The sequence below is a fragment of the Pantherophis guttatus genome, chromosome 1 (genome assembly GCF_059756535.1).
Source record: "Pantherophis guttatus breed Tessera chromosome 1, ASM5975653v1, whole genome shotgun sequence".
In the NCBI taxonomy this organism is placed as follows: Eukaryota; Metazoa; Chordata; class Lepidosauria; order Squamata; family Colubridae; genus Pantherophis; species Pantherophis guttatus.
In genome coordinates, this window is record NC_142063.1 from 28,770,001 (window position 1) to 28,914,179 (window position 144,179).

At 40.5% G+C, this 144,179-nt stretch overlaps 3 protein-coding genes across 4 annotated transcripts; 1 reads left to right on the forward strand and 2 right to left on the reverse strand.

Annotated features, from left to right (window-relative positions):
• Positions 1 to 566: 566 nt before the first annotated feature.
• Positions 567 to 30,013, reverse strand: GPR137C (G protein-coupled receptor 137C). Its single transcript, XM_034433293.3, has 7 exons — positions 29,298 to 30,013; positions 19,892 to 19,935; positions 18,711 to 18,939; positions 12,314 to 12,463; positions 9,243 to 9,368; positions 6,191 to 6,300; positions 567 to 4,643 (listed from the first exon to the last, which is right to left on the reverse strand). The coding sequence occupies exons 1-7, from the start codon at positions 29,658 to 29,660 to the stop codon at positions 4,472 to 4,474; spliced, it is 1,194 nt and encodes a 397-aa protein (XP_034289184.3). The 5' UTR covers positions 29,661 to 30,013; the 3' UTR covers positions 567 to 4,471.
• Positions 29,151 to 82,424, forward strand: TXNDC16 (thioredoxin domain containing 16). The gene is made up of 21 exons (XM_034433385.3): positions 29,151 to 29,534; positions 31,083 to 31,293; positions 36,456 to 36,671; positions 38,918 to 39,000; positions 40,868 to 40,941; positions 42,666 to 42,740; positions 44,861 to 44,982; positions 46,429 to 46,516; positions 47,125 to 47,281; positions 52,530 to 52,696; positions 57,077 to 57,137; positions 57,570 to 57,735; positions 59,883 to 60,029; positions 62,523 to 62,582; positions 67,718 to 67,886; positions 69,369 to 69,493; positions 74,103 to 74,187; positions 75,427 to 75,565; positions 75,799 to 75,959; positions 77,287 to 77,480; positions 80,049 to 82,424. Exons 3-21 carry the CDS (start codon positions 36,500 to 36,502, stop codon positions 80,327 to 80,329), a joined length of 2,526 nt encoding a protein of 841 aa, XP_034289276.2. The 5' UTR covers positions 29,151 to 29,534; positions 31,083 to 31,293; positions 36,456 to 36,499; the 3' UTR covers positions 80,330 to 82,424.
• A 38,673-nt stretch (positions 82,425 to 121,097) lies between these two features.
• PTGER2 (prostaglandin E receptor 2) lies at positions 121,098 to 131,954 on the reverse strand. 2 transcript variants are annotated; one of them, XM_034433388.3, is made up of 3 exons: positions 130,882 to 131,950; positions 129,345 to 129,428; positions 121,098 to 122,074 (listed from the first exon to the last, which is right to left on the reverse strand). In XM_034433388.3, the coding sequence occupies exons 1-2, from the start codon at positions 131,770 to 131,772 to the stop codon at positions 129,375 to 129,377; spliced, it is 945 nt and encodes a 314-aa protein (XP_034289279.1). In that variant the 5' UTR covers positions 131,773 to 131,950; the 3' UTR covers positions 121,098 to 122,074; positions 129,345 to 129,374. The 2 variants fall into 2 exon arrangements, with proteins under 2 accessions (XP_034289279.1, XP_034289278.1); XM_034433387.3 differs by lacking the exon at positions 129,345 to 129,428 and having other exon boundaries at positions 130,882 to 131,954.
• Positions 131,955 to 144,179: the final 12,225 nt, after the last annotated feature.

Genomic DNA, 144,179 nt, shown 5'->3' on the forward strand with positions numbered 1-144,179 from the left:
AATTTCACATACTTTAGAATTGTGATCTAGGAATACACAGTATGGATAGGGGGGAGTTTTAACAACTTTCCCTAACCCCTCTCCGTGTTTGCTTGAAGATATAAACACATGTTTTAAAATAGCAGTAAGTGATTGACGTCCTATTTTACTGGAAAACATCTAAAAGCCTGTTTTGGTTTCTATTCTTTTAGGAGATATGTACGAGTTGTTCAAACCATTGAAGTTATAAGGATGCATCCTTTGCCACACTTGTAGCCTTTTTGAAAGTATAAGCATCTGTACTTATTCTCCCTTAACCATCCAGTCTCAACTGTCAGTACCTATCCTTCCATCCCCACCCCCTCCACTATCATGATTGATGAGGCTTCTTGGATGAAAAGTGAAATGTTTTCTTCTTCGAGGGAAAAAAATAGTCCAGTTGCCTTTTGAAAAAGCTCCTTTGAGACCTTATCCAAGTTCTTTCTTTTTTTCCAAGCTTATTTTTCTGGCAGCAGACCAGAAAAGTAATATTCTGGCAACTGGAAGAAGATTCAGGGAAGATGATGACAAAAATAACTGAAGAAGTCTTTTCACAAGATAAAAACAAGCCTCTTTATTTTAAAATGTAACATTACAATTCAAGAGAAGGAAATGAACATGGTAGAGCCAGGGTTGCCTCTTTTAGCCTCTCCAATGATTGGAGAGAAAACAGGCAAATAGTGTCAAACAAAACATACCTAAAATACCCATTCTTGATAAAGGCTTAATTTCTTGATTATATATAAAAAGTAGTTAACGGATATAAATAAAACACAAGACTGGCCCTCTTCAATGCAGTCAGAATTTCAAAAGCCATGTGAATAAAATGGACTCAAACGCTTTAATAAAGAAACTCAGCTTATGACTGGAAGGAACAGCCATCTTCATTCAATGCAATTCAGTGCAAAGACAGAGTCCCCCTGGCCTTCATGCAATAGCTTTCCCTCCCAAGAAACAAACTTAAAGTGCTCCAAGTGCATTATAAAACTGATAAAGGAGAAAGTCAAGATATTTGGGGCGGAAAAAGGAGTAGCTCAACTAGTCTTTGGTGGCTTGTTGAAAAAAAAAGGCAGACAATTCAAATCTTGGCTAAATTTTTGCTACAAGTCAAGGACCAGTTAAGCAGGGAGGGAAGGAGAGAGGTCTTAAGAGCAGAGCCTTATAGTAATATGCTCAAGGAATGTTTGAAATAACTCGTTTCATGTGTCAATACTGAAAAATTACCTCTCTTCTTCCTACCCCAAATTTTGAACATTGTGCAGCAAATAGTTCTCCCAGCACATGTGAAATGCTTACTGCTGTGCATATGCGATTAATACCTGAAGCTATACCTAGCACATCCAGGGAAGTCAACTCAGTGGTCCAGCCTAACTCAAGAGGAATTAAAAGGGCTCTGCAGCTGTTAACTGCAGAACATACAATCTACTTGCATTGCAGCTGAGGTGAAACAGCTTTGAGATTTGAAAAATGAAGCACCTCAAATTCCTCCCAACAGTTTTGCAGCCATCTCTTACAATTTATGCCAGACTTCCCCAACCTGGCTTCTTCCAAATGTATGGAGACTCTCAACTCTTAGATTTCCTCCATTATGACCCCAGGCAGCTGCAGTGCCAATCTATTTACAGACACCATAGTGGAGATGGATGTTTTACACACACCAACTCTCTTGCTGTAGTTCAGTTTTTCAGTCTTGGCTACTTTAAAGAGATGTGGACCTCAACTCCCAGAAGTCTCTAGCCAGCCATGGGAGGTATTTCTGGGGAGTTGAAGCCCACACCTCTTAAAAGTAGTCAAGGTTGAGAAACACTCTTCTGGTTTGATAACCAGTCTTCGCTCCAGATGGATAGTGCTCCTCATCACAATCCTATTCGACATCAGGAAATCCATCTAATTATGCAGGGAGGATCTCCACATCATCTTGAGTTTATGTGCCTTGTAGTGAAGAAGATGAAGAACTGACAGGCTTGCCAGTGTAGCCATCTTTACAGAGATTTAGTATTAATTGATTAGAAAGCAGCTATGGAAATTCAAGAACTTCAAAAGTCTATCCCATAGCTACTCTTTGGCCAAGGAGTGAGTTGTAAAAACGTTAGCAGTAACAGAGGGAGAAATGATTAGAAAAAAAACAAACATTTCATTTGGAATCATTCACCCACAGCTGATAACTTCAATTCAGTTTTAAAATCCTTATTGAAGTGAAATGCTAAACATACAGTCCAAGAAATTATTTCCCAGACTTTTTTTTGGGGGGGGGAGAAATATCTTCAAATCAGTCTTGACTCCCAGGGCCTGTACAAGACCCTGCATTTTTGGCAAGGTTTTCAGAAATGGATTGCCACTGTCTCCTTCCTATGTCTGAGAGGGAGGGACTGGCCCAAAGTCACCCAGCTGGTTTTGTGCCCAAGATGGGACTAGAATTGCCTCCTAGTTTCTAACCAGATGCCTTACCACCATACCAAACTGGCTCACACTTTCATTTAAGGATGGTAAGCCATACTGGTAATCTTCTTTGTGGGCTATATCACTGGAGATACTAGGGGTTGTTAATTCACTTCTTGAAGGCAATAGGTTCATTTGTCCCTGTTGTAACATTCGGATAGTGTTTTAAGTTTCTTTTCAACTAGGAGCGTGTGGGATCCAACAGTTCTATTCAATATAGGCACATGTACTCTTTTCACAAGGGAATAAAATGCATTTGGTCCCACCATATGCAGATTCACCAAAAACGTGTTCGAGAAACCTGGAAGTCACCAAAAGTTCCACCAGGCTGAGATTCAAACACCACCTTTACGGAAAGGTCCTTTCAATTCTAAAACTTTAGGATTTCTTTTGCTCTAAGCAGGTTGAAGTTATTGGTTGTAAGGAAAAGATTAATCCCAAAGCTTCAAGACAATACTGTTGTCAGAAGCCATTTGTGAAATTATGGCTGTTAACACTAGTAGAAGATATACAGTAGTTCTAATTCCAGTTAAAAATGGATGTACTTGAGTTTTCCACATTCTCCCAAGCTTCTCCATCCTTAAATCTTCCAGGTGCATTAAAGGCTATGTCTCCCATAATTCCCAAGCAGCAAGAAGACACTGGAAGATGATGTTATACATCTAAAGGTCATCAAGTTGAGAACGGCAAATCTAAAAAATACTTCTAGAAGCCTCTGCTGCCTGGAGTATAAATAGGAATTGCACACTTCTGAGTGGGGGCAGATATAATTAACACTTTCTACTAGGCTGGATCTAACTGCAAATCTTTCAGGAGATGCATCCATGGCTACAGTTGCCCTTATCTTCCCCTGCTTGCCTCACTTCTTGGTGATCTCATTGCCTACTACTGTTTCCTTGGTAGGTGGAAGAAAAAAAAAAGACTTTGCTTCACATTTCAAACAGTTGTTTTCACAGTACCAGAGAATGATGCTCTTGGGTGGTGGTTAAGCAATCCAGGAGCAATTTACATCTCTGTGGTTGCAAAGAAATCAGTCTTGCTTTCATTCCATTGTGGAACATCAAAGCAGCTGCCAGACAAAGCAGTGAAGGACATCTGTGCCAGTTGGCTATGCATCACCCCAAACAAGCCCACAATTCTCATAGGTCCACCCTATCTGTAACCCACTCTGAATCTGCTTTTCCAGTATAAAATAAATTACTGTTATTGAAAATGAAGTTATTACTGTAATGCTAGAAATAGGCCAAAACAACACAAGGACGCTGCAGGGAATATAACAACACATGCAACAATGGGGCTTGCTCTAGCAATCTCAGTAATTATTGATGGCAAAACGTAACCACAAGCTATGTTAGCCTTGTGAGACTGGCACTTGTGCCATACTTGTAAAATGCTCTCCAAGAATTTAAAAGCAAAAGAGATTCTTCATCCCACCCCCCTTTCAAAAGTTTCCACTGTTAAATATGTAGAGTTGTTTGTCACCATAGGAAGACAGAACAAGTTTCCCAACCAGAGATGTGCAATTTAAAAGTGTTGTCTGGAACAGACATTTCATGCCATTGGAGAAGAAAGATTGGGAGGGAAGAGAATTATCCCTTGGAAATGGTTGATTAAAAGTGCAAATATCCATCTGGACAACAGTCATGGTCTGTTGGCCAATAAAATAGAATGCTTTCAGAATATGCTCTCCTTTGGCTTCTGTTATTTCCAGTACCACATAGCAACAATTGGTCCCTCCAGTCCAAAGTGCAGAGCTATGAGCCAATATTGTTCCATTCCCATATTAGAAGATCATTGGAAAATACTATATGCATTAGGGGGAACCTGAAGGTCACTGGGAATTCCTCCAGGCCCAAGATTCATACAACACCTTCAGGGCAATGTCCTTTCAATCCTAGGATTTTAGGATTTCTTTTTCTCTAACCAGGTTGCAGTTATCAATTGTAAAGAAAAGACTGGTCCTAAAGGGTTCTTCACACCTTACAGGAACCCTTCCCCCAAAGCTACTCTATGATTAGTTTGGTGGCTTTGGATGTGAACTGTGATGACTTCTGGATTCCAAGCTTTCATGGCTGAAGAGCAGTGGAGCAACATCCATTGGGGGTGCAACCAAAGGTGGAATCATGATGCAGCTGTCGCTCCCTGTCAGAGAGCCATACCACCCAGAATTCTGAGGAGTAGCCAAGCTGAAAAATACAAAATGGAAATTTGGGAGAGTAAGGCATGGAAAGATCATATTAGAAAACAGCAGCATCAAAAAATCAGCAACACACAACTTTCCCCAATCTAACCATCCTCCAAATGTAGACTTCACTTCTCCAAATTCCCACAAACAGCATGGCTGTTGTGGGGGATGCTTGAACATTACAATTTATGGCTATCTGCCAATTTTAGGGGCTGCAATTAAGGAACCTATTTTTTTCAGCAAAGGTACCCAATTGTGGGTACCCACAGCTGTCTACTGTGTGTGTGTGTGTGTGTGTATAGATAGATAGATATATATATATATATATATATATATATATATATATATATATATATATATATAGATATAGATATAGATATAGATATATAGATATATAGATATATATCACCAGGAGCTGTTGTTCCTGAAGGAGCACTGACAAAAAGCAGACAATTTATGCTCCTAATTAAGGAAGTGCAAGATGGATTCAGCAGCTTCAACATGATGTTCTCCAACAATGAAAGAGGCATGCAAAAACAAAACAGAAAAAAATCCCTCATTGTACAAGGAGAGGCAGATTATAAGAGCTTTCTGACTTCTCCTTTGTGAATGGGCAGATGGTCATTACTCCCAGGTTTGAAGTTACAAAGTTTTCGTGTGTTGCTTTTGAGTTTCCAGAAGACACCTGATTGATCTCCGGAAGAAATGAGATGTTGATTGGGTTGGCCTAGCAGAGCCTTTCTCATGTTTATTCATTGTTTTCAAACTACATTTTTATTATCCCAGAATGGATATTTTTTACTATCTAGGCAGAACATGCAGAACCTTTCTGCAGATATTATAATAGGGCATAGGCATAGGCAGTGTAAAACACCTGGAATATCATGATGTCCAAAATTAAGCAATTAAACCTGGGGTTCAAACTTTTTAGTGATCTGCCTGTAAAACAAATAACTATTGCTTCTGCCCCAAATCTGCACATAGTGATAGTACTGGTTTATATTAGAGAACAATTGCAGATATATAGATCACTAGATCTCTTGGATTTGCATTAAACTGAATTTTTAACTGAATATGTAATCATAGCAGCACAATTTTGCACCCCATCATACTGCTGAAATGAAGAATGATGGCAGGGAGTGAAACGAGCTGTTTGGTTTCAATGGTCAAAATGCATTTCAGAATCTTACATCCCAAATGTTCTACTTCTACATGAGCCGTGGTGGCGCAGTGGTTAGAATGCAGTATTGCAGGCTAATTTTGCCCACTGCCAGCAGTTCAGTTCTCATAGGCTCAAGGTTGACTCAGCCTTTCATCCCTCTGAGGTCAGTAAAATGAGGACCCAGATTGTTGGAGGCAATATGCTGACTGTAAACTGCTTACAGAAGGCTGTAAAGCACTGCGAAGGGATAAATCTAAGTGCTATTGCTGTTGCTACATCAGGTTCCAACTATTGAATCTTCAGCTGAAATAGATGTTCCACAAGCATCAAATCTGCCACATTTTACTCTAAACTATATTTCCCTCCTCTTAGTGAAATCAAGTTACCTTCCTCCACCAAGCCTTGGGAGGTCATCATCACTGTCATATCTTCTTGGATTATCAAAGAAATAGGCTCGTGAACTGTAACTGTGACTGTTGATCATTCCAGCAGGTGCCTTTCAGGTTAAGAGGGATATTGAGGAAGGGGGTTAAGAACAAAAGAAAACATTTGCCTTAGAGATCTGGAAGGAAAAATATGCCAGTTCTTTGCCTTTTCCAAAATCAAAATCATGCAGATATACTACATGTTATTTCTTTAAAATGTAATTTTTACAGCATTTGTAATAAACTATTCCAGTCTGATAAATGAAGGAGCTGTCTGCTCCTCTGTAGTAGTTACAGAGTCTTTATAATAAGCGAGGGAAGGCAAAGTGAAAGGAAGCTGTTGAAAACAACTACTAGCACATGAAACAATCTTGTGCGAGTCAATTAAGCAAAATACGACACATGACAGCAGCACATGCTACTGCTAAGTAATGAACAAAATTCAATTAGAGTCTTCAGATCAAGTAACTGAAATAGTTGCCATCCCCTTTTGCAGACTGCATTCTCCAGGGGCCTGCAAAAACTACAGTGGAATTATACATTCTAATGTAAGAGAAGGGGAAAGTTATTAAATAAATAGCAATCGCCTGAAATGCACTAAATTAATGCAATCCAAATCAATAAAAATTTGCCGTGTCTTAACATACTGCTTTTTTCCTGATCCTGTTCATTTTTGAAAGATGTCAAAAGTTTTAAACAAAAGCTGCTATACAGCAGCGTTTTTCAATCTCAGCAACTTTTAAGATGTAGAATTTCAACTCTCAGAATTCCCCAGCCAGCCTACACCTTGAGATTCACATTTTATATAGTAAAGAGAGAAAAGCCTGTGAACCCTCAGAAGTACTCAGAATGCTGTAGTACTGTGATCAGCAATAAGATTAAAGCCTAATTTATGAAGAGAATTTCTGAATCAGCAACATACAAAACAGTATGCTTTCTGTTGTCCTTATTGAATGCACTGAGTCAATGTTTACTGATGGTTGGAAAAAGTGTGTGAACTTGAGATATAGTAATTGGTGATACTTCCTTAACAGCAATGACCTCAACCAAATACTTGTCTTGCTTGTTGATCAGTCCCATACATGACTTTAAAATTATTTGTCTCAGATCTTCTTTGTAGAACTAATTCAAAACAATGATCGTGGGGCTCTCTACACGAACTGCGTGAAGTTTTGAATTGAGCGTTGACTATAAAACTTCTACTTTGGCTATTCTGTTACAGACTTACTTTTTGTGTTCAGAATTACTGCCTTGGCTGAATAACTCACATTTTCTTAGGAATAGATCTCTTGACATTCTCCTACAGAATTTGTGAATCTGCCTTCAAACCATCTCCACTTTCTAACTCAGTGACTTTAACTACTATACTAAATCAGGCCTGTAGAATTTGCTATTAAATATAATTTTCTGGTAAGTCTAAATGATTGCAATCTACTTGGGTCCTGAAGCTGCAAAGGAGTCCCAAACATGATACCTTCATCATTATACTTCACAATTGGGATAAGGCTCTTTTGCTAGCATGCTGCTTATTATTTTCTCCAGAAAAAAATATTCTGTTTACGTTACTTAAATTACTCCTATTTCCACAAGACATTATTTCAATAATCTGTTGTATCATCCAGGTGGGCTTAGGTAAATCTGGGTTGGGTAGCAATGTGTTTTCTTGAGAGTCATCACTTCTTCCTTGGTATTTTTCTATTCATAGCATCCTTGCTTATGGTGAACTCATGAACTGCAATAAGAGATAATGTAAGAATAGTCTCCAAATCCTTTGTCATTTCACTAGGATCCTTTGCAATCTCCCAGAGTATTATACTCTAAGACCTTGGGATGATATTCATTCACTGATTACTTTGCAAAGAGTAATAACGGAGTTGTGTTTTCTCTTCTTGTACACTATCTGTTTGACCATGGACTGATGAAGGCCAAAGTCTGTATCAATTGTTTTGTAGACCTTCCAATCATCACAAATATCAACAGTCTTTTTTCAGAGGATCACAGAACTCTTTTGATCACAGCAGGATTCATTTCCACAGATCTGTCTTATGAAAGCAGAATCTGATGGTAGCTGACAATGTATGTGTTAAAAAAAACAAACAACGGAGATAAACTCTTCAAGCCTTGGTACTACAGTGGTTTAAAGCACCCTGTTATTAACACAGCTGCCTGCAATTTACTGCTGGTTCGAATCTCTCCAAGGCTCAAGGTTGACTCAGCCTTCCATCCTTTCTAAGGTAGGTTAAATGAGGACCCAGTTTGTGGGGGCAATAAGCTGACTTTGTATAAAATATACAAAAGTATGAAGGCTATTGCTTAGCGCACTGTAAGCCGCCCTGAGTCTCCGGAGAAGGGCGGCATATAAATCAAATTAAAAAAAAAAAAAAGTTTACATCTGATTGAAACCTCTAACTCAACCTACCCCCTTAAGATTGCTGATTGTTTTAGGGCTTCATATGTAGTTTTCCAACAAAGGCAGGGAAAGTTGAATTAAAAAAAGGCATGACACAGTACATTGTTTTGGGTGTTATTTATCAAAATCTTTTTATTAACAGACCTACATAAAGCTCAGATCTCACAGATAACAAGTGAGATTAAAGGTAATCCTAAAGGGTTCACAAATTTTCTCTCAGCACTCTGTGGGATGCAATAGTCCTAATTCTTTTTTATTTTAATGACAGAGTACAAGGTTCCCTATGTGATTTTTTTCTTCCAATATCACATCATAATCCCGCTGTGCGTAACATACCAATTCTGTGGCAAATCAACCCTATGAAGCCAGAAAGATGGCACAGTCCCCATTCACGCCAAGGGCTAAGGAGCAATATCCTTGGACAGAGTTTGATACAAAGTGGTCTTCTATTCAAGCGTTAACTTGGAATGTCCTCTTTTGTCCCCAAAGAAACATTTTCATCGTGTTCTAAATCCCTTTGCATGTTTTCCCTCCACAATGTTGAGCATTTGCTTATTTTGAAGAAACAATTGAAAAAGAGTAACGGTTGAACCCAATCCATACCAAATTTTGGGCCAATCTCTGTGCTCGGAAGAAGAGTACCACAAATATGGTTGGCACGAACTCCCAGAGAAAAAGCACCACACCAAAGACTACGTACTCCTCACCGTTAACTTCTTTTCCTTGAAGCTGTAGGAACAGGACATGGACACACATTCAGAGAAAAATAACAAGTGCTTTGATGAGCTCTCTATGGAGCAGCACTCAAAGACCGCAGATGGAACAACAGCCTACCTCCCACCATGAACTAAGTTGCATATATTGTAACTCAGTGGTGAAATATAAAATTTGTTACTACCGGTTCTGTGGGCATGGCTTGGTGGGGGTGGGGTGATAATGTGACTGGGTAGGCATGGCCAACTTTTTTTCTTTAACTTTTAAAAGCATTTTTCCTACAACCTCTTCGGCTGAAGAGGTTATTAAAAAATGCTTTTAAAAGGCTCTGACGATCCCAGCTGAGCTGCCTGATCGTCAGAGGCTTTTGTTTTCTTTTAAAAGCATTTTTTTTGCTTTTAAAAGAAAAAAAAAGCCTCTAACAATCGCGCAACTCAGCTGGAATTGTCAGAGCCTTTTAAAAGCATGTTTTTTACAACCTCTTCAGCCGAAGAGGTTGTAGAAAAAATGCTTTTAAAAGTTAAAAAAAAGCCTCTGATGATCATGCGGCTCAGCTGGGCATGGGGGTAGGGAGGGATTTTTGCTATTGGTTTTCCGAACCATCCACCACCATCACTACTGGATTGGGTGATCCGGTCTGAACCGGGAGCATTTCACCCCTGCTGTAATTACTACCTCATAAGTGGGTTTCAGCAGGTTCTGACCAGTTCTGGAGAACAGATAGTGGAAATTTTGAGTAGTTCGGAGAACCAGTAAATACCACCTCTGACTGGGCCCACCCTCATCTTTTCTCTGCCTCCCGAGTCCCAGCTGATCAGGAGGAAATGGGGATTTTGCAGTAACCTTCCTGTTGTGACTCCGACCCTGTCCTAACAGAGGGAGAGGACTCAGAAGGTGAAGGAGAGGATTTGGCAAGGCCTCCCTCTCCAGGACCCTCTTCTCTGGCAATGCCTCAGGTTTCCTCCGAAGGCCAAGAGATATGCCAGGAGCAAGGCACTTCGGAGCAGCCGCAGATAGAGAGCGAGGGGGATGAGTTTTGGCTGGATCCCAGACAGCGTCGGAAGGATAAGTGTGCGCAGCAGAGAAAGAGGTGTGGGCGGGCCAAAGATTGAGCTGAGTCACTGGACCACACCCCACAAGGGATAAAAGGGTGTGTGTCAGCTATTCAGGCCTTGTGATGGACAAATTGAAAAGCTCGGAAGTCATATCGTGTTTCTAGAACCCTGTTAGAATCTCTTTTTGGATTTCTTCGGACTGGACTTTGACAATTCTTTGCTTTGTGGAATTAATTTGGTATATCGGACTGAGGAGAAAAAACCTCCCTTAGTGAGTAAAATCTCCTGGCAGGCAGTTCATGGGTCACTGCCGAGACTGTTATCTTAAAGGAATTCCTGACTATTTGATTAATTAACTCCTGTCTGTCTGTTTGTGTGTGTGCGTGCGACGGAGACAGAACACTTCCCCTCGAGTGGGGAGGGAATGGAGATTTTATAGTATCCTTCCCCTGCCACGCCCACCAAGCCACACCCACCAAGCCATGCCATGCCACACCCACCAAGCCACGCCCACAGAATCGGTAGTAAAAAAATTTGAATCCCACCACCGTACTACATATCCATATATGTGTGTGTAGGTGTGCGTGCGTGCGTGCATGCATGCATAAAATACATTAAAAAACAAAAGAAAGTAGCAAGCCTTATAAATTCTCATATTCTGAACAGAATACTATAACTTACAGAGAAGTCTAGTATTTTAGTTTCCTGTTGAATTTCAGGATGGTTCAAAGGACTGGATCTAATCTTAAATCCCAAGACACGTATGATTAAATTGGCTCCATTTTTTTTTCCATTACAGGATATTTCAATTGAGACCCTTCCTTCCATTCTAGGAATAGCCTCACAATCCACAACAAAAGATAGTTATCTCTTGGAATCAAGAGAAACCAAGAAAGAATGCTTAGGGATCTTTCATATCCCTCTTGTTAGCCATAACATGGTTGGTTGGTTTTTGGATTGATGTGATATGTGAATCCAAGCCACTGTGCTTTATAAATCATAATTCATGCCTTAGTATTGTCGAAAATCAAATGCTATGGCTTAGTCTCATAAGTGAACCTTGTCACAGAATAATAGCAGCAGTACTGGACCATACCTAATGTTGGTTAATCAAATCATCATCAAAAAGCTCCAAAGTAGGATATTTTCCTTGCAGCTGTTCCCAGTAACTGGTACTCAAATGCAAATTGTCTTTTATCATATAAGTAAAGGTAAAGATAAAGGTTCCCCTCACACATATGTGCTAGTTGTTCCCGACTCTAGGGGGCAGTGCTCATCTCCGTTTCAAAGCCGAAGAGCCAGTGCTGTCTGAAGACATCTCTATGGTCATGTGGCCGGCATGACTAAACACCAAAGGTGCACAGAACGCTGCTACCTTCCCACCAAAGGTGGTCCCTATTTTTCTACTTGCATTTTTTATGTGCTTTCGAACTGCTAGGTTGGCAGAAGCTGGGACAAGTAACGGAAGCTCACCCTGTTATGCAGCACTAGGGATTCGAACCGCTGAACTGCTGACCTTGCGATCAACAAGCTCAGCGTCTTAGCCACTGAGCCACTGCATCCCTTTTTTATCATATACATGTATTCATATGTACATGTGTGGACAGGTAGATTGACACGTGCACATCACATACTGTATCAATTTTGACCTGTAGCATTTGACAGCCTAATCCTTTTGGATGAATTAGCCATTTCTGGATAAGGCCGCTTCATTAGCTCATCTCAAGTTGCTTTCCAACATATATACATCTTATTGCTGCTCTTCTCAACTATCTCCCACCATGGTGCCTCCACCCAATTACTATTCATTGGAGGCACAGTGAAGGAAACAGGTGGACAACATCAGTGTTCCAACTTAGATGTGATCTTTCTCTGTTTCTATAGAAGTATGAAAAGTTTGATTACCTTATCTGAAAGATTATCCCAACCATAGTTGAATGGACTAGGTGCATGGTCTGGAGTGATCACTACTGCCACCAAATTATAAAAAGCTCTTGAAGAGTGTAAGAGGATGACAACAGAACCCACAAGGAGAGCTTGGCAGAGAGATGTGCCCTAGTTAAAAAAAATACATAAGTATTAAATACAGTAAGTTAACAAAAAGATATTTAAGAGACTTCTGTTAAGTAAATACTATCTAAAGAAAGCCTTGAGTATTTCTTTTAAGGAAAGTAAACCTGAATGATAATACAAGCTACATGGATCTAGATGTGATATAAGAGATACTTCTTCCTTCATTAGCTTTAAGGACCCAAACATGTATTTGTTAGTAAAAGGAAGGACAGACACTGAAAACCTATTAGCTCAATTGATGAGTAATCCAATACAAAAGAAACCATTATAACTATTCTGAATAAGGAACAAAGAATAGGAATACCACATGTACTAGATGATCTTCTTGTCCTATCTTTTAACACTTAAAAGAGTAATATAATGGTTAAGATGTAAGACTATGGAGCTCCCTCAAAGGTTTGGGCAGTCACTACCCAGAGAATGCTCCTTGTGAGACAAAATAAGTAAAAAGCCCATGTGTACCACCCTAAGCTTCTAGAGGATAACTAATGCACAATAATAATACATTACATCCATGTTCAATGGATGTTATTTTTCTAATTCTAAGATCTCTATCTTCTTCAAATATTCTTCCCTTAAAAGTTTTGAGCATTTTCCCTCATTGGTTCTCATGACACAAATAAGATGTTTCCAGTCTTCCACCAAATTCTTCTCTTCTGTGAGGCCCCTGATTTAACTGGGTTCCTCATTTCCAACTAAGCTTTCTTTTAATATATGTTTTATTGATATATTTTTCTTTAATAAAGATAAAAAACTCAGTATCTATATGAACAGCATGTTGTCTGAGTACAATTCATTTTGAATAACAACCCCCCTCCCAATATACATAGTAGTCATAATATGCATATCATTAATAATGGTCACATACTATTATTGACATTAGCTTAACCATATTAGGAAACTTTTGTTATATAATTATTCAATCTCTTAAATCTTTTTAGTTTCTAACCTCTGTTTCTGTTAGTTAACCATTGGTAAAACAAATCCCATGTTTAGAAGTATTCTGTTTCTTCCTTCTCCTTTATTTTTAATGTTAATCTATCCATCTCTGTGCATTCTAATATTTTTTTAATAACACCTTCATCTGAAGGGAATCTCTTCATTTTTCCACTGTGGTCCAAAAACAATTCTTGCTGCTGTTAACACATGTAAGATTAGATATGTATTCCCTTTATTATACAGTTCTGGTAAAATACCCAACAGGAATAATTCTGGTCTAAAGTCAATATGTTGCTTTATGATTTTTTCTAACCATGTATGTATTTTGTTCCAATATTTTTTTGCCTTTGGGCATGTCCACCACATATGATAATATGAACCCGGTATCTGATTTTATATAGATAACTTTATATCTTATATTTTTTTCTAAATAACCACATTCAGATGTATCAGTGCCTCCATTGTGGAGAGCCAGACTGGTATTTTCATACAATGTTTTTCTCTGACTTTTCCCCATACTAACAGTAAAGCATTTCTAACATAGTCTTTGGAAATATCCATGTATTTTATTTTTCCCATACCATAAAATGGCGTGCCACCCCAATTGCAAATCATGTCCTTTCAAAATTAATCATCTTATATGCCTCAGGTTTATCCATTCTTTCACCCATGTAAGTGCAGAAGCCTGGTAGTATAGTTCCCAATCTGGCAACCCAATCCCCCCTTTGTTTTTAGAGTCTTATAGCATTTTTAATCTTATTCTTGCTTTCCCCCCCCCGCCAGATGTATTTTAATATCATTTTATTTAGTTCCTCAAAGTATTTTTTTCCAACTTTATTGGAATTGTTTGGAACAAAAATAATAATCTCGGTAGGATGTTCTTTTTTTTATTTTTTATTTTTATTTTTTAAAACATAAAACATAAAATACATCTTTTTAGAGCAAGAATTTGATCCGGTATAAAGCAAATACAATTACTCACATTCCCTCAACCAATTTTGTTCCAAATTTTATCCATTTACCTCTTTAAAAAAAAAAAAGAAAGAAAAAAAATCTTATTCAAAACATTTAGATTTTAAACATTCTACTATGTCACCCTAAATTCTAAACAATTATTTCCAAATAGACATCATTCCAAATCTTTGTCATGTTAACAATCAATATTTCATATATATTCCTCTTTTCTAAGACCCATTACATCGAGTCTATATTGTACCTCTTTTAAATGGCAACTAGTATCCATAATTTTGACAAGGAATATTTTCCTCCTCTTAATTGTTTCTAATTCCATCTAAAATTTGTCACTCCCAAAATACTTTATTTTAAGTCTAATATTTAACTGATTCATAATTTAAATAGCTATTTCCCAACAGTGTTTTCCGCCACTTCTATCTCTATTTATTTAATTGGTTCACAGTTTGGCTTAACTATTCTCCAGTATTGTCTCCTCCACTTCCTCCTAAGTTTATTTTTTGGCTGCTTCGCATCTTAATCAGTTGCTTTCCAGCGATGCTTTCCTCCACTCAGAGTTCCTCCATGGCTTAGGACCTGGCTACTTATGGGACCGCCTACCACCACAAATAGCCTCCCACCGGCCGGTACGCTCTCATAGAGAGAGGCTCCTCCGGGTGCCGTCGGCCAAACAGTGTCGACTGAGTCCTTCGGGAGTAGGGCGGTATATAAATCTAATAATACAAACAAACAAACAAACACTCCTAACCTTACTTATTTGAGCTGGTTCACAGTATAATTTTAACTGCATACCAACATTATCTCCTTCAATCCTCCTAAATCTATTATGAAACTGGTTTGCAACTCAAATAGTTGCTTCCCAGCAATGCTTGGGAATGTTAGGATGTTCCTTTTTATTGTAGCTATTCTTCCTAACATCGATAGATGCAAATTTTTCCATTTCTCCAAGTCTCTGCCTGCATTCCCTGCTTATTTTTCTGTATAGCATCTGCCAACAATTCTGTCATTATATCAGGAAGGTCTTCCCCTTTTTCCTCTTCAATATTTTGATATCTCAGTAAGAAAGCGGCCTTTTCGATTTCCAATGAAATCAGAGTTTCCTTCAACTCCTTATTTTCCTGTGTCAGTCTTCGGTTTATCTCATCTACTTTTTTCTCTGCTTGTTCTGATTTCTCTTCTCCAATTAAGCTTTTGAGGAGTCTAAGAGTCACACTGATTCAGAAACCCCTATACATTTTGCTCTTCTTGTCACCTTTTGCAGTACTTAAAATGTAGGCAGTCATGCCTTTGAAGGAAGAGATCATTTGTTCAGTCTTACATATGCTTGCTAAACCATGCCATATTTTCAACAACCATTTCACTGATTTTGTATCTGTGACATGCTTCTTCTACAATCAGAACTCAAGTCTGAAAGCGAATTACATGGCTATGATGCTATGCAACAGGCAAATTATTTTGCAGATGGGAGCATAATACCAGATACAGAAGTTTTTGATCAAAACACACCATGAAGGTTTCAGGGGAGAAAATAATGACTAAAAAGAAAAGATTAGCTCTTGTACTACTAGGCACCAGGATTCATATTCACAGCCCTGTTTGGCAATTATCTTCTCCCTTGGCATAAGTTCCTCCAGACCATTTCTTAACTGCAAAATGGGAATCACTGCAATGAGGTGAGAATAAGGCTATAAAACCATTCTGTTCATTAAAGAATAAAGTGGACTAAATCACCGAAAAAAAATTGCAGTAATTATCTTCTGGGTGGGAAATGGGTGCTTAGAACAGACAGATTGAAAAATCTATGTCTTTACAGGATAAGTGGCAAAATGTAAATACATGAGATACTATTCTTCCTTTTCCTCCAAAGAAAAAATGTAAAGCTGGTTACATTTTCAATACACTTGCTATGAAGCTCCAGAAACTAACTAGCATATTCTTGATGGGAATGTATCTCCTCTGCAACAGCATCTTGAAATTTAGGAGTGCTGCCTAACCTTTCCGGATTTTCAGATGGCAACGGTGACAAAGAATGCATTTGCATAATCATATCCAGCATGCCAGCTATAGGTATTTCCAAGATGTTTGGACTTGGAACTCGATATATCTCAGTTTGACTAATGCAACGAATTCTGTGTAGGGTCACCTTTCATGAGCATCCAGAGGTTTGCACTAATGCAAAACTGGATTGTTAATTGATGCAAAACTGGATTGTTAATTGATGCGTGATACCAGAAGCATGTCATTTCCATTCTGAAGATTTGATTATCAGTTTTCTGCAGAACTAGTATAAAGGTTTAAGATGGCTATAACTGCCAATCTCAGTATGAATATTTCTGGGCATTGAAGGTCAATAGGAGAGACCTTTACTTTTTTGAAACTATTTGCCAGGGACACAGGAGAGGATATTAATCTACATTGTTCAATAGTTAGACTTTCTCCCGAGTCGACTTCATGGTTGATTCCAGCTGCAGGAATTCCTTTTCCTTTTCTGACACAGGGCTGGTATTGCTGAACAATATTCTATTATCTCTGATCCAATCTGGAATGACCCTCTTAACTAGAATAAACTGCTATTGCTCATTAGACTTTGGCAGAAGACTAATGAATAATTCTAGACACTAATCATTGGCTTACCAAGAACCAGGCTCTTAATCCATAATATGAAGATGCTAAGAAGCAGGACAAGGCTTCTTTTCAAAACACTTTTCTGCTTAGCAGCCTTAATTCATAGTTCACTGATGGCTTCTGATTGTAAAAAGATCTGCATCAGCATTGTTTGCCACTTTGTATTTATGCAAATGAAACGGTTATTTCCAAACAAGCAGAATTTGTAGTTGTTATGTGGATTGCCTGCAAGTTACAGTGAAATATATATTTGACAATTCAATGGTGCTTTTTTAGGAGGCAACTGGGCTTTCTTGTTCTTTCTTTGAAGACATTTCGCTTCTCATCCGAAAGCTTCTTCAGCTCTGACAGGATAGTGGGGAATGGAAGGATCTTGTCAGAGCTGAAGAAGCTTCTTGGATGAGAAACGAAACGTCTTCAAAAAATAACCAGAAAGTCCAGTTGCCTCCTGAAAAAGCACCTTTGGGACAACCATGACCTGGATGACTGAGAATTTCTACAGATTTTAACAATTCACTTCCCACAAATAGAGAATGCTATCAAAAAATATAGGAAACAGCAATTGCAATGACCATGACATGTGTAAAGTTCCCAAATTATGACACTTCTGTCTTGGGTGGTATTGATAAATATTTGGTTAAAACAAAAGAATATTTGTAGGCAAATTTCTATAAGGCTAGCAAATATGGTCTTTTTTGGCTGAGTATAAACTCTCCAAGAGAGAAACTGTGCCAGGTTTCTCAACCTTGGTCACCTTAAGATGCGTGGACCTCAACTCCCAGAATTCCCTAGCTAGCATGGCTGGCTGGGGAATTCTGGGACTTGAAGTCCACCCATCTTAATGTGACCAAGGTAGAGAAACACTGGTGTGAAGAGACAACAGGAAGCAAGGAGCAAGAATGTTGCATCAACAATAGTTAAAAGATAAAGAAGGCAAAGCTAAGTAACTGCAGAAAAGTAAGTATAATAGTTTTATAACCAGATGTATATTTTCTCAGAAAGCTCCATTTTGCTTCCCACTATACTGTCGTTTTCGCTTTTCATCACTAAACGAGGTAGCTTAAGTCTCCCTTAAACTGCATTGGAATAGTCTCTCCCATTCCAGCAGTGTCCCCGGAGTCACAAACATCAAGATGGATGCTTCAACCATGCCATACAAGCCTTGCACGGACATGCATACAGAGACACAGCCCTTCATTAAGACGTCTTTCATCATCCCATTGAGTTGGCTTTGCTCCTAAGCCACTTGTGCATTAGGAGTGAGCATTCTTCAAAAACTATTCCTAAAAACCTATTAACTTTAAAGTATATTAATCCCTTCCCACTTTCTAGGAACTTCCTTACCTAATCATTAAATAAAAAGCTGCCTCCGAGGCATAAAGCAAGCACAGAATTTCTTCTCAGAGGTTTTTAAAAGCAATGGGGAAAAACAGTAATTTGATATTTGATCTTCCATTGAAAGCAACAGATATTATACTTTAACCCAGCTGTTACTAATCTTTTAGGCTACTAAGATTTTTAAAAGAATTAAAAAAAGAAAAGTAGCCCACATCTCCAATCCATCTTGAAAATGGAATACATCATCTTTGTAATGTCCCCTGAAAACACATTTTATTCTGTGTCTGAAATACGGATCATCTCCTTACTCAGAACCTGACAGGTTGTAATAGAGAAGTATGTGTTGCTTCTTTACCTTGGACTCGAGGTAAACATTGGCTGAAGACACTTTGGAAAGTTTGCACATGCAGCAAGCTAACAAGATGGCCGAAAGAATGAAGAGACTATCATTGATCAAGGCCCGGGCAAAAACCGTCCACCTTAGCTGATCCTCTGGAACATTATCTTGTGCCAATAATGCACATGTCAGGTTCACAAAGATGAAGAGGAGGCTGATAAATACAGACCCCATGTACAAGAAAGTCCTGGAAAGGAAAGAAAAAAGACAGTTGATGTCCAGCACAGCTTTCTATCTGATCCGCTCTCCTAATCTTTGCTTTCTTCTTTTGGATTAATGATCATATCTGAATAATGCTGTCTTTATACAAATAGTATAGGGGACGCAGTGGCTAAGACGCTGAACTTGTTGATCGAAAGGTCAGCAGTTCAGCGGTTTTAATCTCTAGTGCCGCATAATGGGGTGAGCTCCCGTTACTTCTCCCAGCTTCTGCCAACCTAGCAGTTCAAAACGACATAAAAAATGCAAGTAGAAAAATAGGGACCAGCTTTGGTGGGAAGGTAACAGCGTTCCGTGCACCTTTGGCATTTAATCATGCCGGCCACATGACCATGGAGACGTCTTCGGACAGTGTTGGCTCTTTGGCTTTGAAACAGAGATGAGCACCGCCCCCTAGAGGTGGGAACAACTAGCACATATGTGCGAGGGGAACCTTTACCTTATGCAAAGAGTAAACATGTTCGAGATACATTTATATGGTGTAAGACACATCTCTTCCCATTCCTAATGTATACCCATAACAATCTGCAGGTGGACACCATCTGCTTAATCTGCTCCATAGCCCAGTCCTGCTATTAGAAGTAAACCCACAGCGTATTTGCTCAGAAAGCCGTGTTCTTTGTCAAAGTGATATAATCAGATTTTTTAAAAAATCCTATTTTATACAAGTAACTTTTGAGCTACTGTATAATGTTATAAAGCAGTTAGGATTACTAGGTTCCATGGAAAAGTTATACTTTGCTATGCATTAATTTGAACCATCAAACATCAACATTTGGCTTGGTGCAAGAATGCAAATTAAAAGACAGATGGTGATGCAGTTTCTGCTCCAGCACGCTGGGCTCTTCAATTCACTAAGGGCATCTTGAAAATATGTTGATTAATCGGCCACAATATCTACACGTTAAGGTGAAACTTACTTGTATTTGTTGAACTCAGCTGCGCACTTGACTTTGAAAATAACCTTTAAAAAAAGAAAATGCTTTATTTAAGAAAAAAAAAATATTGCACAGGTTCAAGAGTCACAGTGGACCAAAAACATTTTAATAATATGCAAGCACAAATACAGATTTTTTTCTATTGGAAGCATAAAAAGGAGGGTGAATGGAAAAGATGCCATGGTTTGCAGCCAATTAGCTATTAGTGGGAATTCAGAACTCAGAGCTCTCCCTAATGTTTGACCTTGTTACGGTTCATTTATTTATCTATCCAGAACATTCTTATACTATTATCTAAATGATGTTTCTATGACAGTTTTCAAAAATGTCAAAATGCATAAATAAATGGAACATTTATTTATTCAACTTAGAAGGCTGTCCAATTCTCAGCAGAGTATAATATGAAAAGCATATTAAGAACAAATAGCCAGAAATGATAATGGTAGAGAAGAACCAAAATATCTCTGCAGAGACAAGACATCATTCAAATCAAACAGGACAGGTTTTAAATATTTTTTTAAAAATAAGGCACAATGTAAAATATTGACATGTGTGCACACATACATTTATACATTATATGTAAACAGTACAATCGTATCAAGTTGAGTGACCTACACAGAATCAAGTAGAGTTAGCTCTAAGTACACATGAATAGGTTTGAGTAATAGTGCTGTTCTATTGCTGTCTATACTGTCATAAACTCCAATATAAAAGCACAGCCTAAAAACATGGAGAATATATACGATTCTTTATTTGTTCCTAAAGTTTAAGGCCATATCTACAAGTCAGCCCTAGGAAAGTGGGATTCCATTCTGTGAACCATCTCCGAATCTAGATGTTACAACTGACTGTGACATACACTTGCAATTAACAGGAGTCAAAAACAAAAAAAATAAAAAAACACTCCTTTTACATTAGAATTCTTTAGAATCCTTTACAATAGAATGACCTGGAAGGGACCTTGGAGGTCTTCTAGTCCAGCCCCCTGCTCAAGCAGGAGAACCTATACCATTTTAGATAAGTGACTATCTAGACTCTTCTTAAAAACATCCAGTGATGGAGTGCCCATGACTTCTGAAGGCAAGCTGTTCCACAAGTTAATTGTCCTCACTGTTAGAAAGTTTCTCCTTAATTCCAGGTTGCTTCTCTCTTTTATTAGTTTCTAACCATTATTTCTTGTCCTGCCCTCCGGTGCTTTGAGGAATAATTTGACTCCCCCCCCTTCTTGGTATAATATAAATGTTACCTATTTATTAAATGTTCACCGAAAAAAACTGCTGACCAATTCATAATGAGCAGTTGCTAATTTCTAAATTAAGATCTTAAAATACTTTTTCCGTATGACTTTATTTCAAGCATTGCTTTCCGGTATATGCAACCTTTCAAAGGGATCAACATATGAAACAATATAAAGCATCCCAATTAAAACTACTGTAGATCAATAAGTAAAAATGTATTGCTTTGTATGCATCTGGCAGGTCTGCTCCATTAAGTCATCTGGAGCACTACATGATTTCAATGTGAACATTTGGGGTGAAAAATTGTAACTGAAATAGAATGGCTAGCTTTTATTTTATTATTCTCCATGTTGAGATTCTCAGAAGTCAAGACAATTTGAGAGAATTCCAGTTCTGCAGTTTTCCAGTTTTCATACAGGCAGTCTTTGATTCACGACTGGGCACTTAGATATGACAGCCCCAGAGGTGGGTTTCAGCAGGTTCTGACCAGTTCTGGAAAACCGGTAGTGGAAATTTTGAGTAGTTCGGAGAACCGGTAGTAAAAATTCTGACTGGCCCCGCCCCCATCTATTCTCTGCCTCCCAAGTCCCAGCTAATCAGGAGGAAATGGGGATTTTGCAGTAACTTTCCCCTGGATTGGGGAGGGAATGGAGATTTTACAGTATCCTTCCCCTGCCATGCCCACCAAGCCATGCCACGTTCAAGCCACACCCACAGAACCGGTAGTACAAATTTTTGAAACCCACCAATGGACACACCTGAAAAAGGGAACTTACAACCTGGATCTGAAGTTCTAATAGACATTTTACCTCCCCCCCACCATCTCATAACTACACTTCAGGCACTCGGCAACATGAATGCTTTATGTTCATTTGCAGCACCCCACAATCATGTGACCATGTTTTATGACGGTTTTGCTGCAAACTAGTAGTTCTGGTTTTGAGCAACACCATGCCATAGTGAACAATGGGTTTGCTTGACAACCACTACAAAAAAAGGTCGTAAAATTGGATCAGTCATGTGATTGATCCATTTTATGACCATTATGACTTATAACTGTAATAGCTAGGCTGCGTTACAGTTGTAACTTGAAGACTACCTGCAATATACGAGACCGCCTTCTGCCACCAATAGCCTCCCACCGGCCAGTACGCTCGCACAGAGTGGGCCTCCTCAGGGTGCCGTCCGCCAGACAATGTCGGCTGGCGACCCCCAGGGGGAGAGCCTTCTCTGTGACGGTGCCCACCCTCTGGAACAACCACTCCCCAGAGTTACGTACAATAACAGACCTCCGGATTTTTCGTCGGGCCCTGAAAACCTATTTATTTCAACTAGCTGGGCTGGCTTGAGTTAAATTTTAAATTGATTTTAAATTGGGTTGTTTTAATTTACGGCCAAAATATTTAATTATTTTAATACTGTTTTTAAATTTTGTATGCTCTGTTTTTTACTTTGGCTGTTCACCGCCCTGAGTCCTGTTTGGAAAAGGGCGGTATAGAAATGGAAACAAATAAATATTTTCTTAACTACCTGCATTCTAATTTTGGTGCAACGCTTCCCATATTTTGGAACTATTTCCAGAGGAGTCCTTTGGTAGAAGATAAATATCATGGTTTTCTACTGTAAAATAGATGATGATCCTCCCATGTCCTAATATATTCCTTGGCTCCATTCTATAAAATACAGAAGGGATTTGGCACTAGTGGCTCTGACCTCTGATTCTAAGTTTTAGCCTCAGGAGCCATTTTAGGAAAGCTGCTAGGCCAAGATCTGGCATAAGATGGAAAACAGGATGACCTCCAACCCCGATAAAAAACTAGCTAAGGTACTTCGGTGGGAAAAAATGGTTTAAAATCAGAATGCACAAATACACATAGATTTGAATACAGCTATCTATTTAATTGAGGAGTGTATAAAACCCTTACCAGATCGTGGTAAAATCGGTCTTTTGGAGCAGATAGGAAGACAATGCAAATTTTTATTTAATTGTGGCAAACACAATTGAGTAGAATGTATATACTGATAGACTGATTATGTGCTATCAAGTTGGAAGCAGCTCTTAGTAATCACATAGATTATCTTCATAATGATCTGCCCCTAAACCTGCTATTTTAGATCTTCCAATGGTGCACTCATTGCCACTTTAACTGGCTCCATCTGTCCTGCTGTTGGTTGTCTTCTAGATATACTTTTAAGAAGAAACATATAGAACTTAAACATATGCATACTTGCAAGAGGAAACTATGAACTTCCCAACATCTCCCTTAACTTTTCAATTACTGGAAAAGGAACTCAGCGGAATCTACTTACTGATGGGATCACATATCCTTTTCTCCATTGGGCATAGTTTGTTAAATAAAGAGAAGCAAATCTTTTTACTTGATAAAGATATAACACCCACCACACCCAGATAATAGTGGGGCTTCAATTTTATATGATTATATCTATATAACCCAAGTTGACAGGCTTCAAATCGCTTTTTACCACCCCACACTTTACTAAAGGGATGGTATTTAATTACCTATTGTACAGAAGATTCAATTAAAAAAAAAAGGTTCTGAAGATATTGCAGATACTGCTTTCTTGCTGTTGTGTTTACATTAAGGTTACTTCAAGTTAAACATCTGTGAGAATTAGGATTCCACTCTGGCTCTTTGTCAGACACAGCAGCAATCTGTAAATGTGTGGGCTGAGAGGAGGCAAGAAGGTAGCAGAGAAAGCAGATCTGCAAGCGGAATTTTAATTTGCAAGGAAATGCCACTTGGCCAACTTCAGTCTATCAGTTTGAAGTCTTCCTTCTTATCTTGGTTTTCTTGTTGACAGGTTCTACTTTCCATGAAAAGTTGGTAGTAGCACTCAAGCTGGTTCTCTGATTGACATTTCAAATTCAAGGACCACTGCAGGTTCAAAAAATGTCAAGTCTTATTTGGGAAGTTCTCAATTCATTCCACCCTCCACAGGGTGAGAGCAAGCTATTAAAACAGCCCCTACTTGATCAACTCTTCCACGTATAAGGTTCTACATCATATTTCTAACCTAATGAAGGCTCTCCATTTCAGATGGTTCCCTCAAGATGTGACTACTGTGCTTCCCCGAAAATACGACCTACTCAGAAAGTAACTCCCAGCTTGATTTTTACACCCGCGCCCAATATAAGCCCTATCCCCCAAAATAAGCCCTAATTAAGACCCCTGCCCACTCCAGTGTGCATGGGTAAACATTAAGCTAGAGTGAGGATGGGGTGGTGGAGCTGCCCTACTACTTACCTTTGGACAGTTGCAGCCAGGCCTTGCACATCTCAGCCCATTTCTTTTGCTGCAGCCAGCAAGGCTTTCCTAAAGACCTCTGTAGCTGATAACAAAGCTCCAGAGAGGTGTGTGAGGCCTGGCTGCAACTGTCCAAACCCAAAGAAGTTCCTGAAGGCCTCTGACAGCAAAAGGAAGGCCAGGGATGATGTGTGCAAATGAGGCGAGTCAGTGGACGACATCCCCCCTGAAAATAAGACCTGGTACCTTTTTTGGTGGCAAAAAAATATAAGACAGGGAAACACGGTAGTAGTGAGTTGAGCACGAGTGGGAACTGACATCCACCCCATCTATCTACTGTTCTAATTGCAAAAAGAGATATACTGAGTGACTGAAAACCTGCACAAAATTCTCAATGTTCACATGTACCAGGGTGTAGCTTGTATACAAATGAATTAAATCTAACCAGACTAAACTAACTTTCGAGGCCAAGCAGAAGGACTGCAAACACCGATACATTTTTGGTCAATATTGTTTCCTAAGAAAAAGGAATCTTCGCTTTGATCATTTGTACAAAAGAAAGGACCAATGCTGCCTCTATTATCAAGAAGGCATTCATTTTGTGGGTAATCCAGAGAGCGATTCCCAGTTCTATCTGGGAGAACAAAATATTGATTTGTGGGGGTCCACATTTCTCTGTGTTTGTTGAACTTAGTCCCAACAATACCTTCATTGGCCAGGCACTTTCATCTTTAAGGTTGTGGGCTAGAAAATGTTCCACTTCAGCAGTGGTGAAATCCAAATTTTTTTACTACTGGTTCTGTGGGCGTAGCTTGGTGGGTGTGGTGTGGCTTGGTGGGTGTGACAAAGGAAGGATACTGCAATATCTCCATTCCCACCCCACTCCAGAAGAAGGATACTGCAAAAGCCCTATTCCCTCCCTACTCCTGGGAGAAGGATATTGCAAAATCTCCCTTCCCACCCCATTCTGGGGCCAGCCAGAGGTGGTATTTGCTGGTTCTCTGAACTACTCAAAATTTCCACTACCGATTCCCGAAACTGCTCAAAATTTCTGTTACCTGTTCTCCAGAACCTGTCAGAACCTGCTGGATTTCACCCCTGCACTTCAGACACATTAGGTAGTTTCCAAGTTGTATGAGGCTCGATTGCCCATGTTCCCAATATTCCCATACAAATATTTTTTTCTACACATCAGAAAATTTAGTTTCTTTGAATATTCAAACCTTACCTAATGAGCTAATTTTGCCCCCCTACACAGAAGAAATAACATAGCCCACATACTTATACAGACTCTAGATACTGAATAAAGTATTTTGAATCATACTTCTCTACACAGCAATGTTTTTTTTTAATTCAAAATATTTGAAACTTCACATCTCTGCTGGAATATATAGAAAACTTTCCACCTCTTTTCCCCATTTATATTAGGACTCTCCCTTACTCTGTTATAGGGCTTGTACGTTGTCATTGGGGCTGCCTGGCTAAAGAAAGTAAATGAAAACAAGACGTCATAGCTTAGCATGATGTGTGAACCCAACCTTTTCTAAAACACTCCTTTCCTTTGTATTTAAAAACATTTCCTGCCGTACACACACAAGATCATATACAGTATTTTATATCTCAGAGAAGTACAATACATAGCACATATATTTTAGAAAAGGTGGCACAAGAGAGAGAGAAGGGTTCTGAACTCAGCAAAGCTTTCTGCACCACACTTTCTTCCCATCTGTGATATTCTATTTAAATATGTATATTTAGTTCAACTGGTAACTTTTATTTAATTCTCCAGCAAAGGCACTGCCTTTTCTACCCGAGACATTTTGGAGCTTGGTATCTCTAATCTGTAAAATTAATATTTTTAAACTCCTGCATCATCATGCCCAGTTCCCAACTACACTTTATTTGCACGAAAGACATTTACTAGAGATAAAGTTGTTCATTTTGTGTACATGTAATTTGGATGGAATGGTAGCATTTGCTTGAATTGGGGGCCAAATGTAAATGGTTCAGAGGGCACTGAAATAAGCTGTCTCGATTCTGTTGAACTTGATTTGCGGCCAACCAGGTTGGCTGTGGATTAATCTCACCCAATCTTCCATATCCTGCAAATTGCAATGTTATTGGCTATGTGCCATTAGGTATTTCCCTTAATACCCTGTTTCCCCCAAAATAAGACATCCCCTGATAATAAGCCCAATCGGGCTTTTGAGCGATAAGGCAATAAGGCCAAGCGCTTATTTCAGGGTGCAAAAAAATGTAAGACAGGGTCTTATTTTCGGGGAAACACGGTATGTTTTAGAATTTGTGGTTAGAATTTTCAGTCAGTAATAATTCAAGAGCGAATTTACTTTTATAGGCAAAAATATATGCTCAAGGAGACAGTATAAAGTCCACAATGACAAATTTTGCTCAAGGATTTGATCTTAGTCCCTACTCTTCTGGAATACAGAAGATCTTGCAAATTGGAATCATTTTCTTCAGCATTGGCAAAATTAAGAACGTTTATTTATTCAACTTAGATGCTGCCTATCTCATCTGGAAGCGACGTCATTCATTTATCCTAAATTATTGCTCAGCTTCTATTTCACTGATTTAGTCAGCTCCTATTCTACCTAACATTCTTGGGATTCATATTACATTGGGATTTATCAAACATTATCATGGATTGTTACTATCTCTTCATAATACCTGCTCACACTCTTAAACCTTAACAAGCTGGATACAGTCCCTAGCTGAAGTGTAGTCATTCCCCAGCCTTCTCCAATTGGGGTCTCCTGCATAACAGATGAATCACAAATCCCATCATTCTTTGCTAGTACAAAAGACAAAGCTTGTTCTGAATTCTAAAAGATCAATTAACTTAGACAAACTTGACTTGTTCCAAGTTCTCCTATTTCTTAATAGGGAACAAATAGCTTAAGGTTTCAATTTTTTTTCTCTAAAAGAAAATGACATGAGTTGCCTCCCTTGAAGAAAAGAGAACAAACTGTATTGCATTATTAGTTGTTTTTTTAAGCAATCAACCAACACCACAGATCTGACTCCATATCGGTTACACTACTCAAATATTTTGTCTGTTTCATTGCAATGGGTTATTTTAAAAATGGGCCAATACAGTGGAGGTGCTCCAGATTTCAGAAGCTATTTGCCTCCTTGAGTTCCTTTCACACAGGTATCACCTTAAGAGTTAGGGTAGGTGGCCCCTTTCCCTTTTTGTGACTTTTGGAACTGCTGTTTATCATGCTCGCTGAATACTGACTGCAGGGTTCACAGTTTTCCCGTGTTTGTTAGTGCAAAACAGCACCAAGCCTTCAAATTCCCAGTTTAAAAACAACAAACCTTCTCAATTCCAATTCCACCCACACGTGAGATGTCAGCCAGTTTGAGCTCCCTGTCCTCCCAAAAATGTTAAGGCTTGCTCACAAAACAAACATTTTTATTTTCATGGCAAGAACAGCAGCTCTCTTGTGCTCATCATGTGAACACCCCAGAGTTTCTCAGAAAATGAAGTCATTGTCGAGACCGCCTCCTAAGTGACAATACAGTTTTGCAGTTGCGAGGGAAAGGATGGTCTGCAGGTTTGTCCGAGAAGTAACAATTTCCCCATAATAACTGGAGGAAGTGGAACATAAAGATGATACATGCCATTGGTAGAAAAAGTTTACTTAGATCGCTCACCAGGCATGCATAATTGAAACCAAACAAGCTGTAATTTCAGGTACTTTGCTTGGAAGTAAGCCATCCACCTTATAAGGGAAGATGCAGCTAAGAGAGTAGATTGTATTATGGCACAAAGGCTATTATCTTTCTCAAGTCTCAAAAAAAAAATCTTTGTTCTTTAGGCATAAGATTGCAATGTAGGACCCTAAAAGGCCATCCAAACCTTGCTGCAGCTATTGGCTATTGGCTTTGTTTCAATAGATGAGGAGTTCACAGGAAGCTGAAAAGCAAAGATGACACTAAGGATTTGAAAACAGCTGATCAGCAAGCCTAAAGAGGAGTGTTGGTGGGAGGCTTGGAAATGAAACATAAAGATGGTATCAACATTTCAGATGTGACCTAGTCAGATAAAAAAAAACAATGCCAAAACTACCATGCTGCAAGATGCTGTCTTCTGCAGCAAAAAAAAAAAAAAAAAAAGGAAAAGAGGGGTTGGGGAGAAAGAGCCAAGTCTTTTTTTTTTTTAAATAGTATTTTAAGAAAGGCAGCAACAATAGGAGGTGGAGAAGAAAGCCCAAAGCAATGACGTAATGGCTGTCAGCCGTCCCTATCCCAGCTGAGCAACCTAGGCTGTTGCTTATTATTCGCGTTGGCTTCACTCTTAAAAGAAATACCGATCTACGCTTTCCAAAGAAGTCGCCGCATTAACTGTGCTGCATCCTTCCAGAACCAAGAAGGATTTTTATTTTATTTTTTTTAAAAAAATTTGGGTGCACTTTAAGGGCAACATTTGTTACACCGCAAGGCTCCCGGTCCAAGATACTGTATGCCACCCACCCGGGGAGAGCTTTCTTTGCATCGGAGCGCGGTTTTGCTCGCCTGGTTACGCGCTCGACCGGGGGCTCCCCGAAGCTTGTTTGTTCGTTGAGAGGCAGTAGTAGGCGGAGGAGGAGGAGGAGGAGGAGGAGGGCAAGTAAACCACCGAAAGGCTTTTTTTTTTTTTTTGCAGATGCACCAGAATGTGGTAAACATGAGACAAACGGCGGAGGGGGAAAAAAAAAAAAGCAACACGCAGGAGGAGGGGAGGCGTGCCCGGCTCGCCGCCTCTCCTTGTGCCCCCCTCTTGTTTACGGCAGGCAACCCCTTTGCAAACAGTTCAAGGGGGGGGGGGAGAAGAAAGAAGAAAAGCCGGCGCCGGCCAAGCCGAGCTGACCACTGACTTACCTCGGCGAAGTAGAGGTTGAGGAGGCAATTGGTGGCGAAGAGCAGGCAGACCGGGAAGCAGAAGAGCAACCAGTGTGGGAAAGGCTGGAGCCGGAGCTCCACGGCTCGCGTGGACGTCTGCAGGTAGAAAGAGAAGAGGACGGTGCGCAGCGCTGCCCACAGCAGGCAAAGGAAGAGGCACACGGTGCGGTAGCTGAGCCGCTTCTCCCGGTAGTAGAAGAGCAGCCAAAGCTGCAGGTAAGTGAAGAGGAAGAGGCCGGCGTAGAGGAGCGTGTACAGGACGCTCAGCCCCAACTCCAGAGCGGGGAAGGGGGGGGCAAGAGAAGCGGACCCGATGAGTCCCATCGCTCCCGGCCCCACCATAACCGGGGGGGGGGGGGGAGGGAAGGGGCGGGCGGAGCGAGTGTGCAAAAAAAAAGAAAAAAAAAGAGATTAAAGTGCAATTTCAGGGCCGCGGGGAGGAGAAGCGGAGGGGGGGGAGGGTTGGCGTCCCGCTTCGGTCTTGCAGGACGATTCAGAGAGCCATGCAAGTCGCCCGGAGAGGGGGGAAGAAGCCCCGCCGCCCTCCCTTTGTCCTCCGCTCGCTCGCCCGCCCGCCCGCCTCTCTGCAGCGCCGGCTCCCCTTTTGCCGAACCCAACTCTTCGCTCCTGAGAAACAATCAGCTGAGAGCCCAGAGGATTTGAGGCGTTCGCTCCGGGCCACGCGCCGCTTCCCATTGGTCAGCGCCCGGCTCCGCCCGCCGGGCGTCCAACCGCCGAGCCCGTTGGCTGCGCCTCCGAGTCATTCACCAGGGAAGGCTCCGCCTCTTTCTGTCTCTCCCTCTTCCAACCCCCCCCCACCGCCTTCCCCCCCCTTTTTTTTTTGCTCCGCCGAATTTTCCAATCAGTGGTGTTTTTTTTTTTATTAGATGGGTGCTGGGCCCGCCCGTGCGACGCGCTGCCTCCCGGCTTCCCCACCCCGCCAAATCCGGTTCGCTTCTTTTAATGCCCGCTCCTTTCGCTTTCGCTTCGCTTCGCATTTGGCTGCTTGGGTCGGTGGTGCGAGAGGCCTACGCCCTGAGTAAATGCTCGCCGGAGACGATTTTGTAATAATACTTAACTTGTTTTCCTAACGGCGTTCCCCGCTACTCCTTGGATGGGTGGGCTGAGGCGTTGTGGCTTGAGGCGCTTTTTGCAAATGCGGTTTTTCCCTTGGATTCCTTCGTCTCTGTCCGGCGCAGCGGGATTCCTGCGAACTGACCGCCTCCTTTCTTGAATGTACTTCTCACCCCTGTGCCCCGTCTCCGAAATGCATTCGTCTGAACGAGGCTCTCTCCCTCCTTGTTAGACGGCTGGGATTTTCCTTCATTGCATCTTTGCCCTTAAACTAGTGCGGCTCAGATTTGGAAAGATTGGAAGTTGACTTACCTAACATACATTTTCCACCGTTAACCCTTTTGCTCTTGCTTGCTTGATTGCCTGGTAAGGTCCCATAAAGTGGTTTTCGGCTCATAAAAACATCAGTATTTAAGCAATGTATTAACAGAGTTGGAAGGGACCTTAGAGGTCATCTAGTCCAACCCCCCAATCAAGCAGGAGACCCTACACAGTTTCTGACAAATGGCAGTCCAGTCTTTTCTTGGAAGTCTCAAGTGATGAAGCTCCCACAACTTCCGAAGGGAACTTCTGTTCCATTGGTTGATTGTTCTCACTGTCAGAAAGTTCCTCCTCATTTCTAGGTTGACAGTATTGACAGTCTTGTTTTAAAGTTACTGAATCACTGGACCGCTCATAATATCACTTCAGAACATCACAACCGTCTAGAAGAAAGTCGATGGGAGTCTGAAGTCTGGGTTGACAAGGCACATCACTGTCTGGATCCTGTGACAGCGGAAATGGAGTTCTCAATAACCACAATTGAATCTGGGGAATTTGGCGGTGGGGAAATTCCCCAGGAACATTGAAGTGGTGGCAAGCAGCTTGGACTGCGCTCCCGACGCACAGAGTGAAATGTCAGGTGAGTTACTTCTTTTGATGGTTGTTTTGTTGTGATAGCTCTGATCAGTAATATCTACTGATATAAGAGGATGTGTGTGTGTCAGAACAATCAAAGAAATTAGAACTTTTGATCATTAATTAGTCCTTGACTTATGACCATTGGTTTAGCATCTGTTCAAAGTTACAACAGTGCTGAAAAATGTGACTTAGGACGGGTCCTTGCACTTACATCATTGCAGCTCTGCAGTCGTGTGATGGTAATCTCAGTGATTGATTGATTGATTGATTTGTCAAATACGTATAAGATAACAGATATAAGTATAAACATGATTATGGAAACAAATAAATGGGGACATTAGGACAGGGACGGTAGACACCTTGGTGCGCTTATGCACGCCCCTTACAGACCTCCTAGGAATGGGGTGAAGTCAAAAGTTGACAGTCTAAGGTTAAAGTTTGGGGAGTTTGGGGAAGAGATCACAGAGTCAGGTAGTGCATTCCAGGCATTGACCACTCTGTTGCTGAAGTCATATTTTCTGCAATCGAGTTTGGAGTGGTTTACTTTGAGTTTGTATCTATTATGTGCTCGTGTATTATTGCAGTTGAAGATGAAGTAGTCATTGACAGGTAGGATGTTGTAGCAGATAATTTTGTGCACTATGCTTAGGTCAGCCCGAAGGCGGCATAGTTCTAAATTGTCTAATCCCAAAATTTCAAACCTGGTGACATAAGTATTCTATTGTGAGCAGAGGAGTGGAGTACTCTTCTCGTGAAATACCTCTGGACTCGCTCAATTGTGTTAATGTCCAATATACAGTGCGGGTTCCAGGCAGATGAGCTGGATTGGTCTAGCAAAGGTTTTGTATGTCCTAGCACAATATTACCGGAGAAGAAGCTTCGCAAAATTAGGTTAACAACTTATAATGCCTTTTTAGCAATGTTGTTGCAGTGAGCTCTGGCACTTAGATCATTTGAGATGAGTACCCCAAGTCCTTGACAGTATGAGGGTCGTCTACGATGTCGTATCCGCCCAGCTTGGAGACTGGCATCTATTTATGATAGTTGCAACATCCTGGAGTCATGTGATCGCCATTTGCGACTTTCCCACCAGCTTCCAACAAGCAAAGTCAATGGGGAAGCTGGCAGGGAAGGTTCCAAATCGGCATCCTGTGGTATCTTGCAAAATGACTGCGGCAAAAAAGGTTGTAAAATCGGGTGCAGTCATAGGTTGCCTCACTTATCACGCTGTTTAACAATGAATTATCTTACCCTCAATTGTGGTTGTAAGTCGAGGATTACTTGTAACATCGATCAAAGATAAAGATAAAAATGGCAAGTGCAACAGACTAGACGGACTGTAGCAAGGTGTCTCACCATGTCTCGCTCAAAGTTTTGGGTCAAGAGCCAGATCTTCATGGCTCCTCTAAACAACAGCAGAGTGCAGGCCATTCAGATCTTGGGGAAAACTTTATTCCAGAGGGAAGAGGCTGCTACAGAGACTATTATTATGGCCAAATTCATAAGCATGTGTACTAGGAGATAAGTGATGTGATGTTTGGGGGAGTGAATATAAATTAGATATTTTTCCTAATTGTCAAAATGCCTCAAAGGTTGTGAACATCTATGAGTTTTGCGGTTGAATGTCTTAAGTATCTTTAGGGACTACCTCAAGAGCATGTCAAGGACTCTTCACAAAATGATTGGCTCTCCATCTCTCTCCCTCCCTCCCTCCCTCCCTCTCTCTCTCTCTCTCTTTCTCTCTCTCTCTCACATACACACCTTAGCTCCCAGGATGCATGCTAATGCCATCCCAATTTATCCCCCCCACCCCCGACAGTTGGTCAAACTTCAAAGCATAACTCAGGGCTACAAAAATCCGCCATGCTTTGTGTGTTTTCTCACTTATTTACAATAAGAAATGAAAGAAAACATGTCTGTTAGTTTCTTTTCTGGCTTTTTACAGAAAATTAAGGTACTTCTACATAGCTATTAATTTGATACTCAAAGCATCCAAAATGAATATCGACTAACTCTTCAATGGTGAAGATTCCTCCTGAGTCAACAAGTTGTTCTTCAAGTAGCCCAAAGAGAATAACAGAATAACAGAGTTGAAAGGGACCTTGGAGGTCTTCTAGTCCAACTCCCTTTTCAAGCAGGAAACCCTATAACAGTGACAGCTAACCTTTTTGCGACAGCAAAAGCGGGGGTCACACGCACACGCGTGCCCACACCCATAATTCAATGCCCCCCCACGCATGTGCATGCAACACCCCCCCCCCACGGTCCCCCTGCTTTTGGCACACAATGGCAAAAATGTTACCGGTGGGCCTGGTAGGCCTGTTTTTCATCCTCCCCAGGCTCCAGAGGCTTTCTTGGAACCGGGGGAGGGCGAAAACGGCCTCCCCCACCCTCCCGGAGGTCCTCCCGGAGGCTGAAAATGGCTGTTTCCCAACTTCCGGAAGACCCGAAAATCAGCTGGCTGGCGCATGCATGCACACTGGAGCTGAGCTAGGGCAATGGTCGTGTGCCCACAGATACGGCTCCACATGCCACCATAGGTTTGCCATCACGGCCTTATAACATTTCAGACAAATGTAACTTTCAAATGCCCTACTCCCATTTTAGCCACATTTGTTTGTGAGGTAAGGGAGCAAGTGTAGGTGTGCATGCAAGCACCCTGAAGTCTGTGCAATGATTACTGTGTTAGTGCCAGCAACACAAATCATTGGTTTTGATCTGTGCCTTCTCTAGTTCAGAAGGAAATGGGTGGATGACATGGTGCCAATCAATTGCATGGCCCCCAGAGGCCTTGTAAAAGGGTATTTACAGCATGAGGAGTTCCATTTGAAAGGGAGCATGGTGTAGTGGTTAGAGTAGGCATTCCCAAACCCTTTTGTTTGTCAACCTCTCATGAAATTTCAGATTGTCCATTTACACCCCCCCCCCAAATATTTATTATTGGAAATAATTTAATACAGGTAGTCCTCAATTAAATGAGGTAATTGCAGCAATGTTCAGAGCAGTGGTGGGTTCCTCCCGGTTCGGCCCGGTTCCACCGAGCCGGTAGCAGTGACGATATGATGTCACCCAACCGGTTCTGCCCCACCCCCCCACCCCCGCCTTATTCTTACCTTTTATTTGGCCCCACCCCCAATCTATTGTGCCTCCTGAGTCCCAGCTGATGGCTAGAGGGAAAAAAACTGTTTAAACTCTTGCCGAAGGGCTTCAAAGGGCTGCCCTACAGCTGATCAGTGTTAAAAGAAAACAAATGAGTAGACCAGTGCCTGCAAAAATACATGAGTAGATCAGTGCCTGCAAAAATAAATGGGTAGATCGGTACAGCTCTGCAAGCAGTTAAAAGCCTGGTAGACCAGTACCTCTGCTAAATCTTAAATAATTGTCACATGACCATCAAGCCACGCCCACAAAATAAGCCACGCCCACAGAACTGGTAGTTAAAAAAAATAGAACCCACCCGTGGTTCAGAGAGACTCTACTTACAAAGGAGCATGGATGGGCGTGGAGTGTTACAAGTACACCAGGTAGTTAAAGAAGAAAAAAGGGCATTGAAAGAATATCTGAAGAACAGTGAAGAAGATGTACTGAAGCCAGTACAGCTTAAGGCTGACTGAACCCTACAAGACTAAATAAAGAACAGAAAAGAGATACGGCAAGAGAAGGTATTACATGGCCAGCCATACACACACAAACACATATACATAGGCAAAGCATGTAAGAACAATATCTGGCAATGGCTAAGAGCAGGAAAGTTGAAAAAAGGGACAGGGGGCTAATTCTAGCTGTAGAAGACCAAACCCTAAGAACAAATGCATACAAAGCCAGAATTGCGAAGACAGCAACATAAAACAAATTCCATCACTGTAAAGAAGCTGAGGTGGAGCACCTAGTTAGCTGCTGCATGTAGATTGTAAAGACTGGCTACAAACAACAGCATGACAAAGTAGCAACAATGGTGCACTGGAAGATCTGAGAAATACCATTTGTGTGCAAGCAAGAACTAGTGAGACCATAAAATAGACAAAGTAATAGAAAATGAAGAAGCTGAAGGAAATGAAAATGAAGAAGCTAAAGTGCTTTGGGACTTTAGAATTCCAACATAACGCTCAGACATAATAACAATTGTTGATAAGAACAATTCTGGATAATGGATGTTGCAATTCCTGGAGATAGCAGGATAGAAGAAAACTAGAGAAAATCACAAAATACATCGATCTGCAAATAGAAGTTGAACAAACTGTAGTAAAAAAAACGCAACAATAGTACCAACAGAAATAGGCGCCTTGGGTGCTATTCCAAAACATCTGGAGCACCACTTGAACACCATTGGCATTGAGCCATGGTGATGCAGTGGTCAGAATGCAGTACTGCAGGCCTAACTCACTGCTCACTCCAAGAGTTCAATCCTGAGAGGCTCAAGGTTGACTCACCCTTCCATCCTTCCGAGGTGGGTAAAATGAGGACCCAGATTGTTGGGGGCAATATGCTGACTCTGTAAACTGCTTAGAGAGGGCTGTAAAGCACTGTGAAGCGGTATATAAGTCTAAGTGCTATTGCTATTAACAAAGTTACCATCAGTCAATTGCAAAAGGCAGTGTTATTGGAAAGCGTATATCTTGTCAAGATACCGTTAATAGCATCAAAGAAAAGCATTTGCCTATCCCAAATCCTGAGATGGACTTGCTAGGTGGATAAAAATGCCAAATCCAGTCTAAATATCTGGTTGACTATGCAACCATCCACATTTTTTTTCTTTTTACGATCCCGTAATGCCTTGATTTGGGGTGGAGTTGGGGAAACTGAATGGAGTTGATTGTTTACTGGCCCTGAGCATTTACTGGGTGGATGCCTTTCCTGACGCCCACGTGGAGTTTGCAGCAATTTTTTTCTCTTTGCTCCCTGATAGAGAAACATCTGTTGTTGCCTAGGATTAACTCTCAGCCTTTGGACTGGGAGGCCAGCATTTTCACCTCTAAGCCACTGCTGCCCTCAGTGCAACCCACCACAATAATAACAACAATAATAATAATGGATAGTTCTATCCACTCTTGGGGATCGAAACTGACCACCTTGGGGAACTCTGGGTTAGAATGTTGAACTTAACATTTTATCTGTACTGTACATAGCAAGTTTGTATTTTATTTATTTTTCCTTTTTACCCAGTATAAGGTTGAATTCTCCTGAGACAACTTTGAGCAGCTGGAGACATGTCACCACCACAAATGACTCAACGGACTCACTTCTTTTTCCTGCTCACGTGGGTTTCTTGCATCTCACTGACAAGCAGTGTCGAAAACGTGATTCCAGAGTTAAGTCCCCAGGAATATTTTAGCGGCTTGCAAGCATCGAAAGCATCTTTGGTTTATTTTCAGAAGGATGGTGAGTATTTTCACCAGATTCCTTGAGAAAATTGATTAGGAAAGAAAGAAAACTTACACGGCTAGGTTTAGGAACCAAGTTGTAGCATGCATAAAATGTATATTCTGATGATTCCCTCCTAATGACAATGAGCCTTTCATTCTACATGGTGCTCGTCCTCGCCTCTCGTTCATGGAAATGTCTTTAGTCAGACATGACTCATAGCGGAAACCCCAATTCAAATAATCTTTCAAAAAGTCAAGTGGGGTGGGTGGTAAGGAAGATACCCACAGTGATCAGATTCCCTCAGGCATTAGTTCCTTCCACCTGTCTAATTTGATGAAGAATTCTGCAGAAAGTGAAAGGTTATATATGGTTTTGTGACATTTTGGTTGGTGTAATGATTTCTTACATAGCTGTGACTCAAGAATTTTTTTTTATGCGCCAAGAAAAGGTTTTGTTTTATTTATGTTTATGATCCTTTCTATAGCGGTTCTACTGGAATAGGCTGTGTCCTGTCCTTAGGAAGGTGACTTTGGCTGGCTGTTCAAACCCTGATTTGATTTAATATCTGAGGAAGAATGGTCACAACAAGGCCATCAATATTTATGGTCACCTTCTGGAGCCTTTGGTATTGACATTGGTACTGATATATTTATCTCATTTATTTTACATATAGGTGAACTTTGAATTCTGCTTAATTTTCTTGTTATGGCTTGCTTAATTTCCCCCTTGGCACATCAGTGTTTAATCTTCAGTATGCCATTTAGTAGTAGGTATAGGCCTCAGCCTCAAGAGATATTCCTCATCATATGAGCCACGGTGGCGCAGTGGTTAGAGTGCAGTATTGCAGGCTACTTCTCCTGACTGACTGCTGCCTGCAGTTTGGCAGTTCAAATCTCACAAGGCTCAAGGTTGACTCAGCCTTCCATCCTTCTGAGGTGGGTAAAATGAGGACCCAAAATTGTTGGGGGCAATATGCTGACTCTGTAAACCGCTTAGAGAGGGCTGTAAAGCACTGTAAAGCGGTATATAAGTCTAAGTGCTAAGTGCTATTGCTATAATAATACTGTGTGAGAGGACGTTCTGCAAGATTTCACTGGAAGGAATCCCACAATTTATGTGCCATTCCAGGGAAGGCTCTATCTTTCTGCCAGCCCTTCAGGCTAGACCAGTCTAAAAACCAATGCCATATAAGTCAGTACAGGTAATCTTTGTCTTACAACGGTTCATTTAGTGACATTCAAAGTTAAAACGTCACCTGAAAAAGTGACTTGAATGACCATAAGCGTAAGCATGAGCATCCCCATGTCGCATGACCAAAATTTGGACGTTTGGCAACTGATTCATATTTATGATGGGTGCCATGTCCTGAGGTTACATGTTCCCCTTTTGTGACATTTGTGTAACAAATGTCTCTCTTAGCAACAGAAATATTGGGCCCAATTGTAGTCGTAAGTCGAGAGCTACCTATACTACTATTAACATAAAAGTCTAGCGTTGAAATCATATAAATCTGAATGCATTTCTTCCTTCCTCCCCTTTATCTTCATGTGAATTAGGAAGGGGTTTGTTTGAAACATTTGCTTAAATTACTTTCTTGGCCTAGACTCAAACCCTTCTTATCTGATCATTGCCTTGATAGTAGCTCTTCCTTCTGTCCTTCAAGGCCGTTTTCTCTGCCCTTCAGGCTTTTCTATTTCTGTCATGGGGACAGAACAGAGATAAAAGGGGGGAAGCAGGTTAATAAAAATGACTTTAAATTAACATGAAGATTTCAAGTCAAGCCAACAATGCATTACTATTAATCTTCTCATCGTTCCTATCACCCATCTCCTCCCACTTATGACTGTATAACTGTAACTTTTTGCTTGTATCCTTACAATTTGTACTGATTGTTTCCTAGTATGATTTGCTTGCTTATTTGTACCCTATGACTATCATTAAGTGTTGTACCTTATGATTCTTGAAGAATGTATCTTTTCTTTTTATGTACACTGAGAGCATATGCACCAAAGACAAATTCCTTGTGTGTCCAATCACACTTGGCCAATAAAGAATTCTCTTCTCTTCTATTCTATTCTAATAGAAGCTTTCAATGTAGAGACAGTGATGTGTTTATTCCTGCTGTTAAATTCAATATATGCTTGGTATATATTTCTGTAAAAAAAATGAAGATGAAAATGAAACAATGTTTTAGAAATATTAAAAATATCACTGTGATTGTCATTATGATGCCAGTGAAGCTCTTGTTTTTTTTATTCCAGTTTCACCATCTAGTGAGGTGTTCTTGGAACAGTTGGAGAACTCCAAAGAAGCTCTCCAAGATTATGGGATCTTTATCTTAAAGGTAGAATTGTTTTCTGCTTTATAATTCTTAGGGAAGTATGACCTTTTTGGAATTTCAAGACAATTCAGCCAAATTCTACAACAATGTACAATAAATGACAAATTGCCCATCGGCTTTTGACTGCAGAGTGAAATAGTTCTCCATTGTTTTCAACAAAACATAATCCTACTGTGTCAAATTATTCTCCGTCTATCTAGTGTAATCTGTTTGACTGTTAAGTCCTGAGATAACTGTTTTTTCCATTACCGTTTTCTCTCTGTGCTGCCCAACTCAATAGAAAATTGGAAAAGAAATTAAGTAAAGCAATTGAGACTGTATGCCTCTGTCTGTTGGCACGGTAAATCTCTGAATACTGAACACAATGGAACCACATTTGGAGTGCAGGGAGAAAGAATGTGGTAAAAAATGGCCTGGATCAGTCTGGGGGCTATAAAGAAGGACATTCTTCCAGCTGTGGGAAAGGCTCAAAACATTGACAGCTTCTCTGTTCCACTCATGTGATCCAGAGCAAAATCATATGTAGCTTGTCCTGTGCCTCCCAGTATATACATATGCATGAATTTAGGGCCTGGAAGGGGTTGGAAAGAATTCTAGAAGTCCTGCTCTGTATGCTTTCCTTAGCTTGTAAATTGAAATTTCTAGGACTCAGTTCTATCACTGAACTAGCACTATATGAAGAGAGGGCACGTAGAAGGAGAACATCAAAGATCTGGGAATAACAAAGGAAGAGGGTGTTTTTTTCTGATTTAATATGGGTCCATGACAATTCATTAAAATCATGGTTTTATATAACATGTCTTTATTTACAATAATACGTGCTGCTATTTCTATATAATACTTCTATATTAATAGAAGCTTCTCTCCCAGAGCAAAAAACAGCTTTGGAAATAAGGATTTTTAACAAGTTTGTGATGCAGGGACATAAAACCCAACTCCGTATGCCTCAGTCTCAATCCTGATGTTTCCCCAAAAGCTGTTTTTTAAAAATAAGCAAATTCAGATACCTAAAATGTATACTTGATGCAACATTCAGTCTGTCTAATTCATTGATGTGGAAGATGAGAGGAAGGTTTTCATATAAGTGTTTCCAAATGAATTAAAGTAAGCCTCAGCAGGTGATTTGAGCTGATCTAGAAAGCTAAGAAAGCTAGGGGACAGGGGGCTCAGTGGCTAAGACGCTGAGCTTGTCGGTCAGAAAGGTCAGCAGTTTGGCGGTTCAAATCCCTAGCACCGCATAACGGAGTGAGCTCCCGTTACTTGTCCCAGCCTCTGCCAACCTAGCAGTTCGAAAGCATCTAAAAATGCAAGTAGAAAAATAGGGACCACCTTGGTGGGAAGGTAACAGCGTTCCGTGCGCCTTTGGCATTTATTCGTGCTGGCCACATGACCACAGAATTGTCATCAGACAGCACTGGCTCTTCGGCTTAGAAATGGAGATGAATACCGCCCCCTAGAGTCGGGAATGACTAGCACGTATGTGCAAGAGGAACCTTTACCTTTACCTAGAAAGTTAAGTAGGTTTGGGCTTGATTTAATTCTAGATGATATCAATCAATTCACTGAGCTGGTCAATTGAGCTGGTCGAAAATTTCATACCTTTGCAACATGACAGTTAATAACAATATCACTTAGACTTATACATCTCTTATTGTGCTTTGCAGCCCTCTCTAAACGGTTTACAGAGTCATCATCTTGCTCCCAACAATCTGGTTCCCCATTTTACTGATGGAAGGTTGAGTCAACCTTCGAGCCGGTCAGGATCAAACTCCTGACAGTGAGTTAGCCTGCAATAGTGCATTCTAACCACTGTGCCACCACGGCTCTTGCAATAATACCCCAGTAAAGATTTTAGTTTTTTTCCCCATAGATTAACTGCCAAAGAGGAGAAGCATCCAGCTACTGCAGAGGAGATAACTCCATGGGAAAAGTATACCTATTCAGGTAAACAGTTCCTCTCATTGCGAATAAATAAATTACAGTGGTTGAGCTTGCACGAGTGGTTTTTGAGTTAAAACAGGCATTGGACCAAAATTTCTGTTGCTTTGCAATGCAGTGGTAGAGTGGGATGTCACATGATTGCATCAATTAGTGACAACAATCCTGGCAATCTCCATTGCTGTGCTAATCCCAGGACAGTGCAGGTGTTAATCAAGGATCTTGCGTGACCACAATGTTGGTAAATGTGGGAGTCCCAGGCAAGGTGAGAACAGCAGGTGAGAATTATGGGTGGGCAGGTGCTGTAGAGCAGGGGTCTCCAACTTTGGCAACTGGAGTTGAAATCCACCAGGCTTAAAGTTGCCATGGTTGGAGACCCCTGCTGTAGACCATTGGCAAGTGCTGAGTTTGGTCTGCTTTGAAACAAAATGAATAAATTCTTTATCCATGCTTTGAACTGAAAATACATTCCTTTTTTTTTGCTGAAATACCCTATTTCATTAAATAAACCATTAGGTTGTGACAAAAACATGCCATTTTTTTCTCCCAACATTAGAATTCCAGTAGTGAATTTCAAAGCTATTCGGTTCTAATAAGAGAAGTATTGATTTTGTAACTAGACCACCAAACATCGAAGCTATCAGATGTGATGAGGATCACCAATTTAAGTAGTTTTATCAAGGAGTATATTAACTAAATAGCATGGCCCGGAGACTCTAGCAGCTTGTCCTATGTTTACATAATGATCTTGTCTTCTCTTAGGTTCTTTGTTTCCCATCTTGCAAGCTTCAGCCCTCAGACCCAAAGGTGCTTTTCCAAAAGGCAACTGGACTTCCTTGGTTTTTTCCTTGAAAACGTTTCGCTTCTCATCTGAGAAGCTTCTTCAGTTCTGGGGAACAGAAGGATTTATATTCTTTGCAGTCATCTGGTCATTAGTACTTTGAGAGTTGTTGAGGCCACCTGGGGATTTATCTATATCCTCAGATCACCCAAATCAGTGTGCAAATCAGTGTGGAACTTTCTTGGGACTACTGACTGAGCTGTAAACAGGAGATAGGTAGGATTGTATCCTTCCTCCTCTGTTGAGAGAGGGCTGTTCAGTCTTAACATAGATGGTCTCTTTGACCTCTCTTTCAGACCAGGGGTCCTCTCTGTCCAGAATGTGAACTTCTGAAAAAGCACCTTTGGGGCAACCATGACCTGGATGATTGAGAATTAGCCTTCAGACATATGGATCTATAGCAGGTCAGATCAACTTTTCTCAACCATTTGAGAAAAGGGCTGGTTCTGAGGGTTCTTGAAAGATCAAGGGGTCACCTCTTAGTCTGGACAACTTTTGATACAACTGCTCCAGGTAACAGAAACACATGTTGAGATGGCATTGAGCAGCTTTGCTTCCATTCTGCATGTTATTGGGCATATTGAAGGCTCAGTGGCACCCCTAGTGAAAACTAAAGAAGTCTGACTCCCACCATCCCCAAGATGTAGCATGTGATAGACCAGAGGTCTTTAAACTTGGCAGCTTTAAGACTTGTGGACTTCAACTCCCAGAATTCTCCAGCCAGCATAGCTGAATTCTCCAGCCAGCATAGCATAGCTGGCTGGAGAATTCTGGGAGTTGAAGTCCACAAGTCTTAAAGCTGCCAAGTTTGAAGACCTCTGTGATAGACAGTGTTCACTGTTCTTGCAGAAGCTGCCAGCTGGCTTTAAGCATTTATCTTATTTTCCAGGGACCGTGTGTTGGTTCGTGAACTTGCCATAGATGCCTTGTTCAGCTTGGATGCCATTGTGGCAAATGTACTTTTGTAAGTTCTCTGTCCTTTATTTACTCAATATACATCCTGCCTGCAAATAACAATAGTTGGGGCTGCCAGAAGAGCAAGAGTATCTCCCTCGACACCTGACATAGTAAAAAGAGAAATAGAAGATGAGAAGGAGAAGGAAAAGTCATTCTACCTTTATTCAAGGCAGCAAACAAAGCTAAATACAAATGCAATTAAAAAAATATTAAAACAAATTAACAGTTAAAATTCTCCTCTTTGGGGTATTTCCTGATGTTATTTTTTTTTTCCTAATGAGCTGCTTTTCATTTTTTGTGGAAAGCAGATAGTTGGTCTCAGCTGGTTCATGAGACATGACCAGAGAGACCTCTAGAAGACAGCAGGGTTTTAGGAATGAAGCAGAAAAATGACAGAGCAAGGAGTCTTTGGCAGGAGCTTACAGTGAAGATCTGACCTCGTGGTTCTTAAATAGGCTTGGATTTATTTCATTGAAATTTATTTATTTATATATTCAATTTATATGCCGCCCTTCTCCGGAGATTCAGGGCGGCTTACAATGCATTTAAAAAAAACAAAAAACACCATTATAAATGTTTGCAATGACATGTGACAATCCTTCCAAGCTGAGTTCTATATCGTTCTTTATTACCCTTTCTTTGGGTACCACCCTGTGGTGATGTACAAGCCAAATTCCTGCCCAGTAATCACAATGGCCTGGGTTCAGGATCCATTGGAGTGTTGGGTTATACCAGGGGTGGGCAAATGTGGCCCTTTTACAACCTGTGACCTTCAACTCCCAGAATTCCTGAGACAGCCAAGCTGGATTATACCACTAGGTTTTTTTTTAACATTCTATGTAAAAATGAATCACTTAATAGGGACTGGAATACTGCCTTACTAACAAAGTAAAGACAGCCAGTGCAGTGGTTAAGACTCCAAAATTGGGAGACCAAGAATTTTAGTCCATTCACCATGAATGGATGACCTTGGGCCAGTCCTTCCCTCTCAGCTCTAGGAAGGAGGCAATGGCAAACCACTTCTGAAATCTTCTCAAGAAAACTGCAAGGACTTTTCCAAGTAGTATCTGGGAGTCAATACTACCTTGAAGGCACCGAAGCAAACAAACAAAGTAGACCTCACTGGACTTGAATTCACACATCCTTGTGTCTAGCAAGCTGAATCTGAAGCTACAGTTCATTATTTTCATGGGTTTCTCGGAATAAGAAGCCATAAATTCTGATTTGTAGACCACAGCTTGTTTTCTTTTAATACAAAGTTTCCTAATTCATTTAGCTGTTTTTAGAAGGAACCAGCTGGAAGGCCATCAAGCAGGAAGTATATGCATGTTTGTTAAATTATACAGTAATATAATGGGCATTGGGTTATAGGCAGGGGTGAAATGCTCCCGGTTCGGACCGGATCGCATGATCCGGTAGCGATGGAGGTGGGTGGTTCGGAGAACCGGTAGCAAAAATCCCTGCCCCCCCCCCAATTGTCCAGCTGAGCTGCGCAATCATCACAGGCTTTTTTATTATTTTTAAAGCATTTTTTCTACAACCTCTTTGGCCAAAAAAAATGCTTTTAAAAGTAAAAAAAAAAGGCCTCTGATGATCGCGCAGCTCAGTGGGATCATCAGAGGCTTTTTTTAAAAAAAGAAAGCCTCTGCCAATCAGGCAACTCAGCTGGATTGTCAAGAGGCTTAAAAAAAAAAAAGAAAGCCTCTGCCGATCAGGCAAGTCAGTTGGGATTGTCAGAGGCTTTAAAAAAGAAAAAAAGAAAACCTCTGCCGATCAGGCAAGTCAGCTGGGATCGTCAGAGGCTTAAAAAAAAAAGCCTCTGCTGATCAGGCAAGTCAGCTGGGATCGTCAGAGGCTTTGAAAGCATTTTTTTAACAACCTCTTCAGTTGAAGAGGTTGTAGAAAAAATGGTTTTAAAAGTAAAAAAAAAAAAAAAAGGTTGGCCACGCCCACTCAATCATATTACACCCCCCCTCCCCCACCAAGCCATGCCCACAGAACTGGTAGTAACAAATTTTACATTTCACCACTGGATGTAGGCCCCTTTTAAACCCTCCTACTTAAAATACAGGTGGTGGTTCTATTGCTGAGGGTTTTCACATGTTGGTCATCCTGTTTTCTTCCCAGCGCTCTCCTCTTCAATGAAGTGAAATACATTTCAACACTGATGGACCTTCAGCGTTTAGAAAACTCTTTGAAGGGTCAGTCCGATCTTGCTTTCGCATATGTGCAAGCAGTCGGGACAGCAGGTAATCCTACAGCTCTGGTATCCATTCCCAAAGCTTTCTATCATTCATGGTCTGCTGCTTTTGTGACATGCTTTGCTTTGAACTAACATGCCACTTTACTGCTAAATGTTTTTCTATTTTTAGTGTTGTCTTAATTGTTTTCTCTTGTATTTTGAACTGGGCTAGAAGAAGTAAGCAATATATACGAGTACTATGTAGATCATTAAAAGGTAAACGATACATATTATGTCTGTTTATACATGCCATGAACATGAATCGCTTTTGACATGGGTAGATTTTGCCTGGAGTTTGCAAAGTCAGGATTAAGTTGGTTTAGGACAGGAGTGAGTGTGTTAACGTTTTCCACACGAAGGAGTACACTTGGCCTTTGGAGTGGTACACTGAAGAACTGTAATGGTATGTGGGAATGATCTTGGGTGACAGGAGGAAGAGCCACAGACTGGACAACCGGTATGTAAAAGGTATTACAGCCCCCAGAAGGAGGAGGGAGGGCGTGGGAAGCATTTCAGAAGGAATCCTGCCTAGAGAGTAAAAGGAAAGGAGGGGAGAAGTGCCTTTGGACCTGCCAGATTCTGTTAATGTAACTTTACAATAAAAATAGAGGTGCTTCATTTCTGGAGTACAGATAGTCCTCGACTTACAGTCGTTCATTTAGTGACTGTTTGAAGTTACAGCAGAACTGAAAAAGTGACTTATGACCATTTTTCACACTTAGAACTATTGTAGCATCCCCATGGTCATGTGATGAAAACAACTGACAACTGACTCATATTTATGACGGTTGCAGTGTCCCAGGGTCATGTGATCATCTCTGGACACCTTCTGACAAGCAAAGTCAATGGGAAACCTGATTAACTTAACAACCTTGTTACTAACTTAACAACTGTAGTGATTTACTTAACAACTATGGCAAGAGAAGTCGTAAAATGGAGTAAAACTCAGTTAACAAATGTCTCATTTAGCAACAAAAATTTTGGGCTCAATTTGGTCATGAGTCAAGGACTATCTGTACCTCAGAGTTCTAAAAAAACACCCTCCAAAGTTAATTTTAAATTTGAATTAAATTAAATGCAAAACAATCAACCAGTGGAACAGCTTTGCCTTCGGAAGTTGTGGGAGCTTCATCACTTGAGACTTTCAAGAAGAGATTGGATTGCCATTTGTCAGAAATGGTGTAGGTTCTCCTGCTTGGGCGGGGGTGGGGGTTGGACTAGATGACCTACAAGGTCCCTTCCAACTCTGTTAATCTGTAAAATGCAGTTACTATTATATTCCTTATGCTCGATACTGTTTTTTCTAAGTTTAAAAATCACTAAGCAGTGGCTGTTTTTGAAAAGACTCAGATATCCAAAGGCTCTACATTTCTGGCTTAAAGGGAAAGGGGAGACAGAAAGACAAGATTTAGTCAGTTAGAGGAATTGATGAATAAATATTTTCTCTTCCTAGAGCACCGAGTCTTCATGGAGGCCGCGTTTGTTTATGGCTCAGTGAAGTTTGCCTTAACTACTGAAGTGGCAGTTCTGAAGAGCATCCGGTATGCATTTCTCTAAGAGTATAAGAGCCCAACTACATCAGACCAAACTCTTCAGGCTAGCATTAAATGTCACACACAGTGGCCAATGAGGATGATAGCTTCATCCTCTTAAGATGCAATAATTTCTGCTTTGGTTACTGTCATGACTGGATTTAGAGCACCAACTAAGTAAAGGCGGTGATGCTAAGAAGGGAGTGATGAGTAACTGGGCTCCAGTTTTGTGGATCTGCTAAAAATGCAGGGGTCAATTAAGGCAGGGGTCCCCAATCCCCAGTCAGTAGACTGGCACTGGTCTGTGGCATGCCAGAAACCACTCAAATAAGTGAAGCCCCATCCGCGGGATGCAGACGGTACATGAAACCCTCCTGTCCATGGAAAAACCTCTCTGCAGAACTGGTCCCTGGTGACCAAGAGGTTAGGGGCCGCTGAATTAAGCAGTTGAGGCTTTGATAGAGGTAGCTGTTTGGACCAGGTGTTAAAAATGACCTTTCACATATGATAGAGGGCTTATTTCTTGTTTGCCTTCCATCGTGTACATAGTGTAGCCAGGTGTTGGGATGTGACAAACAAAGCCAGCTCATTTGGGGGTTTGTGTTTTCTCACTTCAGCAGTGAAGAGCCAGAGGTGCCATCTTCAAAACTCTTCTTTTGCCACTGTAAAGTGGCCACGGATCCTGAACAGCCATGCCTCAGGACTCTGATGGAAGAGCCATTGACTACGTTAAGCATCCACAAGTTCCTGAAGCTGATGGGGGAACCTCTGGTGGTAGGTGAACAGTAGCCACGACTTCTTTCTGATGTTCCTCTTGTGTTCTGAAGTCCCTTCAAAGCATATCAGGGCAGAGTTGCATCAGGTGGGGCTAGTGGAATCAATGGAAATGTTCAAGGAACTGGGAAAAAATCCTGTTTTGTTTTTAAGAAAAAAGGAAATTGAAAGTATGGGCAATACAATATAGGTACTCCTTGATTTATGACAGGTCACTTAGTAACCATTTTTTTTTTTAATTCAATTTGTATACCACCCTTCTCCTAGTGGACTTAGGGCGGTGCACAGCCAGAACTAAAACACATACCAATACAAAATTTAAAATTATTAAAAGAATTACATACTTTGGCCCAAATTTAAAACAATTTGAATTAAAATCCGTTGACAAATTAAAAGCTAAAAAACTAAAAAAGACTAAAAAAAGGGGGGGGGGTTCACGCCAGCCCTGCTTGATGGAAAAGAAAAGTTTTCAGGGCACAGCGAAAGACCCGGAGATCCGATATCCTTCGTATCTCCGGGGGCAAATTGTTCCAGAGGGCAGAAGCTGCCACAGAGAAGGCCCTCCCCCTGGGGGTCGCCAGCCGACATTGCCTGGCTGACGGCACCCTGAGGAGTCCCTCTCTGTGGGAGCATACTGGTTGGTGGGAGGCTATTGGCGCAGAAGGCGGTCCCGCAAATACCCAGGTCCTATGCTATGGAGTGCTTTAAAGGTGGTAACCAACACCTTGAAGTGCACCCGGAAGACCACTGGAAGCCAATGCAGCTCACGCAGGAGAGGTGTCACATGGGAGCGCCCCCTCGCTCCCATAATCCCCCGCGCGGCCGCATTCTGCACCAGTTGGAGCCTCCGGGTGCTCCTCAAGGGGAGCCCCATGTAGAGAGCATTGCAGTAGTCCAGGCGGGAAGTGACGAGTGCCTGAGTGACTGTGCGTAAGGAGTCCCGATCCAGAAAGGGACGCAACTGGCAAATCCGGCGGACCTGATAAAAAGCCCCCCTGGCCACAGCTGTCATATGCTCTTCTAAAGACAGAAGAGGACGCCCAAGCCAGGAGGACGCCCAAGTTGTGAGCCCTGACCGTGGGGGCCAATAACTCGCCCCCAATAGCCAGCGATGGCACCAGCTGGCTATATCGGAACGCCGGAAGCCACAGCCACTCGGTCTTGGAAGGGTTGAGTCGAAGCCTGTTACTCCCCATCCAGATCCGCACGGCCTCCAGGCACCGGGACATCACTTCAAGGGCATCGTTGGGGTGGCCTGGGGTGGAGATGTACAGCTGAGTATCATCAGCGTACTGATGGAACTCCACCCCAAAGCCACGGATGATCTCACCCAGCGGCTTCACATAAATGTTGAACAGAAGGGGCGAGAGGACCGACCCCTGAGGCACCCCACAAACAAGGCGCCCGATTTGAAGTTACAACCCGATTATGACAGACACCCTCCCCGGCCTTCCTCTTCTGACCCAGATCCCCAAACACCACAAACCCTCTGAAGTGAATTTAAAGATTCCTTTAATTAGGAGTGTTGGCAGCCCCAACAAAAGATTTCTCTCTCGCCATTAGCTAACAAGTCCGGCCAGTCGGCCGAAAGATAAATAGTTGTCTGCCACATCTATTCATCTCTGCCTCCTGCCTTTTATTCCCAAAGCTAGGGTGGGGCTTCGCTAGCAGCAGTGGCTCTTCCTTCCCAAGGATCAGCCCACGGATTTCCATTACTCTTCTCTCCTCTGCCTTCTGCACATCCGCACATAAAGCACTGGACTCAGCTGTTCCTCTTCTTCCTCATCAGCCACCTCCAGACCTGAGGGCTGATGGACGGCCCAGGCTCCTCCTCTGTCTCTCTTTCTGTCAGCTCCACTCCCTCTTCCCCCTCGGAGCTCTCAGATTGCCTTGATGCTGGCCCTGACTCCCACGCCTCCTCCACATCTGATTCGGTTGTTGGAGGGGCCAGTGGCTGACAGGCCACAATACCCCCTGTGGTTAAGTGACAGCACTTTGGGCATTCGGTAATATGATCACATTTTTGCCCATTTGCAGTGTTTTGTGGTCGTGGGATGGCATTTTATGATGGTTTTGCCAAAAACTGGAAGTTACCTGCGTATGAAATGTGATTATCAGAAATCTCATAGCAAGGCAGGATCAAGGAAGCAAGAAATTCTAAAATGCCATGATTTGAGGTAGAAAACAGAATCAGGCTGTGGAAAGCAAAATCCATCTGGTTCAGTTCCAAGCTGGGAGAAAGAAGCTGGAAATAACATGGAGGCTGTTTAGAAAGTTGGTTTATTGAACAGAACCACAAAGACAGTGCGCAGTTCTGGGTCAGCTGAACAAATGGTTGGATGAGTGGATGGATCTTTATAGGTTTCTGTGACTTTGAAGTTTTAACTGTTCTGGGGGTGGTGCAATGAAGGGGCTTGTGTTCTGAATGGGTGTTGGGCAATTCATATTGTAGCTAATGGCTTTCATCCTGTATTGGATCTTGGGTGAGGGGCTGCTTCCAATCCTATCACTCTAGTCCAGTGGTGAAATCCAATTTTTTTTACTACAGGTTCTGTGGGCGGGGCTTGGTGGGCATGGTGTGGCTTTGTGAGAGTGGCAGGGGAAGGGTACTGCAAAATCCCCATTCCCTTCCCACTCCTGGGGGAAGGATATTGCAAAACCTCCATTCCCACCCCACTCTGGGGCCAGCCAGAGGTAGTATTTGCTGGTTCTCCGAACTACTCAAAATTTCTGCTACCGGTTCTCCAGAACCTGCTGGATTTCACCCCTGCTCCAGTCCTTTGTTTCAATTTCAGTCTTTTCTTCCTAAGTAATAGCAAGTTGGATTGAGATAAACTACTAATTCACCCCATTCCATCTTTGAATTGTTAATGGCTGGCATTCTTCTCATTTCTTTCTCAAACCTCCTCACAATCTTTCGCAATTACTGATAAATAATATTTTAATTGTTTATTATTAGCTGATCTTCTAAGTGAATGAACATAATACCTTCCCAATGACAAAGATATTATGCCAAGAGGAAAAGTATAAGTAAGAAGTGAGGTAACCTTAAAATAAAAGCTTATTATCATCTGAAATAATGCCCATGATGTTTTAAAGTACAATTATTCATTCCCCTAATTGAAACATCATTGCTAATACATGCTGGATAATTGAGAAAGTGAAAAAATACCTAAAAGAAATCAGTAAGTGCTTCATTGATTATAAAAGGACTTTCAATTGTGCCGATCACATCAAGCTCTTGAATGTGCTTACAAAAATAGGAACCCCAGAATATCTCACTGTCCTCTTGAAAAACATATACAGATTAGGAAGCCATGATATAGACAGAACATGGCAAACTAGATTGGTTCCAGGTTGGCAAAGGAATGAGACAAGGCTGTATACTCTCCCCTTATTTGATAGATAGATAGATAGATAGATAGATAGATAGATAGACAGACAGACAGACAGACAGACAGACAGACAGACAGACAGACAGACCGACCGACCGACCGACCGACCGACCGACCGACCGACCGACCGACCGACCATAGATAGAGATAGAGATATACAGATAGAGATAGATAGACGGGTAGATAGATAGCTATAGATAGATAGATATACACATAGGTATACACACACACACACACACACACACACACACACACACACAGAGTTCATTTAGTGACCATTCAAAGTTAAAACAACACTGAAAAAAGTGACTTATGACCATTTTTCACACTTATGACCATTGCAGAATCCCCATGGTCACATGATCAAAATTTGGATGTTTGGCAACTGGTTCATATTTATGATGGTTCCAGTGTCCTGGGGTCATGTCACCTCTGGAGACCTTCACTTAACAACCATGTTACTAACTTAACAACTGCAACAATTCACTTAACAGCTGTGGCTTGAAAGGTTGTAAAATGGTGCAAAACTATCATGTAAGCCAGGGTATTCCCTGTGATGCTGTACGGAAGCAAATGTTGGACTTTGAAGAAGCAAGATAAGAAAGAGTATTGACCAGTGGTGAAATCTAAAATTCTTTACTACCGGTTCTGTGGGCGTGGCTTAATGTGACTGGGTGGGCGTGGCCAATTTTGTTGTTTTTTTTTAACTTTTAAAACCATTTTTTCTACAACCTCTTTGGCGAAGAGGTTGTAAAAAAATGCTGTCTGACGATCCCAGCTGAGTTGCCTGATCATCAGAGGCTTTTTTTCTTTTAAATGCCTCTGCCGATCAGGCAACTCAGCTTGGATTGTCAGAGGCTTTTAAAAGAAAAAAAGTCTCTGTTGATCAGGCAACTCAGCTTGGATCGTCAGACATCGTCTTGGATCGTCAGCTTGGATCGTCAGCTTGGATTGTCAAACTCAGCTTGATGATCAGGCAACTCAGCTTGGATCGTCAGAGGCATTTAAAAGAAAAAAAGCCTCTGATGATCGCACGGCTCAGCTGGGCATGGGGGTGGGGTGGGGCAGGGATTTTTGCTACCGGTTCTCCGAACCACCCGCCTCCATCGCTACCAGATCGGGCGATCCGGTCCGAACCGGGAGCATTTCACCCCTGGTATTGACACTCCTGAACTTTGGTGTTGGAGAAGAATCCTGAAAATATCACGGACAACCAAGAAAACAAACAAATGAATCATTGATCAAATAAACCCAGAGTTCTTATTTGAGGCACAAATGATCAGGCTCAGATTAACCTATTTCGGGCATGTTACGCAAAGACCCAGATCTTTGGAAAAAGCTCTAATGTTGGGAAAGGTGCAAGAAAGAAAAGGGATGAGGGAGGGATGGAAATATGTTCTGTTTCACCACATTTAGCAATTTTTGAAAAAGACCTATTTATGGTTATTTTTAGTAAGCAGCAAAAAATATGAAAGAGGTACTTGATTTGCATTTGGGTCTAGGACTCACTTTCTGAAAACACCTTTTGCTCTTGTTCAGGGTTATAATCAGATTAAAGTGAACCCAGCCTATGTGCTAAAATTTCCGCCTTTGTCTTTAAATAGTGGAATAAAATCATATTTTGGTCTCATCAATGAGTAGCAGGGCCAAGGTCCAAAATAACACAGCATCCTTAAGGTTAAGGAAAGTCTTGGCAAGGGAAGATATTTATTAGAAACTATCCACGTAAAAAGCACTGCTTTTGTGGTGGAGTTTGTCCTGCCCATTTATTTTTCTTCTATATCATGTCTATTTGATGGTCCACCTCCAGTACATCTCAGTTGATTTTTTTTATGCTGGTGTTTCTTCTCCAGGTGGAAGTTGCAGTAGATCCGGAAAAGATTTCAACTACTCATCTCCAGCTTGGCCTACCACTGATTTTCATTCTGAGCCAGGAAGAGACCTTGGAAACGGACAAGAGGATTGCTGAATCTGTAGCCTGGCAGTTGCTGGGGAAAGCAGGAGTCCTCCTTTTGTCAAGGTCCTTTGGAATTAAAAAGTGGGGAGGCAGAAGAGAGGGGAGAACTTATCTCACCATTGTTCTTATCTCAGTGCAATTCTTGAGGTTGGAAATTCCCAAAGACTCACAGCAAGTGTCATGGGCATCAGCATGGAGGCATGTCTATGGAGATTCTCGGTCATCCAGGTCATGGTTGTCCCAAAACATTTTTGAAATTGAACATCTTCAATTTAATTGGAGCTTCAACTGTGCGGTAGAATTTGCCTCTGATTCCATCATGGATGCAAGTCTATAGAGATTCTCAGTCATCCAGGTCATGGTTGTCCCAAAGGTACATTTTCAAAAGGCAACTGGACTTTGTTTTTCCTCAAAGACATTTTGCTTCTCATCTAAAATGTTTGGAAAGAAGCTTCTTCCAAAATGGAAGAAGGTTTGGATGGGAAGCAAAACATGGTTAAGGAAAAACGAAGTCCAATTGCCTTTTGAAAATGTACCTTTGGGACAACCATGACCTGGATGACTGAGAATCTCTATAGACTTGCATCCATGATGGAATCAGAGGCAAATTCTACTGCACAGTTGAAGCTCTAATTAAATTGAAGCTCCAGTTAAAGCTCATTAAAAAGGGGAGGCTGTTTATGTGCGTATGATGCCTCCCACACACATGCAATAAGAGATTGAGCTTTGATTGTGACTGCCTATCTCAATAATTTGGTCCCCCAACCTTTCTAACCTCCACAGATATCCCTAGGAAGATTTAGAAGAAGGGCTTACTTCCAATCAAACATGTCTAAGGTTGAAGCCTATCATTTTGCTTAGGATAACGTTCCACAACCTTAGCAACTTTAAGTTATGTGGACTTCAACTCTCAGAATCTACACATCTTAAGGTTCCCAAGGCTAAAAAAGACTTAGCTTAAGAAATTAACCTGGGTGCCTGAATCTTAATTGTATCCCTTCCCAAATGGATGTCTGCAAGAAGTGTTTGATTACAGTCCTCATTCCTGGCAAATAGGATTGGTTTGACTGAAACAGACTATAGGTGGGCAGGTGTTCCTGCAGTAATGCTCATTCCTGTGATTAAACAACATCAGCAATGCAACATCTTGTCAGCGCAGATAGGAAAGAGCAAGCATGAGTTCCCAACGTGAGAACCTTGCTGAAATTAATAAAAGATGAATTCTGCAAGAGCTGAATAGACTTGCTTATCTTTCATAATTTGATCAGTTTGCAGTTAAGCTGGGAGAGGAGAATGAGCTATTAGTCAAACCATTAGCTTACTGAAATTTTATTTGTGACTGTCAGTCTTCATTAACCATTGGTTATATGACTGAAAGCCTTTAAACCAGGGGTGCTATTCAGCAGGTTCTGACAGGTTCTGGAGAACTGGTAGCAGAAATTTTGAGTAGTTCGGAGAACCGGCTAATACCACCTCTGGCTGGCCCCAGAGTGGGGTGGGAATGGAGTTTTTGCAATATCCTTCCACCAGGAGTGGGGAGGGAATGGGGATTTTGCTGTATCCTTCCCCTGGAGTGGGGTGGGAATGGAGATTTTGCAGTATCCTTCCCCTGCCACACCCACCAAGCCACACCACACCACGCCCACCAAGCCACGCTCACAGAACTGGTAGTAAAAAAAATTTGAATTCCACCACTGCTTTAAACCACTGAATATTTGCTATAAAAATGAAAGTGTGTATTGAAATGTGCATTCATACCATTTGGGCCTTTGTACTTTCTGATTATGAAATAATTCTAATATTAGAATTCTAACAAAAATGTAATTCAGCAGTGAAAAAAGCAAGGTTCTACATTTAGGGAAGAAAAATAAAATGCACAGGTACCATATTTGTAGTACCTTGCTCAATAGTACTAACTCTGAGAGGGATCTTGGAGTCCTAGTGGACAACCATTTAGATATGAGCCAGCAGTGTGCAGCAGTTGCCAAAAAAGCCAACACAGTTCTGGGCTGCATAAACAGAGGAATAGAATCAAGATCACGTGAAGTGTGCCTTGGTAAGGCCACCCTTGGAATATTGCATTCAGTTTTGGTCCCCACAATGTAAAAAAGATGTGGAGACTCTAGAAAGAGTGCAGAGAAGAGCAACAAAGATGATTAGGGGACTGGATGCTAAAACATATGAAGAACGGTTGCAGGGTATGTCTAGTTTGATGAAGAGAAGGACTAGGGGAGACATGATAGCCGTGAGGATAAGACAAGAAGCAATGGGTGGAAACTACCTGTAATCAAGGAGAGAAGCAATTTAGAACTAAGGAGAAATTTCCTGACAGTTAGAACAATTAATAAGTGGAACAACTTGCCTGCAGAAGTTGTGAATGCCCTAACACTGGAAATTTTTAAGAAGTTGTTGGATAACTATTTGTCTGAAGTGGTATAGGGTTTCCTGCCTGGGCAGGGGGTTGGACTAGAAGACCTCCAAGGTCCCTTCCAACTCTGTTTATTCTATTCTATTCTATTCTATTCTATTCTATTCTATTCTATTCTATTCTATTCTATTCTATTCTATTCTATTCTATTCTATTCTATTCTCATTTGCATTTATAATTGGCCAGAAGTTGTTGAGCTACAATTTTCAGCACCCCTTACCCTAAACCATTACATTCAAAGACTGCTGGGAGTTGAAATTTAGCCACTTCTGGGATGGTAGAAGTTGCCCACTGTAGGATAGCTGCAATATGGCAAGAAATACCAGGTGGTGCTACAGTACAGCTTTTGAAAGTTTCGTTTACAACTTTGGCAAAAGGGGTTGTTTTGTAAGGAACGTAAAATGAACCAGATAATAAATGTAGCTACACCAGGCAGAATCCACATCTGCTTTTCTTTCTAATTTCAGCTTAGTGAGAGGTCATACACCTTAGTGTGTGTGTGTGTGTGTGTGTGTGTGTGTGTGTTAGTGTTAGGAATGGCAGGCAGAAGGCTTTGCTGGAACCATACTTCCAAAAGTAATGGGAAGGATCAGGACACAAAAGTAAATTTAATTTTACTTTGCTTTAAACCAAAGCAAAATAATTAATATGATCATTCCACAGTAATTCATGCAGGGATGGTGGTAAATAGGTCTCTGAACCTAAATAAGAGAAAGTTTCAGCTTCTTTGGCTTCCATATGACTTTTACGCTGGTGCACAAGTAATGTTTACTTGTGCTCTATTATGTATATACAGTTGTCTGTCTAATCTGCAATTTGATCCCCAAGTATTGCTCGAAGGAAGCAAGTAAAAGCAATATGAAACAATTCTTTTTATAAAGCAGGTAACCCTGGATACCATGACTGGACTTCCCAGTGAAGTCCGTGGCTGGGTACCTTTTGTAAGTAGCCAAGGAGAGAGCTTCCATATATTTTACTAAGAGTTTTGTTGGGAGTACTCTTGGCAGAACTAAAGGAACTGGAGGTGTACCTGGACTCATGAGAGTTTGGTCTCAGACCCAAGAGGAAATTTGTCATAGCAAAAGAACATTTGGATAGATGAGAAAAATTAGAGATTAAGGATAAATGGAATGAGAGAGTCAGTCAAGCAAAATAACTTAAAAGGGTTTTCACAGAGAGGAGGGGGTTGACTTATTCTCCAAAGTATCTGAGGGTAGGACAAGGAGCAATGGCTGGAAGCTTATCAAAGGGAGATCCAACCTGGAACTAAGGAGAAATTTCTTGACAGTGGAAACAATTAATCAATAGAACAGCTTGCATCCCAGAGTTGTGGGTGCTCCATTGCTGGAGGTCTTCAAGAAAACATTGGATAACAATTTGTCTGGGATGGTAAAAGGACTCCTGCCTTGGAAAGGGAGATGGACTAGAAGAGTTCCAAAGTCCCTTCCAGCCCTATGCTTCTATGTCTATGTCTAATTAAGACAAAAAGAAGCTGAATTTCATGAATTTTAACAAACTGGGCTGCATTTGTAGATAAGACCATCACTTTCTCCCTTATATCTATAAACTTGGATAATAGCAGTAGCACTTAGACTTATATACCGCTTCATAGTGCTTTACAGCCCCCTCTAAGCGATTTACAGAGTCAGCATATTGCTTCCAACAATCTGGCTTCTCATTTTACCGATCTCGGAAAGATGGAAGGCTGAGTCAACCTTGAGCCTGGTGGGATTTGAACTGCAGGCAACGGGCAGTCAGTAGAAGTAGCCTGCAGTACTGCACTCTAACCACTGTGCCACCGCAGCTCAGCACATCAGGGCAAAAGATGTTTTATTTAATCTGTCTGAGATGCTAATTGTTTTTCATGGGGCATTTGTTTTTATACAAAGAAGTTTTGAATAACTTGAACACAAACCTGTAGTCTGATACAATATTTCTCACTTATGTCTCTGAAACTGTTACAAAAATGTAATTCTGTAGTGTAATTCATAACTTAAACTCTTATATATTCAAAGGAATTCTGTTGGTCTGGATGTTTCTTCCCGATTTAATGTGGCTATCAAGACAGTTGAGGAGGTAAGTGGTCATAGTTGTTGTTTTGGACTAACTTTTTAATTTATATTGCAATCCTAGGCTTGTCTGCTGGAAAGGAAATGCTCCTGCTTACTTCCAGACTTATGCACATAAAATTTGCTGCTTTAGCTGTTCTGTGTTATAGAGTGTATACTAGTAATGTATTTTTTATTGGCGATGATAACATTGGAATATTTCCAGACAGCTTTTAACAGTGTCAGTCAAAATGCATCTGAGAGTTGGAGATTTGATCTGAAGATCAATATTCAATAATAGAAACCCCATTTGTTTATAAGAGCTATAATAATTCCCATGTCTTACTTCAGCACCCTTCTGAGTGTGTGGTGTGCTGAACAATTGAGTTACCAGTTGAAATCTGGACTGTCCTAGACGTCCTATTTTGGGCCACATTTTTGCATATTTGCATCTCTGCAGGATATGCCTGTTAAATACCTCACATTGAAAGATGCAGATGAAATCGTAGCATTGGTGAAGAATGGCAAGCAGAGCAAACCTAGTCTGGATAATAAGGCAGAAGAGGTTTATGAAGAGGAAGAGGAAGAGGAAGAGGAGGGAGTGGAGAATGAGAACAACGAACAAGGTAAGTAAGATTCCTCAGAAGTGTCTTTGACCTATTACATTTTCACCAATTTGTTTCTTTGCTTTCTGATTAAAAGAATGGTAAAAAAAATATTCTTATTGTATTCACTAACCTGTTCGATATACATTTCATTGAGGGGTCCTTGGTGCTCTCTGATAAGGTTGTTTTCTTGCAGATATTTCATTACCCAAAGTAGGTACATCATCTGCATATTAAAGATAATCTGCAGATAGCTGCTGTCATCTGCTAGCACTGATGATGCTACCTAGTTTGGGTATTGAAACATCTTCAAGAAAACAGCCAAGCTCGGAGAGCACCAGGAACCCTTCATTTCAACCCTGAGCTACAAACACACTCCTTTATTGGTAACACATTTCGTTGCCATCCTTCTATAACTTGATAGTTAGACTAACATGCCCCAAATGCTGATTTTGACAAAAATAATCCTTTCCTGCCAGCCTGCATGGATTCCATATTCACCAGAGATGAGCAAATTATTTGCACAATTGTTTTACAGTCACACTGTTTCTACATATTATTGTTTTTGGTCCAGCTAGAGGGCAGCATATAACCAAACTTGGCTAGTTGCTAACAGCTAACCAGGGTCGATATTGGCATCAGAGGCCACTAGCATTTGCAGTGCCCTTGCTGGAAAGCAATTTCCAAATCATTTATTCCCCAGAATTCCCTTGGGATTCCTCATAGGTCTTAAGAGCTGTTCTTAGAAAATAAACATGTTAAGTGACTGCTGCCTTAACAATGCGTTCATAGTATCCTGCAGGGAAAGTGGGTATTAGGGAACAGATTCAGCAGTTTGCCTTCTTGAAAATGGACATTTTATGGTAGGACCATTTTGTATCTAGGCAAGCTTTTCCCAGATACGCAGTGATTATTTTTGAGCACTCATGATAGATCGTATATTAGATGTGCCTACTTACTCCAAGAGATTTTGGGGGCTCTTTTTACAGTTCTCCCTTTTAAGAAGTCTAACTGGATTTCCAAAACTTTAGCAAGAGGGAAGGCGATCATCTCATGATCTCTTAACTTCAGCTGATATTCCTCCTTTTTAATAATTCTTGGCTATTCTTTAGCCATGTCATTTCTTTTAGTATATTCTTAAAGAAGCTTTCCTACTGGGCAGTCTTTTGCTTCTCATTTTGCTGATGAAAGTTTATTTATTTTATTTATTTATTTTGTTGAGTACACATCAGATAATATATATAGGTGTAAGCATGAATTGAATACATAAAATGAATACAATTAAAGAGAACATTAGGACAGGGACAGTAGGCACGCTGGTGCTCTTATGCACCATCTTAGTCCAGCGGCCTCCTTTCACCTTGGACAACCAAAGGATAGAAGGCAGAGATTGGCATTGTTTTACCTGCCAGAATTCAGAGGTGTCCCATTGCTGTTCTCCAAAGCTATCGCTCTTCTTTCTTCTTGTCCCTGTGACTTTTTCAGTGGGCCTCACTGAACACTCAAGTGGTGACAGAAGCAAGGATAAGGAGCAGCCTTGGCCATTTGTGTTGCCTTCTCCTCCTAAGCCCAAACCATACAGTGTGGATGGGTTTCTGGCCTACTTGTCAAGCATCAGGGAAATCAGGAGATCCATGAAGTTCAATTGCATATAAAGATTTATTGTAAGCTTAAGCTCACTACAAGAATCTGAATTACTAGCAGTTAAAGCAATTTAGCGGTAAATAAGGAATTCATGGTGTGCTGGATTTTCTGTGGGCATGAAGGGACTCATGACTGATGATTCATTTGACCCTTCCATCAGACTGGTCATCTCCTATACTACTCCTCCTTAGGAGGATGGCCACTAGTAAGGGATGCTGGGAGTTAAGTTCAACGATGTCTAGGAAACCCCAAGGACATCCTCAAGAAGAAGAGGGCAAGCAAAGAGGCAGTGATGGTGATGGTGAGGAACAAGAGGCAGGTCTGTTTGGGTGGAGGTCCATTGTGAATCTCACGCTAAGAAACGTACAAAACCTGAAGCTAGTGATGGCTGACAAGAAAACAGTCTCATTTTTCATTTTTTCCATCATTTTTCCTCAGAGTGTATTCAGTCTAATGCATAATACAAGTACCTTTTCTCTGCCCCTTGTCCCTCTTACAAATTGGAATGTGCATCTGCTTTGCAGAAATTCAGGATGATGAGGTGGTGGAATCTGTTGTCAGAGATCGGAAGCGTGAACTCCCCCTGGAAGACATCCATACCCTGACAGAAGAATCCTTCCTCTCAATTCTGGCAGAGACCAACTACACAGCAGTGCTCTTCTATGCCAGCTGTAAGTCAGATTTTGCAAGGGGTTGTACAGTGGGTTTTGGTGTCTTCTGTTTGCTGTAGTGCTCTTTAGAATTTAAACTTTTTTAAGTGTTTAGTTTGCTCGCTTTTGATTGCAAGGTTGTGGCTGTTGTGGCATTATTGAAGTACATTGATGTACATTGCCCAGAGTCATGCTCTTGTGAGATGGGCGGTCATACAAATATGATAGGTGAGGCTGTTTGTGATGGAATGTGTATCAGGAAAATGAGTGGAGAAGAGTTTTGGCAACACAAGAGCTTTTTCAGGGACGAAGCAGTAAATCTTATCAGAGAAAGAGCCAGATCAAGATAATGTACAGTCCTGAGCTGTGAGGGGAGGAAGAGGAAGAGATGCATGGTAGCCACACCCTAGAATCTCTCAGGCTATACCTAGTAGGTTAGAAAGTTATGGCTTTAGTTTGGCAAGATTCTGTCTACTAGGTATGAGCAAATAAAGATTGGACCCTACTGGTTTCATTGGGTCATCTTTGGGCTTGGGCATGACACAGTTCTTCATAATCGTGCTGGAAACCTCTAGTAGAAAGCCCAAGTAAGAGCAGGATTTCACTGCCAAAAGAGGAGAATCAAAATAGAGTGGAGTGGACTACAATTGGGGAAACCCAGTTTCACATCTACCTTTGGATAGGGGAGTTTATCAGATGACCCTGCATCAGTCACTGTCTTTGAGCCCATCTACCATGAAGAGTTGCCTGTTGGAAAACTTGGAAGTGCTAGGAATGCTGTGTTCAGCTCTTGGATGAAGACGGGATATAAACCTGTCAAATAAATAACAATAATAAAATATTTGGAAATGTTTAAATGAAGAACAGTAATCTGCAGAATATAAATTGGTTATGAAACCTTTATGTTCATTGGCAGTTATCTCTAAAGACTATGTCCTGTGGTACAATAAGAGGAAAGGCTTTATAGAAACATATGTGGATAATTTCAGGGAAACAGGATGCTGGGTTTATTGGAACTTTATTAGGATCCAGCAGGGCCCTTGTTTACTTGAGGCTGATCCTGCCTTTCAGTCCAAAAGAATCCCAAAAGTGTTATAAAATAGATAAAATACAAGTGTATTGGCCCTATCTCCCGGCATTGCTCTTGGGTTACATATCCTTCCATCCGTCCTGCCTCATTCCACAAAAATACGTTTTTATGAGCTCTTTGCTGCGGTTCCAGTCTTATGAGTGCTGGCAGTTGGGCAATCTTCTAGTTTATTTGCATGTTCTGTTCTGACTAGCTGGGCTCCTCACTCTCTAAGGGCAAAACAGTAGAAGCCAAAGACGGGCCTGTTCATTCATTAAAAATATATCCCGTTTTACTATTTAAAGAGAGCTATTTTTTTTTAAAAAAAAAACCAAATAACAATAACATAATATTAAAATTAATTAAGAAATAAAAATTGGACAAAAATGTATTCTCTGAACATGGAAAAGACAAGAACCAAATGCATATCCTGAGAGAGTTAATTTCATACAGTAGCTTGGTAACCATCAGGAAAAGGTCCTCTTTGATATACCAAAGTGGAGAAATGGAGGAGAACCACCAAAAAATGGCCACTCCAGAAGGATAATTAGTGATTGATGGTATCTGTTAGTCCTCTGAGGTAAACCAGAATAGGAAATCAAAGCTATGCATGCTAAAGCCACTTTTATAAAAGGTTATAATAATAAGAGTCTTGCAAGTCTGAATGTCTTTCCCCTTCCTCCCCTTTTAGCTTTGTGAGATATACTGTACTATATTGTATAATTCATTCATTCATTCATTTCCCACCTTTGTTATCATCATAAATAACTCACGGCCACCAACATACCTGCTACTCCTCCCTCTTCCTATTTTTCCTACAACAACAACAACCCTATGAGATTAGTTGGACTGAGAGAGAATGGCCCAAAGTCATCCAGCTGGCTTTCATGCCTAAGGCAGGACTAGAACTCACTGTTACCTGATGCTTCATCCCTCAGAGTTCTTTTGGAGAACCAAGGTGCAACTTGAGATCTGTGCACATGGAGAAGCCAGATAAAGGTTATCAGTCCAAAGTCTCACCCATCTGACCATTCCAGCCAGTGACTAAGACCTTCGTTGAATTGCCCACCAGATCTTCAGGGAAAATCCCAAGCCCCTTATGGAACCCAATTGGGTCCATCAATCTAGGCGTTTGAGGTTTAGAGCTATATAGTTTGTCCATTAGCTATTTAAGGTTTTCGGGATTAATACTAATACCTTAAATTGTGCCCAATAACTATTGGCAACCAGTTCAAATCTTTTCGGTACAGCCATCAAATCACCCTTGAATTTGTACCAGGTAGCACCTTATCTGTGCATTTGTTGGGATTCCTGGATACTTTGTCTTATATAAAACATGTTGTCAGAAGAAAGTTGAGGGGTTTTTTTGATATGGACTAGTATTCCTTCATGTCTTGAGTTTTGGTATCTGAAATACTAGGTTACTTTTCCTGTTCTCATTACAGGGGAAACTGTCTCTCTGGTGGTGATGCAGTCTTTCCTTGAAGTTGCTGCTCAGTTGAAAGGTATGGCTCAGTCAGTAGGGTTGCTGTGGGTTGTCTTATTTCTTTACATTTCATTTAATCCAAGGTCTTTGTTTCAAATGATTGATTCAGCGTAAAGCAGGGGTGAAATTCAGCAGGTTCTGACAGGTTCTGGAGAACCAGTAGCGGAAATGTTGAGTAGTTTGAGTAGGCAAATGCCACCTCTGGCTGGCCCCAGAGTGGGGTGGGAATGGAGATTTTGCAATATCCTTCTCCCGGAGTGGGGTGAGAATGGGGATTTTGCAATATCCTTCCCCTGGAGTGGGGAGGGAATGGGGATTTTGCAGTATCCTTCCCCTGGAGTGGGGAGGGAATGGGGATTTTGCAATATCCTTCACCTGGAGTGGGGAGGGAATGGAGATTTTGCAGTATCCTTCCCCTGGAGTGGGGAGGGAATGGAGATTTTGCAGTATCCTTCCCCTGGAGTGGGGAGGGAATGGAGATTTTGCAGTATCCTTCCCCTGGAGTGGGGTGGGAATGGAGACTTTGCAGTATCCTTCCCCTGGATTGGGGAGGGAATGGAGATTTTGCAGTATCCTTCCCCTGCCACGCCCACCAAGCCACGCCCACAGAACTGGTAGTAAAAAAAATTGAATTCCACAACTGGCTGTAAAGTTAATCTTGGTAAGTAGGAAAGCTGATGATGCCTAGTGGCAGAAAGGGAAAAGCTGATAGAGCTCTAGAATCCCAAAGAAATATTTGTCCAACTTTTACTTGAAAGCCTCCCATAAAGAAAAACCTGTCACATTTCTGTCTTTCTCAGTTTGACGTCCTTCCAATGCTTTGAGAGAACACCATCACGTGCTAATGTTGAATGTAGAAGTCTGGAAAAAATTGAAAAAAATAATGGAGGTGGCACCTTTTTTTAGCAGACAGAAATATTGTGAAATATTTCCAGTTATACTTATTCCTATTTTTTTAAAATTTTGTGTATTTTATACATAATTTTTTTTTTAAATGGTCTGTTTAGAAATAGGTTGGCAGTCACAGTCAAAGACATCTTGATGGCATATCAAAGATGGTTTAGTCTTCAGGAATGACTTCCCTTTGGATTTGTTAAACAATAGCAGGTCATTTTCTAAACGAGTGTGTTTATATTATTTACTTCTCAGAACTCCCGTCTACTTTTTCCCAGCAGACTTTGACGTCATTAAATGGAATTATAATGCACAGCTGAGAGTATGTCCTGCATACCTACTGTTTGACAATAGGCAGAGAAACAGCAAGTAAACCAGCTGCATACAAACACCCTGCCAACTCATCCCCTTAAAAAGCTGGCCACAATAAACAGATGTGTGATCTGTTGCACTCAGCTGACCAACTTTACTTTTGAATGCAGCTGCAGCAGGGAATGATGGTGGTGGGGTTGATAGGAGGCTTGGTCTCTTTTAAGGTATCCATGAATCTAAATGAGAAGAAATAATAAAGCACCCACTTACTTACAAACACAGAATGGCCAATATTTAGGTGACGCTTTTGTTTAGGAAGATAATCTGAACTACAACTTTGTCTACTAGGATGGTTGCTAAGTATCTGGCAAATGCCAAGAGGCACTTTTACAAATGCATCAAAATCTAATGTACTTTAATTTAAGCCACTTAAGAGATTGATCTGCCTTGTTTTAAATGTTAAGGCATATGTCTCTCTCTCTCTCTGTATGTTTATTCCAGTATTTTACATTGATTTATAATGACTCCTTTTTCCTGACATTAAATACTTTTGGCCAGGCTGGAAAAACAGCCATGCTACTGCTGAGTGATTTATAATAATGTAAGTCAACTTTCCAGTAGGCTTGACTATTGATTCAAAGAGTGGCATTTTTAAAAAGGTTGTAGTTTTAAATTTACTCAGTGGATAGTCCTAGAATCTGTTGTTAATTCTTGGGCTAAGCCTTGGAACAAATCAATACCTAAAACAATAAAGAATTGCCTTTGGCAGAATATACTTCCTAAATTCCTATGCAGTTGCATTTATTTCTTTTCTACCAAAGGCTGGCAGTCTTTGTTTTCAAGCTGCCATTACTTGATTTCAAATGATTGTCCAGCATACCAAATCAGTCAGTCAGTCACTTTTGAAGTCACCAAGAAATTTCTGTAATTATTTCCCAAAATCCATGGGAAATCTTGTGAAAAAATGCCTGAAAAATACCTCATGATCTCATGCAAGCACAGCAAAATCTCATGAGAACATAAAACGTAGAACAATAGAGTTGAAAAGGACCTTGGAAGTCTCCTAGTCCAACCCCCTATTCGAGCAGGAGGCTCTATATCATTTCAGACAAATGGTTGTCCAGTGTCTTTTTGAAAGCCTTCAGTGATAGAGCACCCACAACTTCTGAAGGCCAGCTGTTCCATCGATTGATTGCTCTCACTGTTAGAAAATTTCTCCTTAGTTCTAGGTTGCTTCTCTCCTTGGTTAGTTTCCAACCATTGTTTCTTGTCTTGCCTTTTGGTGCTTTGGAAAATAGTTTGATCTCCTTGTCTTTGTAGGAGCCCTTCAAATATTGGAACACTACTATCATGTCTCCCCTAGTCCTTCTTTTCACTAGGCCAGACATACCCAATTCCTGTAACTGTAGGAAGTTAGCACCCACCCCTTTCCTAGAAGAATGAAATATTTTGGGAAATATTAAAAAGGCAGAATATTATGTTTCCCTGGATGAGAAATGGAGAAGCATGTTTTAAAGACGAAGCAGCTCCCCTCTTCCTGCCCCCACCCTTTGTCAATGGGCCAGAGGCAGAAACTCAATCTTTATCAGTGGATCATCATCTGCCACACAATAGGACCCATCTAACAACAGAAACTAACACAATAGGACCCATCTAGCAACAGAAACTCACCACATGGCACCTGGGAAGATTACATCAGCCAGCAAGGCTAGCTAAGACCCCCACCCCCTGGGAGTCTGACAACCAATCAGGATACTCTTTCTGGGCCCCAGGAAGTTCAAAGCCAGAGAGGGCATAAAACCCGGGGACTCACTGCGTCTCGGCCCTTTTCTGTTCAGGAACTCAAGCCATGTGATCCTGTCCACCATTAAACCATCTCTCCAAGCAGTCTCCATGTTTCCAGTGTCTTTTTCCCCACTTGGAGCTGAACCCAGAAGGATATTTCTTCCTACACGTTCTTCGTACGTTTTAGCCTCCAACCCTTTTCACTCTTCTCTGCACTCTTTCCAGAGACTCAATATTTCAACTAGAGAGTTGTCCACCTTCTGGGATCTTAACCATTTCAAAAAGTTTATTTATTTTTCTTTATTTTGGGGATGTTACCACACTAGTTTAATGTATTAAAGATGATGTTGCTTCTGTAGGCACTATGGGTCTAACTCGGGGTGAAATCCAGCAGGTTCTGACAGGTTCTGGAGAACTGGTAGCGGAAATTTTGAGCAGTTCAAAGAACTGGCAGCAGAAATTTTGATTAGTTCGGAGAACTGGCAGATACCACCTCTGGCTGGCCCCAGAGTTGGGTGGGAATGGAGATTTTGCAGTATCCTTCCCCAGGAGTGGGGAGCGAATGGGGACTTTGCATATCCTTCCCCTGGAAGTGGGGTGGGAATGGAGATTTTGCAGTATCCTTCTCCTGCCACGCCCACCAAGCCACACCACGGCCACCAAGCCACACCCACAGAACCAGTAGTAAAAAAAAATGGATTTCACCATTGGTCTAACTCTTGTTGTCTGCTTATAATTGAGAAATTGAGAAGAGCCTTGGTAGTACAGTGGTTTAAGGCACCCTGTTATTAAGCTGGTTATTAAGACCAGCTGCCTGCAATTACTGCAGGTTTGAATCTCACCAAGGCTCAAGGTTGACTCAGCCTTCCATCCTTTCTAAGGTAGGTAAAATGAGGACCCAGATTGTGGGGGCAATAAGCTGACTTTGTATAAAATATACAAAAGGATGAAGGCTATTGCTTAACGCATTGTAAGCCACCCTGAGTCTCCGGAAAAGGGCGGCATATAAATCAAATAAAAAATAAAAATAAAAATAGAGAAGCATATACAAAAACCCTCCAGCACCCATTCGCAATTCTCTGGTACATGCAGATTAAGGTGCTGAAACCCTGTGGCCAAATAATAAAATTGGGCAGCATGATTTTGGCCCATATGAAGTAGAATTTAAGATGAAGATGGGACTGCATTTAACAGATGATTGCCTGTGGTGCTCCAGAAGATCAGTCGCTTTTAGACAGTCTTAAATTTTAATGCTCTTTTTAGAACTGATTAAAAACATCACATCTATCTTAGAATTGGTTTATTTAAACCTTTCGGCCTTCCAACCCCTGACCACTGCCATAAATATTTGGATGATAATTTTCTAGTTTTAATTTTAAATGAAGGATAAAACTTGCTTTTTTTAGAAACTCTTTGTTTGATCAAGCTGTTGATGTACTCGTTCCTGTTTTGTTTGCTAATTGCTATATTTTGCTTTTTCACTTAACTTTTTACTTCAGAGGCAGAAAGAAACATAAAATTAACCTGTCTATTCAAAGGGTGTTGAGAATGTGTTTCCTGAGGGCAATGATTTCTTTTTACGTCATGTGAAATTTAATTCTGAACATTTAATCCTCCAATTATTAAAAGCAGCTTGTAATGGGATCACAAGGATCAAAGGTGGATTTTCTTAAAAAAGAGACAGAAATCCTACTGAATCTGTCCAAGATTTTCATTATGGTGAGAGTAAACTAAAGTACTTTACAGTACGTAATAATACGTAACAATATGTGGAATTTGGTATCAGTACTTGTGGCAGTGAACCAAAATTCTACTGACTGTATGATCCTCCAGGTTTAGTTATAGCACATGTGAAACACTTATTGAAGAGTAACAGCAGGAAAGAGCCACTGTCTTCATACCTTTCTCATGGATGGTCTTTAATCTGGTTCAGCAAAATTCCTGTGATATTCCAACCAATATGTCTTGATTCTTATTTTTGATGTATTAGAAAATCAGTTGAAGAATCAATGAATAAAAACTAGAGCGGTTCTTCATAGAACAAAAGTAGTTGATGGAGTAGATTCTAAGATTTTTTTAAAAAAGTTTCATGAATCTTACAGAAAGAGCCAGAAACATTTGTATCACTGCCCTTTTGTTGTTTCTTCCACATATTTTCTGTAGGGACTCCTGAGATTTCACTTGCAAGGGTAAACTGCTGGGATTGGCCACACCTTTGCTTGCAGGAAAATGTCACCCAATTTCCTATCATGAAGATGTATACAAAAGAGGGGGCATGGCTGGCTTACTCTGGGATGTGGGAGACCAAAGAGATGATGAAGTTCATTGAATTGTAAGTACTATGTTGCTGGTTAAGAGCCACTTTATTTATTTTATTTTATTTTAATTTATTTTATTTATGTAATTTATATGCCGCCCTTCTCCTGAAGGACTCAGGGCGGCTTACAAAGAAAACATTCAACAATTCGAAAATTACATAAAAATTAAAATCCAATTAAAATTAATTAAAATTATTTCAATGTAAAAATCCCCCAACGGATCAGCCCATTTGATAAAAGAGCCACGTCTTCAGTTCACGGCGGAAGGAGAGGAGGTCGGGGGCTGTCCTAAGTCCGGTGGGCAAACCGTTCCAGAGGGTCGGCGCTCCCACAGAGAACACTCTTCCCCTGGGAGCCGCCAGCCAACATTGTCTGGCTGACGGCACCCTGAGGAGGCCCGCTCTGTGGGAGCTCACGGGACGATGGGAGGATGGCAGGAGATGATCCTGCAAGTACCCCCAGCCTAAGCCACTTTAGGGCAAACTTTGTGGATCCTGGTGTCCTCTGGATGTCTTTGGACTTAAACTCTCATTATGTCCAGATTATATAAGCAAAATCATGGAATAGACAAAACCTGGGAAGAAATTAAAAGGATGTGGATAATCCTTGAGGCAGTGGTGAAATGCAAAAATTTTACTACTGGTTCTGTGGGCGTGGCTTGGTGGGCGTGGCTTGGTGGGGGTCATGTGACTAGGTGGGCGTGGCCAACTTAAAAAAAAACTTTTTAAAGCATTTTTTACTACCTATTCGCCCGAAATGGTAGTAAAAAAATGCTTTAAAAATAAAATTAAAAAAAAGGTTCTGACAATCGTGCGGCACAGCTGTGATCGTCAGAACCTCTTTTTTTTACTTTTTAAAGCATTTTGTCACTACCGGTTTGCCTGAACCGGAGCGAACCGGTAGCATTTCACCCCTGCCTTGAGGGAAGAACTGGCTGGGAAGTAGTTGAGAAATATGAAATTCAAACTCTTGCATTTTTTGGGGTGGTTGGTTCTTTCTTACATTTGAATCTCATGCTTTTTCCCAAGACTTCAAGGTAGACCCCTAAATTGTACCCACATAATAACAATCATATGAGGAGGTAGATTTAGCAATAATGTAGGCCCAATGCCACCGAGAGAGCTTTATGTTTAAGTGGAAAGTCAAACCTGAATCTCCTTGACCGAAACTTCTCACCTTAACGTTATGTGGGCTTTCAGTAAGAAGAATTCAGAAAGCCTGAATCTGAAGTAGCTTTACCTCTGCATTTCACAGCTGAAGCTGAAGCAAACATAAAAAGTTTACATGTGCCATTCAAATTAGATGAAAGAACAAGATGTGCATTCATACATTTCTCCATGACACTCTGAAATTGTTTTGGAAAAATGCTGGAGACGTGGGAGATGCAGGGAATGGAGTTGTCCTGCACCTAGGAAACATAATTCTGTGAAAGCAAAATAAAATAAAACTGTCCCTTGTAAATCGGCCTGAAGTCTGGTTTCAATTTACATCTTTAGAAGCAGAAATTCTTGCCCAGTGAGATTGATGACGCCTGAGGAAGTAGAAGAATATTTAAGTGACAAAACCTCACCACACAGCACGGTTTCTGTACTGGGAATATTTGACTCAAGCATGAGTGAAGGTAAATCCATTGCCTGGTTATTTCAAACATTATTGCAAAACACAATGTTATTGAAAGTAATAATACGTTGCAATGCCTTGTGACTGTAGAATAAAATTTATGCTGGGATCTTTCACAACAACCCACTAGACAGGGCACTGGCTATATTATACAAGATTATTGCTTCACTTTGGGAGCCAAATTCAGGGATGGGGAGTGATTTTTTTTTCTCCCTTATAATACTGGAATTTGGATTGCCTAGGGAGGTAAGAGGCCAGAGAATCGAGAATGAATTTAGAAAGTATGTAAACACCCTTCAGAGAATTTTATTTGTTAGAAACAAGCATTACATTTCTCCCTTTATCTCTCCTCTCATACACACAAACACAAAATGCAGATGCTATTTGGGATATATTGGAAAAATTCAGAAAGGATTGGGGGGCAGGTACCAGATGTTCTTTGACCAGGAACACCTGAAATTGCTCATGCTCCACTTATTTTCTTGGGGTTTTTTCCTGTTACTTCTCAGTATACAGGTTGAGTACAGGTAGTCTTTGGGTTGTGACAAGAAGTGGGACAGGAAATTCTATCGTTGAACAATGCAGTTGCAAAAGGGATGTTATGTGACCAGGCTGTTTAACAACAACAATTCTGGAAGTCCCCATTGTAGTTGTTAAATGAGGACAGTCCTCACATGAAAGTGAGGATTTCATGTAATCACAACCTCTGACCACCTATTGACTTTCCCATTGATTTTGCTTAGGGAAAGCCAGCAGGGAATGTCAGAAATCACGATCCTATGACACAATGGCCAGAACTCTGAGAATCTATCCCCTCATTCAGCTCAGTTATAACTTTGAATAGTTTGCTGTAACCTGAGGACTACCTCTAAAACATTCCTTCAACTTCTCCAATCTGGTCCCATAACAAGCATTGAAACGGCAACTCCCAGTATTTGGAAGTGGGGCCAGAAAATGGCTAATTTAGATTGGATTTAATTAAACTAAGCCAGTGATGGCTAACCTTTGATCTTCATGTGCCAAAAGCACGAATGCGCGTGTGCGTTCATGTGCCGTCACCCATAATGCAATGTGCACCCCCCTGCGCATATATGCATCAGCCCCCTATGCTCCCCTACTCCTTGCACATTAAACATTTTAACAACCGGTTCTCTGCTGGCCGGCAGGAAAATCAGCTGGCTGGCGGGAGGCACGTGCGTGCGCATGCACAGTGGAGGTGAGCTGGGCGATGGCTTGTGTGCCCGGCAAGAGGGCTCCGTGTGCCAGGTGTGGCACGCGTGCCATAGGTTTGCCATCACGGAACTAAGCTAAACTAAAATTATTATTCCCAAAGTATTTTATACTTTTCCCATTCTGTCAGACTAAAATTACAATTTATCAGTAACTTTGGAAGGTTCCTTTGAGCCACATCCAAGAACTGAAGAAGCATTATGTGTTTTAATATTCCTGCTTTTTTGAATGCTCATGTTTGTTTAGGCCAATAGGGGGCAGCAGCATATCTGTACTTGGCTCTAGATTCTGTTGCCTGTTGAATTGATTGCTGAGTGAAACCCTGACTTTTATATGGAGATAAACAAATCAGCTTCTGCAGGAAATTGAGTTGAGATTGTCAGATAATTACCAACAATTTGTTTTCATCACTTTTGATAATGAACTTCAAAATTGTACTATATTTTTTATGTTATTAAGGGTGACGCAAAGAAAGAAGATAGAAAACTGATAAATAGTTGTTGAACAGTTGTTCAAGACTCAGAGATTGGTAAACAGAAAGATCTAGAGTGTGTCAAAAAGCCGAAAGCCAAATGTTAAACTGATGGACTGATTGATTTAATACAAAGGGCTATTTTCTGAGCATCAGGCACTGTTATTACATGTCAGGCCAGTCTCTTCATTTAGCACAGGAAAATCTATCATGACTAGCATTTTTACAGTCCACAATCTGGCAGAAGGACCTTTATTATCAATTGTTTGCTTGATCCATTTTATTGACGAAATCTGGCTCTTGCTCCAAACTGCTCTTCGCAATCAGACTCTGACACATTCAGACAGGTTTGATAAGGGCTCAAAAGGTCAGAAAGACCTGCCCTTGCAAGCATCCCATCTCCTGCCAAAGTGACTCCAGAGGCAGCTGAGGGGGAGGAGCATCTCCTTTGCTTCCTATTTTCTGTCCCCCATCTTGGGTAACCTCAGATGCAAGATTGGCCTGAGGTAAGCAGTTGTCCAAGCAAAATGATGCTTTTCCAATACCATGTTTCCCCCAAAATAATATATTAATATTATATATATATATTATATATATATATATATATATATATATATATATATATATATATATATATATATGCTCCAAAAGACACATTAGGGCTTATTTTCTGGTTAGGTCTTATTTTGGGGGCAATATGGTGCTAAATGGACCCATCTGGCTGACAATCTTAACTTGGGCTTATTTTGGGGGTAGGGCTTATATTACAAGCATCCTGAAAAATTGTGCTAGGATTTATTTTCTGGTTGGGTCTTATTTTTGGGGAAACAGGGTAGAAGCATGAGTGTTCTACAGCTACTGCCTACCCTTCAATCTTTCTTACATTTCTGTGGAACAGTTTGGAGCAATGGTTCTATAAGGTTTTGTTCACCTTTTAAGAAGAAAATCATACTGAATAATGATAATAGGATAGGTCAGATAATTTGGGAAATTATATTCAGCCACTTGCCTGAAATGGTTTAGGGCAGGGGTGTCAACTTCGTGTCTTCACGTGACATATCACGACTTTTCCCCTTCGCTAAACCGGGCGTGGGCGTGGCCAGTGCATGATGCAACCGGCGAATTTGACAGCCCTGGTTTAGGGTCTCCTGCTTGAGCAGAGGGTTGGACTAAACACCCCCAAGGTCCCTTCTAGCTCTATTCTAATCCTTTTCTTTTATAGGAAAAGCCAAGAGCAACTGAATTTACTCATTGGTGTTTTCCAGAGATTTTGTGGCCCTGTATATTCTCCATTGTAAGGAGTAAGAAGCTGTTAAAATTCAAATATTCAATCATAATATAAACATCAGATGCTCTAGAAGGGACTCCGGTACTGGCTGCTGATGCTGTCCATCTTCCAAGAGGGCCAATCTTTGGCGCCTCAAGGGCTGCCTTATTGGTTAGATAATGACCAATCCTAGGGTAAATGCTCAGTGATAAGCCTACAAGTGCATCAACAAGTAATGTAATTTGCACAATGAAAATTTCATACAGTACTCTTGTTAGAGCAATTTTTACACATTGGTGACAAAATATACATATAGGAACTTCTGATGATATAAATCAATCTTGGCGTTGCATTGTTCTTAATGTTTATTTATTTATTTATTTATTTATTTAATTAATTAATTAATTAATTAATTAATTAATTAATTTATATACCGCCCTTCTCCCGAAAGACTCAGGGCGGTGAACAGCCATAATAAAACAGCATACAAAATAGAATTTAAAAGCAGATTAAAATAATTAAATCATAGGCCAAATCTAAAACTCTCATTTAAAACCAATTTTAAAACCCCATTAAAACCAAATTAAAACCATTTATCCCATCAGAGCGGCTTGCTGGAATAACAGGGTCTTCACTGCACGACGGAAGGCGCGGAGGTCGGGGATCCTTCATATGTCCAGGGGCAATTCATTCCAGAGGGCAGGGGCCCCCACAGAGAAGGCTTTCCCCCTGGGGGTCGCCAGTCTACATTGTTTGGCTGATGGCACCCTGAGGAGGCCCTCTCTGTGTGAGCGTACCGGTCGGTGGGAGGCAATCGGTGGCAGAATGCGGTCTTGTAGATAGCCAGGTCCTAAGCCATGGAGCGCTTTACAGGTGGTAACCAACACCTTGAAGCTATTTATGTTATTTAAGAAATTTCATTGACAACAAAATAGGATAAATTGAGTTACCATCTGACAAAGTTTCCTGGTAGTTCTGATATCAAAATCAGGAATCAAAATACAGTTCGACTCTCCAATTCCTACATGTCATTTTTTTGTCATTATTCAGTAGCAGCAACTCTGATATATTCAAATGTATAGAATAAGTAGACAGGATACCAAGCTCATATACTGATGAAATGAGATCAAGAATAAAATGTTCTAGTCTATCTGAATGCATCTATTCCGTAGCATCTTATAATGTATCCCTTTTTATGATTCCATTAATGATTTTGTAGTATGAATATACTGAAGGGCCTTTTCTGCTCTGGCACCTCTGCTGGGAAATTTTTTCTCTTGTGTGTTCTACCAAGTCCTAACAGTCATCTTTTTACTCTTTTGTATCTACCCTTTTGGTTAGCTTCTCCTAAAACCTGTTTTTCCATATTTGTTTCAGTGGACTGTTTTTGTTCAGGTTTTCATACATTGGCTATAAACAGGTTTTTATGTATTGGGTATATACATTGACTAAACAAATAGGTAAAGTATTTATAAAACAGCCTTGGAATTCTTTGCAGTTGAAAGCAATACTGTATGATATACACTTAGTTCATTTACTGCTTATGTCTGTGAATGTCTGATTGAAGTTGATAAATTTAGCCTGGGGCAAGAAAAGAAATTTGGTCATTATGTTACATTTAAGGCTGCTTTGTTTTGTCAGCAAGAGAGGCTTTTATTGAAGCTGGAAGAATCCTAAATGGATATGTCACAACAGGGATCTACTATGAAGAGGATGCTATAATTCTGTATGTTGCTTTTTTCCTTGCTTAACTCAGATAATGAACCAATTGGTTGATTGTTGTATTTAAGGACTGGGCGAGATCTAGACAGAATTCCTCCTTTTCTTTGCTGATGGGGATTTCTTTACCTGAGGTCCATAGAACCCTTGGAGATCCATAGATAGTTTTAAGGGGTTCATGAACTTGGATGGAAAAAAATATTTTCATTAACCTCTAGCTGAAATGTATCTTTTTATTCATTAAACACATAGGCAGGAAAGTAATGTGTGGCCTCTAAATTCCAAAAATGTTTAATTCTTGTCATCTAAAATTATGATGTCCTAAGAAAGGGTAATATTTTGTTATTGATTGAATAGATTAATGAAAAAGCACACATACATAAATATTTTGTTAATTGTATTTGAGAATAATTAAGTTTTCTTTGTAAGTTATATGTATATACTACTGTATATACTTAGGTTTTGCAAGTAAATTCATTTTAGTGCACATTGATTGCAATAGATTCTCAAATGAGTCTCTGACATAAAAACATTAAGAAGCCCCTTTCTAAAGAGAGACTTGAATAACTGAATGTGGTTCACACAGCTATTGATTAATGCTATTGATAAATGGGACAGCAGATTTGTGTGATTCTAAGAAATGCTGTTTTTCCAGGACTGTTCTAGCTTGTCCCTCAGGAAAGATGCTGTGCATTTTCTAAGATCTTTCAGACTGTATATCATCAAGGAAATCTAGTATAGATAGTCCTTGACGTATGACCACAATTGAGGCCAAAATTTATGTTGGTAAACGAGACACCTGTTCAGTGAATTTTGCCCCATTTTATAGTCTTTTTTGCCAGAGTTGTTAAAAGTGAATCCCTGCAGTTGTTAAATTAGTAACACGGTTGTTAAGTGCATCTGGCTTCCCCATTGACTTTACTTGACAGAAGGTCACAAAAGATGATCCTAACCGTCAGAAATATGAGTCATTTGCCAAAACATCTGGATTTTGATCAAATGACCATGGGCATGCTGCAATGGCCATAAGTGTGAAAAACGGTCATTGGTCACATCAAACAATCACTAAATGAACCATTGTAAGTGAAGGACTACCTGTATTGTTGCGTTTATATGCACGTGCATCCAGTTTTAATTCGATGATCAGTTCAGTTTAACTAAGGCTCCTTTAATGATTTTGCTAAGATTCCTCAATCAGAAATTTTGGGAGATTTTTGAAATATATTTCTGTGTTTTTCTTTCTCAGCTCCCATAAATATAATGTACCTCTTCCAGCCCTTCTGTTTGCTAAGCCTGCAACTCAGCAAAGGAATGCCTTCCAGCTCTCGCAGTATAACACGCAAGACATTGTTAAAGTAATCCGTCATGCATTGTTGGAGACCTTTGTGAGCATAATTTCTACTTCTGATCTTTTATTTATTTAGAGACAGTTTATTGGGATTGTTTTCTAATATGAAGTTCAGTGCATCTGGGTGCCTTGATTCTAGCATGAAAATTAAGCCCAATTGGTTAAAGAGTCTTTTGGGCACACAGTTACTAGAACTGAAGGTGCCCTCTTTACATAGAGAACGGCTGGAGTATTTTTCCATTATTATATTTGAGCTTTTCTTTGTTGCAGCCAGAAATCACCGTGGAAAACCTGCCTGATTACTTCCAGATAAAGAAACCTTTGCTCATTTTGTTCAGTGACGGGGTTCCTGGTGAAAGGGAAGTAGAAGAAATGAAGCATGTGGCTGTTGGCGAGGATCACAAAACCTTTATTGCTTGCTGGCTAAACCTGTAAGCTTGCAGAATACCCATGCTGACCTCTGTTTGGGGATAGAGTTTACAATATGTGGGCCTTTCCCATTGGTTTGAATGTATTGGAGATGAATAACAGTCTTTAACAGTAACAGAGTTGGAAGGGACCTTGGAGGTCATCTAGTCCAACCCCTTCACGCAGGAGACCTTTACTAGGGATTCGAACTGCCGAACTTTCTAATCGACAAGCTCAGCATCTTAGCCACTGAGTCATCTAGCTAGGCTAGATGCATTCATGCAACATGAATTTTGTACTAGGAAATGTTACAAGGAGTTTCCCCTTAATGATGGTAATTGGGAACAGAATTTTTGTCACTAAGTGATGCAGTCATAAAGCAGATCATTATATGACTGTGCTGCTTAGCAATCGCAGTTTCAACGGACTCTAGTTACTACTGTTAAGTGAATCATCACTGTTCATTAAGAAACATTAATGTTACTATGACTTCTGACTTCCTGCCGGCTTACTCATTGATTTTGCTGATAGAAAGTCAGCAGAAACAGTTGCAAATTGTAATCACATGACTGTGGGATGCCACAACAGTTAGAATTAGAATTAGAACATGATCTTATTACATGATCATGGTGGGGGGGGGGGGCGGGTACTGCCACAGTCTGAACTGTGAGGAGGCATTGTAAGTCTTGTAAGTTCAAATGGTCTCTGAATGAGTGGTTGTTAACTGAGGACCACCTGTGGTTAAGGTTTAGCACTGTGATTTAAGAAAGTTCTTTAGATATTCTAAATCATATTCCCAATATGGGAACTTGGCCACTTTGAGATGTGTGGCTTTCAATTCCCATAATTCCCCAGTTCTCAACACGGGGGAATTATGGGTCCATACATGTTAAAGTTTCCAAAGTTGGGAAACACTCCTGTAAACATGATTTAAATAGGAAAGATGACATTGTATGGTTAACAGTCATAAGAACAAAGGACACCAAAACAAAACTAACAGCCAAAATAAAGATACTAGTTTTAAAACAGTAAGGCTCCTAGGCTAAATAAGTTCATATAAAAGGCTTGAGTGAACAGAAATATGTTTACTTAGCACCAACACGAATTCAGGGGTGATACCAGGAAAGTCTGTTGTGCACCCAAAATAGCGTTGCTAAAAGCCAAAGATAAAAAAGTAAGTTCTGACTAAGTTTATTGGCAAGCCAAGCCAAGTGAGCATAATGGAGGCACCTCCTAGCCGTATCTTGCCTCTTCTGATGTGCTTGCATTCAGAAGAATTATGACTTTATCTGTACCATTTCTTTTAGCATTGATTGATTTTTATGTGTGTGTTTGCTCTTCTTAACCCAGTAAGAACACACCAGTAGGCAGAAATATTCTGAAGGCTTATTTTGGAAACTTGGTTCTCCCTATGCCTCTCCTCCTCTGGATCAACCTTCATTCTCGAGGCCATGTCTTCGTTTTTCCATCAGACCAGTCAGTTTCTGAAACAAATATTCTTGCTTGGATTGAAAAACTAAAGACCAAACAAGAAACACCGAGAGGTAAGTAATCAGAGACAATTAATCAAACTTGCTTTGGTCTTTTGTTCAGTTTGTTTTCACTATTTCAGGTTAAAAAAAATTGAAGTTGTAAAGCTCAGTTATGATGCTAAGTCATGTAAGGCTTTAAAGGCTAAAACCAGCATCGGTCAGGCTAATGCATTCTGAACCAAATGCAGCTTACAAATGATTTTGAAGGACAGCCCCAAGTAAATAATATTGCAATACCCTAAAAACAAAGTGATAGTGAGAGGTACAATGAATGAAGCCATGTCATATGCATTAATTCTTGCTTTGCTTTCAAGTGGCTTTGAAAAAAAACTACGGGGCCCTTCAGTCACCTTGCCTCTTTTTCTTTGGAAATTGTAGATACATAACAGGATGCCAGTTGACCACAATGCTTTTAGAACAACTAAAATTGGAAGCATGTAGTTTACCACAAACTGTTGTTAGTAGAAACGTTTGCGGGAACGTGGGAAAAAAATGATTTGTACAGAAAAGAGCAGGAAGGGATTATGAAAGAAGGCAAAGGATAGCTACAGATACAGAGAATGGTGTGAAGGATCCAATTAGAGGGAGAAACTGCCAAGTGAAGATGACATCACACTGTAAGAAGTTCTGGGCTTTCTAAAGAAAAAGAACACACTTCAAAGAAGGAGGAAGTCATATTGTTTCCTGGTAGTGGGTGGGATTCTTTGGTACTCAATACATGCTGGGAAGAAATTGAATCCACGGGTAATGAGACCCAAACAAATATTTCTTTAGAAAATCTTCTCTAAGAATTTCCCCTTATTTCTGCTTCCTTCCCTCTCCCTTCCTCATTCTCCCCTTTTTTGTCTTGTAATCAATTTCAAAGATGCTCTTATTTTCATTATCCTCCCCATAAGAATCTGTACATCCCTGAATGAACAGCTTCGTTTTCATTTGAGGCACCTTCTGTTTTTAAATGTGGAATGGAGTTAGAACATTTGAATGTCGTCAGGGGTTAGAAAATGGACTGTTTTAAGAAAAAAGCGAAAGAGCTTGAAATTGTATACCTTTTTGCCAGCGGTTGTGTGCAGGTTGGAAAGGTAAACCTTGCTTAACACTTCATATGATACCCTAAGATTGCTTTTTCTGCTTAGGGAATTAAGTCGTTCTTGCAAGTAATTTGATCCATGATTTGGTATTACTGATACTTCTGAATTTTTAAAATATCAGCTAATTGTTCTTTAGTTGTGTATCTAAGATAGTTTCCCAATATAAACATGGCTTTTCACAGAAAAATCCAACTTCTCACTGAGTGGAGAATATAATCAGCCTATAGAAATGAAAGGGGGCAGTTGGGGGGAGGGTCAAGGTATTATTCATTTATTAATTTTACATGCCATCCATCTTGTCAGCAATTCGGAGGCATGCCTTTTTGATAGCAATCTCCATGTTATGGATATGGATCATATCCCCTGATGTCCAGAAGGGTGCCTTTTAAATTTCAAACATTTATTTTATCCCCAATGATTGCCTGTTGACTCTCTTTGTCCTGGCAATATAATAAACCACATTTTTTGCAACTTATGGTATGCTTCTGTAATACCTATGACAAAAACATCATTGTAGGTACAATAATAATAATAATTTGTTAAATTTATATGCTATCTGATTCCCAACGACTCTGGGTGACTTACAATTGTTAAAACATTTAAAAAAACAGAATAATACAAAACACAAAAAACTGCAAGCCAAAGAAACAACAATGGCAAGGAAAATAAGCCCAGTGGGGGACAGAAGGGGGTGGGGGGAAAGGGGATATCAGTCATTCTCTCCAAAGCCCTGGACAGATAGCCAGATCTTTAAGGCCCTTTGAAATGTCAGCAGAGTAGAGGCCATTCAGATCTCTGGGGAACCTCATCTTTCGGGGAACTGAAAGTTGGTGATTCTACCGAGAAGGCACACATCCAGAATCCCAATAGAACTTGGAGTGCACCAATCCTGCCGAATCAAACTATTGGACATGATATTATGGAAAACAGGTGGTCTATCAAGCAACTAGGCCTTGTGACACGTAGAGCTTTATTGATAGTGACCAGCATGTTGAATCACACCCAAAAGCAAACATTACCAGTGCAGCTTGTGAAGCAGAAGTGTTACATGGGTATACTGAGACATGCCTATCACTGCCTGAGTTGCTTCATTCTGGACCAGCTGAAGTTACTGGGTGATCTTCACATATTTTATAATATCCATTATAATGACTATTAAGGTAAACAGCTATGCTAGTTACTAGGTGGCTGCTATGCAGTCACAGAGCTTTCATATATGGCTTGCAGACTTCCTCGAAGCAACTGTTTTTGAAAACTGAATTCTGATACAGAGAAGTACAGAACCGTTCATATTGTTTACATTGACCTATCAGTTATAATTGGAGGTTAATCTTAACAACCTAGATGCCCTCTAGAAATGTGAGTTTCAGAAATGTTAGCTGCCTAGGGAATTGTGGGAATTGAAGTCCAAGTATCTGTGGTATGCCCAAATTGGGGAAATCTGCATTAGGGAATCTGATACTTTGTTGATTTGTGCTTTTCCTTTTCTTAGCTACCTTGTCTGAGAAAGAGTGGAAGCCCCGCCTTCCTGCCTACGATTTCCTGAGTATGATGGAACCCACACTGCCTGAATTTACTATTTATACTCAAGAAAGTATAAGTATCCACCAGGAGGAGATCCTAGGAGAAACAAAGGCAGAAGCCACAGTGGCAAAGAAGCCCACAAAAGACTCCACCATGGAGGAACTGAAGCCAACCGGAAGGGCCTTACGAAGGACAGCTCCACATCTGGGAGCAAAGGAGAAGCAGCCTAAGCATCATTCAGAGTTATAAAGTAATGTCAGATCTCTGGATAGTTTTGGAAGTAGAGCATAGGACAGTGCAGAGGTCTCGAGAGAGCAGTTAACATTTCATAAATATTTATTGAAGACACATGTGTGATGGTGCAGTGGTTAGAATGCAGTATTGCAGGCTAACTCAGGCAGGAGTTTGATCCTGACTGGCTCGAGCTGGACCCAGCCTTACATCCTTCTGAGGTCAGTAAAATGACCCTGATTGTTGCAGGCAATATGCTGACTCTGTAAACCGCTCAGAGTATTGTAAAGCACTATGGAGCGGTATATAAGTCTAAGTGCTACTGCAATTGTTAAAGTTGGTGAGATATGTATAGGTGTAATAGGCCAATTTTCATATAGAAGGAGGCCTCTGAAAGATTGTATGATTCTAAAACAACCAAAATGCATTGTCCATTAGCATTTTTCTGCTGTATGTATTTTCTTTGGAAAGGAAAATGATTGAAGGTGTTAAAGAAAGGACCTGAAAGGTAACAAATGGAGAAAGGTATCAACTGAATCACACTTAAATGAGACAGGGTGATTGCACATGGATGCACATGCCCACACATCTGGAAGCAATTATTTTTTTCAATCCCAAGAGTTTAGGGCTAATCTGGACATGAAGATAAGAAATATGTTATTACAGAATCTCTGGTGTTTATTTTAAAAGGGTCAATGAGTACAGGAAGGCAACGCATACAGATCAAACCCTCAACTTCCACAGCAACCACCCCAAAATGCCACAAACAAAGCTGCGTCAGAACACTATTTAGGAGAGCGGAATCCCATTGTAACACCACGGAGGCCAGAACAGCAGAACAAAAACACTTATACAAAGTTTTTAAGAGAAACAGAGACCCATGAAACTTCATCTGAAGGTGTCTTCATACAAACAATACAAACACCCAAAGCAATAAAACAACCATAACAAGAACAATGACGACCGGACAAATCAGAATTCCCTATGTACAGAATGTTTCTGAAATAACAGCAAGATTACTATGTCAACATGATCTTGCGGTAGCCCACAAGCCAACCTCAACTATCAGATGGACCCTTTCAAAACTGAAAAGGCAAATAGAAACAAACCAAAGATCAGGCATCATATGTCGAATCCAGTGCAGCAACTGTGAAACGAATTACCAGTATGTTGGCCAAACAGGAAGAAAACTATCAACCAGACTGCACGAACACTTCCTGGTTATCAAAAAACGTGACCCACTATCCCTCATGCCCGTCCACGGAGATTCAGAAGGACACAAATTTGATCTAACTGGGACCACAGTTGTAACCTAGCGAAATCAAGGAGAGAAAGAGAATTCCTCGAAGCCTGGTTCTCCACCTGTAAGTCAATAAACAGGCATATAGACATCCAGTCTACCAATCGCTGAGAACGAAAGAACTGCATCAAGCGCGATCCCAAAGATAGCATTTAAAATGAACGAACTGGCACACCGCTACGCAACAACAAGAACACAGTCACAACCCATCAACTCACAAGAAATCGGATCACGTCTCAGTAACAACAACCAGCCATTCAAACAGACTGAAACCAGCCCACGACTCAGTAGTATCCAAACAAACAACACTAATTTACATTACATAGATGGTACTTAAAACCAAAGACCATGCCTCAGTAACAACAACCAGCCAATCAAATAGTCTGAAGTCAGACCGTGACTCTAACAAACAACATTCACACTAATTTGCATCTCATAAAAAGGTATTTAAAGGCCAGTGCTCGGACAGACGAGCACAATTCAAAGCGGGCTGACAATGTCTCCTCGAATGGAGATGAAACATTTGCAACCAAATTGCCAAGCTCGGAGCTCAGACCAACAGCCCAACTACCAACCTGAGCTTTTTATATTCAAATACATTTCAGGGTCAATAGCAGTTTCTCCCATTCTGGCTCTCTTGAAAATAAGGCCATGTAAATTCTAAATCTACAGAATGATCTACTGACTCTTAAGAACCTGGAGGCAATAAAGCCCAGTCTTCTGTTAAGCTATCAGTATTGTAAGTGCTTGGATCTTACCAGTTTAATACAAAGCTGTGAAAAATTAAATGATGGGAACCAAACAATAGAAAAATCTTAATTTAGGTTATGAGTCTGGAGTAGTGCTTCTCAACCTTGGCAAGATTAAGAGGTGTGGGCTTCAACTCCCAGTATTCCCCAGCTAATGAGAAGTCTACATATCTTGTTAGGGTTAAAGTTCAGAAACACTGGTCTGGAGTCCCAAAGATCAGTGGTGGGCTGCTGGGGGTTCGCAGGGGTTCGGGAGGACCTCTAGCTAAGATTCTGTGTAGTTCAGAGAACCCCCAAATCCCACTCCTGGCTGGCCTCGGCCACCCCTCCCATCCCAGGAATCCCATGTGGCCCGTTTTGGATGCAGGTATGTGCAGGGTGCAGAGGCTCTGGGAGGGCAAAAAACGGGCCTACTGGAAGTTCAGAGGTGTGCTCCCAGAGGGCCTCTGGTGCCTGGGGATGTCGTTTTCACCCTCCTGGAGGCTCGAGGAAAGCCTCCAGAGCCTGGGGAGGGCAAACACACACACACACACACACCCTCCGTGGTGCAGGAGGCCAACTAGGCCATACCCACCCAGCAACTGGGCAGAGAACCCCTTGCTAAAATTTTTGAAGCCTACCCCTGCCAAAGATGCCTTTCCAAAAGGCAACTCAACTTTCGTAGTATTTTCCTTGAAAATGTTTTGCTTCTTATGCAAGAAGCTTCTCCAGTTCTGATCTGGAATGTTGGAGGAGAGGCACAAGAAGAGCCTGGAGATGACAGAATCCTGCAGCCTGAGTCCGACCCCAAAATCTTGCTGTACCTCCCTGATTGGTGGGTGATTTTTCCATTGACTAACATGCTAAAGTGGGAGGGCAGCAAAGCCCGAGGAATCAACCAAGAACTGTGTCTCTCGTGTGCATAATCTGGACAGCTCAATTTGGCAGTGAGTTAGAACAGAGCCAAGAGAAGCAGGATAGGGATTGCTTCTTGTCAAAGTAGCCTGTGGTATTCTGGGGTTTTCTTGATGCAGTGGATCCGTGGGCATCCAATCCCATAGGGCTTCCTGACCCCTTTCTCCAGGTCTCCATTGAATCATAAGGAAAGTAGAATGCCGGAATAGATCCACCAGGATTTTCTTATTCCATAGATGTGCTCAGCTTGATGTTTGTTCTGCTATCCAGCTGCTTGACTTTACAGCTGTGGCTACTAAGCTAACAGTGTTATTAATGGATTGATTTGGGTCCAGTGTTCTCTACTGAGATTGATGACTGTTTTGGCTAACCAGAGGCCAGCTGGATGAAAGCTGTGATGTCAGGAAAATGAGCAGGATGCAGTTCCTGGGAAATTGGTCTTCTTTGACCAACCTCTGTTGTCTCCCCTTCGGGAGAGCAGGAGGAGAATTAAACCTTAAAGTGCCATGGCTCTCTTTATAGCTGAATATATGATGGCTTCCCTGAGGGAGGAGGAGCATTTGGCTAACTATCTTAAATAAAAGCTGAGGAAACAATAGGTTGAAACTCAAAAATATAAGAAATGCTTTAAACTAATGCAATATACCAGTACAGATAGTCCTCAACTTACAACAGTTCATTTAGTGACCGTTCAGAGTTACAACAGCGCTGAAAAATGTGACTTATGACCATTTTTCATACGACCCTTGGCGCATCCCCATGGTCATGTGATCCAAATTCAGACTCTTGGCAACGGGCTCATATTTATGATGGTTGCAGTGTTTCGGGGTCACATGATCACCTTTTGCGACCTGACAAACAAAAGTCAATGAGGAAGCCGATCAATCACTTACTGATCGTGTTACTAACTTAATAACTGAAGTGATTCACTCAACAATGGTGGTAAGAAAGATCATAAAATGGGGCAAAACTCACTTAACAAACTGTCTCACTTAGCAACAACCCAGAAATTTTGGACTGAATTGTGGTCATAAATCAAGGGCTACCTGAATTGCTCAATCTCAGAAAGTTTAAGATCTAGCTTCAATTGCCAGAACATCCCAGCTGGCATGCATTAGACTATCTAGCTCAACTAGTAGCAGCAGGATACTTTATTGCGGTCAAAGACCAAAAAACCAAAACATCCAAGGCACGTAGCTGGCACACGACCAGATCAACTAGTACATTGCCAACTTGTCTGGGTATCACATTCTGTTAATCTGTAATTATTTGTAGACCTTGGTTTAATGAATTGAACAAATACTGGTTTTAGTAAATCATGGTTTATGGTTTAGTATGTGAATGCAGGTAGTTGAGATTTAGTCAATATCATAACTAAACCGCAGTTTAGGATTGTGTGTAAACCCAGTTGCTTGCTACATTCACATGATATGCTTACTCATGGATAACTGCATTAATCCATGACACCCACTGTCTCATGCTAAGAACATGGGCTGGACAGTTCATCTAGAGAGCCAGTTTGGTCTCTAGTGGTTAAGGTAATGGCTTAGAAACCAGGAAAGCATGAATTCTAGTCCTGACTTAGGCATGAAAACTGGCTGGGTGACTTTGGGCCAGTTATGCTCAGCCCAATGCACTCCAGCATTGTTGGGGAAAACAGGAGGAGGCAGGAGTATTAAATATGTTTGCTGCCTTGATAATGGAACGGAACGGAACGGAACGGAACGGAACGGAACAGAACAGAACAGAATAGAATTCTTTATTGGCCAAGTGAGATTAGATACCCAAAGAATTTGTTTCTGGTGCATAAGCTCTCAATGAATATACAACAATAGTGATAAATCATTAACATAGTCATTGTACCATAAAACATTAGATACAACAGTTAATCATGGATATTAAATAAGCAAATCAACATAAATCATACTAGGATACTAAGTAAACAATATAAATAATAAGATACAAGCAACAAAGTTATAGTCATAAGAAGATAAGGAGATAGGTAATAGGGAAGATGAGAATAATGATGGTAATACTGCCTTTTTAGATAGTTTGACAGTTGTGGGAATTAGTTGTTTAGCAGAGTGATGGCATGCAGGAAAAACTGTCCTTGTGTCTAGTTGTTCTGACGTGCAGTGCCTTTTAGAGTCATTTTGAGGGTAGAAGTTGAAACTGTTTATGTCCATGAAGCGAAGGGTCTAGATATTTTCACAGCCCTCTTTCTCGCTCCTGCAGTATACAGGTCCTCAACGGAAGGCAGATTGTTAGCAATTGTTTTTTCTGCAGTTCTAATTATCTGTTGAAGTCTGTATTTGTCTGGATTGGTTGCAGTGTCAAACCAGACAGTTATAGAGGTGCAGATGACAGACTCAGTAATTCCTCTGTAAAACTGAATCATCAGCTCCTTGGGCAGCCTGAGCTTTCTGAATTGGCGCAGGAAGAGCATTCTTTGTTGTGCTTTTCTGATGACGTATTTGATGTCATCAGAACAATGGACATTTGAGGTGTCCAATAGAGATATAATGGAAGCTAGAAATTTAAAGGTCTCTTCTGTTGCTTCTGTGTTGTCTATTATTGTGAGTGGTGGTAGTGTAGGAAGGCTTCTCCTAAAATCTGCTATCATTTCTACAGTTTTTAAAAATATACTTTACTTATAAAATAATGAAGACAGGATAGAAGTCAAATAAATAGACTCGGTACATTAAGCCAAAACTATTGTGTGATTTAGACCAGGGGTCTCCAACCTTGGCAAAGCTGTCTGAGGAATTCTGGGAGTTGAAGTCCACAAGTCTTAAAGTTGCCAAGGTTGGAGACCCCTGATTTAGAATGTTGTGTGAACATTCCCTACCCATGTTTCAAGCAAAATGTTTCCCAACGTGCCTTGGAATTAATGACAACCCCTCAATTCAACCCTGTCTGAATGCAAAGCATGTGGCATACTGCTCAGTTACAGGAACTTGTATTTCTAGTATGGGTTAGTAAATTATAACGAAGACCAATATTGCCAAGGATGCCTTGGAGAAAAGAACATAGTCCCTGCCAGTCAGAAAAGTTCTACGTTGAGTACATTGTGCTTTCACATGTCAAGGGCCTCTTGTGATGTTTGTATTGTTTGTCTTTTATATTATTGCCCTGCCTTATAAATGTGATTCATCTGGCAAAAATGAGGCCAATACAAATTCAGGCCAATACTGTTTTTGACAGTTTTAATGGAGCTGTGTCATCCAGCCTGGCTGAAGGCCTGGCACATAAAATATAAAATATGAGTACTTTTTATGTTTGGAAAGATGAAACTTAAAAGCATTTACAAGCTCTTGGGGAACAATAGAAAATATATGGACATGTCGTGCATCTTCTTAACTGACTGACTGAGGATTTAAACCTTCAAATTTAAGAGCCCAGAACACTTGATCATAAACTTTAAGTTCATTTCCCAACTTGATAGCTCCCTCATGTGTTGGATTTCAAATCCCCTAATCCCTAGCCAACAAAGTGAGGAAATAGCTTTTAATCGAGACCTGTGCTTATTTAAATTCACGTTATGAGCTACCAGACTCAATAGTTTACATTCTAGAAATGAGTTAAAGTTATTCACAAGAGAAAAGTTTTCTATCCTTCATCTCCCTGCTTCCTAAGCAAATTCAGGGCTGAGATACTTCTGAATAACACAGGATGCGATGGAACAGAAATGTACAGCAAGGGGCATAAGGTGTTTTTTGGGGGTCAGGCAGTGGTGAAATATACCGCTCAAAAAAATAAAGGGAACACAAGCAGAAGACTTCCGAGATCTGAATGAATGAAATAGCCTTATTAAATACTTTGTTCTTTACATACAGTAGTTTATACACTGCTCAAACAACTAAAGGGAACACAAAACTACTGTATGTAATGAACAAAAATATTTAATAAGGCTATTTCATTCATTCAGATCTCGGATGTCTTCTGCTTGTGTTCCCTTTATTTTTTTGAGCAGTGTATAAAATTTGTTACTACTGGTTCTGTGGACGTGGCTTGGTGGTGGGGGTAATGTGACTGGGTGGACGTGGCCAACTTTAAAAAAAAAAACTTTTTAAAGTGTTTTTTTACAACCTATTCGGGCAAATAGGTTGTAAAAATGCTTTTAAAAGGTAAAAAAATGGCTCTTGACAATCGCAGCTGTGGCGCGCGATCGTCAGAGCCTTTTTAAAAACCTTTTAAAAGCATTTTTTAAGAATCTATTTGCCCGAACTGGGAGCATTTCACCCCTGGGATCAGGCCCTAATAATCCATGGAATGCATTAAAAGAGATATCCAACCAGTTGGCAGATTTTAAAATGCTATTGAGAGTTGGATCTCATTAGTATTTAAATGGGAGACCACCCAAAAATGTCAGTGCTAAAGACTAGCCAGGGAATTTTAAAAATATATCTTAAAAGAAGGAAATGGAAACCATTTTCATTGTATTGCCAGGAAAACTACATGGTTGTGGTCAAGAGATCATTAGAAGCTGAACCTGACTCAAGACTTTAGCATATGTTCAAAATTTGAACTGTATTGGTGAAATATGTTGTTTATATTAATTTGTAATATTATAAACATGTTTAAATTCTGTTTTCTTCTTTTTGCAAATTACAGAATGGATGGGTTACAGGTTCCTCTAGACCAGGGGTCAGCAATCTGCTGCTCTGGAGCCGCATGTGGCTCTTTCACTCCTCTGCTGCGGCTCCCTGTCACTCAAAATATGTGTCGCAACCGCCAATGTGTGTGTCAGCACTTCAACCTGCATTTACTCTAGTGCTGACATAAGAAGGAGAAGAGGGGGCAGCTGGCAAGAGGACGCTTGACTTCTCACCTACTTATTTTCCCTGAAGATAATATCCCCTAGGAGATGAGATGGGAGGGGGGACATTCCTGGGAGCTGAAGTAGTAGATATGGGGAGAGTGATTTGGAAGAGGGCCAATGAGACGCAGAGAATTGGGGAATGGAAAGGGAAGGTTTGGGGTCAGGAAGTCAGTATTGGCTGCGCCAAAATCAGGGACAGGTTGTCGTGCTTAATAAAATGAAAGACTTCTTCAAAGACTTTTTGTTTGGAAATGCAATTTATTTTATTTGAGACGACATCAAAACCTGACAGTGTGACACCCATCAGCACATGATTTATTGACCCCCAGTGGGCCAACCATGGATAAATCCAAGTAAATAAAAGTTTCAGAAGAAAACAGAACATTTAATTCAACTACATATGCTAGTTTTGTGGCCGCTCAAGAAATAGTCAGGCACGGGAAGGGTTTTGTGGCTCCCGGTGTTTTGTTTTCTGTGGGAAACGGGTCCAAATGGCTCTTTGAGTGTTTAAGTTTGCAGACCCCTGCTCTAGACTAAGAGTCCCTGATACTGATCCTATGTCCACAAATACCCTCTTTTGGGCCTGCCCATCTCTTTCTACCCTCTCTTTAAAGTTAAAAATTTTAAATTTTAAAATCAAGTGGTTTAACACCATGTCCTGAAACAAACCACTGCCTTTCCAAATCACATTTCCCTGAATGCCATTGGACTCTTCATTGGCCTTGAGATATTCTCCATTAGAAAGGTGAGTCGCTGAAGTGTAGCACTTCGTTGGATAATATAGAAGTAGCCCTAAGACTCCTATACCGCTTCACAGTGCTTTACAGCCCTCTTTAAGCGGTTTACAGAGTCAACATACTGCCCCCAACATTTGGGTCTTCATTTTACCCACCTTGGAAGGATGGAAGGCTGAGTCAGCCTTGAGCCGGTGAGAATCAAACTGCTGGCAGTTGGCAGAGTTAGCCTGCAATACTGCATTCTAACCACTGCGTCACGATGGCTCTTCTGCCTGCTTGTTCCTCCAAAAGACAAGGTAGAGGGTGATATTTCCCTGTGGGGAAAGAAGGTGGCACAGAGCAGCCTCATCAGTTTGTCTTCCAACAGATGGATGTTGTACCACAATGAAGCTTTTATTGTAAAAGAAGCAGCCTAAGGGGCTCTCTGCTGGTGGTGAGGAAAGGACCTGCCAGTTCTTCAAGGAGTTACCAAAGTGACATTGACATCACTGGATACTGATTCAGGTATTATTCTGAAAAGAATAATCCCCAGAACGATGGGTTGTGCAGTGACTGGAACAGATGCCTGTGAAGGCTAATGCTGCTACCACCTCACAATTCATCACAAGAAGAAAGGATGGGAGAGCTTCTTGGGGCATAGGAGATTCGAGTTAGGTTAAAGGCACAGGAAGCACTTCTTTACATAGCCATCTAGTTAAACATAGGAATTAGAAGATGAGCTTTTTCTTCAGCGGTTTCTGTTCTGTGGAACATCCTCCTTTCAGAGATTAGAATATGGCCCCAACCCTGTTAGCCTTTCGTAAAGCTCTAAAAACCTGACTATGCTCCCAATCCTGAGGCTACACGCACCAAAGGCCCTGCCTCCTGGTCTATATTATTAACAGGCCACATACCTTGCTTTTTTTGTACTTGCATTCAGTGGTAAAATTCAATTTTTTTTGCTACCGGTTCTGTGGGCGTGGTGTGGCTTGGTGGGCATGACAGGGGAAGGATATTGCAAAATCTCCATTCCCACCCCACCCACCAGCCAGAGGTGATATTTGCCGGTTCTCCGAACTCAAAATTTCCACTATCAGTTCTCCAAAGTACTCAACCTTTCCGCTACCGGTTCACCAGAACTGTCAGAACCTGTTGGATTTCACTCCTGCTTGCATTGGTGCTTTAATAATTTTTTTACTGATTTAATGCTTTTTACGGTTTTTCTTGTTTTAAATTTGTTTTTTAAAATTTTTTAATCGTAATATGTTTTGAATTGTGAGCTGAGATGGGCGGCTATAGAAATCAATCAAGCATAGAAACAAACTGCCATAAGATGTATTCTGGCCAAAAATCTGACCATCCTTAAAAGGAGGTGACCCAAATGTGTGACGAAGCTGTCAAAAATGTAGCTTGTAGTACAATGGGATCCTAGTCAGTAGATTAACATGGAAGGAAAATACCTTGCAAGGAAAACATGCTTGACTGATCCTGATGTAAAACTGAGCAAAACGCTAAGATGGGTTGATCAAACCATACAATGAGTTGTAAGCAGGGTGTGGTTAATGAAAATCTCCTTAGTGTGGTTTAATGTAAGTCTCAGACTTACTTATAAAAAACAATCATGGTGTCAGGAATATGAACCATTTAGCAACTCTAGAAATACGAGTAAGAAGAAACTCAAAGCTCTGAAGTTTGGGTAATTAGCAAGGGACTTAACTGCTGGATTGTTGGATGGAAGCAGAGATTCTTCCATGTATCTTGCATAGGATTCCTCCTATACAAGATAGCTATTAAACTGAAGAAGATCTTCAGGTATTGTGCCTTATTTATGCCAATGAGTCACAGGCAAAAAACCTTTTTAAAATCTTTTACTGCTGGTGCTTGGAAACAGTCATGTGGTAATTAGAAAATGTGTTTGACAAAAGCCTGGGGAATTTCCAAAATCTTATATACACAGTAGCTGGAGGTGGTTGATGAGGTAAGGAGAAGATCTCATCCCCATGCCATCTGTCATCCTGGTTCTAGTTTTTATATAGCTTTTAAATTTTTAATTGTTTCTATATTTATCTTTTTACTGTCTGTAAGCCATCCGGAATTGTCTTATTGGTGAGAGGGGTGGAATATAAATTTGATCAATAAGTAAAAGGCAGCTGCACGATGATTGAACAAAAATGAGGATATCAGGTACCAACTAGGTATTTTAGTATTATTTATTCAATTTCTATAGCTGCCTAACTCAACTAAGTGACTTGGGTGGGTTACAATTCTAAAATTATTAAACAATTAAAAAAACCACTGAAACAATCAAGACATCCACAAAATAAATGGACAAAACATTATTTCAGAAGCAACAGAAATTATTTTAACTATGCCAGGAGCAGGTATTAATTATTCTGAGCATTTCAAGGGCCAGATAGGGCCAAATCAAGAAATCTTAATTGAGGTGCAGAATGCAGATGGTTGCTAAAACAGCCCAGCATTCAAACAGTCCTATAGAAAGGAAAACCTATGTGTCTCGCTATCAATGCAATTTCTATCAATACAGCAGATGGACTCTAGATGTACTTACTGCGGAAAAAGACAAACAAAAATCAGGATGCACGGCCAAGATGGAAGAATGCCACAAATGTAAGAAAACGTGTTATTTGGTAGCTATCTGTTATGCGTGATTGATGAGAGTAGTTGCAAAACATGTTGATACCAATGAGCATTTCACTTTGAAACCAAGTACATGTTTGGATGATCTGTCAAATTCTGGGAAACATTTGTAAACTAATGGCTATAAAAGTCTAAAATTAATTCAGGAGTTGATATAATGATTAATTTAGAATTTGTCCTCAAGAACTTTCGGGGCATGTCCCATTGTCAACAGATTACCACACATCCTAGTAGGCCATAGCAGTAATATGTACATGATCCAATTACTTTAAAACCACTAACCAGTACAGAGAATAGAAATAGGAAATCTATGTGTTACATGGTCAGATAAATGTTCTTTTGAACCAAGGTGGCGTCTGTTCCATCGAGAACTCTGCCCAGAAGGACTGTGGAGATTCTCAATCATCCAGGTCATGGTTGTGTCAAAGATGCTTTTCAAAAGACAAATCGACTTTCTTGGTTTTTTCCTTGAAGACGTTTAGCTTCTCATCCAAGAAGCTTCTTCAGAAGTAACAAGGATACACAAAAGATTCCTCCAATAACATAAGGCAACAGAAAAAGCTGTTTCATCCACACTACCAAAATGGTATCGGTCATGCTGGTCCCCAAAATAAGAGCAGAAGTGCTAAGGATGGGCTAATGCAGGGGTGAAATCCAGCAGGTTCTGGAGAACTGGTTGTGGAAATTTTGAGCAGTTCGGAGAACCAGCAAATACCACCTCTGGCTGGCCCCAGAGTGGGGTGGGACTGGAGATTTTGCAATATCCTTCCCCCAGGAGTGGGGAGGGAATGGGGATTTTGCAGTATCCTTCCCCTGACATGCCCACCAAGCCACGCCCACAGAACCGGTAGTAAAAAAATTTGGATTTCACCACCACTGGGCTAATGGAGAGGAAATTGAAACAATCACTGCAGCAAAAAATACTGGTGCATGATTTGCCAATGCACAGACCAGATTTAGCCAAACAAAGTGATGAAAAAAGAGAGATACATGCTCCAAAATATAAATAATACTCTTCCTTATAGGTATTTTATACTTTCCTTTTTGATGCTACCGACTGGATTTTGGCAAATACAGTCAGACCCCAAATGACCCAGATTGTTGGAGGCAATATGCTGACTCTGCAAACCCTTTAGAGAGGGGTTGTAAAGCACCGTGAAGTAGTATATACTGTAAGTCTAAGTGCTATTGCTATTTATATGGCTTAATAGAATAACAGAAAAAGAGTTAGAAGTGACCTTGGGGGGTCTTCTAGTCCAACCAGTGGTGGGTTGCCCCCAGTTCGGACTGGTTTGCAAGAACCGGTAGTAAAACTGGTGGGAGGCTCCGCCCACTGACCCGGACATCATCATAGGTGATCTGCGCATGCGGAGAGGAGCACGCGTGGGTGCGATGCGAACCGGTAGTAAAGGTAAATAGAACCCACTACTGAGTCCAGCCCACTGCTCAAGCAGGAGATCCTAAACTAGTGATGGCGAACCTTTTCAGCACCAAGTGCCCAAACCAGAGCCCTGGAAACTCAAAGATCAGCTGGCTGGTGCACATGAGCGCGCCAGCCACTTGGTTATCTGGTTTCTGGCACAGACATGCGTGCTGGTCACCTGGTCTTCGCGTGCACTAGAGCACCAAAAACTTGAAGACCAGCTGGCTCACGCACACGCGCACTGGCCACTTGTTCTTCCGGTTTTCAGCATGTGCGCCAGCCAGCTGGTCTTCATGCATGCCGGAGCGCCGGATACCCGAAGATCAGGTGGCCAGGGCGTGCATGCGCACCGGCCAGCTGGTCTTTAGATTTCCAGGGCTCTGGCATGCTCTGGCACACACGAAAATCAGTTGGCTGGCACACATGTGTACGCTGGAAACCAGAAGAGCAGCTGGCAATGGCATGTGTGCCCACATCACGGCCCTAAGCCATCTCAGACATATCTTGAGTTTTTCAGATCACCTGAGTTTTTATTCCTTCCCATCACTCTCTACCTCCTTGTTTGATTGGTCATTTTGGGGTTTATGCTTGGGATTAAGTCCTAAAGATCCTAAAAATTAGTCACCTTTCCCCCTCAGTTTTAAGTGGAGCCAGTAGTTTTCTGAATACATTCTTCCCAGTTCTTGTGAAGTGGAGCCTGTGCCTTGCCAGATGCTGTTCTTGTAGGTAATGCAGACGGTAGTCTTGAATGATGGTTGTGTGCAGGCCTAGAGGAGGCTTAACCAGGCAGGACCTTCTCCTAATTTGAACCCAAGGCACCATCCTGCTGAGTGTGGGGAGATGGGGGTGGGGAAAGATCAGACTTCTTCTTACTTTTGGTTTGAGATCAGGGTGGAAATCAGGCTTCTGGGTTGTTGGTTGGTTGTTTTCTTGCAGATGTTTCCTTACCAAACTAGGTAACATCATCAGTGCTAGTTTGGTAATGAAACATCCACAAGAAAACAACCAAGTTCAAAGAGCACCAACAACCCCTCAATTCAACCCTGAGCTATAAATGTTCTCTTTTTATCAATTACATTTATTACACTGTTTAAGGCAATTGATGAAGAATAAAGGTGAACCATAAATGGCTATTACCATGTCAGAGATTGGGACAGTATTCCTTCCAGTTCTTGGTGCAAGGAAACATGAATGCAGAGTTATTGTTTCTGACTCTGGGGTTCAATGATCTTTTTGGCTACTGTTGGAATAAAAGGCTGAACTAAACAGATTAGGCTCAGGAGGGTTCTTTTCCCATTCTTATGAGCCATGCTGTCCTAGTACCCGGATAATCAGTTATGATTTTGAAGAAGTATGGGTAGCACACAGAACAAATAAATTTCATGAACTCTTTTGGGGAGATCATTGCTGTATAAATCGTATGTTTCCTGTTTTTCTGTTTGCTCCATTTTTGCCTATAATGCCTGCTCCATCATTTGTTAATAGGCAGGACATCATGAATGTGTTGCTTTAAACCTCTCATCACTTATGGCAGGGGAACGTCTAACTGATGGGGGGAAATGAGCTTTGGAAAAAACCACAGAATGAAATTTACTTTGGTAAATGGTAAGAAATGGCCAACATAAATACATATGGTCAACCTCATTTCTTGCAGCAATTTTGTTGATCCCACATTATCTGGCATAGCAGACTCCATTTTTCTTCCTGATGGAAGAGCCACAGCAGCTGAAAATACACAAAGCTATTCCCAAGCGGGGAGATGTTCAGCCAAAACACACTGAAACATTTGAATAGAGGCAGAAGCCAAGTTAGACCTCTCAATACAACATTCCAATAGTAATGAGTCTCCTTTCAGTCAAAATGAAACTTTTCTATAGTTCCACGACCTACTTACTGAGTTTTTAATCTATGTCATCACCCAAGCCTGAAGAAATCTTTTATAACTCCTTAATTGTGAGCAAGAGACACACTTCTAGATAAGCCCCCAAGCTAAGCATAAAGTTAGTTATATGTAACATTTTTCAATGCAGGAAAATAGGTACCCATTCAGCCTATTTCACATATATTCACTATACATGTTAAAAATATGATACTGTACATATGGGATCCATGTTATCTTTCACACTGGTGTGTCTATCTCAGTCGTTTCTAATTAGTTTCTTGAAGATTTGTTGAGATCATAACTTAGAATCTCCAGCCTTCAGAACTGTGTTCGAGGACACAGGTGAGGAGACAATATTTTATACAAGAGGGAACAAAGTGCCAAATGCAGCCCAGATCCATGTGTAATCTATGAACTCTTGTTGTTCAGAACAGTGGTGGGTTGTCCCTGGTTTGGACCAGTTCTATAGAACCAGTAGTAAAACCAGCGGGAGGATCCACCCACTGACCCGGATGTCATCATAAGTGATCTGCGCATGTGCAGAAGCTTCTGCGCATTCGCGCGGGCATGATGCGAGCTGGTAGTAAAAGTAAGTAGAACCCAGACACTCAGAAAGTGTCCAGTTGGGGCATACATTCAGAGTATGATTTATTTGAGAAGAAGCACAAACTATCGGAGAAAAGCAGGCAGAGCTGGGGGGGTGGAGTTAAGCACATCATCAGTTTAGAGCCCATTGCGTTCCCACAAATGCTCCAAGTTCAACCTCTCCTCAATTCAATTGATCCTTATCTGATGCCAATTTAATGTTGACCTTATTTGATCAGTTTCTTGTGTATAAATCTTGAATAAATCTATACTGCAACCTTACAAATGGTTTTGATTTTTTCCACCTGACACAATCCTTGTAAAGCATGCCCTAAAATAGGCTTTGTGTAGCTTAACTTTCAACTCCTTGCTTTCAAAATGGGGGGGAGGATGAGAAAATCCCAGCCACAACTACGTACGTGAAAGAGTCATGTGGCTTTTCTTCATTGCTCCCCCTTCGTACCCCCAACCCTTCCTGACACTAACCTGGTTTTCCAACTAATCTTGCAAAGAGCAAGTCAATTCCTAGATGAAATAAAGATGACAAATTTGGGTATCTTCTCTTCATCTGAGACAGATTATTTTTAAATTTATTTAAATCCTAGTCATTCAACATTCCACCCAACATTCATTTTTGTAAAAAGTTTTTTATTTTTATTTTTTATCAACATACTCAAATGTACAGTCTTTTGTCCATCGTTAATCATTATTCATTCATCTTATTCTTTAACTTCCATTCGCTAATTAGTTGTTCAGGTCTGCTCTTCTTCCATCTCCTTCCTTTATTTTAATACAACCTTTCCTTTTCTTTTTCCCTTCTCTCTCCTCTTCTCTCTCTTTCTACTTTCCTCGTTCCTCCTCTCCTTCCATTTTCTACTTCCTCTCCTTTTTCTCCTCTCCTCCCTTTTTTACCCTCTCTCCTCCTCTTTTCCCCTTCTTTCTTTCCCTCCTTTCCCGTTCTTCTTTTCTTCTCTTCTCACCTCCCAACTCTCCTTCTTCTCCCTCTCTACTCCTCTCCCCTTTTCCACTCCCTTGTTGTTTCCTTTTTCAATTCAATGCAGCCCCGATTTCTATTCACATACATCTTCATTTCAAATTTCTTTTTTACTTTATACTTATATCTCTTCTTACATTCCTGTACATTATTAATCAACCCATGGGTCTTCTGGGTATAACATTTTTGTGCCCTCATCTTCATAATTTATCATCATTTCTTAATACATACATTTGTCTTTCCTTTTTCATTTACTTTTAATATACTACAACTTAATCATCCCAAAGTTCTTATCTTTACCATGTTTATTGTCTGTACTCATTTTCTATCCATTGATAAAATTTTCCCCATATGTTGTAACACTCCGACTCTTCTTTCCCTTTAATTGCCAATGTCAACCTATTCATTTCTGCACATTCCAATATTTTTTTAATTACCTCTCCCTTTGTAGGAATTTTCTCTGCTTTCCAATTTTGTGCAAATACAATTCTCGCCGCCGTTGTTACATGTATTATCAAATATGTGTGTTTTTTACTATGCTTCTCTGAAAGAATATCCACCCAACATTCATGGAGATAATTTTATTAGCAGGAAAATGGCCCTGGAGCTCATATGCTAGAAAAATTGCTTAAAGCACATGGGCAGGCGTGTCTACCGGCATAATAAACGTCAAGAGAGTAGCTGCAACATTGCAATCAGAAGTCTACCTGTTTTTTATGTGCATTGTAAAACTTTGATCGCATTGTTGTAGTCACCCTTCTTCTTTTTTTTTTTTTACTACAACCTGAAGATAGCCTGCATGCCATTACAGTTCTCAAGTTTTCTGCAGCTTAAGATCTGGAAGAGGGAGCTGAGAGGTCAAGAGATGGTGCTCAGTCTAGACGAAAGGCCAAGCTCATTGCCTCTAGATTTGAATCTGAAGATTGCAATGACTACTGAAGTGACTGAGTCTAACCAGAGGTAGGATTCTACTGGTTCAGACCGGTTCAGACCGGTTCAGCTGAACCGGTAGGTCTGACGATCAGCTGGGAGTGAACTGGTTTGCTCCGAAGATCAGGTCAGCCTGCCCACCTGCCCCGTGCTTTACTTACCATTATCTTCTCAGCTGATTGGCGTGGCAGAGCTGATACTCCCAAGTGGTAACACAGAAGGTTAGTATTTGTAAAACTGTGCACGCGTGCGAAGCATGTGATCACTGAACTGGTTGTTAAACTGGCAGCATCCCACCACTGGGTCTAACTCTATACTCAGTGCAGGAATCCAAACTGAAGGATTCATGACAGATGTCTTCCTAGCCTCTACTTAAACAGTCCGTTGTTTAAGAAGTTATGGTGAAATGTATTTTGGGTACAGAGGGAGGCAGCAAAGCTTGGAAAGTTTGGTTGGCAGGAAGAAGGTTAAAATGGCTCCTTTTAGCTATTCCCAAAGTACCTCTATAGTTATGCACAATTAATTGCATAATTAATTGCTTTAGTTTGGCGAGAGTCTGCCTACGGATGAGTAAGGAACAATAAAGGAAACTACTCAGAAGTAACTCTATATTCCTGGTTCTTGGGGACTGACATAAGCGCACCGTTTCTCTGAAGAATTACTTCCACACACAGTCAAAGAACACCCTTATTGTAAGGGTGTTATTTTATCCTTAACTTAAAAATTCTGATCAGATCTTCCTAAGCATTAGCAACTCTTCACTCTTAGGAGTACTTGGCTTTCTGCAGCAGATGCTCAGAAATAAAGACTTTTATTTTTTGCTTATTGGAAACCATAAATTTGTATTTTGAAAGAATAATCAGTTCTCAAGCTGTCCAACGAAAGGATCCCTTAGTTTCCCATTGGTGTTATATCTAAAACCTGATTTACAACCAAGTGGGGATATAAATAGGAGACACTACTTTTTCTTCTGTTCTCCTGAAATACCAACCGGTAAAAAACATCTGGCACCTTAAAACTTATTTGATGTATTTGACATCATTATTTGACCTGTAAAATTATATGTTCTTGGAAAAGATATATCACCTGCAAGCCATCTCTAAGAATGCATCAGAATAAATTTCCTGTTTCTTAATTTTCATAAAGAAATTACTAATAGATATAACCTTGATGATAATCATGAAGCCAGTTCTGGAAAAATCAAATTTACAATAATTTGCCAGGAACATCTGTGTACCCATTTGAAAAAAATAAATGACAAATATGGCTTCTATCAATCTTTTGTGGTTAGAACAGGAAAAGGGAAACCACAAGAAATATTAGCACTCTACTTTTATTGATGTAGGCAGTAATAGCAGAATTTTGAAGAACTGACAGTTTTTCATTTCCCCTTTTTCTTCCCTCTTATACCCACAATAATCAAGGAAGGTCAACAAGGTTCTTTCTCCCCGTCTCCCTCTGTTTTTCTGCTAAGATGCTATTTGTGTAATACCTACTGTAAAACATACTTTTTCTTCAAAGCCGTGGTCTAACTTCTCTACATCTTCTATAAGAAACAGTCGTAATCAGGGGTGAAATCTCCCTGTTCGGACCAGATCGCTCGATCTGGTAATGATGGCGGCAGGTGGTTCGGAGAACCGGTAGCAAAAATCCCTGCGCCCCCCCCCCACGTGCCCAGCTGAGCCGTGCGATCATCAGAGGCTGTTTTTTTTACTTTTAAAAGCATTTTTTCTACAACCTCTTCGGCTAAAAAAAAAATGCTTTTAAAAGTAAAAAAAACAGCCTCTGATGATCGCGTGGCTCAGCTGGGATCGTCAGAGGCTTTTCAAAGCATTTTTTTCTGCAACCCCTTCAGCCGAAGAGGTTGTAGGAAAAAAAATGCCTTTAAAAGCCTCTGGCGATCCCAGCTGAGTTGCCTGATTGTCAGAGGCTTCTAAAAGCATTTTTTTCTGCAACCTCTTACGGTTGTAGAAAAAATGCTTTTAAAAGTAAAAAAAAAAAAAAAAGTTGGCCACACCCACCCAGTCACATTACCTGCCCCCCACCCCCCAAGCAATGCCCAACAGAACCGGTAGTAACAAATTTTAGATTTCACCCCTGGTCGTAATACCTTGGACATGGAGATTCCAGAAGATAGAAGTGACACATGGAACTGCTTTTTCAGCAAAATAATTAAAGGGACAGAATCTATTCAGAATCTGGACAACTGACTCTTATTTATGATGGTTGCAGTGTGCTGGGGTTATGTGGTCAGCTTCTGCAATCTTCTGACAAGCAAATCAATGGGAAGCCAGGTTCACGTAACCACGTTACTGACTTAACATTGCAGTGATTCACAACTGTGGCAAGAAAGGTCATACATGGGGCAAAAATCATTTAACAAATGTCTCACTTAGCAACATAATTTATTGACTCAATTGAGATCGTAAATCAAGGACTACCTGTATAGGAACCCTGATCCTTTATCTAACTGGCATATACTTAGATGTGAAACTTTGCAGTCTTTTACTCAGTTCCTATGGGTTTCAGGTATTCAAAGAAGGAATCAAGACTAATTTCCAATGTAGCACCAGAAGAAAACTCCTGTTGGTGTATGGAGAAAGAAACTCAGGTTTCCCTAACCTTTGTGCCATTTGGAGTCACCGGACATCTGCTCCTGTAATCTTAAATTACAGGGTCATGGAAATCCAACATCTTCACAAGGCAAAACATTCTTTTTTTTAAAAAAAATAATTTTTATTGAATATTTTACTTTTTAAAACCAAACACACAATAGCAAAAGAAGTCAAAAGACAAAAACAAAACACGCACATCAGACGTTAAAATACACTACTAACAACAGATATATACAATTTTACAACTTTCTGCATCAACTTTGTCTTTACTCTTAGTTTTTATCCTCCCGCTCCTTCTCTTTATTTTTAAATAATAAAACTTTCTTATTTCATCAAGCCGGGCTGGTTTAACACCCCCCCTTAGATATTTTTAATTGTTAATTGATTTTAGTTGGGGTGTTTTAAATTTATTGGGCCAAAATTTGTTTAATTCTTTTTTTAAAAAAAAAATTAAATTTTTGTATGTGATGTTTTTATTCTTGGCTGTTCGCCGCCCTGAGTCCAGTGGGAGAAGGGCGGTATAAAAATCTAATAAAATAATAAAATAAATAAATAAATATTCATAATTAACTTTTGTTAGCAGGATCATTATTTACATTTATATCCAGTATGTTAATATCCAGTTTAACTTTATATTCTTATTTCTTAATTTAATTTCTGTTTTCCAACCATGTATAAAACCTATTCACAACATTCTTTATATGAATGATTTGGGATAATAAAAAAAAACCTGTGAAAATGCAGGTTATAAATGTTGAAAATAAAACACATTTCAGGCATTGCTTTCGCTGAAAATGCTTTCATGTTCCAGAGAGGAGATAAGCTTCCAACTTTTTAAATTGACCTATTGAACTCTTGGTGGGAAAACTCAATGGAAAGATCTATTTTCTTTCTTTTGTTTAAAAATCACAAAAATAATGCCGATAGACACGATGCATCTCTCATTTCAGGCAGCATGTGGCTGCAACTTTCCCAAGAATGTATCTCTTGGCAAGATCCCCTTTGCGGGTTTGATATTTGAAGTCAAATATGGGTTATATAAACTGGCAGAGGGAGGAGGGAGGGTTTGTGTATAAAAGCTCTGAGAAGCGATGAAGTTTTTGCAGGAGAACAGCTGTAGTTCCGCAAAAATGAAGGAAGGTTATACTATTCTTTGCAAACTGTTGGACTATTCTGTATATGTGTGTTCTGCCCCAGCTTCGGATTCCCAGAGAATGTGACACACACCAAGCTTTGCAAACACTGTTTAATTCCAAACAAACCCCTTTCAAGAATGCAGGCTTCCCGTGCAAAGGGTCCTTATCAAAGTTATTAAGAACAAAGTCTTAATAAAGACAAAGGTTGACAACCAGCCCAGAAAACCAGATATGAGAAGTCGCTTGCTCTCCAAGATGCTCTGTAGTAATGAGACGTTGTTTCTAGCAAGAAAGGACTAGCTGCGTGCGACTTAAATAGGCTAAGGAAGTGGCCAATTATCCTCAAGCCCTACTCTCAAGTGGACCTCCTCCTCCTGAGTAGCCACTCCTGCCTTTTGGCAGCCCTGCGTGCCCGAGCATTGAGGAGAGGCTCCTCCACTTCGCTCTCTCCACTGGGAGGAGCCTCTGGAGGTTCTGAAGGCCCTGGCTGAGTCTCTGCCTCTGGCATCACATCCTCTTCGGCCTCCTTGCTGTCTGACGCGAGCGCCGGCTGTGCAGGCTGCTGGCGCGACACCACATCAGCCTCCTTGTCGGGATCAGCCACGATCCGCACAGGCCGCTGGCGGGCCACAACAATGTGTGATCGTGAAGGAAGGAAGGAAGGAAGGAAGGAAGGAAGGAAGGAAGGAAGGAAGGAAGGAAGGAAGGAAGGTTTCCCAGTTGTGATGTAAACAGCCCAGGTAGAACCGTGGTATCTGCCTGTGTGATGTCTAGTAGAAAAGAAACAGATATTTATTAAGATAAACCTCCAACCAGAGGTGGGTTTCAGCAGGTTCTGACCAGTTCTGGAGAACTGGTAGCAGAAATTTTGAGTAGTTAGGAGAACCGGTAAATACCACCTCTGGCTGGCCCCGCCCCATCTATTCTCTGCCTCCTGAGTACCAGCTGATCAGTAGGAAATGGGGATTTTGCAGTAATCTTCCCATGGATTGGGGAGGGAATGGAGATTTTACAGTATCTTTCCCCTGCAATGCCCACCAAGCCACGCATGCCACGCCCACCAAGCCATACACACAGAACCAGTAGTAAAAAATTTTGAAACCCACCACTGCCTCCAACCCAGAGAGGACTTTTCCATACTTACCCCTTCCTATTGCAGCTTTGCATAAAGGTTCTTCATTCTTTCTGATATTAATCAAACCATAATTTGCTGATTCTGCAAATCATGATAGCTGAATGAGCATTTAGGGCAGAGGTGTCAAACTAGATTTCATTGAGGGCCACTTCAGGGTTGTGTTTGACCTCAGGGGGCCGGGGTGGGAGTGACCAGGGTGGGTATGGCCAGCTCAACGTCACTCATGTTGGGGGTGCCTGTGGTAGCCCGAAAAACGGAGCTCCGTTTTTGCTGGCAGAGGACTGCAGGAGGCCGTTGAAGCCAAAAACGGAGCTTAGGAGGCCACACGCAGCCCTCCTGAGGTCCATTTTTGCTGGCAGAGGCACCACAGGTCAGTCTTTCGCTGTTTCCAGGGTGGCCCCACGGGCCGGATCTAAGCACCCTGCAGGCCGGATCTGTCCTTGAGTTTGACACCCCTGATTTAGGCAATTCCCCTCAACCCTGGACTGCAAATCAGGTTCAAGCCCTGTTAATGGACAAAATAGTTTGGTAATGAATTAAGAGGGATGGGCAGCACTTTAGAAACAGTTCAAAATAGGTCCTTCGGAGTACATATAGGTGCAAATTTAGCATTCCCCTTCAACTCTTTCAAGCAGCAGCAGCAACATTTCCCGCCAGGATCATGTGTCTGCCTCATCAGCTGTCACATCATCCTGGTAATTAATATATATATATATATATATATATATATATATATATATATATGTATATGTATATGTATATGTATATGTATATGTATATGTATATGTATATGTATATGTATATGTATATGTATATATATATATATATATATGTATGTATATATATATATATATGTATATATATATATATATGTGTGTGTGTGTGTATATATATATATATATATATATATATATATATATATATATGTATGTTTTAAACAGTTACAGACTGATGCTGTGTTTATGTCCCTCTAGCCTTCAAAAAACCTTTTAAAAAAATATTTGAAGCACTGCAGAGTCTTATCAGAGCATGAGAAGGAAAAGGAGGATATAAAAGAAGTTGTGATCACATATTTTGTTCCACTTTCCCCAGACCAGTCCTCTTGTTCAGGCCAGCTGGTTGTGATGGGATTTCTGGTCCAGCATTAAAGTATAGCAGGCTTCATCGGCTACCTTGGGCCAGCAGCTCTCAGGAGAGAGATGGTTTTCATTTCTATTTATCAGCCTTCCAGAGTCCAGAGAGGGCACATGGCCAATGAGAAGAAAAGTCATTTCCTCCTTATTGCATTATTTTGCCCAAGCCCTCTGCAGCCTCTCATTAGCAGAACCTATTAATGGAATTAGGGCCAACCAGCTGTAAAAGGAAGTGAGGTTATGAGAGAACAGTAAGTAAACTTGGCAGAAGTGACCTGGATAACTACTGGGGAGTTGGAAGGAATAAAGGGGATATTTGGGAAGGGGGTTATTTCAGGAAGCAGAGCAATGTTTCTTAACCTTGACCCTTTTAAGATGTGTGAACTTCTCTCAGAATTGCTGGCTGGGGAATTCTAGAAGTCCACCATCTTAAATAAGGAAAGCTTGAGAATCACTGCAGTAGTCATAACCTCTAATAGAGAACCTCTGACCCATCTGGCTCATAATTAAAAACTTAGGCAAGATGCCACATCCCCACATTTCCTGGAGCTAGGTGGACGTAGCCTTTATTTGGAAAAGAAATGAGCAGTTTGTCTGTTCTGAATGTAATAATTTAACAGAACAAAGATGTTCATTATTAGAGAAAATGGGGCTAGGGTGGTGTTGGATCTAGGTTTTGTAGGATCTTTGGTCACAATGTTCCCCTTTCAGTTTACTTGTCTTTTCCCCTTGGAACGAGTCCACCTAGCTTCTGGTTATAATAAAGTTTTTTCTCTAGATTGAAGCTTGCAAAGATTTATATGATTGGCTACTGTGGGAAACAAAATGGAGGTGGGAAGCAAGATTTTGGTATAATCTGGGAAAGTTTTTCTATTCTGATATTTTAGCAGCAATAATTGATTTTTGATTATGTGCCATCAAATTGTTTTTTATGCCTAACAATTATTTTTTGTTTTTATTTTTATTTTAATTCTTTTGGATTGCCAACATAATTGCCAACATCCGATGACAGATATGGCACAAGAAGAAGAACAATTATTTCTCCACAATGATCTGTCCCTAACCTGGTCTTTCAGGTCTTTCAATTGTGCATCCATTGTCACTGTAATTGGGTCCATCCATCTTGCTGCTGGTCATCCTCTTCTCTTTCTTTTCACCTTTCCCAGCATTAGATCCTTTTCTGGAGAGCTAGGTTGTCACATAATGTGTCCGAAGTAAGATAATGAGAGCCTGGTCATTTGTGTCTTGAGTGAGAACTCTGAGTTGATTGGTTCAATGATTCATTTGTTTGTTTTCTTGACTGTCCATGATATTTTTAGGAGTCTTCTCCAAAGTATCACATTTCAGAAGTATCAATATTCTTCCTATCCTGCTTCTTCAAAATACAGGTCCTTATTTAACAACCACTTGTTCAGCGACCATTCAAACGTACAAGAGCACTGAGCAAATAATAGGGGTCCCTGCTTCTGTGTTCCTGCTGCCATGTGACTGTGATCTGAGCACTTGGTGCCCGACTCATGTTTATGACATTGCAGCGAGCAATGTATGATTTTCAATGTTCCCTGCCAGCTTCCCAAAAGCCAATGGGGAAGCCAGCAGGAAGTCAAAAGTTGCAGTCATGTGAAGTCCCTGTGGTCCTCATTTAACAATGGCAACTGGGACTGCCAGAACTGCCATTGTTAAGCAGTGCGTGACATCATGCTTAGAAATATTAGCCATTGCTAATATTTGTGACCACATGGCTTAGCAATGGCAATTCCAGTCCCAATTGTTGCTGTAAATAAGAACTACCTGTAGCAATAATTAAAAATGAAGGTTAGTATCCTTGAATTGAGTTCAGTTTCTGGAGCTTCCATGCATACTTTTTATTAGCCTTATGGAAGTAGTTTGCTATCACCTATGGAAGGTTTTTGGTTTTTTTTTACTTTTCATGCTAGGCTATAGCCTCAGTATTGCCTAGACACCTCCCATCCAACCATTAACCAGAACTGAGCCAGGAACGTTCAGTGAAAAAAAACCCACATTATTATTAGTATTCATCAGCCATTTATGCAATGATTTGGGGCAGCATAAGGGGCGTGTGGCCAAGGATTCTCTGCAATTCTAATTTTTAATTAATCTTTTTAAAATTAAAAATTTATTGAAATTTATTTCCAGAAATATTGGAGGCACATTTTAGATTTTACAGTGGGAATAGAATTTTGACAAGGAAAAATATCTGTGATGGAATAAGAAAAAAGAAGGATTGTATGGATAGAAAGTGTAAGCACAGGGTTAATTTTATTCAGTACCGGTACTTTGTCTCACAAATAATACTATGTGCAGCTCCACTTTCTTATTGAAATTTGAATAAGAGAGCCAGTTTGGCATGATGATTAAGGTACTAGACTAGATTGTGGGCTCTAGTTCTGTCCTAGGAACAAAGCCAGCTGAGTAACCTTCCACCAGCGATTCTCTCTCAGCCCCTGGCAATGGCAAACTATTTCCAAAATCTTGCCAAGAAAACTGCAGGGACTAGTCCAGGCAGAAACCAGGAATCAACACTGACTAAAGGACACAAAAACTAAACTATCATATCTGGGCTATGAATACTTTATTTTCCACTGGATGGTAGCAATGCAATACAAACATCTCTTTATTGTCATCTTAATGGGCACTCAATTCCACTTGTAGCCAGATAGGATAGTTCAAGGTTTGACCCTACTCAGCTGCGTCTAAAAGATGGCTCTGACAAAGCTGGCTTTAATCTGCAGAGGTTTTTACCATAATTAATTTGCTAAAACTTGAAGGTACACCAAGGCTCTGTTCAGGTCTACATTAATTTTATAACAGTCTCATTACTTCCTTACTTCCTTACTTCCTTACTTCCTTCCTTCCTTCCTTATTTTTATTTATTTGATTTTGATGATGCCTGACTTCAGTTGACTTTGTAGCTGAATGGAGATGCCTCCAATGAATGAGGAAAATGCATTTTGGTGGAAACTGTTCTTACCTAAGCTTCCTTAGACAGTATACAGCACAAACTTAGTCTCGGCAAATCTCTTTAATTCAGACCAGAGGTGGGTTTCAACAGGTTCTGACCAGTTCTGGAGAACCTGTAGTAGAAATTTTGAATAGTTCGGAGAATCTGTAGTAAAAATTCTGACTGGCCCCGCCCCCATCTATTCTCTGCCTCCCGAGTCCCAGCTGATCGGGATGAAATGGGGATTTTGCAGTAACCTTCCCCTGCCATGCCCATCAAGCCATGCCCACCAAGTCATGCCAAGCCTGCCAAGCCACACCCACAGAACCGATAGTAAAAATTTTTGAAACCCACCACTGATTCAGACAGCTGTGAATTATTGTCATTCCTAGTCAAAAGGCTTATCAAACAGTCTTGCAGTGGAGTGCTTACAAACACCTTATCTCCCTTGGAATGCTGCCAGAGAACTAATTGCCACACGCAGGGCAAGGCCAAACTTAGCACAGAGTCAAATGGAACTTTTCCACAGCTTTTACCAACCAAATGAACTAATTGCTTCCTGCAAAAGCTCATGTCCTGTTCGCTTCTCTTTTATGTCTTATGGGAGGGGCCAATCATCTCCTTACTTCCAAGTCGACCCTGGTTTCTTAATTGTTCCTGTCTCCTGGCAGCTCTACGCATTCGCACACTGGGAACAGGCTCATGCTGTTCTTCTGCCTCGCTGATGTCAGACTCCAGAGCCAGCAAAGAACTACCAGATGGCCTCTCTGCCTCCGACTCAGAGCCATCGTCTGAGCCTTGCCCAGACTCCAGGACTGGCCCACATTCCTCCCCAGCCTCCTCACTGTCCGAATCTGCTGCCAGCTCTGATGGCCGCTAGTGGGACACAACAAAACAACAACAGCATCCCAACAAAGTAAGTGATCCCTATTCCTCCTCATATAGCTAACAGTTTCTAATGTTCTCAAGGAAAGAAAATGTATGGATGAGGTCAGTGTGCCATCTTTATCACTGGTTTGTTCTGAATTAAATTACCTGTGTTGGACAAAATGCAGTTACATAAGGTACTTTACAAACAAGAAAGTGGTTTTGGGGTGAAGAAAAGGGCCTATTGAGTCCCCTAACGGTTCCTAACCCATTCAAAGGCTTGGATTTTAATCCAAATGATAGTTCATTTGAAATGATCAGATGGAATTATATTCAAAGTTGGTTCAGAAACTTATAACCTAAGGCTCATGTTGCTATTTTAAGCTAGTCATTTTTATCTTTCTCTGGGAAACAAAAGTCTTGTGATTCTCTCAAGGGAAACCAGTTATCATTGTGTAAGCTTTCGTGGGTGTCACAGTCCACTTCATTAGAGGCAGGGAATATAGCAAAGAGAGAGAAAGGGAGAGAAAGGGAGAGAAAGGGAGATGACGATGTAAGGAAAACTGGGTGAATTACTCATGCATTCCCATGTACGGGGCTGCTATGTCAAAAGGGGAGAATCTCAAAGGAAATTATGTTGACATAAGATGCCACCTGGCCTTTCAGCATCTCAGAAATGAGAGCCAGAAAATAGCCTTAACTCTTTGATTCAAGAGGCCTTAGATCAAGCTCCTTTCCTTTCAGTTGAAATCAGAACACAAAATACAGAATAACAGAGTCAGAAGGGACCTTCTAGTCCAACCCCATGCTCAAGCAGAAACCTTATACCATTCCAGACAAATGGCTGTCCAATCTCTTCTTAAAGACACCAACTTCTGAAGGCAAGCTGTTATCTTCTGAAAGATCATCAGTGCTGGTCTTAGTTTATTTCCAACCTTCATTTAACCAGTGTTCAGTTATTTATGATCCAGATTAAAAGTAGGGTTTGCTGTTACAGCAAAGGTGCATAAAATCTAGGGTGGGGCAATCAATACAGGCAACCTTCTTTGAAGTGCCACACAGATGTTTTATCAAAAGTTGGGGTCATACCTCTGCTGCCATCCCTTCTCCCTTGCCCTCTCAATACCAGTTCTCCTTGTTCTCCACTTGGTTAAAAATCTTTCTTTCTTTCTTTCTTTCTTTCTTTCTTTCTTTCTTTCTTTCTTTCTTTCTTTCTTTCTTTCTTTCCTTCCTTCCTTCCTTCCTTCCTTCCTTCCTTCCTTCCTTCCTTCCTTCCTTTCTATCTATCTATCTATCTATCTATCTATCTATCTATCTATCTATCTCCATACAACTTTCTAAATTAATTTATATCAGAATTCAAAGGCTCTCAGTCATTTTCATTAATAAAAACAATACAGATAAATCCACAACTAAGAATATAATAAAAATAAGTACTTGGAAGAATCATTACAGCCTTCAAAAGCTCAGCAGAGTAACTCTATCTTGGCAGCCTGATCCTTAAACTATCATCATCTAATCTCAGGCCAAGGTTACTCCTTAGAATGGTATCATAACTGAGAAGCCTCATTCATGTGCCCCCCCCCCAACACTGGATCACAGTTCTTATGCAATGAACATCTGAGATGGGCTCTTTGTGATTATAATCTGACATTATTATTGCATTCCTGACCTATATTTGTAGCTCAAGGTTGAAATGAGGGGTCCTTGGTGCTCTTTGAGCTTGCTTGTTTTCTTGCAAACGTAATGAAACATTTGCAAGAAAACAAGCATGCTCAGAAAGCACCAAGGACCCCTCACTATACAATACAATAGGATAGGATAGGATAGGATAGGATAGGATAGGATGGGATGGGATGGGATAGGATGGGATGGGATGGGATGGGACGGGACGGGACGGGACGGGACAGGACGGGACGGGACGGGACGGGACGGGACGGGACGGAACGGAACGGAACGGAACAGAACAGAACAGAACAGAACAGGTTTTATTGAAGTGTGATTAAATCCTTAATTAAATTAAATTAAATTAAATTAAACCCGCACTGCATATCAGACATAAATACAATTAAGAGAGTCCAGAGGTATTTTACGAGAAGAGTCCTCCATTTCTCTAACCGCAATAAAATATCTTATGCCACCAGACTCCAAATTTTGGGCTTAGACAACTTAGAATTATGCCGACTTCAGTCTGACCTAAGCATAGTACATAAAATTATCTGCCACAATGTCCTTCCTGTCAATGACTACTTCAGCTTCAACCACAATAGTACACAAGCACACAATAGATACAAACTTAAGGTAAACTGCTCCAAACTCGATTGCAGAAAATATGACTTCAGTAACAGAGTGGTCAATGCCTGGAATGCACTACCTGACTCTGTAGTTTCTTCCCCAAACCCCCAAAACTTTAACCTTAAACTGGCTACTGTTGACCTCACCCCATTCCTAAGAGGTCTGTAAGGGGCGTGCATAAGTGCACCAGCATGCCTACCGTCCCTGTCCTAATATTCCTTTTTTACAAGGAATTTGTCTCCAATACAGAAGCTCTTATGTACATGCAAAACAACAGAATCATCATCATCATCATCATCATCCCAATAAGGGGGTAGTAAAGAAGATAATAAGGATAATAATACTACAGCCACACAACATGAGTAAATATATATAGACATTAGACAGTACTGTGAGAATTAGGTATTCAGCAGATTCCCAAATGCACATTCTAACAGCTTTCCTTAATGGCGTCAGCCAATTTTGTTATGTCATTTGGTGCCACAGGAAATACCCAAGAATTCTTAAAACTAAAATCAGCAGAGCCAAAGGCCATAAATCACTACATTTATTTTTGGAGGAAGAGGCAGAGTTAGGTAAAGCTTGAGTACTGTGAAGGTACAAAAATGAAATGGGACAAATCAGAAATGGTGTTAGGCACACCCAGCAGTTCTTCCTAGGTTCAGCACCCTGGTTTGTACATTCTTCTCACCTCATGTTGAGAAAGAAGAAGGGTAACAGCAGCAAAGGGGAGAAACGGCAAAGAGGGAATGTATTAGCACACCCACCAAGAGGATAACACTGTTCTGCACCAAACTGCTGCAAAATCAGGATAATGTTGATGATCTGTGCAATCTCATTTATGACAGCAAACTTTTTTTTGCCACCACTGTGAGTGCTGGGTGGTCTTTCAGTAATGAACATGGAAATAGTCCGAGTTCTTGCTTGACCACAGAGTTTGCTGAGTGGCTTTGGGCCAGTTGCTCCCTCTTAGCCTAATCTTTGTCAAAAGGTTGTTGTTGTGGGGGATAAAACTCAGCCTTCCAGAGAAAAGCAGTCTAGGGATATCATAAAGCAATAAAAAGAAGAGGCTCAGACCACATCACAACATTTGCTATTTTAATAGCCCAATGCAGCTAAGATATAACAGGAATGCATTAGAGTTAATTAGTGGAAAGGGGAAATGACCCCCAGGCCTTTCTGTTGTGGTGTACTGTTCCTAACTGCCTACCCCACTCCCTCAAATGATGCAGTATATTTCACATTTTAAAGCCACAGGCTAAAATGCTATGGCCTCTTGAATGGAAATAGTTTGTATTAAATAAACAAGAAGCAATATATGAGAGTTTCTTGGTAACCAGAGGGCAGACTGTGAAATTAATGTGAGCCTCAGAGATTTTTCTTGTTTCTTTTTCCACTGATGGGAGAAAAGATTACGAGCAGACATCAAGTCTTGAGATTATTTTATTAAGCCACAAGAGGGGAAGGAAATTGAAAGAAAGAAAAAAGAGAGAGAGAAAATCAAATACTTTAAAATGTTTTAGTCACAAAGTATCCATTAGAAGGTCATTTTAAAAATGAGAATCTTGATAGAACTAACTGTGTGGTTTTTGAGATGGAATGTCAGAATTAGAAGCCAAAGCTCATCACCTTTACTGATTTTGTTGATGGACGAATCAGAGCATCCAAAAATGACTTTAATACAGAGGTAGACACATATGAGTGTAGGTTGCCATTCCTATAATCTGGATCTTGAATGATCCAGAAAAGCACTGGCTGGCATTGGATGGCTGTGATATCATCCAGTTATTTTGCAATCTAGCTTTCTTATCTGCTCTCAATGGAAAGCCCATGAAAAACCTATTACAGAAATCCAGTTTTATTGAAATTATTAGGTGCCCGAATTTGGGTTTACAACTATGTCATTTTTTTTAATTTTCAGTGTTTGTGCATTATTTAAGTATCATGTTGTGATCCTGTTTTTCTTCCAAAAGCTCAAGGATAATGGCAGATGGTCATCTCTGAAAGTCCTATGAAATAGATTAGAGAGACAGCTGGGTAAGAGGAGAGAGTCCAAGATCATTCAGGGGCTACTGTGTCGCGTGATGAATAATTTGGCAATACTCAGAACAAAATGCTTGACAAAATGGCCCTTAAAAGCGGATTGTCAAATGCATTTCACAGATCATTATATTCAAGCGATACCAGTTTTTCTATTTTGCTCTGTACAATTTTCTGGGTAAGTCTCCTGTTTCTTGTCTTTGGTCCTAATTGCACCATCTTTCCCCATGCTTGGGATTCTTTCCTTGTTATATTTGTCTTGTTTCTCCAACTCCTTCAACTAAATGAAGCTTTTAAAGATCTTCTTCTTCTGGATAGCTTTTTGTTGAATAAACATAGAGGGCTAAACTATGCAATATGGGAGGATATCTGTAAGTGGATCTTCAGGCTTTGACCATTACTGTATTATTTTAAAAAACAGATGTGAGGCTGAAATTTTATCAAGTGGTGCTGAATGGAAGGCATTTAACCTTCTCACTCTGCTAAATTACACATCCAAACTCTGAATTGTCTCCTTATCTGAGAAAGCATCCTGATAATATAAAGAATGGGCACTTAAGGTTGCAATCTAGACTTCAAAACCAGTTTCTTGATTTATAACTACTGAAACCAGCACCTCCAGATAAATTTTGCAGCTCAAATTTAATAGATCCAATCATAAATCAAATAGTTCATTCCTTTGCTAATCTAATACTTATGGTAGTTACCATAGGAAGAAGGCAGGTGACAATATCAAAAACTGCATAAGATTTCAGACATATAATTAATACAGTGATTTCAAACACAGTTAAATGTTGTGAAATTTGATGATATGCTTGTCCTTATTCTGTATACAATTCTGTAACTGGAGGAATCTTCCAGTTTAGCTCTGCTCTGCTCTGTTTTAGCTCAAGTCTTGAATATTAAATAAATAAATAAATACATCTTCCTGTGATGTGAGTGGAATAGTTTCAGGGTGGGTTCAGCATTTTAAAATCGCATCATATTTTCCTCCAGGTTCATTTTATGAGCTTCAAATTTAATCTCTCGTGGTGTATTTTATTCCTTCTGGGTTGGTTTGCAAGTGGTAATATAGAGACGAAGTAATATAGAAGCAATCTCTTAAACAATCTCTGTTGCGCTACTGGTGTCCAATAATCGGAGGTAGCTTGAATGGAAGAAAACATCTCGGAAAGATGATCTGATAGTTGCTTATAATTAAACCTGGTATTCAGTCTAAATGCATCTCTTCCCCTTTGTAGAACCCAGACTGAGAGCCAAATTATCCATGAACTGTTTTAATTAACATCTGCACTGTTCGGAAACAGAAAATGTATCACTGAGACAAGGACAGGGGCTTATTCATTTGCATATTGTATCTCTCTCTCTCTCTCTCATCTTTCTATACCTTTTGAATTGCTTAAATGGGGGGAAAACTAGGGTTTCAGCATGTCTTCTGACAACCTGTCATTAGTTCTGTCTCAGGAGAACGATGATCTAAGAAGTTGTTTGGTGGGAGTTGGGGTGCAGTGTGGGAGAGAAACAGCAGAGAAAGAATGGAAGATTTCAGTATATTAAGAACTACCAGTTTTCTTTTCCTGCCCATCTCACTTTCCCTTCAGTACAGCTAGTCCTTGGCTTACCGTGGTGGTGTAGTGGTTAGAATGCACTTCTGCTGACTGCCTGTTGTTCAAATCTCACCAGGCTCAAGGTTGACTCAGCCTTCCATCCAGGGGTGGGTTCTAAATTTTTTTACTACCGGTTCTGTGGATGTGGCTTATTTTGTGGGCATGGCTTGATGATCATGTGACAATTCTTTAGGATTTAGCAGGGGAATTGGTCTACCAGGCTTTTAACTGCTTGCAGAGCTGTACCAGTCTACTCATTTTGTTTTTGGAGGCACTGATCTACCTATTTATTTTTGCAGGCACCGGTCTACTCATTTGTTTTCTTTTACCACTGATCAGCTGTAGGGTGGCCTTTTGAAGCCCTGTGGCAAGAGTTTAAACAGTTTTTTTCCCTCTAGTCAATAGTTGGGACCCAGGAGGCAGCAATAGATTGGGGGTGGGGTCAAATAAAAGGTAAGAATAATGCAGAGGGGGTGGGGGGTGGGGCGGGGGGCAGGAGGGCAGAACCGGTTCGGTGATGTCATATTGTCACCGCTACCAGCTCAGTCGAACCGGGCCGAACCGGGAGGAACCCACACTGCTTCCATCCTTCCGAGGTGGGTAAAATGAGGACCCAAATTGTTGGGGGCAATATGCTGACTCTGTAAACCACTTAGAAAGGGCTGTAAGGCACTATAGAAGTCTAAGTGCTATTACCGTTTAACGACCCTTTGAAGTTACAATGGCCCTGAAAAAAAGTGACTTATGACCGCTTTTCACACCTACAACCCTTGTGGCATCCCCAAGGTTATGTGATCAACATTCGGATGCTTAGCAACTGACATACTGTATTTATGATGGTTGCAATGTCTTGGGAGTCATGTGATCACTTTTGCGACCTTCTAATGAGCAAAGTCAATGGGGAAACCCTATTTGTTTAACAACCGTGTTAATAATTTAACAACTGCGGTGATTCAATTATTAACTGTGCAAGAAAGGTTGCAAAATTTCCTTAGGAATGGAAATTTTGGGCTCACTTGTGGTCATAAATTGAGGACTACCTGTACTTACTGTTGGCTGGCTGGCTGGCTGGCCAGCTGGTGGGTGGGGAGGGGTAATGAGATGTAATGTGGCCTTACTAGGATCCTTTTGGTGGATGGGCTCATGGGAAATCTGGCACTTGGGCAAAGTGGAGAAAGTCTGTTGGCTACCTGAGCTGCTAAGAAAATCTGGCTGGATTAGTGACTGATTGGTTGTTTGTTTGATACTTTTATCACTTTTTCCAGGTGTGCATTCTGTATTTTTGACAGATTTTCCTTTGGGATTGCAGCTTTCCGTATTTCATTCTATGTAATTTCTGCAGACGTGATTGCTGTTAAAAAGAACAGAAGCTATACAAAGCAGAAAACTCCATCAGCATCAAAATTGCCTTAAAATCTTAAACCTTTTATTTTTTCTTTTACTGAGATGTATGTCAAGAGTCACATATTTCCTTTCCTTATGTTACATGCTCTCATAAGGCAGTCTGGATGATAACTGCTCTACACTTAGGGCAAACCAATTCTAGAAACAAAAAAAAAAAAAAAGAGTATGTGTTTCAAACAGGAACTAGGCTTAAATTACTGGAAGTGCCCATGGAGAATATTTATAAAATGATGCATAAAGGTAGCAGCTGTTTTACAGAGGAAATAATAAAAAGAGGAGGTGAAAAGAAGGAAAGAGTCCTTATAATTCAGAGATGAGCCAACTTGGTCCAAGGTTGACCATTTAAGTGGGGCCAGCCAAATAGGTTAGATGGAGCATAAAACAAAACTGTATAATGGAGATTATTTTAATACTGCTACGTTTGTAGATAATATGCTCTATGAGGCATGATATATGTATTTTTATTGCCATTATGGCTGATCGAGGTGATATAAATTTCTTTCCCGCCAAATACATCTACCCTGTTTTCCCCAAAATAAGACATCCCCTGATAATAAGCCCAATCGGGCTTTTGAGCGCATGGCAATAAGGACAAGCACTTATTTCAGGGTTCAAAAAAATATAAGACAGGGTCTTATTTTCAGGGAAACACGGTATTTGCTGTTGGGTTTTGCTGCTGCTGAGAGTACAGAGATTTTCAAAATCAGTCAAGACCAAAATCCATAGCATACAAGAACCTTCCTATGAATCATTTCAATTTTTTAATTGTTAACAATGCAAGATAAAACACCATTGCTTTCTCTGACAGCTTGACCTTTACAACCAGATAACTTTGTAAGTGGCAAGCAGCTGTTTAGCATGCAGTAAAAAAAAAAAAAACCACCTACATTTCTTTATGACTCTAATTTCTCTGCCAGTGTGAGATTAACTATTTCCCTGCCTGTGGAGTTATGCTTCTTCTGAAAATCAGTATATTTTAAGCTATTTTGATGTACATAGCTGTACTAAATTCCCCTTAGAGTTAATTAAAGGCTTTTGTTAGACTTAGCTGGCAGCCTCTTACAGCTATCAGAATGTTAATCTACAGCTCATTTTCTCCTTCTGGATTTCTTTGGTGGATAGACAGAATACTACCATATGTCATGCTATCTCCTTCATCTTTAAAAATAGGATAGGATAGGATAGGATAACAGAGTTGGAAAGGACATTGGAAGTCTTCTAGTCCAAATCCCTGCTCAGGCAGGTAACCCTACACCACTTCAGACAAATGGTTATCCAATCTCTTCTTAAAAACTTCCAGTGTTGGAGCATTCAGTAATCTTCCATCACTCAGGAATACACAGATCTTGAGTGGACTTTGATCCATCCTCAAACCTGCTATTCATCAGAAGCCATTTTGCTTATCTCTATCATCTTCTCTGTCTCTCCAGTTCAAACTCCACTCTTCCTGCTTATACTTTCATCAAGTTCAACTTCCTCTTCTCTAACATGAGAAACTCTATGTATCTGTTTTGTTCCTCACTATGTTCCCACTTTATCAGCTCCAGGCACATCTTATACGTCACAGGGATTACATGACAGGATAGCAAACTATATTTACCTGCTCCATTCGGTTGCATTTGTAATCATACTTTTGCAAGTGATAAAACATCATACGTAGGAGGAACAGAACTGAAAAAGAACTGAAAGAGGACATAAGGCCCCTTAATTAAATCAACAAGTTCATTGATACTTCTTTCCTGTAGCCCGGATATACTCCAGATGTTGCCATACTAGAAATGCCCAGAGTCACTTTGTAGGGAGATGTGCATCATGGAAATTTAATAAATAAATAAATAAATAAATAAATAAATAAATAAATAAATAAATAAATAGCTAGCTAGCTAGCTAGCTAGCTAGCCAGCCAGCCAATATCCAGCTGCTGGAAGAACAATACTTCAAAAACTCTCAATCACAGCTAGTAGAAATGCAATTCCTTTTCCCACTTCCTTTCTGTATCAATGGGAGCACTCTGAGGTCTACTAGTAACAGTCTTTCCTAATCTAGGTACATTCTACAGGCAAATTTTAATCGTCTTAGCACTGATGGTATTGGCTGGAAGTTGGTCGCAATATCTGGAAGCTTTGTGAAGTGATCCAGACAAGAAGCACACCCAAGTGAATGAATTCTACTTTATTTTAAGGTTACATTAACAGAATCTCACAAGCCTGTTAGAGTATATTCATGACCTGGAATAGGACATGGCAACTGGGTCAGCCAATGGGGACTGTTTGGATAGACATGGTAACAGGTCAACCAATAGGGACTGTTTGGAAACTGAAACGTAGTATTTGTTCATATGGGGCCATAAGAGACAGTCTGAAGTCTGGGCATGGCTTAGACTTGCTGAAATATATGTAAGAGTTGGTTTGGCCTCTAATGAGTGCCTCTGTACAATATATTAGCCTCTGTATCTCTGCTCTGTAATGACTTGCTTCTATGAATATTGCTTCTGTGTTCCTGATATCGTATGCTGAATTCTCCTGTATGGTATTGTATATAAAAAAGTTTCTTATGTAATTTGAATCCTGCTGAAGTTCGTTTAATTGTGTCTGATTGTGTGTGCTGCAACAAACTCTGACAAAGTTTGAAAGTACATTTCTCCTGTCACCTTTAAAGCTCAAGAAACGAGGGAAGGAGTTCCTTTTGAGTTGTTTGCCATGCCACAATTCCTTTTGTGGACTAAGGTGCCTCTTATCCAATGGTTCTCCTAGTTGTGACTTCCTCTTGTCTCCCAAGGTCATTCCTACATGCCATTATAGGTTCTGAGACTATGGAAGATTGATAAAGAAACGAGCTTCTTCTGAACCAGAGGTTTTCTTTCTTTACATTGGGTGTGAGTGTGTCTTCATAAATAGAGAGAATATTTCTGTAGCTCCAAGATAAATATACAAGCAATTATATACGCAGATCTTCGTGTTCAAGCCAGGTCACTCCTTCACTCATTGCACAATTTGTTACCTTCTCCTCCCACTTTTATTCAAAAGGCCAGAATACATCCTGTAGATTTTGGAAGAGAGTCAAATGTTCTGCCATCACCGCTTACAGACAGTATTGCAAACTGTGATGGATTAATGACTTGATTTTCAAGAAGTCACAAACTGCAAGGAAGTTTACTGTAGTCAAAGTATACAACTGTATACTTTAATGTTTATATAGTGCACTATCCAAGCTTCTTGAGAAATGGTTTCCAAAATTACAATTTGGCATAGCGCAATCAAAGTCTATGTACATTTTCTCAGAAATAATGTCAAAAGAATTCAAAGAAGGCTTGGGTAACTACGGTTAATCTCAAATTTATGAAAAGAAATCTGCCTTTCGAATCTTGAAAATAGAGGTTTTATTTTATAACAAAAATCCTTCTAAACCAGTGTTTCTCAAACTTGGGAACTTTAAGATGTGTAGACTTCAACTCCCAGAATTCCCCAGGCCACTATAATGTTCACACATCTTAAAGTTGCTAAGTTTGAAAAACACTGTTCTAAACTTTATATTCCTGAAAACAAATACGCCATTCAATGAGGGAACTTCTGTTTTACGTTTTGCCTTTACATTCTAACAGATTGTTAAAGTTTGATAAACATCAGTAAGTTTTTATTTTTTTTAAAAAAGCATTTTGTTTCTCCACATTTGTTGAGAAGGAAAATTTAGTTCCTTTTCACCGAGAAAAAAAAAAAGCTCTTTTGAGTTTTATTTTTCTATTTAGTAGGGGAAATATAGTATATTAGTATTATTTTATAGCAAATGATATCAGGTAGACACTTCAGTCAAAATCTCCTAATTCCCATAATAACAGAACAAAGCCAAACAAATCTATCCAGAAGTAATTTTTCAGTCTACTGTAGGATTGTAATATCACTGGCCCCAGAGTTGCTAATTTTCTGGGATCATCTTTCTGGCACTTTTGTTTTTATTTTGTTGTTTTAAATCTTGGGCCGAAATTATTTGTTTTTTAAACTGTTTTTAAATTTTATATGCAATGTTTTATCTCGGCTGTACACCGCCCTGAGTCCCGCAGGAGAAAGGCGGTATAGAAATAAAATAAAAATAAAAAAATAAATATTTATTAGATCCCCCCCCCCGCATATCTTTATTACTTTATATATAACTCAAGGTAATGAACATTCCTAATATGCTTTCTTCTTCCTATTTTCCCCACAACAACAATCCTATGACATGGATTGGGCTGAGAGAGAATGACTGGCCCAAAGCCACCCAGCTGGCTTTCATGCCTAAAGTGGGACTAGAACTTCCAGTTTCCTGGTGATTGGCTCAAAGCCACCCAGCCAGTTTTCAGAATTAAGGCAGGATTATAACTCACAATCTGTTAGTTTCTAGGCCGGCACCTTAACTACTACACCAAACTGGTCCTCTTTTTTAAAGATAGTAGTCTGAACCTTTTAAAAACAATTTTGAAGTGCTTTGTACTTTATGGAAAGATAGTTCTTAAACCAGCCACACCAATTTTGGGCTGGCAGAGAAACCTGAGAAAAGAAGGTCTGCTTTAATGAATAGCTAAGTGGTGCTGGGCTCAAGCGAGGTCTGAAGTATTCCTCAAGTATTTTTGAAGAACGCACAAATTTAACAGGAATAGTAATGTTGGCCCACCCAATGGGGTCATTATAGAAATTCCTTCCCCCTAAAGTACTCTTTATCTTCAAAGGAAGAAACAGAACATTGGGCTTATTGAAAATAAATATGAGTTACTATCAATTATGTTATGTTGTACAGTGATGAAAGGCATAGACTGGATGTTGGAATGCATGTAGCCCTTGCTTACTGACCATTTGAAGTTATAAGGAAGCTAAAGGAAACTTATAGGCAGTCCTCAAAGTTATGGCAATTGCAACATCCATGTGGACACTTTGCAACCAATGGGCATTTGTAACAGAGTCCCACAGTCATGTAATTGCCTTTTACAACCTTCAAAGCTAGCTTATAACAAGCAGTCAATGTGGAAGCCATCAGGAAGTCACAAGTCATAGTCACATGACACTGTGCTTAACATTCTGTAATGATTTGCTTATCAACCACAGCAGTAGCTGAGGTTGTAACTCAGTGCGGTTATGTGATGTTCACTTAACAACTCTACTGCTTAGTGAAGGAGTTGTCAGTTCCAATTCTTGATTTTTATTTAACTTTTCTACTTTGATCTGTTGGTTTGTTACTATTACTCAAAGCTTGATCAAGTGCAATTAAGATTTGGATAGTGAACATTAGGGCAATAGGCTAAAGTGGAAAGTAAAACAAAAAAGAATTCAGAAGATGGAAATAGCACACCATATCCAGACTGTTTCAAAGAAAATTAGATGGATGTCACCAGACAGCAATCTTGATTTGAAGGAGATTTGATCTGGCTTCTCACCAGCCTTTAGGACTTAAAATGCCCCAAAATGGAATCCAAAATCTACTGATGTATCCTAATGCAAGGAAAAATTTAGATTGATACAGACATTCAAATAGATTTGTGAAGACAACTTTTTATTAGAAAAATGTTATTCCATTACCCCGCATAATGTTTATTTTTACACATTTGGCTCATTCCATGCCCTATGACTTGAATAAAGCAGAGATTTTTTTTAAAACACACATACACACACACACACACAATTTGTGTAAATTAATTCATCAATGCACACACACCTCTCTGCATCTATTTTGTAAATATCCTATACCAATAAATAACTTTTATCTGTATAATGTATTCTCATTAGACATGCCATTTGCATTTCTTCCCTCTCAATTAGGAGTTTAGATATACTATTCACTTGATATAATACTTCATATATGTGATGAGTTGGCCTGCAGTTCATAAAATGCTTATGCTACAATAAATGGGTCAGTTGTTATGGGCCACAAATGCTGATTAGGTTTTGTCATTGCACTTACTGATGTTTTGATTGTGATTTCATTAATATCATCAATTCTTTATGATTGTAGAAAAGAAGCCAATTCCGTATGTTAGCTTATATTTGATTTGATATGCAGGTGGCTTATGCATACTCTGGGCAAAACACACATAAACCCACAGCATTGACTTAATGAACCAGGGTAATTTGTCTTCCTCATTAAGAAAAACAGAGCTGATTGATCATTTGTTTAACTGTGGCTGTAATGCTCAACTCACGTATCTGGTAATAAATCCCACTGAATTGAATGGGCCTTATTTCTCAACTAATTAAATGCAGGGACAGATAACAGAAATGTGAAAATGAAAGTAATAGTGTAAAACTTTACTAGAGCTCTCAGGGATGTCTGCATGGTGTGATCATGAAGTAAGGATGGTAGTGAAGTTCCATCTTTTTTTTTATATGTCACGGATGTCATCTTCACTCTATGATCACATTCTACAAACACCTAAGTGCTATCATATCTGAGATGAAAAAATCCAAAAAGCTACTAGATAGCAGAGAAATACGGAAAAGTATCTTGGTTCCACCTAGTATTCATCTGGATGTCTGCAACCCAGTTAGTGTATCCCAAGGTTTATTTTTTTAAAAAAATCAAAGTGCTACTATAAGGGGCCATAGCTTTTCATGACAAAGGCCAGCTTTGGCCTATATGGGGCACTTCCCCACCCCAAAAAAGGCTAGGTCAGGATTAAAAAAGGTTTGATTATTTTATTTCACCTATGTGCAATTAAAGAATAAATTAAATAAATTGCTTAATTAATAAGTTAAGTATTGATTTCCCCCCCTCTCTGGTAGATGTAAAAAATACAGTTCAGTGACAACTTTGCATCCTAGGTTTTCTGAGGTCCCAGGCCCATGCATGATGTGCATCCTTAATTCTCTTTCTCTCTAGGAAATGTTGCACCACTCCTGGAGAGAAAGCAAAAGAGATAACCATGGTTTATGGTCAAACAAATCAAGATGTTTCTGCATCAGTGTGATTGAAGCTCTGTAGATGTGACATTCATAAAAAAAGATGAAGCTCTTATCGCATCATCTCAGCCACCATCTTGACTTTTTGGATCATTCCTGTGGACACTCTGCAGGTAGAGCTGGGAAAAAATCCCAGCCTGAAATATTGTGAGCTTCCTTAAGCACTGCAACAAGATGGAGCAAGATAAAGCATTGCCACGATTGGTAAAAGTCAGCTCCTTCCAATCTGCTTCTTGAACCCATTGTTATTGTCTTGCAGTTAAGACTGGAAATATTTAGGATTGAATTGAATTTGGAGAGTCCTCTCAGGTCTACTTCCGATGAACGAGAACGCAGCTTGGAATCATGGAAGCTGTAGCTGAGTGATGACCCCAGGAAATAAATTCATGCTACTATTCCAGTCGCAGTTCCATATTTTCCCTGAGGAGCCATGAGAAATGGGCACCTGAATGCCTTCTCTGAGTCTGTGCTCTATTGTCTGCAATTGTCCATCTGTTCCACAGGCATCTGTCTATTCTTTGGTTGTGTTTTTAAGGGTATCTGACAGCACAGTGTAGATCGCACTAGCCGAAGGATAGGAGGTCTCAGGATGACAAACGCCCAGGGATTCACAATGGAATTAACAGATAGAAACCGCATCACTAGAAGATCCCTTTTATTGTCTTCAATAAAGCTGTTCATAAAGGCATGGATCTGAAAAGACAAAACATTAAATCAAAACAGATATTTAGTAATTGTCTAAAGTTAAAGGTTATGAGCCCTTTCTCATGCAATTCTTTTTGTAAATTAAATAAATATATAAAATTTATCATTTTAGCTACAAATCCAGTGGGATTAATTGCCAAGTATGTGATTTAGCATTACAGCTACAGTTAAGCAACAGAGGTGAATTAGATTAATCCAACTTTTCATATAATGTCCTTGTATTGTCATTGAAAAGCTCATGGCATAAGTAACCTTTGAATCACAAACTCTCTGAATCATATTATCAACAGTCCCCCACCTAGAGATGTCCACACAATTCTTCTCCTTACCACTTCCATCCTGGAAATTATGACAACTTCAGTCCCACTCATCCTGATGATACTAAATATAGTAATTTTTTCCTGATTTAGCACTCTCAGTTCTCCCAATTTCCTAGCCAACAACTGACCAAGTACAGAAAAGCTGCATATTACCAATGTCTGTGTGATATCTGGATTGTAACTAATTGGCATATTGGAAGAATGAGAGTAAAGGTTAAAAGGAAGAGAAAATGGAAGCTATAGTCAGGGAAAAGGAAGCTGAATCAGAAAAGAAAAAGAAAAAGAAAAAGAAAGAAAGAAAGAAAGAAAGAAAGAAAAGAAAGAAAGAAAAATAAATATAAATAAAGGAAGGAAGGAAGGAAGGAAGGAAGGAAGGAAGGAAGGAAGGAAGGAAGGAAGGAAGGCAGAAAAGAAAGAATCCAATACACCAACCCAGATGTCATTTTACTTTATCTAAGCCTAATCTTTGAACATTTCCTCTGTTGGCTGGCCGCAACCCTTTAGTAACCTTTATATTATAATCCAAGTCAAGACTCACTGCTACTTCCATAATCATTAGAAAGTATTTCCTGCATTAATGACTAGCAAAGTAGCATCATGCAGGGTAGGCCTCTTAGCTTAGCTGTGTACATACAGGTATCGGTTTGAAGTTCAAAAGCAGATCTCAGCATGTCCTGGGCTAATTACATTATATCTGCCAGCTTCCTTACAGGTTCTGCTTATCTCCTGCCCAAGGCAAGTTTTCACAATTCTCACTAGGCAGATAAATCCTAAAAGTATGCATGCGTATAATGTCGTTCTCTCCTTGCTTTCCCTTAGTCAGTTGGGGGAATGGAATATTTTAATTAGAGCTGCTGACTCCTATATAAGAAGAGAACATTTGTAGCTCAGGGTTGAACTGTTGGGCCCTTGGTGCTCACTGAGCTTGGCTGTTTTCTTGCAGACATTTCATTACCATTACTGGGTAACATCATCAGTGCTAGAAGGGAGTGTGGTTTGCCCTCATTTTATAAACTACCGTACTGGTAGTGCCTCTTCCTTTCAATGTTGGTGGTAGTGTTCTTGATGGCTCCTTGATTAGGCTGTTTACAGTGAACTTGTTTGTCTACATTAGTAGTTCCTTGATTAGGGTATTGTTGACTACTTGATTGTTGTGTACTGTTAATCTTAGTGTTACTCTCTACTCATCTCAGTGTTGGTTGCTAGTAAGGAAGTGTTATGGTCTTTTCCTTTTCCTTTTGACTTTGTGATTGTCTCTCGAGTGGTATGTAGATGTTGTCAATCTGTATGTGTCTGCTGATGGTTAATTTGGGTGGGTGCTAGGTTTCCAGAAATTATCTAGGGTTTCTGGACTTGCCTTGGTCAGTTTCCCAGTTCAAGTCTGTCCATGAGTTTTGGAATTAAGGAGTTTTTCATCATATCCTCGGACTGCAAATAAGGAAGTTCTTATTTGAATTATCACTCCAAAAAATGGTCACTTTTTTGCGTGCGTACATGTACTTATTTGTATTTATTATCACATTTATAGATTCACTCATTTTACAGAGAGAGAGGAGAGAGGAGGGCATCTTTCAGGACTATGCATTCACATCTCTTTCCTATTGTACCTGGCCATATTTACACCACATCTACAATATGATTATTCTGAAAGATATGGAGAACTCCTCCTGATATCCCATGCTGAGTTGTCATCCTGGCTTAGTATGGTAAAAATTCTTGTCCAGAAAAAGGTCATGAAAGAATGATTCTGAAAATCTCACCCCCTTTCTATTAGCTAAGAAAACTAAATGGAATTCCCCTGTCCAAAAGCAATATGTCTCTAAATAAATGATGCTGGCAGGAAACAGCTGAGAAATACAGCTGTTCCCCTGACCAGACTAAAAAGACCTGGCCCATGAACACAGACTGCATAGGAGTGAGTGAGAAAATCTGGGTCTTGCAAACACTAGATAATTTTTGTCCTCACTATCCACCCAAAACAGAATCTCACCTCCAATTTAATGCTTGCCGGAACTTTTTGGACTGCCATAGGTTGAATAGTTTCTCTTTCACCTGCACCATCTCTCTCCCCAACACCCCCACCCGACCCAACAAGGTTCTATGTGTTTGCAGAACGATTAGGAGCAATGAATGCAAATGGACTGGTCACTAAAACTCTTAGGATGGCACTGATTATGTCTTCATAAGTGTTCACCACTGACTGCCCAAAATGTAGTGATGCTAGAGTTTTGATGGCTTCAAAAAAAGTCTAAACAAATGCACAAAGGCTATCTGCTATAATGGAGCCTGAGAGATTAGAGACAATACTGTATAATTCTTAGAGAAGTGTTCCTTAGGACAGGATTTCTCAACTATGGCAATTTTAAGATGTATGAACTTCAACTCCCAGAATTCGTCAGCCAGCATGAATTCCACCCGTATTAAAGTTGTCAAGGTTGAGAAACACTGTCTTAGGGTCTAGAAGGCTAGAAACGGAGATGCTGTGAGTTCTAGTCTCGCCTTGGTCATGACACCAGCCGAGTGACCTTGGGCCTGTCACTTTCTCTCAGCCCTAGGAAGGAAACAATGGCAAACTACTCCTGAAAAGCCTTGTCAACAAAATTGCAGGGATTTATCCAGGCAGTCTCTGAGAATTAGACCCCGTTAAACGGGGGCGGGGGGGGGAACACGACAGACTGATACCCCAAAGATTAAAATAAAACCAGGTTTGCTCTGTACTTGAATAAAATATTAGCTCTTTGCAAACTAGGTAAAATTTAATCTGAATGTTCAGTGTGACTGGGCAAATTGATCGGATTTAATTCAGACTCCTGAATCAATTCAAAATATATCTTTTCCAAAGATTTATTCTGAAATAATGCAGAATGTACAAATATTCAAATATATCAATGATTCAGGCACATTTAGTTTAATTTAATGGCTTGAATCAATTTTCCAATACAGTATATTACTTTGATTCAGAGATTCAACTGCATTGTCTTCTAATGATATTTCCTAATAGAATATTCACAGAGCCCTATAAAGTAACAATAAAGATATCTGGTCTGTAACAAATTGAATATCATAACTGCTTTTAAAGGATAATATAATTTTTCCCATAACAAATTCCGGTAAGATCAACGATTTTACTTTCAAATTAGATTTTATAGGATCTAATTTAAATGATATACACTTACACAGTGTATGTTCATCATTGCACATGGTACTGCTGGCTTCTGAAATTAGAAAAGCCAGGAATTTTTACATTGTACATTTTTACAAGTACTGCAAACTTTTTTCATTTCCTTGTTAACAAGTGAATTAAGATTCTCAGGATGTGAAATTCAGTCATTTTTCTTTGCATACATGACATATTCACTTACTCCTGAAAGTAACAGGTAACTTGGAAACTTCTCAGGTATCCTGTCCCTATTTTCTTAATATTCTTAAAAACTGTTCCTAATCATGTTATACAAGTAAATCAAAACCATGTAATGAAATGGATACGGATGCTCAAAACTGGGGAATAGTTGTTTTCCAGCAATCGGTTATACTATTTGATACACCAGCTGTTCCTTCTCAGGCTCTGACTAAGCTGGATGGGAAAAAGTCAGTGCAACGTAGTTTGAAAATATTTAAATGTTTAAACTAAAAACGATTAGTTGGAAGATGTTGGCTAATTCTGTTGACGTTCTTGGGAAGGGATGTTTTTTCATCTCATTGCTTTGTTCTCAACGTGCCCTCCTCACAGAGGGAAAAACAGCTTAGTAGATGGGCAGTTTTGGAGGATCATGGTTGGCATTAGATACCCTTTTCTCCGCTTGCTTACCATCTCATCCAATAATTTTACATTTCTTTTACATTTAAAAACTTAGTTAAATGTGCATTTCATTTAAAGCATATTTTGTCTTGAATTCATCCTGGATTGCAAAAATGAATGATCAGTTGAAAGATAAACCTGGATTACAGAATGCTTAGTTGACCCAAACAACAGCCTGAATCTGAAATGGAGATGGTCTTTTAATTTTGATAGTCCGAAAGATGCTTTTTTTCAAGAGGCAACTGGACTTTCTGGTTTTTCTCTGAAGACGTTTCGCTTCTCATCCAAGAAGCTTCTTCAGCTCTGAAGAAGAAGAGCTGAAAGTCCAGTTGCCTCTTGAAAAAAGTACGTTTGGGATAACCATGACCTGGATGACTGAGAATATCCATAATCCTTTAACTTGACAGATAACACTCTGAATGACATCATGGGAAAAAGGTACAATAAAATGTATAAAAATGGAAGAGGTTCAAATCAGCAGTGGCCCAGGAGTCAGCTTCTTTGTGGCCTACAGTACCCCCAGTGTCATGTTGCTGAAATTTGGCAACATGTTGAGAATAGTTTGTTTTTTTTTAAATTTGATTTATATGCCACCCTTCTCCGGAGACTCAGGGCAGCTTACAGTGCGTTAAGCAATAGCCTTCATACTTTTGTATATTTTATACAAAGTCAGCTTATTGCCCCCACAAACTGGGTCCTCAATTTACCTACCTTAGACAGGATGGAAGGCTGAGTCAACCTTGAGCCTGGCGAGATTCGAACTTACTTTAATTGCAGACAGCTGGTGTTAAATTACAGTGCTTTTAGTCTGCAGAGCTATCCAGAGCTATCTGGATCAATAGTTAAGACTTTTCTTTAAAAAAAAAAAGCCGTTTCATATTTAAAACCTTGTCAATGCTCCTTAAAAAAGAAGGACTGATCAAATTCAGTCTCCTTCATTTCATCACTACTACAACCTTTGTGGCCTTTGAATAACAAAATATAGTAAAATAAAACCCCAAACCAAGCAATCCTCTCTCACTGTGTGCTTTGCACCTATAAAACAATTTCCTGCACCAATCCACCCTCTGCTGGGCCAGACTAAAACTTCCATCATCTTGGTCTTTGACAGTGCAGGTAGTCCTCAACTTATGACCACAACTGAGTCCAAAATTTATGTTGCTAAGTGAGAAATTTGTTACTTGTGTTTTGCCCCATTTTACGACTTTTCTTGCCACATTTCTTAAGTGAATCACTGCAGTTGTTAAATTAGTGACCATTACTTACTGTTGTAAGTAAAGGACTATCTGTAGTTTAAATAAGACCCCAGAATTGTATTGGTTAAGTTCAATAAGCTGTGCTCTAAGCTGTGACTTTTTAAAAAGTTGTGGTTAGTTTAAGAACCACAATAGCTTAGTTTATACATCACATACCTCACTACAAAAGCAAACAAGCGAGACCAGTACTTCTGTACCCTGACACCTATCTCTTCTGAGAATCAGTTTCACTGTTATCAGTTCAGGATGCACAACGACAAGCCCTTTCTTGGCTGACTGAATGTGTACGTCTATCACACAGCAGTGACGTGCAGTTCTGTAAACATAGCCACATCATCCAGCAGAGGAAAGGAAGGTCATACAGTAACGTCACAGTATATCTTGACTCAACATTATTTGCTTCTTTTTATATCTGTGGCCTTCTAATAAAAATCATGTTAAAAATTCTGCTTGCTGTGCGGTTTGCAGATCTTTGGGAACATTTTGGTATTATTTAGCTTTAACGTGTCCTCCAAGAAAACTTAAACAGTAAAATTACAATGCTTGTGGCATATTTATTTGAAAAAAGGTCCCATTAAATTCAGAGAATGATATAAAATTCATTGTAAGAGTCATTAAAATGCTTTATTTCCGTTGGATTTTTGGATGGTTTGCTTGTTGCTAGCATCTTAAGCACCTGAAACAAGCCAGACAATTGGATCTGGTGTGTGTGAGAGAGAGAGGGAGGGGGGGAGGAAGAGGGGGAGAGAGAGGGAGGAGAGATTGTCCATTTTTGCTTTCATTGGAAAGACCAGAAAGTAAAACTGGGATCTTTTGCATGTGAAATAGGTGTTTTATACTGAATGATGGGTGTCTTTCTCAGTTATCCCACCTCCCTGTTTGTCTTGGCAACATTATACACAATTTGTCCCTTCTATCCCCATTTTATAGTGATTTTTAAAAATCCTGTTTTAAGAACCTTTAAGTCAAATTAAACTTAGGTCAGCTCTTGCTAATCTGGTATTGTTCAGAAATCTGATAACACCTTCTATCATCACTAGCCAACATGGGCAATCACTATAGTGACAAAGAGGTAGAGAGATTCCTTTGAGTTGTGGCCAACTCCTGGTGATTTCATTAATATGTAGTCTTTTTAGCAACTATACAGATAGGATTTGCTTTTTCTTCTGAGAGGTTTTAATTCTCAGTCTATAGCTCTGTTGTTTCCTGGTAGTTTCCCATCCAAGTACTAATTGATCTTTGCTGTTTGGATTTTTCAGATCAATGAAGATTAGGCAGGTGTTATTACTTGGCTGGATTGTAATTGTAATCCAATTAGGTCATTGAATAGGGAAAGAAAAGTTGCCTAAGCAATGGTTATCATTACCACTTAAGAAGGATTATTTTGTTCATCATGTTGAACAATTCTTGCAAGAAATATTGTGCATACTCAACAAAGTGGTTTTCCCCACTTTATAGATAACAGTTGGAGGATATGACAGTTGCAGGATGTCTTGTTTTTGTAAAACAACGGTATCTGGTTGCTGACAACTAAGATCTAACTGCACACCAACACTTTCTGATCAATATTCTAGAAACTAGCTTGTCTACCAACTGCAAATATAGGAGGAATAGCTGCAAGAAACTTCTGCATTTCAAATGCCTCTGTTGCCTCTTCACAATTAGTCATGTTCACCTGAAAAGGAGTTTGGAGATGGTCTTGAATATGCAACAATTGTTGTGAAAACAAGTTAGCTGATGAAAACAGGAAGGTATGAGAAAGAAATTAGAGAGTGTTCTGCTTTGGCTCTCTTTGGTATAAGAGGGAGGGAAGAAGAAATGCTGTCAGATTTTATCCCTTATCAATATCAAGCTAGTATTTCTTGTAGCGTTTGTTTCCTTACCTGATCTACCTTGAAGGGTTGATATTCCCTCTAGGAGTATCTGCTATGGTGGTCACTAGCATCAAAATGGTACCGTAATTGCACCTAGGCAATCAAAGACCCATTATTACAAATTTTCAACTTGCGTGCCCCTTTTTAACACATATTGCTTGCACACAGAAAGGTGCAGGGCTTCAATCATCCACTTCTATCCACAATTTTGAAGCCAGTGACATGAAAATCTTTGCACTTGCACACATTGTGTCACAAACTAGTCACCACATTTTAATCAGGCAAACCCAGCCTTTCTGCAATTTATGATTCAGCATGCCAGGTGTACTCAGAAAATTGAGTTAACTACTGAAATCATTATTCCCTTAACCATGGGTAACCATGTCATGCAAACACAGCCTAAGATCATTTACTATATATTTAGTTCATTAACAGGAGCATCCATTTAATCTCCTGTCCCCTTTGCGTTATTCCATCAGAATCTGCATGGCCTAAGTCACATCTCTAACATCTACTTCTGAGGTTTCAGTTCAGGATTGGTTCTGCATACCTTGGCTACCCAAGAACCTTATAAAATGCCCTACTATGAGCAGGCTTTTTAGCCCCCCAATATATAATTTAACCTGTGCTGCGGGTGTATTGATGACAGCTCTCATCACCCTGGCATATTCTGGTCATGGGGATTTCCATCATACCTGGTCAGGATGATCACTGGATATGTTGATAAAGGGATGAGTGTCATTGATATGCAGAACATTCAGAAGAGGATATCACCAGATAAGTAAAAGCTCTCTTGTGACTCAAATATTGGTTGGGTTGAAATGAAATAGCCCTTGCTTGCTCTTGGACAGACTCAAACCTCTTCTCCATCACCTGCCTGCCTGCTTGCTTAAGCAGGCCAATTTTACATTGGGGTGACTTTCTCTTTAAAAATGTTCTATTTGAGAGCTATGGTCTCTCCTACAGGGTGACTCAGTGTTCAACTATTGGTGATTTTAAAAAGATGGGAGTCTTGTTTGAGTTGGCCTTGCAGCAGCTCTAGGCTGCATTTCCCTTGATTCAGAAATTAATTAGCCTTGGGCATCTTATTTCTTGGATGGGAGACCATCAGCAAGAGTCTTCACTGGGAAGTTGAAAATTTTTCCCAGAGGAGGCAACAGTGCACCACTTCTGCAATGCTGCCCTGACCATGGCACGGGTGATCCCCCATACAGCAGCCATCAGGGGCTGAGCTCATTCACAGGGCTTCTTTCCTTGGTTCATTATATGAAGCCCAAACAAAAAACCAAATTTAAGTCTGTGTGTGTATGTCTCCTTTTCATCCACCCAGCAGTCTTCAGTTGTGCCGGATTACAGATCCAACCATCCTTGCCAGGACGGTTAAAGGGAACGTAGCCCAGGGTACCCGAAGAGCGCCAGGTAGGGAAAAGTTGCTGTACCCTTCCCCCCACACACACCCCCACTGCTTTTCGGCACAACTTATTGAAGCCAAAGGCCAGGCCACCGCTTCAAGCTCCAGATTTGCTCGAACTGGGCAGGGACTCACCGTAAAAGGCAGGGAGCAGACAGCGAAGATGATGGTCATGATGGACAGCAGGATGAGGTGATCCAGCTCCTCGGACATGGAGAAGGGTATCCGGGCGCCCTGCGCGCGCTCCCTGCGAGACTCCGGCTGGCGGCAGGTTCCCAGCTTGGGGCCGCAACAGGCGGCGGGCAGGCGGGAGTGCGCGCGCCTCAGGTACATGCGGCACAGGCTGACCATGACCACCAGGTTGCCCAGCAGGACGGCCAGGATGAGCAGCAGCAGCACCGAAGCGTAGAGGAGCGCGAAGGTTCTGCCGTTCGAGTGCATCTCGATGAAGCACCACGTGCCCGGCCAGTACTCCTTGTAGTTGCCGAAGCCCATCAGCGGCAGGGCGCAGAAGGCGGCGGCCAGGCCGTAGAGGGCGGGCAGGGCTCCCAGCAGCAGCGCTAAGGGCCGCCCGCTCAGCAGCCGCTCGTAGAGGTACGGCGCGGCCATGGCCAGGCTGCGCTCCAGCGCCATGGCGCCCAGGCAGCTCATGGTGGCCAGGCTGAAGAAACTCATGGAGAAGGCGAAGTAGTGGCAGACGCGCTTGTCCACCTCTTCCAGCCGGCGTTGTCGCCCGTAGGCCGCCAGCACCACCGGGCTGAGCAGGCAAGTGCCCAGCAGGTCGGTCAACACCAGCACCATCAGCAGCACGTGGAAAGGCGCCAGGCGCTCCCGCCGCGCCAGCCGACGGCGCCGCGCCAGCAACAGCAGCACCAGCGCCGTCAGGTTGCCGAGCACGCCGGCCGTGAACATGACCGCCGAGACGGCCGGGCCCTCGCCTAAGACCGACGGAGCCGACGCCTTCGGTCCTTTGTTGTCTAACAGCGGGGTCGGCCGCGTGCTTCCACGGCCCGCCTCGTCCATCATCGCGGTGAACTGACGGAGCGGCCGCTCCTCAGTGGAAAGGGAAAGGAGCTCGGCGGGCGGGCGGGCGAAGATTTCTGCCGCCCCCCACCGACCCGCCCGCCCCCGATATCGCTGCCAGACTCTGGACGAGCCGGGGTTGCCCTTGCGGCTTCCCCGGGAGCCGCTGCTCTCCTGAAAGCGCCACGTGAGAGCGGCGGGCGGGGGGAGGGGGTATTCCCAGCGCCGAGAGGGCGGCGTCTGCTCTCACTTCTGCTACTTCTGAATGAGGGAACTTTCTCACGTTCTCTTCTTCAGAAGGAAACTTCGGCAGTGGAACCATCCCATACCTTACAACGAAACTTATTTTGCCCCCCCCTTGAAAATATTCTCCCCCACCCCCCCGCGCGGGCATTGGTGGCACAGTTGCATAGAAACGCAAGTTCGAATTCATTCGTCTTTTTCCATGATGGAGATAAATTTGATTTCTCTGGCACCATAGGAACCAAGAAGAGCTCCATACGTAGATCAGGGGTCTCCTCTGTTTGTTTGCCACCTCTTCTTTTCCAAAAAAGAAAAATGGGTGTGAATTGGTGTGAATCCTAACTCTAAGATGCCCTTTGCACAGGATCACCAGGAATGTAGCAAATAAATTTGAGGAGCCTGGATAGCTCACAGACAGAGCATTGTAATTTAACACCAGCTGTCTGCAATTAAAGTAAGATCGAATCTCGCCAGGCTCAAGGTTGACTCAGCCTTCCATCCTTTCTAAGGTAGATAAATTGAGGACCCAGTTTGTGGGGGCAGTAAGCTGACTTTGTATAAATATACAAAAGTATGAAGGCTATTGCTTAATGCATTGTAAGCCGCCCTGAGTCTCCGGAGAAGGGCGGCATATAAATCAATTTTTTTTTTTAAAAATTGTAATGTAATCCAGAACAGGGTACCTCTGTGAGTGTTTAGAAAGTCGCACCTCTATGACCTGTAGAATGGGGACCTACATATGAAAGCATTTTCAGAGAAGCCTGTATATCACAGGTCAAGTAGGATAGATCGAATTGACTAACCAGAGGCAGCTGCAGAGTACTGTATGAGCAAAAAAGTAAGACGGCAGCTCTAATAATTAAAATACCTTACACATAAAACAGGCAGAGCTTCAATGACTTAGTCATGAATGGCCTGCTGATTTATTTATTTTTTAATTGTGCCCTGTGACACCTCTGTGACCAAATACGATTCCTGAGCTCTGGTTAGCACTGGCGCTAGGGACGTGGGCAAGAGAACATCCCAGATTTCCTCCCTCTCCCCGTTTTCTTCATTCTCCATACATGTTTGGGGAAGGAGAATTGACGTGTGGTTATTATTCCTCTGTCAAAGCTGAATGCAAGACAAAATATCTCATTCTTTTCCCGCTGCTGAAACTGCTGGTTTTTTGTTGTATGTATAACTTTTTTTTCTGAAGCAGCTACAGTGCTGCTTGAGTTATGCCAAGAGGCCTTATTATTCTTACGGACTGTGTAGTCTGGTTCTTGACAGTGAACAGCAGGTCTTGACAATGACATTCAGTGGCCAGTAATTACTAGAACTGAGACTAATTTGGAGATGTGGGGGGGGGGTGCCTTAGAGGCAGTGATGTCTCCTGGCAAAATCAATGAGCAGCAGACAAGACAACAGTCAGAGTCAGATGGCAGGAACCTCCTTGCAAGTTGACTTACCATTTACAATTGTAACTCACTCAGACTTGTGCCTCCTGAAACTCTCCACCACCTTAATCCTAATCAAATATCTCCAAATGGGTTTGGAATTGGAGAGGAGAAAAGGGCAAAGGCAGAGACCATAAATCTACAAAAATAGCAGGGGCATACCAAATGTGGCGAATTTTCCTAGCTCTTGATCTTCCAATCCTGCAAACTGCGCTTGGCTGTGATGGGGAAAATGCCCACTTGCATAAGGAACCAAAGTGTTTGGCGATAGATATAACAAAGTAACTCTTATCGGCAGGCATCACTGTGGATTGCTGGGCTCTTCACTAAAGAAAACTGGAAAGCCGCAAAAGCCATTGGCTAGACATTGAACAATCATCTAATTATTTATTTATTTATTTTATTTCTATGCCGCCCTTCTCCCGAAGGACTCAGGGCAGTGTACAGCCTGATTAAAAGCACAAAGACAGACAAATTTAAAAATAATTTAAAATTATTAAATAATTGGCTCAATTATAAAACCCCCAAATTTAAAACCCCATATTTAAAACCAATTAAAATCTTTACATTGATAGCCCGGCCTGGCAGAACAACAAGGTTTTGAGGGCACAGCGAAATAGTTTCAATTATTTCAAAATAATTGAAATTATTAGCTTCCTAACCCATGAAAACAACACATTTGGTTAACATGATGCTATGCAGAGAATGATGTGGCAATCCAGATAGCCAAATTTATGGCAGTGTTTCTTTTCATGACATTAAGGATGCTGATTTTGTTCTCCATTCAGCAGTAAATATCTTTTCTGCTGTGAAATGCACAACTTTAATGTTTCCACTGTTGTCTCTTCTAAAACTAATGTTGATTTTTGCACCCCCACCCCCTCACACACACAGACTCTCTCACACATCTGCTTCTTTTGTCAGCTGAAGAAGAGTCATGTTTCCAAATTTAGGGAGTGATGGTGTCATAGCGTTCAACAATACTATATACAGAAATTCCCTGTTAGTAGTTCATTACCAGCAGATCATCCTAGATGATTATGCAACAAAGAACCATAAGAACCGAAGATGCTGGTTACAACTTAAGCCAATTGGGCCATCTACTATTGTCAATGGCTGCACGAGAGGTACCCAATAGTCCAACACTGCAAAAGAGGTTCAAGAGTATATTACCACCACCAAATAGGATCCGATTGATTATGTTCTGTCAAGTCACTATTGACTCTCTGTGACCACATGGGTTTTCTCCATGATGATCTGTCTTTCTCCTGGTTCACTAATCACTTTTGCTCCTAATCATCCTTTTTTTTTTTCCCTTTCCAACTTTCCCACCATGGTAGACTTCTCCAGAAAGCTAAATATTTGCATAATATGCCCACAGTAGGATAATTTGAACTTGGTCATTTGTACCTTGAGTGAGAACTTTCAGTTGATTTCTTCACTTATCCATCTAGTTTTTGCTTTTGTTTTTGGCTGGCCATGGTACTCGGATGTTTTTTCCAACACCAAAGTTCAAAAACATTAATACTTTTTTTTAATCTTGCTTCTTCCAACTTTTGCTTCAATAAACTATGACAGGGAAAAGCATTCCCTGCACAGTTCTAATATTTGTAAATACAGATACACCCAAACATCTGAATATCTTTTCCAAGCCTTTCATTGCTACTGTACCAAGTGCTAATCTGTGCATGTTTCTTGACTGCAACTTCCTTTACTGTGTAGATCAGAGGTCTTCAAACTTGGCAGCTTTAAGACTTGTGGACTTCAACTCCCAGAATTCTCCAGCCAGCATAGCATAGCTGTCTTAAAGCTGCCAAGTTTGAAGACCTCTGGTGTAGATGGTTGACCCTCAAAGGCAGAAGCTATCCACCACTTTAGTATCTTCACTGTCAGGGAATTGTGCAGCAGGTTTCCAAATGGAAGTCAGAGACGCTGACATGAACTTGTAGTTTTGTATAAATAAATATATTTTACATCTATATTTACAGCAGACAAGATAGTCACTTCACTATATCATGGGGTAAATCATCAGATAAATCACAGAACAGCATACAGAGCACACAGAAGAAAAAGGCAGGGGGGAAAGGAAACTCCCCCTTTACACCCAGCAACTAATCATAACATAGATTGCCTCATGCAGGAACCCACACTCTCCATCCAATCAACTAACACTGTGTTCTGGCCCATTATCCACTTTACTGTTCCAGCTATTTAATTAAAAATCCTAACATTAACTGTCAGTTTTAAAGTTAGCTTTTATCATTAGTTGGTTTTCTTTATAGTCATTCATACTGTAGTCCCATTTTTTTTCACCATGCTGAGACCAACCAAAGATACCACAAACCAGAAAAAAAAAGACCCTAACAGAAGCTCAGTGTTCACCCTAATCCAAAGCGTGGGAGCACAGGCACATTTTTAACAACATCCCCTCACAAACTAGTACCTTGAATTGTAGCTGGAAGCTGAACAGCAATCAGTGCAACTTAAGAAGCAGGGATGTCACATGGGCGTAACATGATACACCACTGCCTGTGCCACTGCACTCTGGACTAGCTGTAGCTTCTCAGTGGTCTTCAAGGGCAGCTTCATATATGTATGCATGTACTGTATTCCACTTTCCTGGAATTAGGCTTCTGTAGAGCTTACTTTATATCCCCATCCCCTCCAAATCCTGCTTTGTTTTGTCAGGGAGAGCGATTCTTAGGAAAAATGAGTGAAGAACACCAGAAGTATATTCCAAGATTATATAATCCCAGCAGGGCCATCCATGGTGTGAAGGTCATTCTAACTGCCTAATACAGTATATAGAAAGATGCTAGAGATGGAAAATCTCTTTAATGACAATAGGAAAGTTCATTATTTAGGAGAAGGCAATGATAAACTGCTTTGTATTTTACAGTACCAAGAAAATTACACATCAAGTGGGATCTACAAAACTCAAATGTAAGAATACATACATACATAGATACATACATACATGATACATACATACATACTTTGTTCATACAATTTTCCTGATTATTCCCCTCCCCAGATAATTAAGTCAGTCAGCCAGTCAATTAAACAATACAGGATTTGTCTAATAACTTGATCTATACTTCCAATGGCCAAGAACTGGCCATATTAATATGCAGAATGGGACAGAAATTTAGAGGATGGTAATTTTCCACGGGAAAACTGATTATATGGTATAGGGTAGATCATCCGAAGTGCTTGGGGCCTCTGTAAGAGTCACATGATACCTGAGAGTTTATTGAATACATCACTTCCTTACTGGTTGAGTCATTGCTTAGTGCCTTGCCATTTAAGGGTAAGTGATCTAATTTTAATTTTTGGAAAGTTAAATTACATCCAGGGAAAAACCCTAAGCCAAATTTACTAGGTAATAGTTGTTCGTCAGCCCCACAGCTAGGTTTTCCAGATTCACAGTTCACTTTTGGCAGTGAGGACCCTGCTACTGAAATTGACTAATTCATAAACTGGATGGAGTTGGGGTGAATGAGGAGATGATCAAAATGCTAGAGTTTATGCTGTTATTCAGGACACTACATTCCTATAACAAATAGTGAGCAAGTTCCTGAATTTGAATAATGTTACGAAACCATGGCTCGGTTCATGTAACAAATTATCCTGTAATTTACTGAATTAACTCAGTTACCTATATTGCTTGATGCACTGATTCATGAATTAGCCATCTTTTTTTATCAAATGAGCTGCACAAATTCATCTAGATATTGCAAATAAAATGCCAAACTAAGGCAGAATGATAGATAAGGAAAACATCTTTATTTTATCTTTGGAGCACAAACCTGTCAATGCCAGTAGTCTCAACAAGATAACCATATTCCTTTACAGAAGCAATACATTTCAGATTGTGAGGCACTCATTGTGGACAATTGATGTGGTCTAGAAAAAACTTTTCAAACCTGACAAGACACACCATCAGGATAATAATACTACAGAGACGCCTGTTGAAGTTCCTTTTAAAGATTAGAAAAGTAATAATGGGGAAAGATTCCCAGTACATGGTCATGATCATAATTCGTTCCATAACTTTGATCGCAAACCAATTTCATCGTGACCCAAATCTTATTTTGGAAATTTGGCACTTACAAAAAAAAAAAAATGGCACAGAAGGGGAAATCATTAGCAGAAAAAAAATGTGAATTTTTTGGTTGGAACCTGATATGGTCGTGGTCAGAAGCATTCGTGACCAGAGAGGTTCTACTGTAATGGAAAAATGCTGTATTTCTGCTCAACAAATTTCTACTAATGCTGCCACCTACTGATTCATTTGATTATGTGCCATCAATCTAGTGTTGAATAATAGCAATCCTGTACATAGACTTTCTCTAAGATGATAGTGAATGAAGGGGTCTGAAGGCTAAACCACATAATGAACAGCTAAGGGAACTAAGTATGTTTAGTTCAACAAATCGAATGGTCAGGTATGACAAGACAGCTGTATTCTGGTACTTGAAGGGCTGTCACAAAGAAGAAGGGATGGACTTATTCTCCAGTCACCTGAGGTAAGAATAAGAAGCAATAGGTGGAGGCTCATCAGAGGAAGGTCCGATTTGGAACTAGGGAGAAATTTCCTGACAGTGAGAACAATTCGTCAATGGAACAGCTTGCCTCATGAGGTCGTGGGTGCTCAATCACTAGAGGAGTTCAAGAAAATATTGGACAACCATTTGTGTGGAATGGAATAAGGACTCCTGCCCTAGGCAGGGCATTGGATTAGAAGACCTCTGAGGTCCCTTCCAGCTCTATAATTCTATGAAAATCTATGATGTGTTTTCCAGGCTGGCCTTTCAGGATTCCAAGCGTGCACTTATCTCTGTTGTCACCTATAGAGAGACTTTGTGGCTAGTGACAGATAACTTAGCCATGCCATAGCAAGATAAGATCCAGTGCAATCCCGATTGCACAATTAAGCCTATGCATAACTGTATCAACGGTATTAATAATATCTGCTTTGTGCTCATCACTGGCAAAGGAAAACACAAAACAGAAGATATTTACTGTATTCAAAAGGAAAGCAACTATCTGACAGGAATTCTGATAACTAGTAATCTGGATAAACAATCCTTCCTTTCCCCCTTCTGAAAAAAAGTTTGTTTTTTTTTAATGGAGGCATGAAAATTCCTTTCTCATAAAACTTTCCCATTCAACCACAGCTCTGGCTGAATATATTATGAGGAGAGCAAGTCTCTAGAAACTCTATGATCTGTAGATAGCAAGGCCGTGCTATATGCTCCAAACTTATAGGTGTAAGTCAGAGAACTATTTCCTAAGCCACTGCTTCCCCTTCCTAGATTGACAATTGATTTATGAAGTATTGGTATATGCCTGTCAGTACTGAAACATGGAACCTTCTTCCTGACAGTAGCTCCCATGCAGAAATCCCTTTTGAACACTTGCTAGGTGACAGCCCAGGGCTGTCTTAACACATGGGCACGATGCAGGAATGAAATCTACTTACCTTCCTTAACGGTTCAGAAGTGCACGTGCCCTGCGTGTATCACATGCGCATGCAAACCTTCTGCACATGCGCAGAAGGTAAAAAACACATTGGTGAAAAGACATCTGGGCGGGTGGGCGGAGCTTTGCTCCGCCATTGCTACCGGATCGTCGAACCAACGGCCAAGATCGCTATCAGACTGGGCGATCCGGTCCGATCCGGGAGCTTTTTACCCCTGGTGTGATGGGCACTTGCCCATCGGTCCCACGAGCATAGGGGCCCATACTACATACTGTGTATGTTAACCCTTCAATGCACCTTGTATCATATAAATACAGCAACATATTTATTACATTTTACTGCATTTTTAAATTAATACTAATATGCAAATATATGTTTAATTTTATCGACCATTTACATTTTTATTCCTGTGAGTAGTTGTCATAGGGGCCGCAGGACACTGTTTTGTCTGGAGCCCATAATGCTGTTAAGTCGATCCTGTGACAGCCCTTAACTGACTTTTGCCTGGACCAACTGCCTACAAAGCACGTGTTTGGCTGACGACAGGAGCCCCGCCTACAAGTGTGCCTTTGAAAAAAAGCCTCTGGATGTGCCAGAACCCAGCCTCTGGATCTTTGCCCAGATAAACAGGAATGTAAATGCCCGTTTGCTTTGTCACTCTTGTTTATCTATTTTATTGGTGGTGATTTTCTTCTTCCTCTTACTTTCGGCTGAGCGCATTGAGAATTTTGAAACACGCAAGGAAGCATAAATGTAACAGCATGCCATAAAGCACCACGAGAAATTGATGCCTGTGGATCAAGGGGCCAATTGAATAATAAATGTTGATTGTCTGCTCTGACTGACAGCCATTGGGAAACAAGAATAGCTTCTTCCGGGAATGTAAAGGTTAGCTCAATGATATAGATCAATGTTTTTCAGCCTTGGCAACTTTAAGATGTGTAGACTTCAACTCTCAGAAGTTGCCAAGATTGAGAAATACTGATCTAGACTAATTACTGAGCTGCAGAGTTCTCTGGTAACTTCTCCTCAGATAAAACGGCAATTGATGAAAAGTCCATTATACTTTTCGCATTCAGCAATGAGCTGAATGATGGCCAATAAACTGAAAATGAATTTTGACTAGATGGAGTCAGTGAATATTTGAGCTTGGAGATCTAATTGAAAGTTTCAGAGAAGATCAGAGACCCCCCTCAAAAATGAATGTATAGAATGGTATATAGGTGCCTTTGAGTCAGTTTTTGACTCCTAGCGACTGCCTGGATTAGACCCTGCAGTTTTGTTGGCAAAGTTTTCCAGAAGTGATTTGCCACTATCTGCTTCCCAGGTCTGAGACAGTGACTGACCCAAGGTCACCCAGATCAGAATGGGACAACTCACTGCAGCTAACTTGCGTGGCCAACTCACCATGGCCAACTCACCATAGGACAACTCGCTATGGGACAATTTAATAATTCAATATAATTATTTAAAATAAATAAAGAATATTTTAATTTTTGTCATTCACATTTCATTCTGTCCCTCTTTTGGCACCCTTTCTTTAATGATTTTATTCCACCATTTCTTTGATATTAGTGTAATATCACTAATATTACAGCAAATTGTCCTACAGTAAATTGGCCATGGCAAATTGACTGTGGCAAATTGTCATAGACCCCACCCAGATGGCTTTGTACTTAAAGTAGGACTAGGACATATGCTCTCCCTGATGCCTTAATCACTACACCAAACTGACTGTGTAGAACCAGTTAGTAAAGGTAGAAAGTCTCAATCTGGATTTGTCATCAGAGAGGAAAGTGATTGCAGTTTCAAGGCCCTTTCAGTTCTGGCTGGCTTAGCCTAGTGATCACCTTATATTAGAATACTAGACAATCTCTGCTCCACTGTATGGTCATCTGGGGATCTTCCTGAAGAACACCTAAAACATAATTAAATGGAGGTACTGTACACCCCTTTACATTTCTTGGAGTAACTCTTTTGGTCTAACTCTATCTGTTTTTGAGATCTTTGGAAAGGGAAGACATGGGATCAGATTGTGGCACTGAAAATAGGTGATGCTGAAGAGAAGTTCTCTTAGCAAGGATGTTTTCAGTTATGGTCCCTTCCCTGCCTTTCTAGGGGCATCAACACTGCACTTTTGCCTACCTGCAAGATGCTGTGCTTTACCCAGACACAGGATTTGCTTAACAAATGTTTGGTGCTATCCTTCTATGCTTTTCATCACACTTGCACTTAAAATATTTCTTATCTCAGTTTTATATACTAAAGTGGTATCCACAGAATCCAACACTTTGTCAAAATGACAGAAGCTGTGGATTCACAATAGAATCTTTGCCCTTTTTGGGCATGAGTGCAACTTCCTAATGTACCTACATAAGGTGGATCTTACATTGCAAAGATGCAATCCAGCTTTTCTCATCTGCCTCCCTGAAGATACCTCTAAGAAACTGCCCTTACAAAGGGCAATATGGGTAGTCCTTAGTTAAGGGTCACAATTGGGACCAGCACACCATCACTAAGCAAAACATCATGTGATTGCATTGGACATTAAACTTCACTTCCACCAAGATCATTAAGAGAATCATCCATAGTTGTTAAACGAGACAACACATACTTGTGAATTATGATTTTTACTGAAATTTATCCATTGACTCTGCTTTTCAGAAGCCAGCTATGCAAATAGCAATCACATGACTGCGAGACACTGCAATGATTGTAAACATCCCTGGTTGCAAAGTCTTTTGTAACCAGGGAATCTTGATCGTGTGATCGCAGGGATGCGTGGTGGCGCAGTGGTTAGAATGCAGTATTGCAGACAAACTCTGCCCATAGTCAGGAATTCGATCCTGAACAGTTCAAGGTTGACTCAGCCTTCCATCTTTCCAAGGTCAGTAAAATGAGGACCCAGATTCTTGGGGACAATATGCTGACTCTGTAAACCGCTCAGAGTGTGCTGTAAAGCACTACATGGCGGTATATTAAGTCTAAGTGCTATTGCTATGCTGTGTTGGTTGTGTGAGGACCAGTAGTAAAGTTACTTTTTGCATGCCACCATAACTTTAAATGGTAGTAAATAGGGCACTTGATAAGTAAGGATTACCTGTATATTAATCCAAACAACCCCCACAGGTTAGGTAAATTGGGAGATTGCAAAAAAAAAATATTACTAAAAGAAAACAAAATACTTCCATTGCTAAGCAGGCACTCCACAGAGGAGATGGACATGGGAATTAGAAGGAGAAAAACAGAGAGGATTGTCATTATAACTTCAGGATCAAGGCTATGGATTTTGGATGGCTTATCAGGTAAAGGCCTGGGCTATAGAGCATGCTAGAAAGTCTGTCCCCATTTAACAGATTTCAGGTGTAACTAATAGTGAAAAACAAATGCAAAGCTGTCAGCTCTTAAATTGGGCCTGTTCTCTGTGTGCCACAGACTAATGAAACATCTGCAAGAAAACAACCAAGCTCAGAGAGCATCACAATCAAATTTGCTACACATTCCTGCCATTGACAGACAACCTTCTTAAGCCATCATGAAAGAATTCCACACTTTGTCTCTTCCACCAGGTTTTTTATCTCTTCATTTGAGTGAAGCAAATGCCGATAAAGATGGTTTAAAAAATGGGGAAAGGAAGAAGTTACAAGGTGCCAGGTTTGGTGGATGGGTAATGCAGATACAACTTTGTAAGTGCCTCTTGAGTGACTTATGAAGTGTGAGGTTAAGTATGCTGCAGCACAAATTCCTTCTATACTTCCAAACTTTACTTAATCCTAGTTTCAAAGTTTTGAGTGTTGCAGTGTAGTGTTCTTTGTTGATAGTAGTTTGGGGTTAAAAAAAAAACCTATGTGAATAAAACCATCTGCATCCCCCAAAAGTTGTAACCTTATGTTTTCCTTCCATAGTTTTTTTTCCCTACAGGCAAAGCTTTCTGATGATATTCCATGGACTGACACTTTGTGTTGAGTCCCCATTTTGTTGGCCATCATAATTCTGCTGTGAAGAAATTCTTTATTCTCATAGCTTATGTGGCGGAATCTGGTGCTGAGATATAAGAGGGAAGGGTTTCTTTCCAAGGGAGAAGAAGGCAGATCAGTCTTGAGTCCTTAGTTTGTGAAAAAAGGCCCAGAAGGGATCGTCCTTAAATTTTCACAGGATTTATTTCATACTCATTTAGAGCGTGATTGAGGATTCCTGTCTATGGGCAAACAGCAATGAAGAAACTATTCTGAGCAATTCCACCTTGTTGATCTTAGTTCCTTGTGCCTAACAGCATAACAACTGCTTGCAAATTTAAAATTTTTAAGGTTTCAACTCTGTCATGGCATGCAAGGGACCCATCCTGCACAAATCTTTTGATTTTGATGAGCATCAAGCCAGTAGTTTCACTTTTAGTGATTGCCTTTTATCAGTTCATCAGCTTTTCTTACATGAAACTCATTGATTGTTCTTTCTGGATTCACCATTGATACAAGTACAGCAGTACGTATCATTTCATATCAACACAACAATCAGGATAAACATTCTGCATTCAGGGCTGAATTTCAATTGGAGGAACTCTTTCAGCAATCAAAATTTCAATCGTGGTACATTGCTTAAAGTACGCTCGTGACTGACTGCAGGCTTCCGTTGCACAAACCATGGCAACCCAATCTTTTCCAATAACAACTTCAGATCAACTGAAAGAACAAATGCTAAAGAACATATACGAACATCTACTGCATTACTATTGCCACATTTTGGCAATTTATAACACTGAAAGCACTTTTCATTCAATTATCATATCGCACCGTAATCACAGGAATGATATGTATATTTTTCACCTCTTCATTAAATGTAATCACACACACACACACTTTTTCTTCTAGCATGATATAATGATATTTTTTGAAAAGGTAAAACAGGAAAATGCAGAGCCCTCCTGCCCCCAGTCCTTCATCTAGGTTCCCCATGTGCCTCTTGCACTAGTAGAATAAAACTATTCACTGCTACTCAAGAGTCAGCTCATTTCCACTGCCTAATGCAATTAGCTCAGTGCATTAAACTATAATAAAGGTGTTCATGGATTGGCAAGATCTGGGGACCCATACATTTTGTTTAATAGACCAATGGCCAGGGTAACTATGGCTTGTTCAACAGAACTGTTACAAAGAGTGGCACAGCACACTGTGAAACTAGTCCATATCCACACAGTTGCTTTGCCCTGTTTCTCTCAGAGGCACAGGAATTCCTGCTGCCCTATA

Excerpts from the sequence above, each read along its gene's own strand:
- GPR137C (XM_034433293.3), bottom strand. The coding sequence starts at position 29,660 with ATGGTGGGGCCGGGAGCGATGGGACTCATCGGGTCCGCTTCTCTTGCC. Across the intron at positions 12,464-18,710 it reads ATGTTTACCTCGAGTCCAAG|GGCACATCTCTCTGCCAAGC; the intron begins GTAAAGAAGCAA and ends TTTTTTAACTAG. Across the intron at positions 4,644-6,190 it reads CCAAGGCTTGGTGGAGGAAG|CTTGGCTACTCCTCAGAATT; the intron begins GTAACTTGATTT and ends TGTATTTTTCAG.
- TXNDC16 (XM_034433385.3), top strand. The coding sequence starts at position 36,500 with ATGTCACCACCACAAATGACTCAACGGACTCACTTCTTTTTCCTGCTC. Across the intron at positions 47,282-52,529 it reads TGATGGGGGAACCTCTGGTG|GTGGAAGTTGCAGTAGATCC; the intron begins GTAGGTGAACAG and ends TTTCTTCTCCAG. Across the intron at positions 57,138-57,569 it reads CTATCAAGACAGTTGAGGAG|GATATGCCTGTTAAATACCT; the intron begins GTAAGTGGTCAT and ends GCATCTCTGCAG.
- PTGER2 (XM_034433387.3), bottom strand. The coding sequence starts at position 131,772 with ATGATGGACGAGGCGGGCCGTGGAAGCACGCGGCCGACCCCGCTGTTA. Across the intron at positions 122,075-130,881 it reads TCTGCTCCCTGCCTTTTACG|ATCCATGCCTTTATGAACAG; the intron begins GTGAGTCCCTGC and ends TTGTCTTTTCAG.